Source organism: Dicentrarchus labrax, unplaced genomic scaffold (genome assembly GCF_905237075.1).
Source record: "Dicentrarchus labrax unplaced genomic scaffold, dlabrax2021, whole genome shotgun sequence".
NCBI lineage: Eukaryota > Metazoa > Chordata > Actinopteri > Moronidae > Dicentrarchus > Dicentrarchus labrax.
Genome location: NW_026136712.1, coordinates 5,070,975 through 5,183,574, shown reverse-complemented (window position 1 = coordinate 5,183,574; position 112,600 = coordinate 5,070,975). Strand labels below are relative to the sequence as shown.

At 41.0% G+C, this 112,600-nt stretch overlaps 5 protein-coding genes and 3 non-coding genes across 15 annotated transcripts; 5 read left to right on the top strand and 3 right to left on the bottom strand.

Moving 5' to 3' along the window:
• Window positions 1–5,797: 5,797 nt before the first annotated feature.
• Window positions 5,798–20,026, top strand: LOC127373406 (cerebellar degeneration-related protein 2-like). The gene is made up of 6 exons (XM_051417845.1): window positions 5,798–6,022; window positions 13,283–13,395; window positions 14,266–14,414; window positions 14,501–14,665; window positions 14,805–15,012; window positions 15,880–20,026. The coding sequence occupies exons 1-6, from the start codon at window positions 5,944–5,946 to the stop codon at window positions 16,645–16,647; spliced, it is 1,482 nt and encodes a 493-aa protein (XP_051273805.1). The 5' UTR covers window positions 5,798–5,943; the 3' UTR covers window positions 16,648–20,026.
• Window positions 20,027–20,123: 97 nt separating this feature from the next.
• Window positions 20,124–25,701, bottom strand: LOC127373405 (uncharacterized). 2 transcript variants are annotated; one of them, XM_051417843.1, is made up of 7 exons: window positions 25,513–25,701; window positions 24,945–25,145; window positions 24,629–24,750; window positions 23,824–24,087; window positions 22,727–23,705; window positions 22,143–22,356; window positions 20,124–20,845 (listed from the first exon to the last, which is right to left on the bottom strand). In XM_051417843.1, exons 1-7 carry the CDS (start codon window positions 25,573–25,575, stop codon window positions 20,451–20,453), a joined length of 2,238 nt encoding a protein of 745 aa, XP_051273803.1. In that variant the 5' UTR covers window positions 25,576–25,701; the 3' UTR covers window positions 20,124–20,450. The 2 variants fall into 2 exon arrangements, with proteins under 2 accessions (XP_051273803.1, XP_051273804.1); XM_051417844.1 differs by having other exon boundaries at window positions 24,945–25,208; window positions 25,513–25,645.
• A 1,072-nt stretch (window positions 25,702–26,773) lies between these two features.
• Window positions 26,774–26,846, top strand: trnar-ucg (transfer RNA arginine (anticodon UCG)). The gene has a single exon. It is a non-coding gene; the product is annotated as a tRNA-Arg (tRNA).
• A 344-nt stretch (window positions 26,847–27,190) lies between these two features.
• trnam-cau (transfer RNA methionine (anticodon CAU)) lies at window positions 27,191–27,262 on the top strand. Its single transcript has one exon. It is a non-coding gene; the product is annotated as a tRNA-Met (tRNA).
• Window positions 27,263–28,883: 1,621 nt separating this feature from the next.
• On the bottom strand, window positions 28,884–30,589 carry mrpl58 (mitochondrial ribosomal protein L58). Its single transcript, XM_051416716.1, has 6 exons — window positions 30,388–30,589; window positions 29,921–29,945; window positions 29,759–29,818; window positions 29,552–29,634; window positions 29,176–29,345; window positions 28,884–29,074 (listed from the first exon to the last, which is right to left on the bottom strand). The coding sequence occupies exons 1-6, from the start codon at window positions 30,547–30,549 to the stop codon at window positions 28,990–28,992; spliced, it is 585 nt and encodes a 194-aa protein (XP_051272676.1). The 5' UTR covers window positions 30,550–30,589; the 3' UTR covers window positions 28,884–28,989.
• Window positions 30,590–30,752: 163 nt separating this feature from the next.
• Window positions 30,753–30,824, bottom strand: trnaq-cug (transfer RNA glutamine (anticodon CUG)). Its single transcript has one exon. It is a non-coding gene; the product is annotated as a tRNA-Gln (tRNA).
• Window positions 30,825–32,595: 1,771 nt separating this feature from the next.
• daglb (diacylglycerol lipase, beta) lies at window positions 32,596–40,883 on the top strand. The gene is made up of 15 exons (XM_051416715.1): window positions 32,596–33,399; window positions 33,513–33,664; window positions 34,011–34,185; window positions 34,286–34,553; window positions 34,707–34,829; window positions 34,957–35,084; window positions 35,480–35,606; window positions 35,728–35,811; window positions 36,490–36,567; window positions 36,655–36,735; window positions 37,269–37,396; window positions 37,791–37,859; window positions 38,249–38,321; window positions 38,418–38,671; window positions 39,820–40,883. The coding sequence occupies exons 1-15, from the start codon at window positions 33,305–33,307 to the stop codon at window positions 40,013–40,015; spliced, it is 2,031 nt and encodes a 676-aa protein (XP_051272675.1). The 5' UTR covers window positions 32,596–33,304; the 3' UTR covers window positions 40,016–40,883.
• Window positions 40,884–41,491: 608 nt separating this feature from the next.
• Window positions 41,492–79,599, top strand: spag9b (sperm associated antigen 9b). 7 transcript variants are annotated; one of them, XM_051416708.1, is made up of 31 exons: window positions 41,492–42,326; window positions 51,881–52,001; window positions 54,561–54,631; window positions 55,369–55,466; window positions 61,172–61,319; window positions 63,240–63,323; window positions 64,201–64,660; window positions 64,756–64,849; window positions 65,629–65,753; window positions 66,128–66,142; window positions 66,262–66,319; window positions 66,958–67,110; window positions 67,206–67,263; window positions 67,826–67,956; window positions 68,705–68,758; window positions 69,960–70,139; window positions 71,100–71,229; window positions 71,350–71,439; window positions 71,707–71,868; window positions 71,976–72,147; window positions 72,286–72,495; window positions 72,702–72,858; window positions 73,311–73,439; window positions 73,524–73,604; window positions 73,711–73,778; window positions 73,877–74,025; window positions 74,741–74,912; window positions 75,045–75,158; window positions 75,289–75,468; window positions 75,840–75,968; window positions 76,064–79,599. In XM_051416708.1, exons 1-31 carry the CDS (start codon window positions 42,027–42,029, stop codon window positions 76,180–76,182), a joined length of 4,212 nt encoding a protein of 1,403 aa, XP_051272668.1. In that variant the 5' UTR covers window positions 41,492–42,026; the 3' UTR covers window positions 76,183–79,599. The 7 variants fall into 7 exon arrangements, with proteins under 7 accessions (XP_051272668.1, XP_051272667.1, XP_051272670.1 ...); XM_051416707.1 differs by having other exon boundaries at window positions 68,705–68,761; XM_051416710.1 differs by lacking the exon at window positions 63,240–63,323 and having other exon boundaries at window positions 41,493–42,326; window positions 68,705–68,762; window positions 69,958–70,139.
• The last annotated feature ends 33,001 nt before the right edge of the window (window positions 79,600–112,600 follow it).

Sequence of the window (112,600 nt, the reverse complement as noted above, 5' to 3'; positions counted from 1 at the left end):
AAAAATGTGGCAAGTACAGAAGCATTGCTTAACATCCTTAAAAGTATGATAACTGCAGCAGTGAGAGATGGGAGGTTGAATTTCAGCCTTCAGGTTTTTTCAGGTCATTTAAATTCACTGCTCATCTCCATTCTAACTACTGTAGAAGACGAGATTGATTTATTGTGGGGATGTCATTGACATTAATGGAAAAGGGTCAGAGGTTTCTGAGTAAGTAGGGAGCACAGTGTGCAACAATAGGCTGATTTGCATTGACCCCTGTGTGGTAGGATGTGGGGAGGTCTTGTGAATGGAGGCCAGTTGAGTCAGTCTCCATTCAGGCTTTGTTTTAGGCAGACTCAGTGTGTAACATGATAGCATGTTAACCCTGTGACCCATGACGCTGTCAGACACAGAGTGCACTCTTCAGCTTTATTCCTGTAACACTGATTTTTATCCTGATTTACACAGGAATCAGTACATGTTCACAAATAACAACCAGAAACCAATGTCTGCAATGGATTCTAGTCGTTATTTGTGCTCAACTTCATTTGCAGGAAATATGTGGAAAATACCACACAGGTACTCACTGATGCAGACCATGCTTTCTAAAGAAAACTGTCTTGTACTATTTAAAATAAATACAAAGAAAGAAATGTAAGAAGTGTCTTGACACAGATGGATGCAGAGAAAAAACAAATTTTCTCTTGTCAACTAGAAATTCTCTCCTAATCAGTTTACCCAATATGAATGTGGGCCAATACAATTAAAAAAAAACTGAGAACTGTTTTAACAAGTCATAACAGACATAACCCATGTCCTCATACCTCTGCATCAGCTATCACAAAATGTTACTTTTACTCTACAAAGGCTCACATGGCCCAGCTCCACATATCAGACCTCTGTCATCCTGTACATCTTGTCTGGTAGCTCTGAGGGTTACATCTGAAGTTGGTTGAGAAGTTTATTTTTTATGGTCCTATAGCTGCTGGAACACTTTACCACATTGTACTGGATGTGCTCCAAAGTTAACACTTCCCACAGACAGCGTTCCTCTACTCCTGCCTATTTAACTTTGTTTTGATGTGTTTTTGTTCTTTACTGCATAGTTCTATTTGTGTGTTAGGGCAGCATACATGTGTATTAAGGTTTGTTTTCTGTGTATACTGTATTTCCCTTTGAATGGATTATGCTTCTGTATGTGAATTAAAGCAGGCCATGCTTGCTTGCTTTGCATAATTCAAATGGATTTTGCCACACTGTCATAAGGAAATAAGAGCATGCTTTTATCTTCTCTAATGAAGCAACTGTATGGCTTTATACCTACAAGTGACTTAGAAATGACAGAAGTGCCATCCATGAAAATATTGAGAACTGAATAAAGCTTTTTCTAAGAAATTAAGTGGAAGCTGCACTGTAAAAAGTAATTTAATCATAATAAATTGACCCTAATTGGCCACATACCAGTATACCAATAATCGGCTCTCTGCCCTCCTTTTCTTGGGTTTGTTATTTCACTCTTTAGGTCTTTTTTCAATGTGCAAAATATTGAGTGGGAAGATGAAGAAAATGTTTTTGTCTTTTTTGGAATGATGCCATTGTAACCCTACTGCTGTTTCATGGGTGTGGAGGGTTTGTTGTTATTTTTTTAAGTATATTTTTTGGGGCTTTGCCTTTATTGGATAGGACAGCTGAAGATAGACAGGAAAGGGGGAAAGAAAGGGAATGAGAGGTATGGGGCCGCAGGTCAGATCTGAACCCATAGTGACCGCAGCAAGGACATTAGTACATGGTTGACAGCTCTACCGGGTGAGCTACCTGTGTAGAGGGTTTGAGGGTCTTTTCATAGAACTGTCAAAATAAAAAAAAGAGAGGAATTTATAGAAAATTAAACACCTGTGTTGTAATGTATAGTTGTGAACAAGAATGTGTATGAATAGTTTGCGTGGATGTGTGATTATGCACCTGCAAACATAATTTTTTTCTCATGCGTGTCCTGTGTGTTGTAGAGTAAGTAAAGTAAGAGGGTGAACTTTGTGTAAAGTTATGAGAATTTTGTGTGTGTGTGTGAAATGTGATCAACCCTATGAAAACATCCCTATGAATATTATATTCCATTTAGAGCTTTGATGACCTTTAACAGCACCATTATGGTAGTAATAATCCCATTTATTGTGGTCTGAAATAGCCCATATCATAGCTTCCTCCTGTGTTTGACATACTCAGCCTTCACCACAGCAGAACCCTTAGCTGCAAAAAGCTCATCCATTAGCTCACATAGCCAGGCTGATGACACATGTGTGGAGGGTAAACAACACTGTTTGCTTTCCTCACTCAAAACATCCATTTGAACTGCTAAACTGGACATTTTTCATCTGCTTTCACGAAGACGGAGCTGCTCTGAATTCTGAGCAAATGTCTGTTTTCAATCAAATCTTTTTTCACTTTTGCTCAAACTTTTTCTCTCCACTTCAGCAATGTAACCATGCTTGTGCGTTCATATGTGTGTGTGTGTGTGTGTGTGTGTGTGTGTGTGCTTGTTCAACAGAGTGATTCAACTGTGGAGGACGATGACACTTCCAAAATGTCTGTCGCTTATGGCGTATTACACATCATGCTGCATGCTGTCATGGCACAGTAATTGCCGGAACCTTTGCAGGTCGGATCTACCCCTGCTGCACCCCAAAGTGTTCCATTCCAGTCATCACAACAACAGCTGGTATTGATAAGGCAACTATTTCAGTATTGAGTTATTCAACCACAATCCTCAGGGGACACAGCCATCGACCCCTGCGACACAGCAGACTGTCATGCTGCAAAAGTACAAACAAGTGGGCATGTGGGTGAGTCGTGTCATTTCAAATATATGAATATATTCATGTGGATTCATTGTGTTCCAGCAGCACAGAAACATAAAACACACATTAAAAAGAACATAACACATTACAATTTATCATAATTTGATAATTTGATGACAATGATGATGTCTTCCACTCTCTTTTTTGGTTGGACAACAAGCTGATCTTCCTGTATTATTAGTTCTAATAATATCTATCCAAATCCTCTTTAACTAGTTGCCAAAGTAGATTTCCTTTCATAGAACTATGGCACAGGAGTCACTTTCACTGGGTGAAATGCACTAATTCAATGTATTTTCACACAGAGCATACTGTGGAAACACAAACCAAAGCCTAGTTATATTATAATTTGTGTCATTTATATTACAATTTCAATTTATTCCAAATTTGACCCAGTGAGATCAGAATATAAGAGCATTTAAATATTCCCTCCACTCCCCTATTATACTAAATCATATTTAACAATGATAGGATGGAGCTGTGACGTGTACAGGAAGTAATGCATGGAAGTGCATTTGTTCAAACCTCAAAGCTAGAGGGATCTCTGATTTTATTGTGGCATGTGCGAAACTTCAAGCACGCCCTCTAGTGGCGTAAATAACACACAACAATGTTTGTAGCACACATGGGGTTATGTACTGACTGAGCGTCTGTGGCATCCAGCATCAGAAACTGTATGAGAGCTGCCTGATCAGATTCTGTTAAATGTTGTTTGATCAGACAGGTCCTGATTAGAATTGAAATTTTGCTCATTTTAGATAATTAGACAATAAACAAACAACATTCTTGTAAATTTAACATTAACATTAACATCATTATTGTTACATGGCACAGGGTTCTGTAGAAAATAGGTTTATAACTGTATGTTTTGGTACTGGTATCAATTCAAAACTCTACTGTATTTGCACCACTATTGATAAATATATGATACCCAGCCATAAACGTACAAGACTAAAGTGCTGTACAATTGTCAAGACAAGAGGAGACAAAAACTGACTGTTTGTTGTAAGATACAAAAAAGAATGAATCCGGGTAACACATTAGTGTAATTCCACAGAGCACACATTTGGATGATTCCTTATTCTTTCTGTAAAAAAATATAAAAAATTGTAACATCATCAGCCTTAGCTGACTGCTTCAGATTCAGCTGTCTTTCAGAACATATGATCTTCAAGCAGGAACAAAGTAACATGTACACAGGAGGGTAAACGGACCTTTTAGTGATATTGTTGTTGTTGTTGTTGTTGGTGTTACAAATGCTCACTTCCTTCAGATGCACTCGTTTAGACTGCATGAATAATTCAAAATATACTGTACAATGAACTCAAGTCTTGTGATTGCATGTCCACCCATCTACCCTGACACTACCTAACAGCCCAGCATCACTGCAGCAGAATGATCATCAGGCTGCATCCTCTTTTCCATTTCCATTCACTTTTTGACAGCGGTGGAAGAAATAGTCATATATTTTACTTAACTAAAAGTATAAAGACAGGTTAACATCAAAATATACTTAAACTACCAAAGGTAAAAGTACTCACTGTGCAGAACCATGACCTGCTGTATAAGAAAATACTATACAATTTAATATAACCTTGATTACACTTATAATCTGAATCTGTAAAATAACTAGAAATTAAAGCTGTAAAATAAATGTAATAAAAAGTATAATATTTGCCTCTCAAAGGGATTAAAGTGTATAATAGTAAATTAACTTAGTTACTTTCCACCACTGCTTGTTTACCTAGACTGCAGACACCAAGTCACCAGTGCTGCAGCAAGTACAAGATCCCTCACTGGCTTCCCACTGGTGAACAGTTGGGGTCAGGAAGTGAACAGAGGTTTCTGGAGAAGCTGCTGAGTTACCTTTCTACTGAACAAACTGTGCACCCCTACCAGTGCGCTTAACTTTAATAACTGTACCTTTAGTTACACTAATACCTTCATTGTGGATAGAACAGTTAGCAGTGATGGAGATTTACTCAAGTTCTGTACTGTACACTTTATCTAACTTTATATTTCTCCACAACATCTCAGAGAGAAATATTGTTAGATTCCTGCACTTACTTTGCAGATGAAGAAAGTAAACACAAAAGACAATATTTACAGCCAGTGTTTAGTTTATCCGTTCTGGGCTACTGTAGAAACATGGCAGACTCAGCAGAACAGGACCCGCTTCGCCTGTGGAGAAAAACAGCTCATTGAAAGGCAATGAACACACGATTCCTATATTCAGGTGATTATACATTACTGAAAACATACCTGTGAATATTATATTAAATTGCCAACAGATCCTCCTAAATGTTACACACTTGACCTTGAAGTAATATTTTGAATGGAGGACTTTTACTGGTATTTTTTTTTTAAATTGTGGTATTTCTACTTTTACAAAAAATATATGAATACTTCATCTACCACTGTTTGTTATGTGGATTAACTGTACACATTTCTAAAGGATAATAGATTGATGGATCCTTTAATGGATAAAGTAATGTATCGTTTCCAAGCTGTCTGAAAGTTTAGCTGTATGATATTCTTTACCAGCCCTTACAATTAACGGGTCTTAATGAGTGATGTTATTCCGTCTTTAATTACATGCACAAATCCAATCTAGAGGGCGCACTCGACCCAAAGCTCGTCGAGTGGGAACAAAACGGTAGTCCCGCAGCTTCCGAGCAGCACGTGAAGGCACCGTGAGGTGATAACAGACCGGGAGAGAGGAAGAAGAAGTGCTGGGGAGAGAGGAAGAAGAAGTGCTGTTTTTGCAACATCGCTGCTGCCACGTCTGTAGGCTCCTCTGCAGCAGCAGCAGCAGCAGCGGCAGCAGCGGCGGGTCTCAGCGCCGGGATGGGCCGGTGCTGGGCGGTGGGGGGATGATGAGAGGGAGAGGTGGGAGTGACTGAGGGGAGGAAGCAAAGAGGAAGACACGTAGAGCCGCCACAACACAACACTCCCCTGACTGAAGGAAGCCTGCGCGCAGCCCCGGCTTGAAGGAGCGACCGCTGCCTTCTGGAGGAGCTCTATTGTTCACGCAGAGGAGGAGGAGGAGGAGGAGGAGGGGGGGCATCTTGTTTCTGCTTTTTCTCCCCCGGTGTGGGGGTCACCCATGCTAAGCTCAGGGAGAATGGAGGAATTCGTGACCGAAGAGGAAGAGCCATGGTACGACCAGCAGGACCTGGAGCAGGGTAAGACACCGTCCTCCTCCCTGCCCGGCTCCCCGCAGCATCCCCACTGTCAGCTGCTGGCGCCGGCCGGTCAGCTGGCCTCCGCTCCTAACAAAGGCTCTCTGTCACATAAAGACACGGCAGAGATGTCATTCTATGTCTTTCCTGGGTGCAGAAACACTGAAGTGGCCTTTTAAGGAGCAGGCAAAAAAATACATACAACCACCTTTACCAACAATGCATTGAAAGCATGCCAAGCAGGGCCTTGTGCTGCTTGAAATAGTCAGCATCAGACGGTAGACCCTCAGTGTTATCAGGCTGTAGTTTATGGAAAGTATATTTTGTGGAGCTATTAGGCTTTCCTGTATTAGGCTTGACAGGAAATGAATTCTCTTTTGTGAAGCAAAATGCAGAATTCTTCTCAGATGTGAGGATTTGCTGTTTTTATCCGTTTTATATCACTGCACACTGAATAACTTTAGATTTTCAGACCAAACAAACAGCTAAATTAATTGTAGTTTCTGAAGGTTTATTATATAATATTTTAAGAATATTGTTGTCTAAGAAAGCAGCTTTCTGAGTACCTTTACATAGTTGTATCGGTGCAAAGTCCATTTACTAGCTCAAAAATTCGCTATATCAGCCAACATGTTGGTAATTGTGAATTTTTCCACTCTAAAATTGGTATTAGTCTCAAAAAATATTGGTTTGGGCTCTAGTCTAAGTATTGAGGCTGTAGAGATAAAGCCTTAGTATGTCATTTTCCTGTAATAGGATTGTTCTGGTTACAACTGCACCTAACTATTTCCATTATTGATTAGTCTTTAAAATCCTTTCTCCATTAATGAATTAGCCTTCAAGTTTATAAGAAATAAGAAAACAGTGAAGAATGCCCATCACAACTTCCTAGATGCCAATGTGATGTTATCAAACTTCTTGTTTTGTCTGACCAAGACTCAGATCTTAAGACACGGAAACGGCAGCAAGTTCGCACGTGAGAAGCTGGAACCACAAAAAGCAAACAAAAAACAACAATTATGATAATTATTGATAAATCCATCGCACATATCAAGTGCAGGTAGTGATGACTGAATGAACTTTGCTAAGGAAGGGAAAATCTTGCAAAAACAAGCCAGCAGGAGGGTTCACTATTCACTCTTTGTCTAATTAACCTAATTCACAGTCAGCTATAATTAACCTCCATCGTTCCATTAAGGCCACCTGCTCTATATACTCTGTGTGAATCTGTGTGATCTACATACATCTTAGTCAATCGTGGTCCAAATATTTGAACAGATTGAAATCATTTGTGAGACTTAAAGGAAGAACTAATCAATCGAGCGTGCAACAACCCTCTCAAAGGTTTCAATATCCCATTTATGTTACGCCAGATGGGCTCGGTATCAGCCAATTTCCATACAGATGAGGACTGGCTTTTTATGTTCCTGTTCTGGGGAACTAATAACAGGCAGTCACATTCAGGAAACTACATTTTGGATGAGGTTTGTATATTATCCTGTACTGAACATCTGCAAAGACATTTATAGGCCAATTTACCACCAAGTTTTATATAACCTGGATTAAAGTCAGCAAACATATTTTTTTAATATCTGTGATCGCTCTCTTGCTGATATGCACGGCTCCTGAATGCATTTTTCCAAATTTCCATCACAGACAAAGACTCCTCACTGTTCTCTGCACCACTTACTCCATTTCCTGTCTCTCTATCTCTCAATCACTTCTCCTCGTGGCAAGTAATTATACCGGTACATTTCCGGAGATTAATTGGTGCTGATGCAGGGATTTTACTTGACTAGAAACATGCATGCACACGCAGGAAGACGTGTACCTGCAGTCAAGACGTAATGGATTTGTTAGGCAACTTCTTTCCTGTCACACATGAGTGGACCTGTGGGTAAAAATAAATCCTCAGCACTCTTTATTTTTGGGAATACTGAGGAGTAGGAGAGAGACAGCAGTAGAGAGGACAAACATTCATAAATGTCAAAATGGCTGGTGTAAAAATGAGCAGTGTCTTCTTCCTGTGTGCCGGGGGCTATGTGTTTGATGGAGCAGAGAGGATGTCGGACCTCTCAGAGCAGCACCGTGCTTCAAAGTGCTGACTGCCTGAGCTCATCTCTTGTTGTGCGACATTTAAGGATGCAACGAATCCTTCAGAGAGAGAGAGAGACACACCGCTGTCATTGTGCTACAGTACCTTGTTGTCATGCAGGAATCACCGGCCGGCTGATCACTCTCAGTGCTGTGGGAGAAAAAAAGGCTCTTTTGCGAGGTTTCACCCTAAAAAGACGTGAGGAAACACGGAGGAATGAAAACAGCACTAACATATTTTTCTCAAAAACCTTCTCATATAAGAAATCAACTAAACTAAATGACTAATCAATTAATCAAGACAATAAAGTAATTGTTAGTTGTGGCCATAAAATATTGCAACTCTCCTCCTGTTTGCTTTGGAGGCACTGATTTTAAAATACCTGATAATGTCATTAAAATTCTGTGGTAACCATTTAGTTATTAAGATTTTCCAGAAACATAATATATAATATATTAACTTAGCAGTCAAAAGTTAATTTCGAGAGGAATTCAGTTAAAAGAACTGCTCCGTTTAAATAAACTTTTAGAAAACATAACTGAACTGAACTGGTTTTTCACAATTCAGTTGTTGAGATCAAAATCCATGTGTGCTAACTGCTGGTCAGCTTAGCTTAGCATAATGACCTGGAGCGTGGGGTAACAGCTAGCTTGGGTCGGTCTAAATAAAAAAATAGACATGTTACATCTGTTTGTGTAATATGTACGGGGGGGGGGCGTTACCCTTTAAAGAAAGCCTGACTAGCTATTTCCCCTTGTTTCTAGTCTTTGACGGTGCCTGAAATGGGCCTATACAATAAAATGGTGGTGCTTGACTAAACTAAGATAAGATAAGCTAAGTGGCTGCTGGTGATAGCTTTGGATGCACTGTAAACACATGAGTGGTATCAATCTTCTTTAACTATTGGCAAGAGAGCCCATAAGCTTATTTCCCAAAGTGTTGAACTCTTCCTTCTGGTCCTCTGAGAATGAGCTCTTCATTTGTGTGGACATTTAGCAGATGTCGAACTTGGAAAGCAAGGTCCTCCTGTGGAATGTAAGAGATGTTATGATGTAGTTTCAGCTCACATTTCAACTCTTAAAGCAGAAAAACAGGAGGGGTGTACTGCAGACATGGAATTGGGATGCGCCTTGGCTTGGGCCTATTGTGTGTTAGCCAGGGCCTCTACTGGCCTGAGTCCAGGTAGAAAATACGTGGCTCTAGCAGAGACTGGAGGTTTGCTGGCTTGACTTACATCTGATGAGAGGCTTCCTCGACTGTTTAAATGCTCGTGTTACAGCTTAATAAGTGTTTATGCCACCCAAACAGCCAGTATTACAGATCAAAGGTCACAGTGTGGACCAGAAAAATCCTGCAAAATGCTGCTGCTTTGGTATATCATGCATTAGAGCAGTTAATGGACAGAAAAGCCTTCTGCTATAACACTAAATAATTCATTTCTGGCCTCTGAACATTTCTATCTAACACTTTCTGTTAAGAAGTCAGGTCTGCAACACAGGAAAAGAGGAAGAGAAGTGTTGTTTCCCACATTCCATTAAATCTCATGGGTGATACGCACCTACAAAAACATTACTGCCTGTGGAAGAGATCACCACATACAGTATATTATTGAACATGCCTGTGTGCACAAGTTTCTTAAAACCACAAACATTCAGTTGCTGGTTGCATTAAAAAAAACAGGATTTAATAATTGCCGTGGTGTTTACTGTGTGAAAAAGTGCAACAGAGCTCTTTGAACACACTCCCAGCTGGTTGCAGCTGGTTATCTGGAGCATGCAGGAAATGTATCCGTCATACATGATGTGATTACGTCGGAGTTCCGGCCTCAGTGGTTTCATCCTGTGTGGGTCGAGCCTCGGGTCCGTCTGAAGCAAACAGACAGTTATCTGTGGGCAGTATTGACCTGCTAAGTTGTTTGCTAGCGCAGTGAGTTGCATCGATCGGCTCTCTTTCCTCCCCCTCCCGTATCCTCGTGTTGCTGAAGCTTTTGGCCGTAGAGAGCTGACTCTCCCTTACTGGCAGCCAAAGAGAAAACAACATCTGAATGTGGACACTAACACAGTGTTTTGGTTGTCTGGTTTTCTTGCTGGAATTTGGTTTTTAGATGTGTCCGATTGGCCCAAGGCTGGATCGGATTTAAAGAGCTTGTCAGATGCATCCAGCCATAGTTGCTTCTGCTTATATACTTCCTTTTAGTTTATTTATGAGAGGAATGCTGGCTAGACTGACATGATACTGACCATGGCGTTACTGCGCGGTCTACTGAGTTATTTTCATAAACGTTTTTTTTTTATTGTGAAGAAATTATAGTTTTTGTTGGTGTTACTCTTTTCTTTAGCCGTTTAGCCGTTGTTGCTAGCACTGGTAATGCTAACTACACAATTCTTCCTCAGCTAACTTCAAACAAATCCCAAAACATCAAGTATTCAAAAATGAATTCATATTTTGAACACTTGGGGGTATCATTTGATATAGCAAAGGTATTAGCAAACAGTTGGAGCATCATTAGTATTCATTCTGAATCATGTTTCTGGCCACACCACAAATGTAAGATGAATATTCACTGTCTTTATTCTGTAGTTTTTTTTCTGCCACCACCAAATCCTGACAGCTGCTCTTCAGCTGCTAAATGCTACGTTCGCCTGCTAGCTGCTAACTTCGTTAGTGGCACAAAACAAGTTAAAAAATAGTGTCTTGTCATCATCGTTAATTATTTCCTTTGAGGCCTTCGTGGTTATGGCATAAAATGCCACAGAGTAGACGATTTTAATTCCATGTTTTGAGTTGTAGACTACTCCCACAGAGCCTTTGTAGTTCACTCGTGCTAGCTCGAGGAACACACACTGTTGTTTGGACTCCTCCCTCACTCCAGCATGGAGGAGGAATCCATTGAGTGCTACCTGTGCTGCTGACGGGGCCCCACAGGAATTCATTAAGCTATCAGCACAGAGGGAAGTGTGTGAATTAGTCCATATGGAGCTGTTGGCAACTGCATAGTTAGCCTGCATCTGGTCATTAGTCTAATTAAAGCAGGCGAGCACACGACTGCCCGTTAGAAGAGAAGCATGGTTTCAAACCATGCAGAGCCAGACTGATAGTGGATTTTTAAGATTAATACAAATCTTGAAATTTGAGGGATGAAAATATTTTATTACAATGTATTTATTAATACTTATCAGCAGAGATATATGCTGTTGACAATACAGTATATCTGTAAAATCTCAAAATGTGATTTATTGGCCGGGCTCAGTGTACAATTTCATTTCTTACAGGATGTTTAAACCTGCAGTTACTATTTCTTTTACCACTTGGGGTAAGCAGAGATAAGCTGTAAACTCAGCTTGTTAGCACTACTTGTCTATTTTTGCACATCTAGGAGATGTGAGCAGCATTAGCATTCATTTGGAGTGTCTCAGGCCACATGGTGGATATAAGTCCAAGTTTTAATTGGAAATATCTGCCTCTTTAGCTGCTAAATGCTCCACTATGTTACCAGCTACTTGCTACTTTCTTAGAGCATTTTTGCTGAAAACAGCTGCCTACGGTAACTGGAAACAAGCTATGAGTGCGAACCAAAGTCGCGGGTTGTAAAACCAAAACAAAGAGCTGAAAAGTGCTAAAGCGCTCCATAGAGCTGAGGGGAACTAAAGAGCTGAAGGAAGTGACCCTTTTCACATTACACTTAATAATTACTTACTAAAAATATTATTGAAAGATTACTTAAGAGATACCTGAAAAGCAGACTTGGGTATGGTTGCAGCAAAGTTAGCCACAATGCTAATGTTGACAAGACACACTCCTTCTCAGTACACTGGGCTAGTGTGTAAATCATATTTATTAATAAGAGGAGAATTATAGGTAACTAGACAAGGGCAATGAATGATTATTTTCATTACAGATAATTATATTTAATAGTTTAATCAATAAATTGTCAGAAAATAGTGACAAATGTCCATCACAGGTTCCAAGAGTCCATGGTCTACAAACTGCTTGTTTTGTCTAACCAACAGTCAATTTAAAATTATATAAAACAGAGAAAAGCACCAAATCCCAACATTTGGAAAGCTAGAAGCAGGGAATATTTGATATGTGACAATCTACTGATTATCTATTATTTGCTAGGTAGATGTAGGGTTAAACCAAAATCTAAAAATTTCAATTTTCCGACTGTGTACTTGTGTTACTATAACTGAACATCCTTAGTAAATCTTGTGAGCTACTGGTTGAGTGCACAATTTCTCCATTTAGCCCACTCCAACATGGCACAGCTGCACTGAATGTTGCAGTGATGCAGGTCAGCAGTTGGCACCCGTCCTAGTGATCACTATTCATTATTAAAGACAGAGCCAGGACTACATGGGACATGACTTCATTGGTTGTTCAGTTCAGTCCTCTGCTTTCCTTCTGAGAGGTCACAGACCACATCTTGCTGACTCAGACCACAACAATATAGGCCATCAGTAACGCTGAGTCAGAGCACAGTTAGAATAAAGAACGGTGACAATGACTCATCTCACATTGAAGGTGCAATAACAGTCTGCAAGCACAAATAAAAACAGTATGCAGTAGCAATTACTGGTGTTAAACATGATTTGCTTTTTTGACCAAATTCAACAACAACTATTATTTAACACATTAAATGTAAATTTAGTCCAATTCTCTTGAATTCCTTCCTATTTCTGTCCTAATCTCAGTGGAGAGGTGTCTCTCCAAATAATCTTGGCACCAATCTCTGACCTTCATATTCAGTCAGCAGAGAGAGGAGGACCAGCAGGGAGACATGCTGCAGGGAGGAGTACTGTCTCTCTGTCCTCCGGCTCTCCTCACTCTATAATTGAACTGGTCCTGGGCAGACTGAGACGATGTGATAGACCCTTTGATCATTCTGTTCCAGACCCTGTTATAACCTCTCCCAAAATAGAACAAAGTGCTCCATTAATCGTGACAGTGGGTAATCTAAATTGTACGGCCGCATTACGTCTTCTTCTGTAAGATTAAGTTCCCCCTCATTTTCCCCTCAACCCTTCTTGAACCACCATTTCCTTCTGACATATTCTTATTACTGCCCACCCTCTTTTGCTCTTCATTTGCTCTTTCTTCATCTATATCTCCTCCTGCCCTCGTGCACTTTTTGTTCAGCTCTTTCTCAATTTCTTTCCAATTTCTAGACCTCCACTTGGCGGCAGAGCTGGGAAAGACTCTGCTGGAGAGGAACAAGGAGCTGGAGGACTCCCTGCAGCAGATGTACATCACTAATGAAGAGCAAGTGCAAGAGATCGAGGTACGAATCAAGGAACCAAGGAAATTAATTTAGCTTTAAATGTTGTACTATGAAATGAAAGTTTGTAGACCTTACACACAACAACTAAATCCATAGTAGATCAACATACAAAATAAAATCAATAAAATAAAACAATATGTACAGATATAATTTATATACATACACGTATACACACTGTCAAAGCTGTCAAGAGCTTGTCCTGACTCAGGCAGGTTGGGAAGCGCAGAGAAAGGCTTTATTATTATCCTTAATATATTGATTTAGAGAATGTGTATCTAATCTAAGATCTTATTTCTCCCATGCTGATTGAAACCATTGATTGAATTCAAAAATTCAATGATAAGACAATGAGTGAGTTACAGTGCTTTCTACTTCTTGTGACAAATTTGTCATATTTTTAGAATTTTAAAGGTCTCAATTGTAACATTAAGGAGGATCTATTGGCAGAAATGGAATATAATGTTTTCATTAGTGTATAATCACCTGAAAATAGGAAGCATTGTGTTTTCATTCCCTTAGAATGAGGCACAGTGGTCCTTTAATGTAATTTTTTATGGAGGAACAAGACAACAATGCAAACTGTTGCTTAATCAAATGGTTAATTTACTAAGTTGTATTTGATTATAATAAAATAAATTCCTACATTGGAAAAGTTGATGTTTAAAAAGTTACTTTGACCTTTAATATATAATAAAATAAAAATATGAATAGCATTTGATAACCTCACCTCAAACCTCAATGTCCATTTAGTGGCTGTTCTGGGGATTTTGATCAAATCACATAATCTTCAGATAAAAGAAAATTTATATTGTGCGTACATTCACTGTGTAGAAGTGTACAAGCAGGCATGTCTATGTGTTTGTCCCACAGTACCTGTCCAAGCAGCTGGAGGTCCTTCGGGACATGAACGAGCAGCATGCCAAAGTGTACGAGCAGCTGGACGGGACCGCCAGAGAGCTGGAACGCACCAACCACACATTGGTGATGGACAGCAAGGCCTCGCAGCAAAAGATAGAGAGGTGAGGTGGGCCTAGAAGTTTAATTTTCTCTACTCCTTCATCCCCCTTCTTCACCCCCTAACCGTTTGCCCTTCCTGCTGGACCAGGCTAACGGGGACCATTGAGGCTTTGCAGAACCAGGTGGAGTCTCTCTCAGGGCAGGTGGAGCAGCTTCGCTCCATGGAGCAGCTCCGAGTCAGGAGGGAGAAGAGGGAGCGACGCAAGACCATCCACTCCTTCCCTTGCCTGAGGGAGCTTTGCACAGCACCCAGGTACTTGTTAGTTTTGGTGGCAAATCATTACAACAATGAAAATATACTTACATATACTTTGTCTAAAGAAACTAATTCATCTACTCACCTCATCAGCAGTCTATCAGGGGTACTATATATGTGTGTGTCATGTTGGCAGGTATGAGGATGAGTTTGTGGTGGGAAGAGCTGAGAGCTTTTCCGGGGAGGTGAAGCCTCAACCGTTTGAAGAGGAGAACCAGCATCTGAGGGAGGCGGTGTCGGCTCTACGGGCGGCTGTCCGGACCGAGAGGGGGCGCCGAGAGGGTGTGGAGAGGGAGTGCAACCTCCTGCTTGCAGAGTTCTCCCGGCTGCAGACACGAGTCCAGGTAACAGGACACATTATCACAGTATGAACAGCTTCCTAAATCCCACCCCTTCTGGAACCTCGATCAACCTTTACTTGTGCTAGGCTCGTCTATTTTGAAAAGAATTAGACGACGAAAAAGGAAAAGAAGATTTTGAAGATGGTTAAAAGATCAAATTCATGCATAAGTACTCACATCTTAAGTTATCTAATGTTAATGTTTTACTAACATTAGCTATCAGATCAGACTAGCAAGCTAACGATTAACATAGATTAGGTATCAAGCTAGCTAACCAGCTAAGACTGATGTAGATTAGCAGTTGGTTGGCTAGTGTTTTGCTAACACGAGCTAACTTAAGATGCAACTTAAAATATGTCACTTTATCTTGAACCATCTTCAAAATGGGTTGTCTTTCAACATAGACAAGCCTAGCGCATAGCATATCTAATGGTGTGTTCCATTTGAACTGGGAAGTCGGAATCTCCGAGTTCTCAGACGGAAAATTCAACTAGGAAAACTAGGAACCCACGTTCTGTCTGTGGACATGTCTGTATGAGCAAAATACAGCTAACCTGGCTAGTGCTTGGTTTTCCGACTACTGTAACACTTTTAACTCGGGTGTGATGTCATTCTCAGATCCAACTTTGGACTTCTAAGGTAAAGGAACACACCACAAGTACAAGAAAGGAGAAAGCTGATCGAGGTTCTGACGTGGCTTGTTAAAAAAGGACAAAAAGTGGTGGGACTTAGCATGGTCCCAAACCTCTGAATTGATTCACACAGGTTTCCTTTCATCATCTTGCAGGGCCAGAGCCAGAAAGCGATTACCACAAAAATACTGAGTAACTGTCAAACGACAACTGAAGTTGTGTTTATTCTTACTCGTAGGATGCTGAGAGCTGCCAGGGGAGGGTGCGGGAGCTGGAGGTGGAACTACAGGAGCTGCAGCAGCTCCGCCGCGCTCGGACTTTCCTGCTGAACAGTGAGGACGATGGCGTGACTCTTACCCAGACTGTCCTCAATAGCACCCCGGAGACTGACACCTTCCTGGAGGTGGAGGTCGGGGACACAGGAGGAGGTGTGAGGGAAGAGACCGAAGGGGGAGGAGGCGTGGGAGGGGAGGCTCTCCCTGAGTCCAGCCCTGTGAGGAAAAGCTGCAGCGACACGGCACTCAATGCCATCGTGGCCCGCGACGCGTCCGGCAGAAGAAGAGGCAGCTATGCTCTCCACGCCAACAGCGTGAGGAAGCGAGGGATGTCCATCCTCAGGGAGGTGGATGAGCAGTACCACGCCTTACTGGAGAAATATGAGGAGTTGTTAGGGAAGTGTAGGCGCCACGAGGAGAGCCTGTGTCACGCCGGCGTCCAGACTTCCAGACCCGTCTCCCGAGACCCATCCATGAAAGATTGTGCTATGGGCCCCACTCCGGCGCCTCCCCCTACCCCCACGCAGTCGCCCTCCACCCCTGAGGCCATTGAGAGCATCAGCAAGCAGGTGGAGGCGGTGGATAAGAGGCTGGGGCAGAACACTCCAGAGTACAAGGCCCTTTTTAAGGAGATCTTCTCTCGTATCCAGAAGACCAAGATGGACATCAAAGCTACCAAAGCTGCTAAGGCTAGCAAGTCTGGCAAATCTGGCAAATCTAGTAAACAGTAATGGTACACTGACTGGCTCTAGAGAGGATGATGATTATGTGCTATTTCAGTGTTAAGTTTGTGGACAAGGCTTGGGGTAAACATACTTAAAGAGGGTGCTATTTCTAAAACCGCTAAAAGTACAGCTCAGTTCAATCGAGGTCAAATCAGAGCGTGCAGTTTTCATCCAGAACTGAAACCTTCCAGCATACATAAGGATCTGATTAGCATGTGATCTATTTTACAACAGTGCAGACTTCAGTCATATATATAAAATGTGGTCCGTTAAGGGTTCACCCCCCCTCATATTCTTTTATTCAGTATTCCTACAGTACTATATACTGGCTTCACTGCCTCACTACTTTAGGGCACACACCAAAATAACACAATAACAGCAATATGCCTCTCATGAGCCTCACAAGTGCACTAAATGTTAAAGCTTCACAAAAAAACACTAGAAAATTGCATCTGCGATGAAAACATGAGTGGAAATCTAAATCTAATATTAACATGAATTGTATATGTTAAGTTTATTGTAATGGACTCTACTAACATTTGTATAATTACAGTAAGAAGGACAAACATCGATCCTCTCAGGCCACACAGTCTGTCTGTCTCAAGAATGATCTTGAGGTGCTAATAATTCTCCTTCCGTTACGTATATCGCTATACAAATTAACACTGTTCAAAATTTAAACTTAAATAAGCCTTTAGTCTGGATGACCTTGCTACTCTTGCACCGTTCTTTGTGTGACCTTACTGCTTTATTAAAGTTTGTGGTGCCTCGCCCTTTATCTAGAGATTTTCATGGAACAGCCTTTTTCCTAACAGTTCGATATAAAAAACAGTTCAATAGAAAACTTGAATGTCTGTATGGTGAATATGAGGCTACAGACAGCAGCCAGTTAGCCTAGCTTAGCATAAAGACTGGAAACTGGGAAACAGCTAGCCCGGCTGGTTCGGGTACAAGTTGTGGTTTAACTGGGGTATGTGCAAGACTATTTCTTGGCAGGATTGTTGTTTTTTACATTTCAGTTTTTGAAATGATTAACTGAACAAGATATAACATGTTAATTAGTGAACTTTAGAGGATGATTTTGTTAGCTTTGGACTGAGCCAAGCTAGCTGTCCCCCCCCCATTTTCAGTCTTTAACTAAGCATTGCTAACTGGCTGCTGGTTGTTCTTTATTATTTAGCATACAGGCATGCGTGTTGTGTTGATATTCTCATCTATCTGTCGCCAAAAAAGCAAATGGGCCTATTTCCCAAAGTGTTTGACTATGGTAACTAATGTTGAACACTTGTGTTTACATGCTCCTTTCATTCAGAGTGCTCAGATGCCTTTGTTCAAGTGAAAAAGGGATGCTAACTGTAAAACTTCAGGGAAGGAACCCAGACTGGAAACTTAATTTACTTTTATAAAACGAATACCTTCTCCCTCCACTGTGCTTAAGTCACTTCAGCTCTATTATAGGTACTGAAGTGGGTTTTCAACTGGACTACATCAGCCCATTGGGGCAAAAATAAAATGGCTCAATGAGATATAGGAAGTTTATTCATACTAGTTAGTGATACAGTAAAGGCTATAGTTTAGGTAGTTAAAGCTGTTGTGTTTTGAGTATGTTGGAGTGATGATCCCACTAAATGCTAAAGAGCTGCTGTCTTGCAAAAGACAATCTGCAGATTGTTATTTTCACTATTTTCTGGGCATTATGGACACTTACCATATAGAATATAAACATCTTGAAGGCATATACAGTACAAGAATTTTTGTTTGTTGGGGAAACATTTAGGGCTGCACGATAGGGTAAAAACTTCATATTGCGATTACTTGACAGATATTGTGATTGCGTTATTAGATTAGGTTATACTTTATTCATCCCACAACAGGGAAATTCACTTGTCACAGCAGCAAGTAAGTAATTAGAGTGAAAAAAATAAATACAGATAAAAGACAGATATAAAAGCTTTGGTGAGTAGTGGTTCTAATTTGAACATGATAAGGTGGTGCAGGTGTTGTAGAGTCTGACAGCGACAGGGCTGAAAGACCTGCGGAACCTCTCCTTCTTACACCGAGGGTGTAACGGTCTGGTTTAGTGTGGGAATGATCATGTTTGCATCACAAATTGAATTTCCATTAAAAAAACATACAAAAGCGTGAAATTGGTTGGGGTCTGTAACAAACCTTCCTTAATATTTCGATTAATGCAGCCCTAGAAACATTTTCCTTCAATGTCTGTCTACATCTAACAGACCAGGCAGTGACAAATAGCAAAAACACATGAAAGAGTCGTAACTCTTGATTGGAATTGGGATTCGAAAAAAAATGGCCATCGAATGAAGACAGCATGAACATCTGAAATGTGGATCCTTTTTAAAGAAAATGGTCTACTGGTGAAAACTGATATCACAAAAGGTGAATTTTTCTTAGCAGCTGTTTTTATACAAGTGTTAGGACTATTTTCCTCTAATTATAGCTAGACAGACACTCTGTATAGTAGAACTGTAACCAGTATAAGGCTTGAAACCAGGGCTTTGTCTAACACCTAGCAGTCTTACCAAACTATAAACTAACCTGCAAACATATTGCACCTTTTTTCACAATATACAATACCTATGCCTTTTTTCTGGGTAACCTCCTACGTGTAAACCTTTGTTATAATGAATGTTATTACAGCTAATTTTATATCTGATTCTTCAGCAAAGCTGAAGACATAGCCAAGCTTAAACCTTTCACATGCGACACAGCTGACACCTGAGGGACCAGACACTCGTGTTTGAGGCTAATATATGTAAAAAGATTGAAGGGTGGATGTTTGGCTGCAACCTGTTTGGCTGAAATCAGAGAGGAATCCTGTTGCCTCCTGACGAAGTAAAGGTTGATTTACTGTTGCAGCAATTCATTTCTATTGGACAAATGTGGTGTACGAAGTGCATTTGAGGTTGACGCATGTGTTTTAGAATGATTTAAGCGTGTGCAGGGAGGAATATGTGTTAGCATAGACAAAACAATGCCAAACCAGAGCCTGTTATCATTTTAAAGGCTCATGAGGTTCCTGTACTGTGATGTCGTACCTATTGCACTTGAAAATGTTTGACGCCTCATCTTTTGCATATTTAGGATAGCTAATATGAACTATTGTATGTATCTGTGTATTTATTTGTGTGTGAATGTTTAATTTCTTTTTTTACTTTTTGTCAGTGCCTGTATGTGAATGTCACTAACAAATTGTCAGATTAAATCTACTTAATTTGCTTTACTTATATTATCCAGTTGAAATGTGTGCATTATTAGTTAATAAGATACTGGCATTAAAAGTTTAGTCTGCTCTGGTATTAGTTCATATCAGTACTGAACTAAGACCTACTTTACCCTGTTAATAAAGCATTGATACAATGCATCCTGTGTTCCTTTTGTTGTATTTACCATATTTATAACAACAGAGTGGAGAAATGTAAGACATGCTAGGACAGTGTGCAGGTCAGCAAACATTCCTGTTAATACACCATCTTGTGTTTATTTGACTTTGTAGGACAAATAATATTCTGTACCAATGACTGACAGTATCTCAATAGTGCAAGAAAGTGAACAATGCAGGAACGATAGCAAAACTGTTCTGAAGAATACTCTGATGCACCAACAATGGGTAGTATTGTCAAGGTGTACAGGTTTGTAAGAGAACTTGTTTGTACAAAAAGCACAAACCACAAGTAGCACTGCCACTGTACAGGTTTGTGAGAGGAACTATATACAGGTACGTACAACAGTGAGGGTGGGGGAGGATGATGTCCACTGGAAGTGAGTGTCCGACCTCTGGGGGCTTGTTAGTGGCACATGCTCTCCTCCACACAGTGCGCAATTGCGTGCGGAGCACTTACAGTTCTTCCATAGGCGTGCTCCTTTCTCATCGCCTTTGGGGGTCGCCCGCTGCTCAGGACCCTTATTCCACCCAAAGACGTTTTCCTCCTTGACAAAGCTGTCGGATGCCTTCCAATTTGTGCGCAGGTTTGCAGGTAGCCCCTCGGTCTTTTGCAGCCTCTGGCCTTTGTTGGAAGAGACTTTCCAAATGAGGAAAGAGCTGACACCATGGCACTGTCTGTTTTAATGTTTTCGTACGTCTTCACAAATGAAGTGATGGAATGAGTGAAGTGAGGGTTGTCCAGTTTCTTGGTGATGTCCAGGAACATTCTGTTCAGCCTTTCCTTGATGGGCCGTTCACCTGGGGACATTCATGGAGAGTTGTATTAATAAATGTACCCTACCTGTCGAACTAAACAATGTTTTACACATCTGGCTTAAACCTGGAGACTGCTGCTCTCTAATAGAGCTCTGTCCTCCCAAATATCAGACCCTCAATCTGGGTTAGAAACTCAGGCTCTGTTCTCAATTGGTTGAGATTATCTAGAAAACTCTGTCTTCAACTGTCCCTTTAATATGTGGTGTTCCACAGGGTTCAATCCTTGGTCCTATCCTCTTCTCACCCTACATGTTATCTCTCGGAAACCTGTTTAACCAGTTCCAATGCATCTCCGCCTACTGCTATGCTGACATGCAGCTGTATTTTTCCGTCAAGCCAAACCATACAGGTAATATTGGTGACTGCCTGGCTGCTATGGATGTCACCAAATTCAGCTAAATCCAGACAAATCCAAAGTTCTCCTTATCAATGCTATCAGCCAGAGATCTACAGAGCAAAAGTAAAACATGTAGGAGGGGCAGTGTTTCCTCTATGTTGTTTTTGGAGCGGCGGCCCGCCGCTGTTAAATTTCTGCCGCCACGGTATCAGAAATGGGGCAGACGCACAATGTAGTCACGGTTGCCTTTTAAATGATCCTGCCGACATAATGCACCCCCGTTGGCTGCCGCTCACATTGCAATTTAACAACAAGTAGAACTATTCAGAGGTTATTCGGGCTGTCCAGTTTAACTCCACATACTGTTGTGTTGATGTAGTTTATTGTCAAAACGTTCGCTTTCTTCCAAGTCGACTATTAAACTAACAGCTCCACCAAAAACGTCACCGCGGTGGGTCCGTTTTAATTGGACAATGTTCAACTTGTCAGTTCTCAGGTCAACGTCCTGATATCAAACATCTGGAAACATTAAAACGGTAAATATATTTGTTTGTGTCGCAGCGAAGTGCCACTTCTGTTTCATACGTAAAACATTTGCCGGCGGGACTGGGCGTGACTGGACTGGGTGGGACGGGACGGGACTGGGTGGGACGGGGCGGGGCGGTGGGGTGTTCAGACAGGCCTGCCCCCACTGCTAAAAAAATCCTAGAGGAAACACTGAGGGGAGTGACTGTGTAAATACATAAATAATACATAAATAACACATAACTAAACATAACTCAAGTGCTGTCTTCTTTGAGGCAGCTGTTTGTTTGTATGGAAGTTTTTAAAAAAATGAAGAAAATAATCAAACGTAATGAAGCATGGTCGAGTTATGTCAATTTCTTAATTGAATTTACAGAACAATCACTATATCATGAGGAATAACGTAAAGAAACTTACCAGTGGCAATGTGATTGTAAAGCTTCTGTGTGTCCGGTAACAAGCCATGACGGAAGGCGTCATTATGTCCAAACACCCTGGCTACCACACTTTGGTGCTTACAGTGCCCACCCTTAAACCCTACTGGGCATGTGCAGCAGCCTATTGCCATGTCGACATGGTAGGACACTGCAGCATTCGATGAGCTTGTCACAGTGTAGTTGTCTTGGTCTTCCTGTAGCATTGGCATTACAGAAGAGAGGAAGAGACCATTTTAGAATGTGTGGAACTACATTTTGAAATATTCATATACATTTTAAATAGAACAGTTAAGGAACGTACAACATACACATACAACTGGGCTATTCATATATATCCAAACTTCACCCAATTCCACTGTGCCATTCTTTAATGTGTCAGTAAGGGTATCTACATCAGGAATGTCAACCTCAGTCTACTTAAGGGCCTGTATGAATGCAGGTTTCAGAGCACACCAGATTCCACTCAATGAATCAACTCATCTGTGATTCACACAGTTGACTCTTGATTTACTACTATTTACTATATTACTATTTTTATTGACAGTGTTATAATAAGTAGCGTACCTGCACAATGGAGTATCTCCCGATGTCCTCTGTTTCCAACACCTTCTTAAGAGAAGTTTGTAACCGATTGTTGGAGAAATCTGTGAGGCGGCGGATGTAGTGTGCCTCCATCCTTGTGAACACAAAGTCCACCAACTGTCTCACATTGTAGGCTTTCAGTTGGTGGAGGACCTTCTCTTTCACCACCCTCATGGCACTTTCCACATAGTTGTTGGTATGGTTCCCTCTGGTGGGCAGTTGCGCATGCAGGCAGATGGCCCACTCCTCTCGCCGCTGGAAGACCTCCTGCAGGTGCTGCACAAACTTTGGGTGCTGTGAGGCGACGTGGTCCTCCCTCAGCCTTGTGTAGCCTTCCATGAGAGCTGCTGGTGTGGAGGCATACACCAGACTTCTGAAGGACCTCAGGAGGTGGGCCCTGTGCTGCTTGATAACTTCATTTGAACTGCTCCACAGCCATCTCCACATGGCCTGAAGAACCACACGGAACACACAGAGGACCAATGTGGCTTCTGGGTATGCCTCATGCAGTGCCTGTCTGAGTGCGGACCAATCGTCAGTCATGATAACAAGAGGTCCTTCTGGGTGGCCAAAGAACCTCTCAGGTGGAAGGACAGTCTGCAGCAGCTCTATGGCAGCTGAGAGAGTTGGCTGGCTTTCGGACGTGGTGATAAATACACCCAAAGGCAAACCACCGGCCGAGGAGTGGGTGAGGAGCAGGAAAAGGCGGTGATTGTTGCGTTCACAGTTCCCAGAGGAGTCCACAAACACCATCTCGCTGCTCTCTCTCAGCCTGGCGTGGACCCTCTTCATCATTGGAGTGCAGATGGCAATGACCAACTGATTGTCAGAGGTTTTGCACATCGTGGCGCAGACATCCCCTTGCTCCTTGTTGTAATCATCAAGGGTTTGTTCAAGATCTTTGAACAGTTCCTCCCCTGCTGCTGCGCTGTGTGCTTTTTTGAACTGTTTGTAGTACAACCTGCAACAAAGAATAAGAAGGTTTCAGGATTTTTTAGGATATTATAGTATTAAATTAAATCTTTATTTTTTTTTTATATCTTACTGGTTTTAAGACAATGCTAGAATTAGTCACTAACCTGTAACAAAACTGCAAATCTGGACAGACGGAACGATCTGCAGCGGCGTACACATAGTTGTCCTGTTCCTCCTCTTGTAAATCGTACTTTAGCACGTCGAGTGCCGAGGAAGGAGAGTGGCCACTTTCAAACAGCTTTTTCAGCTTTTCAATGGTCTCTCCCGATACATCACTCCTCGTCACGGCTTCATAAGCACCGTGGTTGTGCTCATTGCGTAAGTTAATGTGAAGGAAGAGTCCCTCCTTCATGTGAGGATCTCCTGATCTGAAGTGAATAACAGCAAATTAAGCTAACAATAACAATCAAGATAATAAGAGAAATGCTACTAAGACATTTGGTAAACCATATTATAGTTTGATACATCAGTGACACAGTGAGTTAAAAATCCCATTTGCTTTTATGATAAAGATCTTAAGTTATCTGTGAGGCAGTTGTTGGGTTGTTTCTGCCTGGCATGTGAATGTGAAATGGATTAGAAGTTTGAGATTTAACATGATGGTTGAGCTCTTTGTGTAAGTTTACATGAATGATGAATCTGCTTTCATGTGAGGATCGAGCTCATTGGAGATGGTGTGGCCTTTCCGTTAATCATACCCCATTATTATATGCTTTCTTTTTGACACAACATAGCAGAATTAGCTCTTTGTTCAATGAATACAAGTTGAAGAATTATATGAGATAGAGAGCTTGTAATTGTGTTACCAACTATTTCTTAGAATGTCTGCCTGGACGCCAATACATCTGACCACAACTGTTGTTTTCACGTGGAGTCTCAGTTGTATTGTTTCCGTTTCTACGAACTGACCTCGACTTCCGCTCTCCACATTCTGGATGCCTTTTCAAGATCAGGTACAGAGTAGCAGGGCAAGAAGTGTTCATCGTCCTCCTCGAGCACCCAAAGGTGTTACGTTGGCACCGGTAGTCCACCTGTGAAATGTAATAGCTAAGAGTCAGACAGACATACTGAAGGAAGGCAAAAACAATCTCTTTATGCCTTTAAAAGTTCATTCTTTACACAAATAAATAACTGCTTTACTCCTGACATCCTCACTGGAGGTTAAAGTGAAAGTTACATGGTGTAATTACAAGAGTAGGTGGGTGGTGGAGTGGGTGATACTTACTCTATACTTGTTGTAGCGCCCACCGTTGGGGTAGGTTTTGGACACTCTCCATGTGAAGCCAGAGGAGCTCTGGAAGTCTTCAAGCCACCTCTTTGCCTCTTCCTCACTGGACAGCTTCAGCTTTATGGCTGCCCTGAAACTGATGTCCCCTGTCGTCTCATAGCTGCACACAGTGTGGCTGTACTGCTCTGGCAATAGTTTCTGTCAAAATAGGACCCCATCTTCAAAGAGGGAGCTACCAGAGCACTGGAACCACTGGAACCACTGGAACCAATGCAACACTGTCTGAGCTAGCTGTCTCATTTACTACACTTCCCAAACTTTAGCAATAGATAGACTGATAGACAGACAGACAGACAGACAGACAGATAGATAGATAGATAGATAGATAGATAGATAGATAGATAGATAGATAGACAGACAGACAGACAGACAGATAGATAGATAGATAGATAGATAGATAGATAGATAGATAGATAGATAGATAGATAGATAGATAGACAGAATTCACAAATAGCACAAGCTGGCTAGCTAACTAGCAGAGACACAATCAATCCTGATTTCTGACCTCCAGAATCATCAGCGAAGTCTGCTCCCGGTCTGTCACTTTACTACAGGTCTTGCACCACATGTCGCACACAATATAAATTAACACTTTAGCTTATATACTTAATAAATAAACAACTTTTCGCTGCGTCTTAACTATGAAAGAAAGGCACGCTGAGCCAATAATAATTCTTCTTCTTCTTCTTCTTCGTCTTTTTTTGGCGGATTTAGTTGCATACCGCCACCTGGCGCACTGGTGGATCTAATTTCTGTTTGTCAGATGAACATGATCTTTTCCTAAACACAGAGCAGGCTCTACAGTGCTTCTTCCCTCCATACATCCACGTTGATTATATTTTAATTCATTTGGTTTATAAGTGATAAACTGACCTTTCATTCATTATTTTTCCACAGTTCTGCCTATAACTCTCTGCAAAGCTTGGACCTTTACCTGGTTCACAGATAGAAACAGTTATTATTATTATAATTATTATTTTTAATAAGACATTAATTCATTTGGTCATTGAAAACATCAATTGTATTTCCGAATTCATTTTCATGTAGTGCTTCTGTTTCTTGCTGTTGTTCCTTCTCTGCCTCTTTACACCCATTACTCATAATACTGTATGTACTTGCCTTTGCCTTATCTTTCACTCTCGGATATCCTTATTATTTCCTATTACCAGACATTTTCTCTAACTGCTTATTCCTACCTAATGAATTATATACATTTTTTTCAAAAAACTCTCTTTTAGTCATTTTATTGTATTTCTCACTACTGTTTGCTTTCTCTTAAATTAATACAATTAAAAACACTTTAAAGGCTTTATTTCTTAACTTTTTCATCAAAAATCATCAATCAACAATCAAGCTTTATGATGTGGTCGTTAAAGGGTTTGAGTATTCCCGACTTCACCATCCTAGGACAAAAATCTGTTTGTCCAACTGATCGATGTGTAAAGAGGAGGTCCAACAAACTTGTTTGTTCCACCTGTGTTTCAGAGAAAAGACTTTAAAAATGAACATCGCTCCTCTGGCTGCTTCCCTTAACTCTGCAAAGGTAACGTAACGTTTACAGTCGGATGTTGTTTGCTACGTGTCGTTCTTACGACTTTTATAGAGAGTTCCAAGTTAATAATACATTATTATAATCATAGGTGGTCTATCGCTATCCTTAAAATTAGATTTTCAGTTCACTGCCTTTGCAATACATGGGTTCCTACTCCTCCTCATATACATATTGTCAGTATATGTAGTGTGCACAACATTTGTTCCGTCAATCTGACCGCGTGGCCTAATGGATAAGGCGTCTGACTTCGGATCAGAAGATTGAGGGTTCGAGTCCCTTCGTGGTCGTGTTTTGCCCTCGCTTTGAAATGCAGGTAGTACATTGTTTTTGGAAATATATGGGTTGTATCCGGTAAATGAAGTCAAACCAAGGGTTGTAGCTAGTGCATACTGGCATTAGCCTATCAAAGTCAGTACCCATTAATCAAAGATAACATGCATCGAGATAAATCTTGTTAGCTAACGTTATGCCAAAGCTAACCTGAGAAAGTGCACTAAACTTATGTAACCAACATGTAACGTTATTACGCATAATCAACAACCATTTACACACTTACACACAGAATACATACATAACACGTACTATGACTGATGACATTAAAGGTGTACCTCAGCATCAACGATTTCAGAACAGCAGAGTGGCGCAGCGGAAGCGTGCTGGGCCCATAACCCAGAGGTCGATGGATCGAAACCATCCTCTGCTATGTTTTTAACTTTGTTCATAGAATAAGCAGCGCCCCTGATTCCGTGACTTACTCAACTCTACCCTTCATTTCTGTAATGTACATTGTTACACTGCTTTATAATGTGACCTTAATAGAAACATTGTCACTGTAAATGGCCAAAAACAGGAACAAAGACGCACAAAGATATACCCACTATATATATATTAATACAATTAAGTGAAAAAAATGTGTTGTCATCTTTGAGCAACTGCCCTTTACCTATTATCATTTTAATAGTATTAACTACTATTAATTATTTTTGTATTTTTCCATTGTTGAAATTCTGTTTCTTTTTTAAAACATAAATACCATCATTCTAATACATTATATATAATACACTGTCATATCCACCTACCTCATGTACATAAAGAAACCTGCACATAAAATATTTCAGCATCCTTTGCACACTGCACCATTGCACTATTGTCTACTGTCTAATAGTAATAATAATGATAATAATAATAATAATACATTTTATTTATAGAGTGCTTTTCTAGGAACTCAAAGAAACTTCACACAAGTTAAAAAAATAGGTAATAGAAAGAAACATACTAAAAATGTTCAGTTTTATCATGTATAACTGTACATATTACTGTATATCTATTTTGTTGAGCTTGTGTATTTCTATAGTGTATTTATGCTTAGTCTGTGTTTGTACAACGAAAGCAAGATAAAACTGGAGTCAGATTCCTTGTATGTGTGCACATACCTGGCCAATATATCTGATTCTGATTCTGATTAAAGAAACCTTTATAGGTGTAAAAAAAGGTGTATACATAAATATATATATATATATATAAAAAGCAACAGTGACCAACACCATACTAGGGTTATATAAAAGTCAAGTGTTTCTGTAAATTGGAAACAAATACTAATAGTTCAAAAGAGTACGTATTGAATGGATAGACATAAAGTAGGTGATTATGTACAGCAGTGGTTCCCAACCTTTTTTCTTAAGGAACCCCTTTTTTATAGTTTAGTAAACTGACGACCCCTGCTTAATTTATGGATATTTCATATTATATTAACTGTTCTAAAATCTAAATTTTGAGCACATTATCTTCCTGTTTAGGGAACTATCATTTTTAACAATCACAGATACTTACTAGGCTTCTTTTTTGACAAATTCTGTGTTTTCTTGTCCCTGACGCTCAGCCATGTTTCTATTATTGACAGTTTACTTAAAAATTGACTTTACCTTTTTTTTCTTCACAGAAGTGAGCCAAATGCTGAGATATAGACCTACTGTGTATATTTTTTCCATTTTCTAGCACAACTTAAAATCAATAAGGCCTCGCGACCCCCTGTGAAACTTCAGTTTGGGAACCACTGATGTACAGTATATACAGCAGGCAGGATTTATATTGGGCAATGGTGATATCTGACAGATGATGTAGATACCATTGTGGGTTTTTAGAATGTTAATCATTTAAGGCTTGTATGTATCTTTTTTCCTAATATCTGAATAGGTGATAAATATGCTTGCAGTGGCAGTACGGCAGAAAGGCCTATGCAGGGCACAGCAGTCAACAATAGATGTAGCTTACTTGAAAACACCGTACACTGGTCTGCATATTTCTGGTATTCAGCAAGAAACATGTTGCAACTTAGTTTTTATTTACAGAAAAGTAAAGACAAAATAATAAACCCTGGACTAAATGATATGTAGTTATTGACAACACAATGGTGGGAGGTAAAAACAACAGTCAGTCAAAATCCCCTCGTCTGCTCTTCTTGATAGCTGAATGGATCTTCTTCTGGTTGAGTCGCTCCTTGTTCCTCTTCTCTAACCTGCACAACATATTTCACATCAAAGACACAAATGAGACACTATTTGTAATGAAGGTGGATGCAGATACACATGATGTGCTCTGCTGCTGGGTGGGTGGTACCTTTGTGCCCGGAGAGCTATGTCCTCTGCTGTAGGTTCATGTGGCTTCTCGCTGGCCTCCGCTATGATGGCAGAAATCTTCTGGATACAATCAGAAAGGTTTCTCTGCTGACTCCTGCTCAGCTCTGAGGTCACCAGCAGCTCGCCGGCCTTATTGATGCGTTTTTTGTTCTGTGCCACGAAGCAGAAAATTGGTACAGTTGGTCTTACAGTTTCAGAATGACAGGGATAAAAAAAAAAATCAGCAAATCCGGAGGTCACTCAAATACTTATTGCACTGCTTTACTGTTGACGATCCCTTGGGAGAAAATAGTAAAAGATGGAAGCTTAATATCTATAAGTTTTCATCCTGATTCCACAGCATTGGAAAAACAAACCTTTTCGAAAATCTTCCGTCGAACATCTTCTGGGATCCAGTCTGCTGTATGCACATGGAACCGGACCTCTGTTTTTGTGTTGACTGGGGATTGAGAGGGTCATTACTCAAAGGAATATATAGAACAGCTTCAAGATTAAAGGCCTTGTGCAAGCTGTGTTACTTCTCACTTTGGCGCATGTGCTCTTTTCTACCAAGGATTGCTCACCTTTATTGACGTGCTGACCACCAGGACCACCACTTCGGCTGTAAGATACTGTCAGACGCTCTAAGAGCCAGGAGGAGAGCACAAACATAGTTGAAAAACACATAAAGACTGACTTTATTATTCTGCTTTAGTAGATATATATATATATATGTGTATGTTTACCTACTGGGATGTGCACTTGAGCTTCCTGAAAAAACAAAAACAAAAAAATCTCTTGCTTCACCTAGAAGTCCATTGCACTTTTAAAGACATCATCAGACTATGATACAGGACATTCACAGTGTTTTATGAATTTCAGTGTATTGATTTGTTCTCATCTCTTCACAGCAATGACCTCTGGAGTCCAGAGAGGGGAAACAGCTTAGTACTGCTGCTTGCATCTGAAGTCAGCACATCCGCAGGTATCGTTTTCACCCTGCATTATCTGTCTCCTGTGTCCCTCTGTCCTAACCCGGGACATTTTGGCCCTCGAGTTTATGTGGCTGTGGTGTGAAATGTGGCACTGGCAATACACTGGCTGCTTATTTGGTTTACCCATAATACTCTAGTGTGATGTACTGTACCTGAATGAGGACAGAGTTGAGACCGGGTTGACATACATAGACATTTGTTGGTGTTATTTAACTAACCTGTATGGTGTCCGGTCCTCGTGTCCCGTAACCAACACTTGGCTGTAAAGTGTTATTAATGTCTCTTATTAAAACGCTCCTTGTTTTTACATACTGCGGTATCACGTTTACTCCTGCGCTGCGACAAAGTAAATAAGAATATCGTGCTATGTGTGCCGCCATGTTGGACTGACGTCGCTAACGTCCCACGTGATGTAGCTGCTGTCTCCAAGCGACGCTTGATATCTTTGAGTGGCCGCTGGCATCATAGACGTATATACATATGTAATGTGTCTATGGCTGGCATGGTCATATCGTTGCATGCCACTAATACACACGGTACTTTACATTAGCTTTGTCTTTGAAGTTCAGAACAAAATAAATTCAGGTTCCACCGAGATTTGAACTCGGATCGCTGGATTCAGAGTCCAGAGTGCTAACCATTACACCATGGAACCATATGTCCCCTTATCTGAAAGCTATGTATATGATCATGGGTATAGGTATATGAACCTGTAATGTCTTACAAGTTAGTATTGTAATTACTCTTGATAGCAAACGTTACCCCTTACCCAGTGTTAATTTCCTAACAGAGATGTTTTTCTCTGTCTCCTACCCAGGGAATAGTTAAAGATATAAATGAGCTCATAGCTAACTGTGCTGCAGTAGCTGTGCACTGTCCCTGTCAAATAATCACACAAATAGCTAACATGCAACTACTGTAACCAGTTCAAGAACTATTACGAATATTGCAATATTTCCAGTTCTCAATGAATTTAGTTAGGAAAATTATTTAAATAAGACCTATCCAATATTATATATTATATATACAGCTAAATCCTTCCTTAGTCTTACATAGTGATTTTAAAGGAAAGGGGAGTTACTGCAGTAAAAAAAAACACAAATGTACTATACCTGATATTTGTAATAAAATGAGGAGTAAAATATGGGAACTCTTATGATAAAGTTCAGGGTTAAAGTTAGATCAGAAATATCCCATGTATTTGAGATCATCAATTGAATCCCATAAGGTAGTCAGGTGCTATTGAATTTAATGATAAATCACGCTTTATGCTGATGATGGGGCCATATGGACTAGGGGAAGAAAACCAGAATAAGTCCTTGACAAAATGAAGGAAGCAATGGTAGCACAGTGGTCATATAACTGGGGATTCAACCTCTCACCAAGCAAATCCTGTTACATGTATCTTACAAGAAAGAGAGGGATGCAAAATCAGTCTTAAAGTTTTACAAGCAACCAATGGAGAAGGTCAGTATATTTAAATATCTGGGAATCTGGCTTAATGAAAGAACACATGTTGAAAAAGTGGAGACTAAATGCAAGAAATGGTTAATCTAATGCAAGCCATAGCTGGACAGGAACGTGGAGTGGATAACCAAACACTAATGTATATATACAGGGTCCCAATGAGATAATCAATACCTCAATAAAACAGAGTACAAAATAAAGCTCTCAGAATATGCCCTCCCCCATCGACTCAATGCAGGTAGAGTCAGGAGAGAGTCCTATAGAGCTTAGAAGGGATAACTTAATGATGGCATATTGGATTCATTTACAGGGAATCCAGCTAAAACGGCGCTACGAGAAGGGGAGTATAGTAAATGTATGGGTAATGGTGGAGAACTAAAATTAAAGCAGAAGAATATGGACTGAAAGCATTTAAGCTTCCCAACCCCTGTAAATGCTATTCCCAAACATTAAAGTAGATCATTTATCCGTTTAGCTCAAATGCTGGCAGTAATTACTGGACTACAGTGGTTATGCCAGACAGAGTGGTATTCTGTGTAGATTATGTTGCAGTGCTATTCAGTATAAAGTCCATAAAATAAATAAGAGGAAACTTAATATTAGAAATATATTCAAGATTCAAGTTTCAAGAGGTTTATTGTCATATGTACGGTAAGAAACACAGAGGTTTCTGTATCAGAGCCTGTTTAGATTTCACAGAGTAGTAAGCTTCTGTTTGCCCATGTTGGCATTAAAGGGAATGAAGGAGCAGATAAAATTACTATAGATATAATAATACATGTTTCATTTTTTACAAAAAAAATCTAATTTCTATCTTACATTTGCATGTTTGATAACAATTTAAAACCCATGTCTGCTCACTCCGGTACAGTAGGTGGCGGTATGCACCTTCAAGGTACATGATGGCAAACCGCCGTAAAATGAAAAGAAGAAGAAGAAGACGACGACGGGAACTGTTGTACGTCGGTCTGTGTTGCAGTCGGGTAACATCAACGGACGGACACTGCTTGTTTTTCAGCATATCAAAACAAACATCTTTACCGTTATTTTGTTTTTGACATTAACAGGTCATGTTCGTTATAAAGCGAGACGTTGACATATTAGCAATAGTAGTGTTTGTCATACTGTTGGATTAGTCAGCACTTTTTCCGGAACAGCTAACGTTAATATCTTTTAGCTACCGTTAGCTTGATAGCTAATGTTGGAAGCTAACGCCAGTCCCGCAATGGTACAGGTTCTGCTAGCTGTCGTTAGCATTGCCTAATGTCAGTGAAGGTAGGCGTAGGCGGGTCTCGAACCGCAATATATGGCATCAAACATTATCCTAGGGCTTTTTTATTGAACGTCAAACTAAGTTACGTTAGCGGGCACACTCACACACACACACACACACACACACACACACACACCTATGTGCTTGAATACTCATATGCTTAACGTTATCGTGTAGCTAACGTTAGCTTTAACACGGGCAGAAATCTTTTGGGCTAATAAGCAACGCAGGGAAGTAGCTAGCATGTGACACCGATGGGTAAAGCTCGTTGCCACCCACAGTAGCAGTGAAGTCATGCATGACTGGACGTGTCCATTGTTCAAGAGAATCCGAGCCACTGTATAGTGGGTTAATCACCATCTGTGGGGTATTTGGGCTTGTTTACCTGCAAGAAAATGCCTGGAATCGTGGTGTTTGGTCGGCGGTGGGGGATCGCCAGTGACGACTTTGTTTTCCCCGGGTCTTTTGAACTGTTCGTCCGGGTGCTCTGGTATGTAGTTTACCTTCATTAATGGTCAGGATTCACTACTTTTACCACCTGACGTCCAGCCAGTTAGGCATAATACCATTCACTGACTCTGCTCTCTGTCATTCTCTCCTCAGGTGGATTGGCACCATGATTCTGTTCATGTACCACAAGGGTCAGTTTGATTGTAACGGGAGAGGAGTTCTTCACAGCTATCTGGTTGGACTGCTGGTTGTGCTAGCTCTCATAATCCTCTCACTATGTGCTATTGTCTACGTCAGTGCCCAAGGTAAATCAGCTGTGTTTTATCAGGTCTCTTACATTAGAGTTATGTGAGCCTCATATATAAAGATAACTAGGACATGGACAGCTTTTTGTATGGGAAGTCACAGGGTAACAATGCTTTCACATAATAGTTCTATCGCAGCAGCAATAGTTTCAAAATTGAGGTTATTCTGCAATATGCAATGCAGGAAGGAATGCAACACAGTTGCTGCGCTACAGAACACAACTGTAGGAAACTGGTGTGTAGCAACGTATAACGGATTTCAGAGTATCCACCTACTTCAGGGGCAAAGGTACATTTACAGGTACATCTATTGTTAATTACACTGGTATCTGTGGTTGCTTCTCAGGTACCATTACAAACCCCGGCCCACGGCGCTCTATCCCTGCACTGGTGTACCTGCGAGCTCTCCTCTACATCCCTGAGCTGGTGTGGGCCTGTCTGGGCGCATTCTGGGTGTCTGATGACAGCAAAGGCTGCGATCCTGCCACCGTGGGCGCTGTCATCACAGCAGTGATTGCCAGGTAGTTGTTCAGGGCTGTGAGTCCACAGTGTCATCCTTTTTTTTAAATTTGGTCGAAGAAGCGTTCTGATCCAGCATCTTTTCTCTCTGTGTCACAACAGCTGGATCATCCTGCTGTTCACAGCGTTGGGCGTTGTATTTGTGTTTGACCCACTGGGTAACCCCCGTCCTCAGCCTGCTGCCATGGAGCCGCTGGGAGTACGAGACATGGAGAGCAACGAGGGCAACCAGTTCCTCTCCACGGCTCGCTCCCTGGCTGTCAAGGTGTGGGAGAGCAGGCTGCGGCTCCTGTGCTGTTGTCTCCCACAGGACGAAAGCCACAGAGCAGCATTCTCTAGCATCGCACAGCTCGTCAGCGGGTTCTTCTCTGTAAGGGACACCTTCTCTCTCTCCTTCTGTCTTTACGTCTTAACTACATTAAGTAAGGTTTATAATAGAAAACATCACGAAAGACTAAAGTGAATTTGTCAAGCGGTGTGATGTCACAAAACCCATTGTGAGATGTGGTATTGTTTGTTGCAGGACACAGACCTGGTCCCCAGTGACATAGCAGCTGGTTTGGCTCTGCTGCACCAGGAGCAGGATAAGATGGAGCAAAGCAGAGACCCAGATGTCGTAGTTGATCACAGCCCTTCCTCTCCCATCGTAAGTACAGGAGTCTGTCAATCACGTAGGTACAGTGGACCTCAGAGCAGGCAAGAATGTTGGTAAACCAGCTATTAAAACTTCCCAAGTCATGCAAGTCTGTAAAATAGTCTTTTACGATTTGAAGGGAGAAGATTTGGAGACGGAGTTGGAGAAAGCAGCTCACTGTATGAAGTTTGCTGCAGCAGCTTATGGCTGGCCGCTGTACATTTACTCCAACCTGCTTACTGGACCCTGCAAGCTCAGTGGAGACTGGTAAGAAGCACTCTTGACCTATCCGTTGCACTTATCAGACAGGTCACAAGACTGGCCAGGTTAGGTCAACAGCTGCTGACTAAAGGTAGAAATAGGCTGCCCCAAAAAGCAGTGAATTGTTTATTTATTTATTTATTTTTACATGCTAAAGGTTCTGCAGATTCAGCTTATAGAGAGAAGTATTTCAGAGACATACAAAGCTAAGAGAAAAAATGTAAACTAGATTTGTAGATATTTTCACTCAGTTAAACCCTCTTGTGAATCTACAACCTTAATGATAAAATAATAGTGAGAGCCCAAAATCAGCAATTGCCTGAACCAGAAAACCATAAGCATTGGCAAAGCTGTCTCACGTTGCCTTTGTGTTCATCAAAACGCGTGTTTGTGTGTATCAGCTGTAGGAGTCGTGCGGCCGAGTATGACATCGTTGGAGGAGACCACCTCGGCTGTCATTTTTCCTCCATCCTGCACAGCACTGGTTTGCAGTACAGAGATTTCATCTACGTCAGCTTCCACAACCAGGTAGGTCAGGAATACTCCTCTGCGTTCGTAGTGTCCCCTCAGTTTCATTCTTTAGAAGTCTGCACCTGTCCTAGTAGCCTCAAACTGTTCATCCATATTCATTGGGGTTTGTGTGTTGCAGATCTATGAGATTCCCTTCTACGTGGCTCTGGATCATAAGAGAGAGGCAGTTCTGGTGGCTGTCAGAGGAACGCTGTCACTGAGGGTGAGCGCTGCACTCTTTTTTGATTTATTCTGTGTTGTTGGACTGTTGGTGTGAGTGTTGCTTTTTAGTGTTTACTTTTAATTTGTGTGTTTATTTATTGATGTATTTATTGATTTTTTTCCCATTCAGATATTTCTTAGAGAAATGTATTACCACGAAGTCTATAATAATATACTTACAGTGAATTTGACGTGTAAAAACACAAAGCTGTGATTTATTTTTGCTTTCATGAGTCTTTCTGTACAACTGTTGGGTCTTCTCCTCCCATTTCCTCTAAATGTTCAGAATCACTTCCCTGTTTGTGACAGAAGTTTGTTGAAAGAGACTGATAAATGTAGGTCACAGTTGATCTACTTCTGAAGTCACGAACCACTCCTCAAAAGAAATTAAAATAGCGCTTGTATCCGAAAAAAGATTTAAAGGAGGAAGTGAGACTGTAAGTATGAGTGTATCAGTGCAGTGAAGGTGAAAGTGAGATTTATTGTGGGGATTTGGCTGAAACATGTTGTAATTATTCTGCGTATGTTTGTCCACAAGTGTGAAACATTTCTCCTAACATTGATGAACACAGGACTTTCTTCAATACCCAAAAACCACTCTAGATGTAGCCTTTAACCTTCCCTGTGATACGTGGTTAATCAGTTTGCCAGTTTATCTTACACAGTGTCTGTCCTGCAGGACGTCCTGACAGACCTGTCTGCTGAATGTGAGAACCTGCCGATAGAAGGAGTGTCTGGAGCCTGCTACGCTCACAAGGTGAACGTCCATTTAAACACAGGACTCTCCACCTGTCTTTTGGAGGGGTTTTCCAAGAGATTAATGCATCTGTGTTTCTGTCTGCAGGGCATGTGCCAGGCGGCCAGTTACATCTACAAGAAGCTGGTCAACGATGGCATCCTTAACCAGGCTTTCTCCATTGCACCGGTAAGAAGAGTAATAAGGCCAGAAGCTATGTTTCAGCAGCAGTAGACATCGCTGTGTTTTATTTTGCTGGCTGTAACCACAAGATTGGAAGCTGTTATCTTGGGGAGAGGGTTACAGTTAAAGGCAGGGAAATGATGCTGATTTGCATTCTTGCTCTGGTAACAATAGCTTCATTTGGCTTGAACCAACACACAGAGAATAGCCATGTCCAGTGAGATTTGGAGGTTAAAGTCAAGTTTTATAGCAATAATCTACAAGAGGAATAAACTATAAAAGATGCAAATTTTCTCTGTATTACAGGATGAGCTAGTATGTCCATTTGAAGTCAGCCAAACCTGTTTATCCATCACTTGTGTGTGGTTCTTTCCTATTAAATTTCTTTCCTGATAGACCTATCATTGAATTGTGATATTGTGAGCTTATATTTGTTGACCATTTGTTGTAAGGAAATAACACAACCTTTGCAGAGGTAGTAATAGATCATGAATAATCCTCCAAGTATGCAATGTGTTTTGATGTTTCTATGTTTACAGGAATATAAACTAGTCGTCACTGGTCACAGTCTGGGTGCTGGCACAGCCTCACTGCTGGCTATCCTCTTGCGCAACTCCTTCCCCACCCTGCAGTGCTACGCATTCTCTCCACCAGGGGGGCTCCTGAGGTAAGGAAGGCTGTACAGAAACACTGCAAACAACTGACAATGGACTTCAAATGCAAAATGCTGCTGCACCAACCAGTCTTTGTGTACAGTTTAAAACAAACGCATTTATCTTAAGGAATACATTCAAAGTTTAATTTCTTGTTCATGGACGTATAGTATAATCAAGATGTATAAAAATGACTTAACAACAACACAATCATGTGTCAGTTATTACATTTGAAGTTATGGCATGTATTACTTTGAGACATAATACATTAGAAAACATCGTTGAAAATGTATTATTACATGTATGATCACTGGTTTGACTTAAAATATGAAGGTACCACCCAAATTAATATTTGGACACAACTTCCATTGTAACAGAGTTTTCTGTTCTGTGTTTTGTTATGTACAGTAAAGCTTTAGCTGATTACTCCAAGGACTTTGTGGTCTCAGTTGTGTTGGGAAAGGATCTGGTTCCCAGGTAAGATCTTGTTACTACTGTATATTCTTACCAGCCATTAGAAATATTGTTTAATCAAAGTTACACATCTTTATGAATACATATTGTATGTAGATACTGGTTAGATCCTTGCAGTTTGGCTCATTGTGGGTCACTATATGATATCATGTGTGTGCCCTGCAGACTCCTGTCTTCAAAAGGCCAATATGAGCTGTGGTGCACAGGCTATTATAGACCACTGTGTGATGGAGACTCTATATTTGGCTCTACCCTGTTATTACCAGCACAGAGAACGAGAAAATGAGTGCAACTCACACGCTCCCTTTTCCTCTGTTCTTTGTAAGTTGTGCTCTTCCTTTGCAGTGTTCCCTTTTTCTTTCAATCAACCTGCTATCATTCTTTGTATACAGATTGAGCATTCCCAATATGGAGGATCTGAAGAGAAGGATACTGAAGATAGTTTCCAACTGCAATAAGCCCAAGGTAAAAACCATTCCAAGCACTGACATTAGTGTAGCTTTACACCTTGACGCTATCCGTCAGTATCTGAAGGTAATTTCAGATATTTTTCTGTTCCAGTACCGCATCCTGCTGCAGGGATGTTGGTACGAGCTCTTCGGAGGAGACCCAGATGACTTCCCCACTGAGATGGACGACAGGAGGGAGGAGGAGCTCAGCCAGCCGCTGCTGGGGGAGGAGTCACTGATGATTCGCCACTCTTCATCCTATCAGAGCCTGGCGTCGGATGACTCGCCCGCCCACACGGCTGCACACTTACCTCTGTTCCTGCCCGGACGCATTCTGCATATTACAGAAGATGGGCCGTCACGGAGGTCTGAACACAGTTCATTTCTCAAATAGCAAAGTTACTGAAAATATGAGCTGCTGAATGGGAGAATGGTTTTATGTCTGCCCCCTAGTGGTAGTTAGTAGGATGTGGAGAAAACATCTAAAGCCCCAACCATACAGGATTTTTGAGGCCAATACTAATTTTTGAGAGTTTAAAAAAATCCAATAATGATAAATCGGCTGATATAATTTTTATTTTTTTTAATCCCATAACATAAATAATAAATAAAGATAAAGAATGAACTCGACATTACACTCTGGTGAAGAAACTATACAAGGCTGGCACCACATCAAAACATATCATTTGGAATTTCTTTACTTCCAGTTTATTTGCAGTACAGATATATCTGCATTGAGCTAATGTTGATTAATATATAGGGAGCAGGGAATATTGCACTGAATGAAGATCTGTTTTCAGGACTTTAATGTCAACTGCTTTCATCACTTCAGCTGACACCTCAGCTCCGCACACAACTGCCACTTCAAACCCTTTCAGGTCTTAATCCTGGAGTAAAATATCCCCCAAAACTTCAGCTCTTCAAAGTCCTGCAACCTCCACTTAGAAAATGTCCTCCACTGGCTTTCACTGCGTACACTTACACTAGTGGACGCTTCACATTCTTTCAGTTTATGCACTTCAACTGTCACTGTCATTTCAGCTCCTTCAGGTGCTTCCACCTAAACGGACTCTTCAACATTATTCAGTGCTTACAACTGAACCATCTTCAGCACTTCTATTTTAACTGCAACTTCAACTGCTTTCAGTGATATAGTATAGTATATTTGGACTTCAGCTACAACACTTTCAGTGTTTCAGCAGGTACAGATGGTTTTAGATGCTGGCAGTCACATGAGAAGTGGTGATTCAATTTTTTTAGGATCTAGTTTGTGGTTCAGTTGAACTGAATACAGAGAGCTGTTTGTATTATTTAGCCAACCCTCATTGATATATCAATGGACAAAATAATAGGAACAGTTGAATCAACACCTCTATAAAGGCTTCAACAAAAACCAATATGATAGTTAAATATATAGCACCTAACCTTCCTCAATCCCTCACTATATTTATATTGTATTGTGTATCAGTGCCATGTGGAAAGGGCATCAGACTTCTCTCTGTCTTTTTCCTCAGATCCTGTTTTTCCCAGGTGCGGTACCGTGCAGACTGGTCCAATGAAATGGCGTTCAGGAGTGTGTTGATCAGTCCCAGGATGCTCGCAGATCACATGCCCGACGCTGTGCTCCGAGCCCTCAGCAGTCTGACCAGCGAAAGGCCCTTCTCCCTCTGCCCATCATCTTCAAACAACAGCCAGCACAATACTATCTGAAATGCATCATAGAGACTCCTTACTCCTGTGCTCCCAGAGTCTCCGCTGGGAAACTGGATTGTATTGGTAATCAAGACATGAAACCATAGAGATGCCCCTGCTGTGATCTCCATGAATGAATGTGATTCGTTAACATGTTGGAGCACAACTATTTTGTTAAATTGCACTTTTAATTTAGATAATTAGTTTTATTTAAACCCTCAGTTACTCAATGAGCAACTTTATGAACCATGATATTTGAATGTGCGTTGTGTACAATATTTGACAGTGCTGCAGGTTTACTGTAATGTCAGTGTTCTACATTTTATGTTGGTGTGAGTGCTGTACGGCTGGTACAAGCTGCCATCGGGTCACTGCAAGTGCCCGATGTTGTCTTCCTTATCTGTAGGGAGGACTGAAGAGCAGTCTGATCCAGAACGAGAGGATACAGGGGGTAAATTTTACCTCGGAATGTGGACTGAGGCGCTACGTCTTCATTGTATAGTAACTGTGGTTTGTCTGTATTGTGTTTAATGTCTTAAGACATCAGGGTGAACAGTGCCTATGCATCACAGAAAAGTCAACAGAATTGCTTTGCAGAAAAAGACAGTGTGTTTACAGTAAGGTTTGTTCTGCATTTTCTACAGTGCAGTTTAAATAGTGCATGGTGTTCGACAAAAAACGATAAGTAATGTAAGCGGTAGAAAGATTGTACTTTGTACTACGACTATATTTTGTGGGAACCTATTTACTTGCCATGGATATTACTTTTTTTTAAGGTACCGTATCATATTACATTTTGATTTAACTGATGCCTGCATAACTATTCAATATCCTCAATAGAATGCACTGGACTCCTTGATGCAAATAAAAGCTTTTGTGAAGCACACTCTTCATCCTTAGATTTTTTTTAATAAGAAAAAGTCAAGCAAAGGCAACCTGTTGAACTGAATGCGAGTGAACTACATTTTGAGGGAAGTTGGGAAGAAGCCTAATATGTTTTAATCTCTTGACTAAAGCCATATGAGTCACTGGGAGGGGTGTACGTAATTATGAAATGTTTCCAATGAATAGATCACTGAGGATTAGCTACAGTTTTTATTCACTATCCTACATCAGCCGTGTTTAGCATGTGACGTAAGCGCGACGTCCCGTCACCAACACATGACATCTTCAAGTGATCCTCGTAAGATCCCATTTCTAACCTCGGACAATTCCAGTGCGCGCAGTGTGCACTTTATCAAAGTTGTCCCAGCAACATATTTCTGCTCTTTGCTGTGAACTTATGGAAGAAATCAAATGGCAGGGCTACTAAATGTGACATAAAAGTGGAAGATAAAATGATTGTAAGCACACTCTCACGTCTGTATGAAGATATAACTACAAATAAACTGCATTTATTTTAATCAGTCGTTGATACGGTTTGTTCTCCGCCCTCTAAACGTCACATAACAGCAACTATATATGAGCACAGGACAGATGAAATTATTCTTCTCGCTTTAAACAACAAGAACTAATGAGCTGAACGTTTTTTTTATCAACATTGTAGCGCTTTTCGTGTCTTTTTTTATGTGTGCATTTTGCCTTTATATTTGTCCAGAATATTATAGCTAATATTCTGGTTATCCAGTAACTACTGAGATACAGTCTGACGTTCTTTCTGCAGTGTTTACTACTTTGCTATGTCGTTGAACTGAGGCCGTCTCCCTCTTTCGGACAGCACTTGAACGCAGCAGCAGGAGCTCATCTGTTGGACAGGGAAACTAATCAGGAGCCAAGTAAAGACTTTTCAGTACTGCTAGCTACTAGGCTAGCAAGCTTTTAAAGTCAGCCGTCCAGACGACAAAGGGATACAGACTCTGTCTATGAAGTACAGTGTCTCTTCTGTACAACACACAACATTTGAGCTATGTTTTAGGAACGCCGTTTTGTTGCGCTGAAAGTAGCAAAGGCGGACAGCCTCTGGCCAGCTGAAGCTTGCGGCTAGCTCATTAACGTTAGCTGGGAAAGAAGTGCAAGTGGAGGCAAGAAAATGGAGCTGGACGACGTAGTCCTGTATCAGGACGAATCTGGCAGCTCGACCATGATGTCCGAGCGGGTCTCAGGTCTGGCCAGTTCAATATACCGCGAGTTTGAGCGGCTAATCGAGAGATACGACGAGGACGTGGTGAAGGAGCTGATGCCGCTGGTCGTCGCCGTACTGGAGAACTTGGACTCGGTGTTCGCTGTCAACCAGGAGCACGAAGTGGAGCTGGAGCTGCTGAAGGAGGACAACGAGCAACTCGTTACCCAGTATGAGCGAGAGAAAGCACTGAGGAAACACGCGGAAGAGGTGGGTTTCACCACATTACTGCCAAACTAATTTATGACCCGGATTACAGATTAGAGGGTCGTGTTATGTGCTTTGGTACGAAAAGATTAAATGCTGAACCCAATTCGAAAATCTGGCAATTCCCTGTTGCGACGCTTATTAACTGCACACCATATCTCATTAATCGTGAATTAGTACTTTTTTATGAAGTATATAAACCATTATGTAATTCGGCACACTTATAGACCCCTGTAGAGTATATTTTTAAAGAGGAAATACACTTTCTAAACTGGGTGTTGATACTTGCAGCGGCCCACTATGGGGCATTTTGGGGAAGGAAAACTAATGGAATAACAGGTGAACCTTCACTGTAAATACTTTTTTCTTGTTAAAAGAATCACAGCTAAATGGGTTGGGGATTCATGTCAAATGTTAAAAAGCCCGCCCCGTACTCAGTCCATGTCTGACAATTGGCCGGAGCGCGAGTATCATCTCTGAAGCACACACTGTACTTTGGCTGCAAGTTCACGTCCCGGTGGATGCCAGCGACTCCCGGGACCTCCAGCTGCTGCTGCTGCTGCTGCTGCGACATCAAGGTTACTGTGCACCGCTGTAGTTCAGCTGGTGATCCCTCGAACCCTCATTTGAAGTCCAACCTCATATATATATATATATATATATATATATATATATATATATATGCAAACCAGTCAGTGATTTGTTTATCAGCTGACTGCTTCCAACAAATACAACTCTGAATCTCAGTGATCACATTCAGCTTCATGAATGATGAGCCTCACACTCACTTCATCACTCCATTGCAGTCTGTATTTGCATAGTGATACATTGTTATGGTGCTACACCAGCACTCTGCCTCTCAGTAGAAACTTTAATTGTGTGTTTACATCGTTATGAGATCAGTTCTAGTCCTAGTTTTATTCTGCTGCACTGTATGTAATTTTGAGTGATGCTGTATAAAAATGCCTATTATTCCACACTGCTCATCTAGTATTAAATCTTGGAAGCCTGTGTTAAATCCATGGTAGCAACAGGCACACTGGTGAGATGAAAGCTGTAGGATCCACGGTGCTATGTGCTGTTCTTTAGCTGCCTATTAGCACAAACCATAACTCTCAGCTTTGCTCCTGTACACACACATGTGCGTGCACTATTCCCTCCCACTGTCACTGCCTATTGTTAGGTATGAGTGAGTATGTAATGATATGCCATCTCAACCAAAAGTCCCAGGGTAACTCCTGTCAGAGTAATCACAATGAGTTGCCCATAGTAACAATGTTATGATGCTCAGATGATACAGGTAACCTACACTTGTGTCTGTAGGATTTGTTAAATCTGAAGCTATAAGTAAAGTAAATTGCTAACTTAAATAAACATGACAAAGAGCTGGCATAAATGTTGCAAACCTAAATCTGAGTGTGAACAACAAAACTATCTGAAATGGCCTTTTTGCCTCTTTTACCAGGCATACCGAAGTAGAATTGGCTACAGTGTTTCACATCAAGACATCGAATGACTGCTGCTGCAGTCTGTTGAACATCTCAGCTTAGTCACAACTCCAGAAATCATTTGGTTACAGCGGTTGTCACGGTAACATCTGAAATAAGTCACCAAGAAAACTGCTGTTTAAATGTTACTAATAGTGTATTATGTCATCCTCATGCAACAGGACTTTAAATGCATGGTTTGCTCTTTTCAGCCTGTGATCAGTACTGTGGGCAGGACCTGAAGCTCAACAACTACAAGACTTTATAAGAAAACACACATAAAATCTAAAGCAATTGTTTTCAGAAACTAAAAACTAAAACTTAACTGCACATTAAAAGCTAACTAATACTAACAGAAATAAAAGTTAAACAAAATAAATCTACATAACAATATACAATTTATAATTGTCCTGTTATCTTTTTAATCCCAATGGTTTGTGCCACAATATTGATATTTTAATACATATATTGGCCAAAAGGATTTTTCAATGAATGTCATTTAGTACATGGCTCAACGTTAAGGATTGTCCGGGTGAATTAAAATGCTACATCAGGCTAGTAAATCTAGTAACTCACCTACCTGATCTGGCAAGTGGTAAAACAGAACTAACCACATAGTTTCTTCTGGAGCGGTTGATGGAAGTAGCTAAAAGGCGTGCCATTTCGCTTTCTTCTCATCTCTGCTGGGTGTTGCACATGTGCAGTAACGATTGGGAAAATGGCGGCGGGTATGAGCTGAAGCGAGCATTTCAATGATGCTGGAAACAGGGGTCTTGTTGGGTACCGTTGAAGGATTTGGGCGAGACTCCAACTCTGTATTGCACATTTTCCCCAAACACCTAAAACATGGTTATTTAAAAAAACAACTTTAGCCTTTGTTGTTATTTGTTAACCACTAATGAATAAAACAATCTGTGTAAGGGCAAATAAAAATAGACTGTGGGTAAGTGGAATTCTGACCCACTTGACCAACCGAGCAAGTGAAACACAACATTAATGCTGAACCCTGCATTTAGGTGTGTTTTGGTACTTTTAAAGCTCAAACCCACAGCATGTCCCCTTTTTAATCCTCGCTGGTCCTCATGTTTGGGCATTATATACACACAAGCAGCCCCTCACTGAAGCATCTTTAACAACCGTGAACCACTGCAGGGCTTAGCACTTAATCTGGTTTATTATTTTCCCAGCCTTTATGCATTTAGTGGTGTCCAACATGGTTTATACTGGAAAAAGGATTGAAATATTATAAACCAAAACTTACTGAAACATGAAGATAACACAAAAAATGAAAAGTTAAGTAATTCATTAAAAGTTATGAATTTAATATGTGAGTTGGGGTTGGGAGATCACAGTACGATGTGTACATGTGCAGTTTTTGCCACTCTTGTATTTATCCCAGTTGTTGACATTTGACTTGACAGATAAATGTTGAATGACAAACGCAACAGGTCACAAAGGAGTGTGTTAATAATTTATGTCATGTCGTAACATGTTGCTAAAGCTTTTAGATAGACCTGTGCACACAGGATTTTCCATTGGTATGCTATGGGGTTTACATTTGTTTTGTTCCCTCTGGCTGCAGTGTGTAAAATACCTCATCCCCTGTATAACTCTTCGCGCAGCCAGTCAGCTTCCATGTTGGTGTGATCAGTAATATGCTCAGATGATGTCATGGGTCTCGTCCTTTGACTCTACTTCCTCTCTATAGGAGAGGTCAGCCTCTGTATGTGTCAGTTTGGGAACTTGAATGAACAATCACAATTCAGGATGTGGCATTTATGACCACAGGAAGTCATGACTGCACCAGGATGGGGTTAATGAATAGGGGTGGTCACCAAAAATGGCCGTAATACCCAGATTTGCTTGTGGCTTAAATATAGGCTAGGATAAAAATGGCTTATATGACTATTTATTTATCAGTGTTTTGGTACTAATACTGAAACAGCACTGTTTTTGATTGACCCACATTTACTGATTTAGATGAGGAAATATCTGGTCAAAGAATAAAACAAGCTTAAAAATCTGACCAAGCATGTGATTCTAAGGATTAAGGGAATATAGATAGATAAATAATGTATTGTCCTCCAGACAATTGGAAGTTTGTTTTAACAGCCTGTACACACATAAGAACAATACATCAGTCAAACATAGCTACAGGGAACACAATACTGTCACAAGCTCAAGTCCATTCATGTTATTGCTACAGTTTGTTGAGGGCAGTGATGGCAGAGGGCATGTGAAGTGTTTGCTTTTTATTTTAATAATGGTTTAAATTGGTAATCTATAAAGGTCATGTTAAAACTAAACTTTATTGAAGTAAATGGAAAAAAGTATGCATATTTTAACTGAAGTCAAACCGTGTTACAGTTGGAACACTGCTAAACGCTGGACTTCTGAGAGGCTGTTTGCTGATCGAATTGTATCTACAGCAGTATAATTTTTCCTTGCATGTGCTGTTGAAGTTTGACTTTCTATAGGTAGCACTCATTAACAGTGTATATGGTAGCGCTTTATTCGTCACAGTGGCTACTGTTGCATATGCATACTGCCTGGTCTGTCTGTTTATCTGCAAGAAGTCACTTTTACCCCAGCCAGAAGCTTAACATTGTGCACCAGGCGATTTATGTCAGGAAAGAACTAGCAGATGTTGGGAGTTTACTAAAGATAACTCATGGAAAATGTAAAACTCAGTTTTGATTTTAAGGTGACAGGTGATGGTGATTTTTCTTTTTTTTTTCTGTAGACACCTGTACAGTCTATTGTTTTATAGCAAAACGTCTGTGTGAGCATTAGTTGTGGGAATTAATAAGCACCTCATGATTCGATTCTGATCCCTATGGTTATGATGGTATTATATAACAATTATTGATGCTTCTCAATGTATCAAAAGTTTTGATTTCTATTTATGATTTATTTTTTCTCAGTTTAACTACTTGCTACGTGTATTTGTATTGATCCATAATTAAAATAAAAAGATTAATTTCCTTCTATTATTTATTTTTATTAGAAGTAGTGACAAATTGAAGATATGTGTCAACTAGAAGGTTACAACATATTTCTCATCATAGCAAAGAACCAAAAATCCCTGGGGATGCCAGTCAGATTGTATCCGTCTTCTGTTGCTCAAGCTTGGTCATCTTCACCAAAACTCAGCAGCTAACTGTTAGCCTAGCTTAGAACGTGTTCTACCATCCAGTTGTAGGGAATGTGCATGCCTCTCGCACTTGCCCATGTGGAGGTTTTGGAGAATTTGGTTATTTACTTTCTTGCATCAAGACGTAATCGTTCAAGCAAGAATGATCTAAGAATCAGATTTTTCTCCCACCCCTAGTGTGCACCCACAAGTAGAGAGACACACAAACATACACACAACCTTGCACTGCCTTTCCACATCTCCCTCATTTATTATGACCGCTGTTGACACCAGTTGCATTTCATATGCTTCAGCTGTCACACAATGTAAAAATTTGATAACACACTTAGACTGTTTAAATGCAAAGTGTCCCCAACACCAAAGCAACTGCCTGCTCAACAGAGGCAAATGAGTAGCCTGGCACAGACTCAGTTACTAAGCTGCTCATTTGGGCAACAAGTCACTCAAGAATCAAAGAAGCAGATTAGTCTTACCAAACAAACCCATTGTACGAGCCAAGTCCTGCTTTTCGCTGCTCCAAGCCCAGAGGAATACCTCCTCTTAGTAGTTTGTCTCAGCAAAGGAGAGGAAAAGGCAAGGCAGGAAATTCTTGGGGAAAAACAGCACTTCCCTCAGTTCTTTGGTCCAGTCCGGGTTGTCTGCTGACCTGCAAAGACCCCAGTCTGTGTGGCATGTAATACCAGCTGATTGATCATCATGGATCATTAATATGAAATCTATTGAGAGCTAGAGCAAGGTGACTGACATGAACAAAGTGGTGGCTCAAGGATCAGAAAGAGAGAAGAGCCGTGCTAGCAGCGGCGCTTCAGGGGTGGCACAGTCGGTTGGTTGGTTAGTGCACTACTTCGGTCCAGAATGAAATATCTCAGGAACTTTTGGATGAGGTGCCATGAGATTTTGGACAGACAGTCATGGTTTCCAGTGGATGAATCCTCCAGACTTTTGGTGGTCCCCTGGCTTTTCTTGTAGCGCCACCATGAGGTTGACATTTGTGGTGTCTTTGTGAAATATGTAAACAAGTATCAGAGGGATTGCCATGAAATTTGGTACAGGTATCCATGGTTCCCACAGGATGAACCCTCATGACTTTGATAATCCCCTCTTGTTCCACCAGTAGGTAAAAAATCATTTATCTGGTAAAATGTCTCAACATCTGCTGGATGGATTGGAATTGACAGACATTTGTGGTTCCCAGATGATGAATCCTAATGATTTTGGTGATCCTTATGCCAGAATGAGGTTGACATTTGTGGTTTTAAGTGAAATGTATTGAGTGCATTTCGAAAAAATTTGACATTGATGTTCCCCCTCAGGGTGAACTGTAACAACTTTTCATGTACCCCCATCATTAGGTCAATATATTATTTATCCAGAACTTTGTTTTATAGATGCACAATATTTTTGGGGGGAATGGGAATAATACATAATAATATAAATGTCCCATTATTGACCAATAATTTATCGGCCCCAATAAGTATCGTGCACCTTTCTGTGGTTTTATGGTCTTATGCCTGTAAAACATTCCAATTGGCCTCAGCTGTCCTTGGTGTTTAGTGCTAGTTAGTTAATGTTAGCAATCTAACATGCTATACTAAGATGGAAACACGGTAAACGTCATACCTGCTAACCATCAGCATTATAGCACTGAGAGCTGTCAGTATGTTTATCAGCAGCAGCGAGTGTCGTGATAAAATGTACAGCCTCTGGCTAATCACTCAGTGCAAGTCACTTGATTTCAGTATGCTCAGCTTGTTTTCTTGCCAAAAATGGTTGCATGGTTTGAAACACCCATATTGTTAACCATGTCATTATAATGAAGTAAGCCTACTACACACTCTGATGTAGTTCTTCATTCAGTTTATTGTATCTGATGACCAAGGCCCAGTTTTGCCAAACGTCCCAGTAGCAACCCGCAGCCAAAAACACTAAAAGGAGTTAATTTCACTCTCTGTCAATGGAGTGCCAATACAGTGGAGCTCCTGTCTGTGTTGGTGTTCCCGCACTTGTGTCGGAGCCACATGTGTTTGTGTGTAAGTGTGTGTTGGGACTCAGGGACAAAGGGAGCATTATCCATACAGCGTAGGGGGAAGAGTGCATGTTAAAAACGCTGGGACACTCATTCTCTGGAGCGCTGTCATACGCACAAGCCTCCTTCCTGGGTCATATGATGAGCAGCAGGGTGAGAGAGGAAGATGTTGGGAGTTGTCCTCATGAATGTGTTGATAGAGTAGGACAGGCTGTCGGTATGTGTCATCCATTCAGTTTGCTAAGTCTCTAATGGTGATATTTCAAATAAATCCAAGGAGAATCCTGCATTTTTCTCATATTTTTTCTTTCAGCAGTTAAAATGATCTGAAACGGAGGCCTGTAACTATGTAGCTTGTCTTCGTGTTGTAGTTATTTACAGCTGCAGATTAGGGGGCACCCCCTACTATGTACCCTGCCGTCTGTAGTCTAGCCCAGTGCTATGTTAATGCTCTTAGCAGATTTACATGGAAAATGCTGAATTACTACCAATACCTCAGTTCTTAAGATGCTCCCTGGGCTTTCCAGACCCCACTGGGCCCTCTGTAAGTCTACCCAAGCCCAGATAACACCTACCCCCACCCTTATTTTTAAGTGCACATCACAGCCATTCATGCAAACTAACTCAAATTTCACAACAAGGTGCAATCTGTTCAATTATTTGTATTCTTTAGACGCCACTAATAAAGAGGACATTCAAAGATGATTAATGACAAACCAAGTGTTCTACACTGAAATAGTTTGGAGAGCCCTGAGGCAGAGAAAAACATCTGAGCCCATCAATGAATGAATTGTGTTTTAACAAAGAATAAAAACAGGCTTCTTTTTTTGAAGGGAGAGTTCACAAAAGCATCCTGAAGAAACCTTTGTTAGACACCTCCAGTCTCAATGTGACGTGCGTATAAAAAAAGAGGCTGCTTGTAACAGGGCGCTCAGGTGATCCTCATCTCCTTACAGATGACACCCACCCTTTGCCCAGGGCCGACCACAGTGCCTCTTATCCACAGTGAGAACCCACATCACAAGACTGCCATGTTTACAGGCATGGCAAAGTCTGTGCCTGTTATCGGACACCTGACTCAGCTGATCAGCTGAGGTATCAATAGATGGGCTCCCAACAACAAGGGCAGCCAACCAAGAGAGCAACAAAAACATGTATAATTCTTATTATTAGATTTCAGGGCTCTTAGCCATTCACATTTTCTTGTCAAAACAATTTGTCAGTCTTCTGCTGCTCGAAAAGTCAGCTGATAGATACATCGGTGCACATATCTGGGAAATGGGACGTGTCTTCCTATAAGTAAAAAAGAGATTTCCATTCTTTTTTGTCTCAGTAAGTTCTGCTACAAGCCTGTAGTATGCAAATAATTGGAATGCAATGAAAATATGGAGGACATGACTGCTCTCCAAAAGGGAAGCCAAAACATATCGATGGCCCCTTGGTAGCTGGCTGCAGTATTGGTCATGAACCCCGGCCCCTGCACGTTAGCAGATGGGACATGGCCTGAACTAAAGAAGTACACGTCAGATGTCATTCTGTCATTTTATGTAGTTTTTGTCATGCTGATGTCATGCTGATGTCATGCTTCACGTGTTTATTTTACTGATAAGTTTGGTTTTTAGTCATTTGATGCTATGAAAAAAGAAGGGTTTCTCATCATGATTGACAGCTGAGCCCTATTCGGAGTAACGTTGTCCATCTTTATATATGTCAGTGGTGCAGACGTTGATGTTCCCATCAGGATGAATTGTATTAACTTTGGTGACCCCCTGACTGTTTTGAGTGCCGTCATCAGGTCAAAATTTCAAGTTGTGTGATACGTTGGTTTATGACCAAGTACCTGAACAACTTTTGAGTTTTAGTGCTAATTAAAAAATGTATACCTCAGCAGGTTAACATTGTCATTGTGAGCATGTTAGCATGCTTACATTAATTCATTCATTTTCTCTTTCGCCTCAGTGTGCTCTGTGCTTCAACAGTGTCTTCAGGTTAAGGTACCCACGTTGACTTTTCTTTTTTTCGTTTCTCTTCACTATATCTTGCTATTTGTCCCCTCAGAGACCTGCTTCCCTTCAGAGCTCATTAAAGTTTCATCTAATCTACTCTGTATTCACAAACAAAGTGTAAATTGCCATCAGGGAGCAGTGGTTAACCCAGCATTAAAATGGATTAGTTTTGGGCAGAACGGTGGGTTAGTGGCTGGGGACAGTTTGGGAAGCTGGGTCAAAGCCCCAAATGTCCATTCGGTCTCTGACCCCTGATTTATTCGTATCATCATTATGATTTATTGTTGATGATGGTCAGAGTGCACCCACTGTCCTGTGTGATAGTTTCTCCTGTTTCTCCTGCTATGAAAACAGTTCTTACTCTAAGATCCCCTGAGAGAAGGGATGAGGGTAGTGACTACGGCTGGTGTGAAGATTGAAAAAAACAACCTTGGCACTGATATCAACAGAAAGGCTGTCGCTGTATCCGTTGGTAGTTATTTTTTTTTTTGTGCTGAGGAAGCTGGCGCTGTGCAGCTGTTGTGCAGAGCGGTTAGATGACTTTCACAATGGACAGAAGGCAGATACTGTATGCTCTATTTCCTACTGTTATAAACACACACAAATGCAGGATTTAGTCCACAACATCTCCATTTCAGCCCTACCTTGTTCCCATGCATACTAAAAAGGGTCTGATGTCATAGATGGTGATGATTGTGAGGTCAGACTGGCTAAGAGGAACTGGCTGCCACATGCATGTGTGACATTTGTCTCCTGTTGCCATAAACAAAACATGTAATCAATCCCTCACTGGGAATTTCACAAGTTTACAGTCGTCGTGTTCTTTCAGCACTCTGATAATTCATGCTCTGTTCTTTCTCTCTATGTTCTCTGTTTATCTGCAGAGGTACATCGCCTTTGAAGACACCCAGGATGGCGAGAAGAAGGATCTCCAGTGTCGACTGGTGAAGTTGGAGTCACACACACGTCAGCTAGAGCTAAAAACTAGAAACTATGCAGATCAGAGTAAGTCCACTGCACTGTACTGCATCTGTCACAGACACAGGTTTCACTGTACCAGCTCTATTATTGGAAAGTCCGATACACACACACACACACGCACACACACACACACACACACACACACACACACACACACACACACACAAGGCAGAGACCCTGTGAGCAGCATCGACAGTTTGCAGGTCTTGTGACTGTTTGTTAGCCTGATGTGCCAGAGGGCAGATGGACTCCCATGTCCCCACTGAGTAAAGGCCATTAGTAACATACTATGCGTGTTTGCCTGCCATGTCTGCTAAATGAGCTGTAATATAGAATAGACCAAACATGGTCCAAGCCCAAAAGGGTTAAGCCGAGAGTACACAAGCATTTTAGGAAGCTGAGGCCTTGACCTGCTTGTGTTTTTTTTAATCTGGAAAACAAAATGTTTATTTAGTAGCATTCTGTGTTTCTAGATAAAAAGAATGTCTAAAATAGTCATATAAAAAGAAACAAATCATTATATCTTTTTCTCAAGCAGGCAGTGATTGTAAATGTAAAGGGCAGTGGGGTCTTCCTGAAGAAGATTGTGCTAGTCTTTCCAGGGCATCAGAAGAAACCCTCATGATGTGTGCATGACTGCACTGTTGTTGACAGCATGTGTGACTGTTTGTTTGTTCCGCCGCAGGACCGCAACATAGGCCTCGTTCATTCTAAGGAAAAATTTGAGAGCTCTCAGCAAATTTATTTTTATTTCTTTCGATGTGACACTTCCCCTTTTCTCTGTTTGTGAGTTTCATTTGTCTGTAATTATGTTTGTGGACCGGATTGGCAGCAGTATGTTCTGGATCATGAATCTGTGTTTGATCACGTCAGTGGAACACACACACAGTCTAACTGTATAAACCAGAGGACACTTTGATGAATGTAAACAACACTGTCAAATTCATTTTATGTTCATTAATGTTCATTAATGTACAATTTCATTACTTTCTTTTTTATTTTAATGTCATTTTGACTCTATTGGATGGCTTACAATGTAGAATTCAAGGGGATGGGCAGGGGTGAAAAGTGACTCGAATTTGAGACTAGAACTGAAATGATCAACAAAATAATTAGCAACTATTTTGGTCTTGGTATTTGATCAATTATTTCAGATCTTTATCAAGCAAAAATAGTAAAATGATGCAACAATTTCTCAGGTTTTAGCTTAAGCTGAAATGGGAACATGGGAGGATTTGCTGCCTTTTTTTTTTTTGTATATCACAGTAAACTGAATATATTTGGGTCACCTTTGGCTCTTGGCTCTCAAATTATTCCTTAAATAGTATCTTAAGTATGTTTTACTTTGATATTGATGAGAAGATCAGTTCTTTTAGTAGGACAGATTCAAGCTTTTCATGTGGGGCTTTCCTTCAAGTTCAGTTCCTCTTATTCTGCACACCTCTGTATCTAACCTAGGTTATTTCTTCTCCTCTCTTTAACCACTAGTTCCTCTATCAGGCCCCTCATAACCACACTGAATCACAGTTAACATCACTGCACGCAGCTGCTGTCTGAACTGTGGCTGATCACGTAGGTGTTGAATATCTCTAAATTGTGTACTTGAGCCTGGTTGAACACCTGAGAAAGCTGCTATTTCTGATTTACAACCGGTGTTGCAAAGCATGGAGCGCGAAAGGTCCTGTGAATGAGTCGCTTAGCGCACGGACACGTTACGGATTTACAGGGGACGTTTTAGTGTCACTATCAACCTTCTGAGAGAGGGCATTTTGCTTGGCTGGCATCTGAAAACAAACACTATGGCTGTCGGGCTGTTTTGACTACAAACTAATGGCACCTTAGAGCCACCATAAAAAATGGATTACTGTTGTTGCTGACTGGAGGATGACTGAGGCTGATGGTTGATCTGTAGATAGGTGTGTGGATTCTTCATAACATTTTTTTCCTCCTTTTGGTTAAATGGTAAACATGAAAAGTGTAGTCTTTGACTTGTACATGGTTTTTACTACTATCTTAAGTTTTAAAGGAGACACTGTCAGTCTTTGCCTTGAGCTTACTTTGACTTTTATTATTACAAACCACGTACATTAAAATACAGCAGCGTTATATTAGACCACTGTAATCAGAGACCCAAGGAGCTGCGGTGTCTTTTTACATAGATGTAGGTGTTTACATCATTATTGTTGTGTATCATGAAGAGTTTGATTTCATAGCGGGGATCAGAGAGGTGAAATACTCTCACTGTATGCAGACTTTCTGCTCGGTGTCTTGTCTCAGGAGGGCTTTGTTGATGCATGGTGGCCCTCTTCTGGCTCTGAGAAGTTACTGCAGCAACTACTCTACCACCACATTCACTGCCACAGAATTACAAGATCCGAAATGTGAGGTAGAAATAGTTGATTTCCCACTGGGTGAGACATGCATCAGTCGAGCAGTCTGATCCACATTCAAAGAATGTATGAAATGACATTAGTTATTTTATATAGGACAAGTGGAATTTTCAGGCAAAGCTCCTTGTTGTCAGTCAATCTTGATACAGTGTTTGTTGGCTGTTTCTGATCATTGTTTTTCTTTTTCATCCAGTTAGCAGATTTGAGGAGAGAGAAGCAGAGCTCAAGAAGGAGTATAATGCCCTTCATCAGAGGCACACAGAGGTAAGCTGGTCTGGGATAAAAATATGTTTGCTTAAGTTCATCAATCATTAATTGATATTTATTAATGGATTTATTAATTACAGTTAATTGATAACAAGTCATTTGTTGCCTCCCTATTTAACGTACAGTATTTACAGAAAAATGAATATCAATGAAAGAGAAGAGGAATTTCATTAACGGGTTAACAAAACACAGTAAAAGGTTGAGGAAAGTGAGAATGTAACATCTGACCTGTGAGTGATAGAAAAACAAAGTACTGAAGAGTGTAATAGAGTTGGAGATGATATTAAAACATGAAGTATACATACATGAAATGTGCTTCTGCGGAGCCTTTGGTCTGTTATTCATTATGCATCACTAACAGGTGCTTCAGCAGCCAACTGCTGATCTGACTAACGTTGAATAGAGAAGATGAAAGTCTTATAAGAGCTGTCACCAACACACTGTTGGTACAGCTTCATCATTATTGTGAGTCTGACTGTCACAGCTGTGCCTGGACTCAGTACACTTCATATGTTGACCATGATAATAACTGTGTAAGATGGTAGGAGTTCTGGTGACAGTAACAATCAAATACCCTTTAGTTTTGTAGCAACATGGTCATATCTTTTAATATTCCTTTTAATAGTACAGGCTGGAGTACATAAAATGCAAGGGTATATTTTAATACAGCACATAAAACATGTAATACAAAACGATACAATGCCTTGACTCTCTGCGTGTTATGTACCTTCCAGATGATCCACAGCTATATGGAGCACCTGGAGCGAACCAAACACCAGCACCCAGTGACGGCACCAGAGCCCTCAGATGCAGGCACATCAGCCAGAACACGGTGAGACAACCCAACCACACAAGTGTTCTTTCTCTCTTCATACTGTGTTTATTTAGATTATTTAGAATGAACAATCAACATAGTCACCATGTTCACCCAAACCTACATATTTTGTCAGTCCTATAGACACATAGACTTAAAATGGTAAAGTGGCGGCCACATAGCAGCAGCTCTGGTCTTAAACCTTTGTTCTCTTTGAATATCTTATCCGTTCAGATTTTTACCTGCACTTGGCATTTATTTTTTTCTGCACATGAAGATGTGTACAAATGTATCCTCCCGAGGAACCATCCTCCCACTCCACCTACCTCTGTCCATACGGAGCTACCCAAAATAAGGTAGATAATAACAATAATAAAATAACATACATATACACTGTTTAGTAAACCAAGTAAATACCTTAAATAAAAAAACATAATGTAATCAGTATCAGGATATTTTCTTTGGACAAAAATCAGCCGGTGGACAGTTTGAAGGTGGGGTTTTTATTCCATGAGTGATATTCTGCTCTCGTTTTAAGATACTGACACTTACTGCAGGGAAATACTTGAAATAAATGGTCAATTTCTAGTACAAATATCTCTCCCTGCCATTAGACTCACCCTGTTATTAGTAGAATTTATTGCTAAATAAATAAATTGGATTTCAGGACTTGACAAGATGGATTGGTTGTCCACTGTATGAATGATTCAGTCAGCAACGCTCTATTGGAGCAGGTTTAACCACTGCAAGCTCTACTCCCACACACATATATCTTCCCTACAGGAAGGAGACAGAAATAGGTCAGAGTACCTGTCTCAGCAGAGAAACTGAGCAAAGAACGAGTGCAGGAAAAGGAGAGGAACTTGAAAGCAGCTTCAGCTAAATGCAAAAAAGAGAACTGTGCACAATGCGGAGGTATCAGGTGTTTGTAGGGAAAAATGAATGTTACGAGAGAATGACACGAAGAGACAATGTATGGAAGGGAGACTGTCCTTTATGAACAGCTGGAAGGAATTAAAGTGGAGTTTCAGGGGACAGCTAGAGGATGGATGTTGTGTAAATCAGGGCTGTAGTTTGACTGTTGTCAGATTAATCTACTTGGATGGGATGATGAGCTTTGTGGCTGATTGCTCACTTGCAGAGCAGATTATGCCTGCTGCAGAGAGACAGGAGGCTAGGTTAGTAATTGTTTTATATTCAGCCCTACGTGTCTGCAAGCATTAGTGTTCATCCTGTTTAATTTGTTTCTTCCACGATATGTCAGTATTTTGATTGATTCGTGTTGTGGTCTACCGTCATCAGCAGAGAAGCACTCACCACACTTCCTATTGGGGCAGGTTTGTTTCTGTTAAGGTGCAGTGTTTGGTTAAAGGCTTCATGGTCTTATCTGACTATAAAACCTTCTTCCACTTGCCCCATGGTAAACACTCACGTAGATGTAATGTTTTTTTTTTTTCTTCATTTGTGGCTTTTTCTCTGCCACTGTGGTCAAACACCAGAGCAACAATTGTTACATTGACAAGGTCTCTGATCTCAGTTGTTAGACCCTGTAGCTCTTTCATTGCCATCTTGGTGGCCTCCCTCACTAGTTCACCACTTTGGTCCACACTGAAATATCTGCTAACTATTGAATGGATTGGCATGCAACTTCGCAGAGACAGTCATGGTACCACTGGTCACCGTGGTGATTCCCTGACTTTTCCTCTAGCGCCATCATAAGGTCAACATCTTAATACTTTAGTTTTTGAACCAAATACTTGGAACACTAATAACATTTTCCCATCAGGCCCTGCTAAACGTGGTAAACATTATACCTGTTAAAATCAGCATCAGCATGTTAGCATTGTCATTGTAGGCATGTTAGCATTAGTGTCATAGATAGAGAAACATAGATACCGTGTTCACAATTTGACAGTGTCTGCATGGTCGCCATATTGAGGAGGTCAAGATCCGCTAGTTATCAATACTGAGAGCTGCAGACTTAACTACAGAATCAACTGTAACCTTCTTAATTCTAAACCGATTTTCTTTTATTTGGCTTGTTATAAATGTGAGAAACTGAACGTGATAGTGATTACTTGGAGAAATTAATTCAGTTACTCAGGGAAAATGCTGCAGGCAAATATTCAGAACAGGCACAGATAACAAACAAACAAACACTGCTAGTCAGACCAGCACTTTGTCCGAAATACAGAATGAAAACAACAAATACATGTATGGTAGTACATGTGAGCTGGTTCATAAAATATCAACATGTGATACAAATGAATGTCTAACAGGACAAGAAAAATGAATTCTCTTTTGTTCCTGTAGATAAATTTCACATTTCATAAAAACAACCAGGTTGCTTTATAACAGTGTAATATGTATAGAAACCTGGAGTTTTAGAGATACTGACAAAGGCTAAAAATGTAAATAATTTACACTTGATGTTAATATTGATGCCTATTCATAGATTGGAGCCTGCATGTCCCAGTGGAAGTCTTGGCTATTCCTGCAAGTAACCAGTATTACTTTCAGTTGCTCATGTTTATGAATTAAGCCAGATTTTGTGGTGAAGTCTGCATCTCTCAGTATTAATAACTAGCAGATCTTGACCTCCACAATATGGCAACCGTGTAGACGTATATTGGTGGCATACCAATAAGGTATCTATGTTACTGTATCTATGGTTAGTGTGTATCTGCAGACTTGTTGCCAAAAACAGCTGTTGGTATTTACCAATTACATCCACTGTGATTTACAGTTGTAAAACTATAAAACAAGTCCAAGAGGTGTGACTAGTGTTTAATAGAATGTCACTGTACTTTAATGTACCATGGACTGTATCTTTGCATGCAGGAAGCCTCCTGTATTTCCTAGCAATCCACTATCCCTCCAGTTAATGCAAGCACACTGCCATCCCTCCCTCACGCATGCACACACACACACACACACACACACACACACACTTTTTGATCAGTCTCCCCATTTTGCAGCCAGTAAGCTGCAGCCTGAGAAGAGGCATATGGAACGAGCTGCCTCAGCATCCAAAAGGGAGAGGGAGATGGGGAGAAACAGAGAGGGGAGGGTTGGTGGGTGCTATCAGAGTGAGAGAGGGAGAGCGTCAGAGTGTTCTAGACTGCACAGCGGCAGCCGCGTTGCATCTCGGCAGATCATAGGAAGAGAGAAGGAGGAAGGAGAACAGAATCACCCGCCAGAGGAAGACACTGGGGGAGAGGAGCTGCTGCCAACAGCCTCTCCCTGCTCTCTGTGGATGATCTGCCGCTCTGCTGTCTGCTGCTCTGCTTTAATCGATCACTGCTGCTAAAGCCACCAGGATTACTGTTGTTGTGGCTGCTGCTGGTAGAGTGTTCTGCCTCTGACCTGCTCCCACTCTCTGTCTGCCTCACAGTTGGGCTGCAGTATACAGAGCTGCTCTACTGCTGACTCCCAGCTGCAAGGATACAGCATCTTTGACCTCAAATGTACATGTATTTATTGTCCAATCAGAGGTCTGCCAAGGTGAATTTGGTGCTACAGTGAGCCCTGTCATCGTCTGTACCCCCCTAAACCTCCTGGTCCCTGTTGAGGTACTGGGCCATGATCTGGGGGGGCCATGAGCCCCGGGTGTATGCTGCTGTTTGTTTTTGGCTTTGTAGGGGGAGCGGTGGTCATCAACTCTGCCGTACTGGTCTCTCTGTCAGTGCTGCTGCTGGTTCACTACTCTGTCTCTACCGGCGGCTTACCTGCCCTGCCTTCCTTACCCTCCTTACCCAGACCTAACAGGTATAACATGTATGTGTGTGTACGTTATCGTAATGTATTTTCCCTGCTGTTATCTGTGTTTGTAGCCGCTGCCAGTTTGTAGCCATGCAGTCGCAGCGGTTGCTGCCATGTGGGTGTGTTACAGACAGACTATGAGACTGCAAACTAAAAGTAGGTCAAGAGAGAGATGGGAAAAATGGCAGAGTCATACCTGGAAGACTACACCACCTTTAGACATTTCAATTTCACCAGAGTTTATAGCAGTTTATGATTATTCTCATTATTTAGTTTTTTAAAATGTTTTTAAGATAAAACTGCAGTGGAGAACTGATAGTGAGCATGTGATTTTTCCTCACCCCTCAGTGTGGATAACAAAAGGCAGCATTGGTCACCATCAGTGGCCTGCATGTGACCTCTTCCTCTCAATATGGTGGCTGTGTCCATTGTTTTTGGGCTGCTGCTTTTCATCGCTGCCTGCCGGCTGCTCTTTTCACCGTGGCAGCTATTGTTCTACTCGCACTGACTGTACAATATTTCTTTTTCACACTAGTCCCTGCACTGGAGTGAGAAATGTAGCCACTGGTGTGTGCCTGTCCTGATATAGTGGAGTGTGCAGTTGCATATTATTGGTCTTTCAGTGCTCAGAGTTGTTGTCAAATGTAAGTTTGAATAGGAACACCTCCATGCAAGAGCGGGCCGCTTAGTGCCCTACCTCTGTGTGAAGTATCCCCCATGACCTCCTAAAAATACTCACATGGCAGAATACATCTCCATCATAGAGACGGATACAAATGGATGTGTGTTATTGCCTGAGCTAATAGGTGGGAGGTAATGGAGTTTATGAGGCAACCAGCTTTATTTCTCTTCCCACCACTTCAGTGCTAAACCGTCTCAGGGGGGTCTTCGCTACAGCAGCTGTCTCTTAAAAGTCTTGACTCAGACTTCTAACTGATTACATTATGCTTCCACTGCTCTGAAAAAATGAAAAATGCTGGCTGAGAAAACCCGACCATTTAATTTAGCAAAAGCAAATGAAATGTATATATTCTGTCATGTAAGTGACTTAGGCTTGGTGAAGTACTTTATTCATCACTTCACACTATAGCCTGTTCTACCAAATGGCGCGTTCTCTGTAGGAACCTAATGACAGCATAGAGAGAGAGCGTCAAAGCATTTAAACTGATGAGAACATGTCCAACGTGGTTTATGTAGTATACAATATATCCTGTACTGTGCTCCTTTTATTACCCAGTATGAATCACATGTTCTTGCACCATGTTGTTGTTGTTGGGACTGATTATGGTCTCTTACTACCAAAGGAATATTTGCACACCAGCAGTGTAGCTCTAGGGGGAACGATGTCTGTTTGTCAGAGGTTGGACAGTCTAGCACTATTAAAATATCTCAATAATTATTGGATGGATTGCTATAGAATTCTGTACAAATACGCATTTTACCCACAGGATGAATCTTAATGACGTTGTTGATCCACGTTAGCGCCACCAGCAGTTCAAAGTCTTCACTTATCCAGTGAAATATCTCTATCTCTACGAAATGGATTGGCACAAAATGATGTGCTCTAGTGCCATCAAGTAAAATGTCACACTATTGGAACGATTGCCATGACATTAAGTACACACATTTATATTTTCCTCAGGATACATTGTAATAACTTTTCAGTTAGAGCCATCAAATACACTTTAGTTTATGACTAAATAGCTGCAAAAGTAATGACATAGCCATTAGCCTCAGCTCTACTTTGTGTTCAGTGCTGTTGTTCATGTTAGCACGCTAAAACTCGAAAATAAGACAGTGAACATGGTATTAAAAAAAAACACTGATGTGCCTGAGTTACAAGCTCCCAGAGCTGCTAGGATGGCTGTAGACTCTAATTATGTAAGAGCGAATCTCTCAGACACTTGTTTATTCCTTTTCTTCAATTGCTCTTTTTCCCTTTCCCTTCCCTTTGTATCCAGGAAGGAGCGTCCCATCTCCATGGGCATATTCCAACTTCCTGGGACTGACGGCATGACCCCTGACCTCCAGAGGGAACCCGTGGACACCCCTTCTGAGCCATGGAGATTCAACAACCTTAGCCACCCACGTTCCAACACCAGCCTCAAGGTATTACACACCGTTAACACAGACTCACATAAATGGTTCCTGCTCTGAATGACTATAAAAGAAATACTTCCTTAATCACTACTAGTTGTAAAGTGTAAAGTTACTGTCTGAAGTTGGCTTGTAGAGCTTCCCACGGACCAGAGTGGTGGTGACATCATCCCCAGTTCACTTAAAAGAGGTTGTGGAAACAAAATGCAAACACTCAATGCCAGCAAACACCAAAGAAAGAGTACATTTCTATTCGGAGAGAAAGGATTGTTCAGTGTGTCCAGAATTTTTAGCAGCCTGTGTGTGTGGCTGTGTGGCTGTGTGTGGGTGGGTGTGTGTGTGTGTGTGTGGGTGTGGGGGTGTGTGTGTGTGTGTGTGTGTGTGTGTGTGTGTGTGCATGCGTGAGGGAGGGAGGGAGGGAGGGTGTGTGTGTAACGGGGTGGCGTGGAGCCCAGCAAGCAGAGGAAATGGTACCATTCTGGGGCCTGCCTTTAACCTCAAGGGAGGGTGGAAAGGACAGAGTGTCTTCACATTGTTGCTGTTGGAAACCATGCTGCAAGCAAGGCTACATCATGAATATTAATGACCGCCTAATAAGTATTCATTTGCCGTTATTACACTAGTACGAGGTCAGATGGAAATGGTAAGACTTGAGCAGTAGTTTGAGTTTTGGTAACCTTCATTTTGACCCTGTGTGAGGACTTGTGTTTCATAGCTGGCAGCCAAGGTGGTTGATAATTCTTAAACTCCTTTTACACACCTCACAGTCCTGGAGTACAACAAAGGTGTTGCAGTACATCTTTCTCACTCAGCTTTTCACACACTGAGTCTTACCAGGCAACCCCGGTACAGATACACAGCAGTGCCTTTGTGTTTTGTCCTCTGACTTGACATTTTCCAAAGATTTACAGTTTATTCCTCAACCTGTGTGTGTGTGTGTGTGTGTGTGTGTGTGTGTGTGTGTGTGTGTGTGTGTGTGTGTGTGTGTGTGTGTGTGTGTGTGTGTGTGTGTGTGTGTGTGTGTGTGTGTGTGTGTGTGTGTGGTGTGTGTGTGTGTGTGTGTGGTGTGTGTGTGTGTGTGTGTGTGTGTGTGTGTGTGTGTGTGTGTGTGTGTGTGTGTGTGTGTGTGTGTGTGTGTGTGTGTGCGTGCGTGCGTGCGTGCGTGCGTGTGCGTGTGCGCATGCGCGTGTGTTTGCGTGTGACTGTTTTTTGGAGGGTTAGGGAAGAGCCATTATCATCAGTGTAGCAGCGGAGAGGAGCTTTCACCCTATTGGCTGCCCAGTGCTACTATAGCAACAATAAAGTGACACCAGCATGAAGATGAGAGGTGAAAGAAAATACTCCCATCAGTGCAGAGAGAGACACATAGGTGGGGAAACATTTTAGAGAAAACAATATGCAGAAAGTTGAAGTCTCTAATATTCAGTGTCTGTGAAAGCTTTAAAGTCTCCTCTGTGTTAATAAAGTGTTGCAACCCCCCTCCTCATCTGTTTTCAAGGTGACCCAGAGATGCTTTGTTGTTGTCCTCCTCATTGATTCTTTTCCATTAGGCACTATACTATTTATAGGACTGAAGCCACTGGTATTAACGGATCAAAACAATACAGGGTTAGAAATTCTGCACGCCACAAAGGGCTGCTAAGAGCCGATGAAACCTGAGTGTTTGATTGGTGCTCTAAATCCAGTTCATTTTCACTCATCTGCACACAAAGCCAAGCAGGTCACCTTGTGTATCAGAGGAAACCACGACTACGGCTTTGTTTTTGTTTTCTTGGACAGAGTCAGATCAGTTGGGTGGAAAATATTTTTTCCTGCTCTTTTTTTTTGCAACATCCTTGTATATCTTATTGCATATTACATACCCCCTTGGTTTGGTTCAATTTTAATGAATGTGTGGAAATATTAATGAGCAAGGTCTTTAATGTCCCTCAGTCTGAGGAACAGTTCTCCCCAATCAGAGAGGAAGGTGAAAGTTCGCAGGAGAATTTGCCCAATCAGGAGGCTGATCAGGAACAGGTAGACCTGTCTCATGGAGAAACTAACCACAGCATCTGCCAAAGTCATCTAGTTCAGTAGCTGTGCAGACTTTTTTCTGTAGTGTGATTAAATGATTAAATATACTGATGCTAACATACTGCCAATAACAGCATGATGCTGGTCCCTTTGTATATCTTTAGCTGGCCCCAAAGTTGTTTTTTTAGCAGCAGAACTAATCGTTTGACCTTTTTCACAGCAGACATTTTGGCTAGTGATAGCAGGAAAAGCACATGTGTAACTGATAACATTGAAAAGACTACGTTCCATTTAGGTGAGCTAGTGGCTTACTGGGACTGCTGATGCAAGTGAGCCTAAATTAGTTTCACCTGGGCTTTTACTGCTATAACAAGTCATAACATCTGCTTCTTATAGTTTTCAGGATTTACATGCATATGTTCAGGCTGTTTATGAGTTGTGACGTTGTAGATTGCCAGAATGGATATGATTTGTGAAAGATGGAGTGTCCCGGTTGCATGTTGTGGTTTGATTCACGTTTGTGTCTGTTTTTAGCTGCATGGTCTTAATGTCTAATATTTCTGGCTTCATTTTATTTAAACAGAATAAAAGTACTAGATGTATGTGCTAATGTAGTTTGAAGAATCATAACTCAAGGTAAACTTACAAGCTTTTTTTCCTGAGCTTACAATTGAATTTGCTCTGATTTCATCATGTGACCTATGGTATGGAACTTGGGTAAGTGGACCTTGAATTAAGATTCTTTTTATCAAACTACAACTTTGACACCCATTTCTTCTTTTTTAGTTTACTTGAAATGTGAGGAAAGGAGTGATGGTATCTTGATTTTTTTTGATGGTCTTGGTCACATCTCTCTCCTCTTCTCTTTCTCCATCTTAAGGATGAATTGTCGGGTGCAAACCGAGGTGGCTCCAAGTCCAGTACTCCAGCCAACCAGGGAAGTGTCTCCAAAAGTGGAGCATCCAAATCCAACACCCCCATGTCCTCTCAGGGTGGTACCTCTATATCAAACACCCCCACATCTACACACAGTGCTAACTCTCTCCCATCTCCTCATGATGGAGTGTCCGTCGGAACGAGTCCCGGGTCAGCAGTCGGAGGTGGGTCCGCCTCTGCCACACCCGTGTCTACTGCTGGTTCCGATGTCACCATGGAGTCTGTGGACACGCCGCTGCAGGAACAGGAATTTTCTGACGGGCTCAACAAGAACCTGAACAGGACCAGTGGGAAACCAGAGAACAGTAAGAACATTGCAGCGGTGCAAGAAGGACAGCAAGGACAGCTGGGTCAGCTTGGACATGATGGGCAGGACGCTGCCTCTTCACCTCTCAAAGGGGATGGTCAGTACCACAGTTAAAACACATTTTCTATCATGCTAACACAGGTAGTGGCACTTGCTCATTCATCTGTTGTATGTCTCTGCTGGTTGTACTAGATGGAGCCGACAACCTGGAGAAGTCTGAGGTGCAGGCCATCATAGAGTCCACTCCTGAGCTGGACATGGACCTCGGTGGCTGCAGAGGCACAAGGTAGAGGACTAATGATTAGATATTTTATCATCATTATCCTAAAATTAACAAAAGTTGAAAGACAGTTAGTAGAGGACATGGCTGGCAATATATGTCTGTTCTTCTCAACAAATGCAATGAAAAGACCAAAACCAACATGTTCAGGCATCAAATGATGTCTCCGAGACCCCCTCCACCATACATTTCTCATCTTGGAATTGGAGTCAGGGTCCAGGGCAGGTATGACGATAAATCTCTGAACAAACAGCCGTCAGACACTTTGTGTGCCAAAATCTTCTTCAAATCACTTCTGTGTGAACAAACAATTTCAAAACTTTGGATTCCTTCCAGGAGAAAATGTACAAAACTATGTGCTGTAACATTATGTCTGCCCTTCTCGCTATGACAAATGTTTTTTTTTGCTCCACCTTCAAGTGTGGCTGTAGGAACAGCTGTAAACACTTTTGCCAACTTTGGAAAGTAGACTAAGGGCCTGTTTATTCTAGAAAAGGACTATTTCCTATAATGTCTGACAACTTCCCTACCCTGTCTGTGACTCTTAACTCCAAGGCTGTTAGTATGAACTGTAGTAAATCTTTAAAAACAGGTCACGCATATTGTGGAAAATTGTATATGATTGAAAGCTAAATTCTATATCAAAGTGTTACAAATTAATGTAAAGAAGTAAAAGCTGTGTGTTATATTTATTTGGCAAAATGATCATACCGCCATCGTGATAATTAGCATTTTCTCCCTGTCTTGTTTCACATTTCCTCCCCCTACCTCATCTGTGCATCCAGCACACCAACCAAAGGTGGCATAGAGAATCTGGCGTTTGACCGTAACACTGAATCTCTGTTCGAGGAGCTGTCGTCTGCAGGAAACGACCTGATAGGAGATGTGGATGAAGGAGCCGACCTGCTGGGTAGGAAGCTTCTCGACTTTATATTGTAATATTGCCATAGTCTCTACTTTTTTTCTACTATTTTCTTCCCCTGCCGTATTCTCTGAACTGTTTTTTTTCTTTGGCTGCTGGGCTTTATCATCCTTACAGATGATTTTTCTGGTGTGTATCAATAAATTCCCTCCAGATCTCTTTATCAACTCCTGTGTCCCTGATTGTGTGTTTAGGTTTCAGTTCCCTCTGTGACTTTCTTATGGATGTAGAGAATAGTTTAGGGTGGTGCTGCTGTGTTGTTAAAGGCAGTAATACTATAGACTAGAGATGTTCAGATCAGACCATTGGACTTTCAGAGTCTCATAAACCTCTTCTTCCATCATCTCTTGCATGACTCTCAGACTACAACTTTCTAGGTAAGACTGCGATAACATTATGCTAGTGTGTAGGATAGGTTACTATAGTTTATTCTTCACTTTCATGTTGGAGAAAATGAGACGATGAAACGTTAATATTGTATTCACATTATTTTCAGGTATGGGTCGGGAAGTCGAACATCTTATTCACGAGAACACCCAGCTGCTGGAGACCAAGTTAGTACTTATTATTACTACTAAATAAAGAGTTTATTTCTTTTTTTTCTTCTCATCTCTGCCCATGTCTGCCCCATGTGTATGTGTAAGGATCCAGAAATAATGACCGACATTAAATGAAAAGCTGCAGTAAGCAATTCTGCTAAAAGATACTTGATCAAGTCTCAAATGTCGGTATTTGACAACCTTAGAATGAGAAGTTGAACCCAGGTCCAGGTCAAATACCAATGCCTTGGGTTGAAAACGTCTGTATTTGGTGACCTGGGACTGGGACTCAACAATCAACTATCTACTCACCTGTGATTGGCCAAAGTCTCCCATCACAGGTTGGATTGCATAAGTCTAGTTTTCCCTCAGCTCAGACCACTTGAATTACAATATGCTGAAAGGTTATTATGGATTTTTTGCTCAAAATAAACTGTCTACCACAGCTTTCACACGGAAGTTACTATATCATTGTTGCAGAAATTAATACCAGCATTATCTTTCTTACTGTGACGCTATTTATCTTTATTCTAAACTTGGACATTAAATCATTAATGCTGCAATATTTAGAAACGGCACAGTCCTGCCACCTTGTGTTTAACATAGGTATTACATCATAATCTATGTTTAAATGGAGGTGTATTTGTTTTCAGAAACGCTCTGAATGTGGTGAAAAACGACCTGATAGCTCGCATGGATGAACTGTCTTGCGAGAAGGAGGGCCTGCAGGGTGAGCTGGATGCTGTCACTCAGGCCAAGACCAAACTGGAGGAGAAGAACAAAGAATTAGAAGAAGAACTCAAGAAGTGAGTTGTTTTGGACTTCTCACCAGTCTGCGTATAGCATTCTAGTGTATACTGTATAAAGATGGTCACTAAGAACTTTATGTATTTGCTTGCAGGGTTAAAGCAGAGCTCGATGAGGCCAAACAGAAGGTCAAGAATGAAAACGAGGATGATGTGAGTACTTAATATTTGTTTTGTCTGAGTCTGTGATACACCTGCATGGATTAGAAGAATGCTACCTCTTTCAAGTATCTCTAAATATGACCTTTTCAGTGCCATTAGTTTTTATGGATGTAAGAAAATATCATATGTTGTGATATTGTATCAATTCTCAAAATCACTGTATTGATTTTAACTGCTAGATGGCAGTGTTGTAAACATAAACTGTGGGCTATGGTGTTGGATGTTACAGGGACTGTGATGGATACAAGTGCAGATCCCACTGTTCTAGTTGCATTAAAAAGTAAACTTTTATTGCCTTGCTTACAGTACCGCAATACATTGCACTATATCGTAACCCCTATATCGTGATGGGTATTACACATAATAGCATTTGTGCATAAAAATACTCTTAATACATTTCATAACAATAAAGCCTTTATTGTTGACTCTAAAAAGCTTCATAGACATCATGTTGAACTTAAATAAAATAAGTCAATATGAGCGTGTGTCACCTATAATCTGCATATGTATTGAATTGTGGTTCAGTGTTCTCATGCTGGTGTTGTGCCTGCAGAGCGATGTGCCCACTGCACAGAGGAAGCGCTTCACCAGGGTGGAGATGGCCAGAGTCCTGATGGAGAGGAACCAGTATAAGGAGAGGCTGATGGAGCTGCAGGAGGCAGTCAGATGGACAGAGATGATCCGGTAAGACAGGAGGCACAGAGGCAAGTAGTGGCCAATATGAAGTAGGGCTGACCAAATGGAGACTGTGTATTTTCTCACCATTTGAGTTTGAGTCAAAGTGCAGGCGACATCATAGTCCACATCATACATATTCACAAATCAATAGACTCACATAAAACAAGTTTGTTGTTGAGGTCACATTTACTAAATGATGTAGTGGAATTCTGTACTTCACCAAATGATATTCTCATACAATCATGGCACAAGTGGTGTTATATAACAGCTGCATACTGTAGTAAGGTCACTTTTTGATATCTTGATGACATCTGATTGAGTTGATGTTCATGTAGAAAGTCTTTTATGAACAGCAGAAAGACACAGCCCACAACTCCTTATTTTTTTAAAACCTTTCTTCTTCCACAAAACCAGGTTTAAGTAGTACAGACACCAGCATTCAGAGAGCGTATTAACCAGACAACAGCAAAAAGGCTTTTTTGTTGTGTTGGCAGCTCACAGAGTAACATTAATTATCTACAACTGAGTAAATCTGCCTTTTTCTTTCTTTCTGCCTAATTTGTTGAAATTATTATGAAGTGCTGCTACAATTGAACACAATTTTCCAGGTTCCTTGCCTTGATCCTTAAAACACGCATACACAAAAAGCAAAATACAAAGAAAAAAACTGTCTGAATATGGTTTGATGTAGGAACTGACTGAATTAAACTGCATGCTTTTGATGAGGTTTAACAAAGTGAATTCTCTCTCTCAGGGCCTCAAAGGAGAACCCAGCTCTACCAGAGAAGAAGAAATCCAGCCTCTGGCAGTTGTAAGCTCCTCTTTTCTTTTCAGTTCAGCTCTTAGAGACCAACAGTGTGATGACTGTTTATTTATACGTTTCATTTTGCTTTTCTTTTGTATTCCATGTTGTATGGTTGTTTTCTCCAGGATGTAGGTAAATCGTTGACATGCCAAATGGTGTTTATCTTGACTTTGGTGATGTTTTCATCTTGACTACAAACTCTGAACAGAGGAGAGCCAGCCAGGGAGCAGTGGCTCTGATCTCAGATCTGAGCTGCTTTACTGTCAGAAATGTCTTTAATTCTTTATTAAGAAAGTTGTAAACATGACAGAAGCTTTAGAGGGAACTGAGGCTGGGACAAATCATTCGCTAACAGAGGAATTAAATCTGAAAGACTAACTTTCTGTTATCTGATCCTGGCTCTCCTTTGTTGAGTGTCATAAGGAATGAGTTTGGTTTGGTTTGAAGGATATGTGCAGCAGGTTTTTGGCAACAGGGTTTGGGACATTTGTTCATATAAGAGAAGCAAAATCTGATACATCCACCATCTCTCCTGCCCTGTTTCTGTGTGTCCCTCTATATTCTGCCTGGTGTTGTGATGTCTGTGTGCAGGAGGTGTGTTGGGAGGGTTGCTATGGGGATGGGAGGGAAGACAGGAATATGGGTGGAGTGTGTTGGTCAAAACAAGGCAACTATGCTCATAAAGATAGACTTACCAGAGCCTATGTATAACCTTTTTAACTTACAGACTTCTGCTATGAAAGTATGGATTAGAAACATGCTAAACATGTGATGCTCTGTATAGACTGTCAGGTGTAATGTGATAAATATTTCAGTGCTCCCACTGTAGGGTTAAGGGGAAATGAAAAGTGTTACTGTCCAGGCCTGTTTTGCTCTGTGTTGTTGACTAACGTCCTAGACGGTGCACAATATTAACCCTGCTCTCTGGCATTGAGGGAGGACAGCTGCTCTGATGCTTTGCTGTGTGGGAGACAGGTCAATGGGATGTTTTACAAGTTAACGGGACTATGCACATCAATGTCTGATTGCTACCTGTATGAAAGCTGGCATGGTGTGTTGGCATGGGAAAGGTACCTTTTTACCCTTAAATGTTGAACCCTGCCCTTTTCCGCTGGAGCTACTGCTTGTGTCCACCCCTCTATACGTTTGTCTGTGTGCTTTCTCTTTCTCTTTCCTCCCCACTTCCCCGCCCTTACACCTCCAGTTTCAGCCGTTTGTTTAGCTCGTCGGGCGGGGCAGCCAAGAAGCCGGCGACGGAGGCCCCGGTGAACGTCAAGTACAACGCACCCACCTCTCAGATTCAGCCGTCCGTCAAAAAGAGGAGCAGCACCCTGCAGCAACTGCCCAGTGACAAGAGCAAAGCCTTTGATTTCCTCAATGAGGAGTAAGTCAGTGAAAACATGACATGATACTATTGGTCCATTTTGGTGACTCAAAAGCAACGAGCAGTAATAAAAGGCCACTCATGAACTGTGAGAGCATCAACCCTCTTAAAAAAGGATGCTAGGATTTTAAATTCAACTTGACATTTTACATTTTTGAATTTTACTCAAGCATAAAGACCGTTTAAACATTTTAATGGCTTCCAAAGTTTTAAATCAGACTGCTGTACTAACCTAGCGTCTTTTAAACCTGAACTGTCAGGTGCAGTTCAGTTGAACTCTGGTGTGATTTGCAAGCAAACTTACCAACCACAGGATTTTGTGAGAATAGATATGTGATTTTAACATGAATTCAAAAGCTGAACTGTTGTTAAGTCTTGATCATAAACTGGGAGGACAGTGATCTCCTGATCTGTAGTCTATAAGCAATGTACAGCACAGTCCACCATTTTGCAAATCATCTGGTAACTGTGGTAACATGTGCATCAGCATGTGAGTGCAGATTTCCCCTGATACATCAGGGTTAAAGCCATATTCATAATATTATGATAGGAAAGGCCTCTTTCATATCCCATTTCTATCAGTTTATCCCTGTTTATCCCTGTTTATGAAGACATATAAGACCTATGAGGTTCAGTCCTGACTAATAATACTCAATAGTTATTTCTTTGAGGTCTCTCATTGTCACTGGACAACATAAATATTCACTAAAGTACAGAAGGACTTGCTGTCAGTCAGTGAAATTTGATTTCCCCCACGTGGGTCCAAGTAAGACCGATGATGATGGAGTTGTGAAGTGTGAACACAAACTGGACAAATACTAAAAGACATTAATGTATTATGTTTTCCAGACCAAATGATATGAACTACAATGTTTTAGAAAACCCTTTCAACAATTTTTTAAATGTTTATTTTAACTGTCCAAGACGTCTTTATCAGTGAGCTGTTGTTTCGTCCCGCAGAGTGGCAGCCGATAGCGTGGTGTCCAGGCGAGAGCAGAAGAGGGCTCAGTACGAGCAGGTCAAAGCCCACGTCCAGAAGGAGGACGGCAGAGTGCAGGCTTACGGCTGGAGTCTGCCTAAGAAATACAAAGTAAGGAGATAAGTTGCTCTCTGTTTCCCTTTAGATGATGTTAGAACTATGATGGGATGTGATGTGAGCTACAACAGAAAGGAGCTGTAATGCGATGATGCTGTTTTTCTTTTTTTTCAGGCCAATGGTGGTCAGTCAGAAAGTAAGGTGAAGAATCTACCTGTTCCTGTCTTCCTCAGACCACTGGATGAGAAAGATGCTTCTATGAAGGTATTTCCTCCAGCTTGTTGGTGCAACTACATACAAGATGTCTTGTTAGCTTTCATCCTCAACATTACATACACATCTTTTTATTTGATGTAACTCATATAGGAAGGTATATAATGTTGGTATATGTTGACTGAAGCTGCTGATGGCCCAATATTAGCCAGAAAACTGCACTGAATGTAATTATGGTTCAGTTTCTTAGCTGTTGTAGTTTGACAGGGATGCGTTGATATATCTCAATGTATTTACCTGCTGCAACTGTGTTTTCAGCTGTGGTGCGCTGCTGGTGTGAACCTCTCTGGAGGTAAAACCAGAGACGGAGGTTCCATCGTAGGAGCCAGCGTGTTTTACAGCGACGTGCCTGGACCAGAGAGCCCTAAAAAGAAAATAGGATCTCAGAGCAGCCTGGAGAAACTGGATCAAGAACTCAAGGTACACAAACACAAAGATTCTACTCTTTTAAAATCATCCCATCCCATGAGGATGGTACCTGTAGCTGCAGAAACACACATTCACATACACACACAATCTTGTTACAGGATCAGCAGAAGGAGTTGCGGCATCAGGAAGAGTTATCGTCGCTGGTTTGGATCTGTACCAGCACCCAGTCCACCACTAAAGTTGTCGTCATTGACGCCAACCAGCCTGGAAACATCCTGGAGAGTTTCTTCGTGTGCAACTCCCACGTCCTCTGCATCGCCAGTGTACCAGGTCAGTGCCTGCCACACACAGGAAGAGAGGATTTTATGACATCAGAGAACTAGTTTTGCATCCAGTGCCACACAGGGGAATTGCACCAATTATGAGGAACAGCATGTTTTCTTATTCAAAATGTATGTTTTAATGTAGGTGCAAGAGAGACCGACTACCCAGCTGGTGAGGAAGTAGCTCCAAACTCTGAGACAGGACCAGCAGGAGATGGCAGCTCACAACCAACCAATAGCAGCTCTGCGGGTGGCGACGGCGTGCTGGGAGGCATTACTGTTGTCGGCTGTGAAGCTGAGGGAATAGCAGCAGTTCCTCAGACAGCAGTCAGTCCAGAAAAAGATGAAGAAACTGGTCAGATGTTTACCTTTTGATCCCTTTTCTGTCTGACGTTAGCATGCATTCTTTGAGATTTGGGCCGCATTTATCAAGTGAGGAAAGGATGAAATCTGTTATCATTGTGTGTATGCCACATACAGTAACAAAGCTAAAATGACACCATGAATATTACCTACACATATGAGTTGGCTCAGTTTGCTAAAAGATGATTGTCTCTACAGAATCCAGACCAGCAGAGGAAGCCACAGAGGCAACGGAGGCCAGCGCGGGGCCAGCTGACCAAAGAGAGAGTCTGAGGGGAGCCTACACCGAACACGTCTTCACCGATCCGCTGGGAGCTCAGCAGACTGCAGAGGCTCTGGCCAACTACTCTCAGAGGTAACATCAGGAGGCCCATTACCCACCACAATGTTGTTACAATCCAGTCTGTCCAATAAAACTGCCAATTTTATCAGTGCAACCATAAACACTGAGCAACAACATCAAATCGCTGTAAAACCATTTACTGTTTGGTCATGAAACCTATGTACATGTTTGTGTGATGGTAAATTATTATTGCAACACATTAAAGCTTGTACATCGCTAGTTGGCTGGGTGTGTGTTGTTCCCTCAGCCACCACTTATTCTCTTTAAAAAGGCTGTAACATTGTATCAGTGGAAAAGAAACCCATACATCCAGTGCTACCACTGTCACTGCTGATCAAACTGACTTCCTGTTTGTTCTCCTTGTGTACTGACTGTTGTATGACATCAGATGGGGAAGTATTCACTCAGTTTGGTGGTTAGAAGAACTGTACAAACGCTGCATCTCTGTTGTGTCTGATGACCAGGGAGAGTGATCTGTTGAAAGATGGAGTGAGTTCAAACCCCACTGCGGAGGAGCAGGACCTGATGAGAGAGGAGGCTCAGAAAATGAGCAGTGTTCTGCCCACAATGTGGCTGGGGGCGCAGAATGGATGGTGAGTTTGAAATGTTTGTTTGAGCACACATTTATGTAAATGGCCAGAACTGAAGAAATCTGATGGTTGACTTTGTGATTCTAGTGTGTACGTCCACTCCTCTGTGGCTCAGTGGAAGAAGTGTCTCCATTCTATAAAGCTGAAGGACTCAGTGCTCGGCATAGTGTAAGAACATTGAAATCAACAACAGATTTTCCATTTCACTCCTGTGTTTCTGCTTTTTTGAATGTGTAACAGGTGCTTTTTGAAGACATTTGTCTCTCTCCCACAGGCACGTGAAAGGCCGTGTACTGGTCGGCCTCTCTGATGGAACTTTAGCCATCTTCCACAGAGGAGTAGGTGAGGGGACACAAGCTTTGCAACAATAAATAAGTCATTTGTACTTGATGTGGGATTTCTCTGTAAATATAACCATTGACTACCTGTGTTTGTGTCAGATGGACAGTGGGACCTGACCAACTACCATCTGTTAGACTTGGGGAGACCCCACCACTCCATCCGCTGCATGACTATAGTACATGACAAGGTGTGGTGTGGCTACAGGAACAAGATCTATGTGGTGCAGCCCAAAGCCATGAAGATAGAGGTAACTTATCCCTCACTCATTTGTTTTAATGCTAGTGTGTTCAATTTAGAGTTCTGTGCAGGTATTAAACCCAGACCCTGTGCCTTTCAGACCAGACCAGACTAAACCCGCCTGGTACTGGCCAAACTCTTGACCTGAACCCGGCCCCAGACCAAGGCGGTATTTAGAGAGGTAGTGGGTCCTCTTCTACAGAGTCCACCATGTTGAACCGCCATGTTTTTACAGAACGGACAAACCAAACACTTGTTCTACATAGGTCCTTACAGGTTTTTAAGCTACCTGTAGGCCACCGTAGTTTCTCCTACATGCTTGAAAGGGGAGGATGAAATGCCACTGAATCCTACACACTGGTGCCTTAGCTGACTGCTAGCCCACCATGCTAATGCAACGCACAGGTTACGCTCTGTCTCTCTTCCTGCTCCCCATTGGGTATTGCATATCTACTTGGAACACATGACATGGATCAAAGCAGACAATGGCAGAGATAGAGAGAGAATTGTCTTTTAAAATCATCCAACGCAAGCCCAAAGCTTTATGCAATAAAAACGTCCCAGACCTGACCTGACACACAGCCGTTGTCGGGTCCGGTTGCTGAAAGGTTGAGTAGAAAAGGATTTAGTTACATTATAGTAATTTTGCCCTTGAGCCATGAAATCAATTTCCTGCATTCCTCTTACGCTCTTCCATGTCTGCGTATTCCCTTCTCCTTTTGCAGAAGTCATTTGACGCCCATCCTCGTAAGGATAGCCAGGTACGTCAGCTGGCCTGGGACGGCGATGGAATCTGGGTGTCCATCAGACTGGACTCCACTCTCAGGCTGTTCCACGCTCACACCTTCCAGCACCTTCAGGACGTCGACATCGAGCCCTACGTCAGCAAGATGCTGGGTCAGTTCACTCTTTCTGACAATTAGATTTCTGCAAGTATCCATCCATTCATGAAACTCAAAGACACCTGATGGACATTTGTTCATCAACTCAGATTTTGTCTTGAATGTGTTCTTTATATTTATTTCTCAGGTACGGGGAAACTAGGCTTCTCTTTTGTGAGGATCACAGCTCTCATGGTGTCGTGTAATCGTCTTTGGATCGGAACTGGAAATGGAGTCATCATCTCCATCCCTCTGACAGAGAGTGAGTTTGTCTTTGTCTGTATTCAGGGGGATACTCTTCTCGATGGGGTTGTCTGTGATTTAGTGTCTGAAGTGTTTTGATTTGTCTCATCCGTTTCTGTCTCTCTCTCCCACTTCCACCATTCCATCAGCCGCCAACAAGGTTACCAAGGCAGCAGGTAACCAACCAGGAAGCGTGGTGCGCGTCTACGGTGACGACAGTGGTGACAAAGTGACAGCGGGAACGTTCGTTCCGTACTGCTCCATGGCTCACGCTCAGCTCTGTTTCCATGGTCACAGAGATGCTGTCAAATTCTTCACAGCTGTTCCAGGTAAACAAACCACACTGCACGCTGTTTGACCTTTGCACTTCTACATTCCAGCGTCACTCCTTGGATGTTTTTTTTTATTTTCCATTAAAATAAAACAAAAAAAGCAGCAGCTGCTGCTGCCATAAACTAATGATGAAAATTATTTTGGTGTAATAGCAAATGAGATTACACTATCAGTAGGGCTTCTGTATGTGTATAAATGTTTAAAAAAACTGTTTCCTTCTCATATTACTAAATGCAGATTGAAAACCAGTGAGCCAGAGAGCTGAGGTCTCATTTAAATACAGTATACTAATAAGAAAGTCTGCACCATAAAAACACAATCTGGACTTGTTTGTTGTTATTTACAGTTTGTGGCTCTGTGCTTTCAGGTCACGCAGTTCCATCTGCGTCCTGCGGAGAGGCAGCAGGTGACAAAGCAACAGATGCCGCAACTCAGGAAGGAACTAAGTCTGTGTTGGTGATGAGCGGAGGAGAAGGCTACATCGACTTCAGGATGGGTGAGTTTGCAACACGTAACGGATAAAAAGGTCATGGTAGCCGCTACAGCGGATCTAGAGACAGATGTGATGTGATGTGATGTGTATGTCTTCAGGTGATGAGGACGGCGAGGTGGAGGAGGGCGAGGAGCACCCCATGAAACTGCAGCCCTTCCTGGCTAAGGCAGAACGCAGCCACCTCATCGTGTGGCAGGTCCTGGCCAGCGAGGACTAAACTCTGACCTCGGGACCCCCGAGGCCTGATTTGCCTTGTCTCTAAATCTCGCTGCCGTGGAGGAGTTCAGGTGGACGACTCCCCCTCTGCAGGCACGAGTTTAATCAGCACTTTTCTTTTCTTCCTCAAACCTGAACAATGAGCGTGAAACAAGCAAAAACTGCTCTGAGAGCTTACTCAGCGGTAAACTGGACTGGAGCAGTGCGAACAGATTCACGCTAACTGCATGTTATTGTCTTACTATTAGTCCTTTTCTCTTGTTTGTTCTTTTTATTTTTTTATTTTATGGATTTGAATTTCAATCTATTATAATGCCTCTTTCTCTTTTTAATATGATTTGAGGTAAGCCTGTTATTGGATACAGAACTTTTTGTTTGTTATATTTGCAACAGATACAATGAATTTTTTCCGAGATTTGCAGGTTTGATTACTGTGTGCGCACGCTGGACTCAACTTGACATTAAATCAGTGGGTCAAGACGGAAAATAATCACCTGTGAGCTCCCCTGTTGCCCTTCAATAATGTAAGACTGGGGCAGTCATATGTGGGAACCAATCACATGGGATTGCTGTTGAATCCCAACTCATATTTCATGTTGTTTCCCATCATTTGAGAACTCGGCTATTGATTGTATGCAAGACAAATTTAATTGATCGCCAGTGGTCTCTAGATCAGGATTCATTTAAGTCAAATGCAATTCATCTAATTTACCATTTGTTTGAGCAGATGGCCCTGTATTTATCTTAATATTCAAGATAAATAATAATGGTAGTCCGAGTTTATGTCTCTCATTACCATTAAGTTTTTGTTGCATTATTCTCTGAAAAATAAGTACCTGGAAATGTTTTTGAAAGGTAATTTAATAACACTGCTGTTCTGAATGTATTCCCAGAATCCTCAGCCTCTTCTAACCATCTGAGTGAAGAAGTATTACGTGTGCTGCATTGTAAAAAACAATTTTTAACCCGTTCTCAGAACAGAGCTATGTGTTGTTAAATTACCTGCTAACAGCATGGCTCTCAGGTCTGTCGCTCTGTCCATCACTTCGATCCAGACTCAAATGTCTCAACAACTACTGGTACAGACATTCACGTCCCCCTCAGGATGGGTTCAGACTTAGTGGTCCTCTGACTTTTTCTCTAGTGCCACCATCAGGTCTAAACTTCACTTTGTCCAGTACTATTGTTTATGACCAAGTATCTGCAAGTCTAATGACATTCCCAGCAGCCTCTGCTGTACTTTGTGTCTTATGCTAATTAGCTCATTTTAACATGCTAACACATGCTGAACATGGTGAACGTACCTGCTAAACAGTAACATGCTAGCATTTTCATTGCGACCATGTTAGCATGCTAACATTAGCATTTAGCTAAGGACAGCCTCACGGAGCTGCTAGCATGGATATAGTCTAGAGATGTTCCAACATTGATATCAGCATTGGAAGTTCCTCCAGTACTGCCTTAAATGCAGCACTGTCTGTGCACTGATCTGACACCACGCAGTTTATTAGCCCCAAAACGGGACCCTGCTGCTTCCAAGCAGTTGTCCAGGATGGTGAAGTCATGACCTACCCAACTCTGACTCTTACAGAGGGTTAAACCTGAGACAGGTCATACAGCAGTGATAGCAATCATACAGGCTTAGAAGTATTCACTTGTTTAAAAAATAACAATATACAGTGTGTGTATATAAATATATATTTTAACGCACATGTATCAGATCAGTACGTATCAGAACATCACTAATATGGTCTTCAAAGATCAGCAGGTCCTTATTTTTCAGAAAATGGGATGCTTAGCTCTGAGACTTGAATGTAATGATAATACATCGGAGGCACAAACTGGAGCCTAACTAACTCACTGACAGAGTTCCATTCACCAAACCTGCAATTATGAAATGAATAGCAGCAGCTGCTGCGACATCCAGCACTGCGTACTGTAAATCCTCCCTTCCTTTGAGTTAGCTTCGGTTGCAATGCTGAAAGATGGATAGACCACAGACTTGTATTTAATCCCATATTACATGAGAGTCGTCTGCTCTCAGTCTGCCCACCAGCTCCAGCTTGTAGACACTTTATAAACATGCCTTAGGTATCAAAGGTTGAAAGGACTAACTTCCAGGCTTTTCAAGTGTGACAAAGTATTTATTTTTCCTTGAAAGAATGTTACGTTTGCTACCAAAGGATAAAGAATTAAAGATGGATAGTTTGCCACATGCTGAAACAATACTAGAGTCTCGTCTAACTCAGCACCTCTGATCAGCATGTTTGAGTCTGCCTCCATGTAGATAACATGCAAGTTTTTGTAACAGAAATCCTGGTGTATAGATAAAATATATTTTTAGACTTTCATATTAGGAAATCGAAATATTTTCAGGGTGTGAGAGAAGAGAATGTGCTGGACCTGTTACTATGATAGGATAAAACAAGCAGCCACACTGAGGATTACCTACCCCCACCCCATCTAATCCTTGTCTTGACATTTAGAGGTCAAAATTTCTAACGGTGACATTTTTGGTTTTGCGGCACTGCTCTGCCCCCTTTGTACAAGATGATGTTGTTTATTTGAACTCCTCAGTGATAGCCCCTCCCGACGGCAAACAGATTATCTCAGAAAATGTTTTAAGGTTTATTTTTATTAACTTTTTTTTTAAAATGTCTTTTAGACTGTACTCTGTGTACAGTGCACAAGATGTTTCTTTGGGTGTAATATGTGTTTCTGGCCTCTGTGTACCAGTACACTGCACTGGTATGTTCTTTGTGTTGTCCTCTTTGTAATGAACAGTATCAGAAGAGGCCTGTCCTCATCATGAGAGTGCGTGTGTGTGTGTGTGTGTGTGTGTGTCTCTTCTCTCCAGGAGAGGAGAGAGCGGTTTAGCCATTGCAGTATTTATTTACAATGATTGAGCCTTTGCAATTCAGAATGTATCTTTGTACATTGAATATGAATATATATATATATATATGATTATATATGTATGAAACATGAAAATGGCTTGGGTTTATTGTTTTGACAACAGTTGTTGCTGTTGAAATGAATTTGTTTTGTAGGGGTTAACCTCACTCAGCTATGCACTATGTCTCCGAGGGGAGAGGAATGGGGGGGGGGTTGCTTCAGACCTGTTTCTTTTTTTTGTGTAGTAGAAACCCTGCAGCCTGTCCACACAATCAGTTTTCAGCTCTAATGCAGGAAAAAAAAGTCAAACTGAAGTCAATAAGCAACTTCATCCCACCACAGCATGATAGTCTCGCCCTCCCCCACAGGTCTGCATCAGCCCTCTCATCTGCATATGCGTGTCATTAACTTGGCAGAGAATTTCTCTCTTTCCAGTTGGCAGTACACACGCCATCTTGTACTTTTACAGCATCTTTAGCCTTACTTATTTTTAACAGTCAATTAAAGCAACTTTTGTGGGCAAGTTTTGTCTGCTTGTAATGTTTTCACTGCAAAGATTTTGGGATGCACTTTAGAGCTGAAGTTTGTTTTGCCATCTTTGACTTCGACCTTGCAGCACCACAGGAAACTTAAACAATCTCTGACCCACCAAACGCATGTTTCAAAAATAATCTATTCTAATAATATTATAACATTCATAGGTATGTTTTCATTAATGTATAATCACCTGAATATAGGAATGGTTGTGTTGTGTGTGTACCTTATAATGAGCCATTTTTCCACACCAGGGGTTCCCTTCTATGGAGTCCGCCATGGTGAACCATCATGTTTCTACAGTAGCCCAGAATGGACAAACTAAAGACTGGCTGTGGATAGGGCTTTTCATGCTTTTCGAGCCTGCTCTAGTTTCTCCTTCACACTCCACAGCCCGTTCTCATTCCCAGGTAAAAACAAATAAAGACACAAGCGCTGTTCAGTTAATTTCAATCTGCAACTTCTCTGCTAGATACCACTAAATCTCACACACTGGTCCTCTAAATCCTGCATGTTGTTATCGAACCTGGGGCACCACGCTGAAGACTCAGCCTCCTTACATGGATCTACCGGGTTAACTACCAAGGCGTCATCACCATTTTTTGTCAGTTTCTTTAATTTTATTTAACGGACTCCCAGTAATGTTTTCTATACAATAAGAGGCTCACACAGCCTATCTGCAGATATTTAAACAATATTGTTTTACTATATGGAAGCTCATTTGTAACAAAAAAAAACTAAGTAGCAAATTCCAACTGAAAGAGAACCTTCTAGAAAATGCTAATTTTGTTATTTAATAAAGGACTTGCCTGCAGTCTTATTTGACACTATATCGACGTACATTTATTTTCAACACATACCATACAAAGAAAAGATATTTCGCTTTGTTTATGGTGCTGGTTTTGTTTTTTTTGTTGTTGTTTTTGCTTTTATGAAGCAGTTTAGTCCTGGTTCAGTTTGTCTGGCCCTTCTTTTCTGATATTTCCCTCAGCTCTATATACTACGACAGTATTGATTCTGATTTTGCTTTTGCGGTGCAGATGTCATCTCTTGTTTGGGTAAATATCTATCTGCAGATACCGTCAGTATCAGACCCACATCAAAAACGCATAGTGCGTAGCAGCTTCTACACACACTCCTTCCAGGTGGTCACATCACCATGGAGAACCTGCACACTTTTCTTTACCAACACTAGGTGGCATGCTTGAACAGCACTGTAATACTGTAATACGCCCAATGACTTTATTGGAAGGACAGACTCACCCCTCCCCTGCCTGTGATTGGTCCACCACTGTTCTATTCAAGGCCTTGGTTTCAGCCCTTTGAATGAGGCTGGATTGGTGTTTAGCAGGCTGAGAGACAGATAGAGAGGCTTTAATCTCTTCCCGAGCTCTTAGGAGAACACTTGGCTGTCATGGATCACAGTCATGATAGTGGAGTAGGAGGTTAAGTAATAGATATACAGAACAGTATAGTATGCCTGGTGCCTGGAGATGTCAGAGTTACATGTCCTTTAACTGCTGTTAGAGATCAATGAAGACAAGCACCAAAACAAACAACTACAAACTGCTGAGCGTGAGAGATTGTTCTTCAACCTGAAAATATTAATAAAAATAACATAACAGACAAAATAATCTAAAGAAATAGTTTAACATATTGGGAAGTCAAGCTTCATTTAGTGTTATTTTGCAACACAGGTCAGTAGTAGCCCCTTCATGTTACACATACATAGAACATATATATTTAAATTTGAACATAATAAAATAAAATGTATACAGTTACTAATGTACATATACCTATACTCGTATGCACACAGAGTACAGTATGTCCAATGTCAGTGTAAAGTTCCAAGTAATCTATTTATGGTGGGGTGCAGAGGATGAATTAAAGGGTCTCACAGCCTGAGGGAAGAAGCTGTTCTGTAGTCAGGTGATAAAGCAGCACTTGGTTTTCCAAAGTAAAGAGAATGCAACTACCAGCACCATTTTAAATAATTAACATGTTCTATCCAAGTGTAAACCCACCGTGATGTCACCCATTGGTTTGTGAACTTTTTGTGGAGCCAGAAGTTACCCTATTTGGATAAGAGGGTAGAGTTATTATATAGTATTACTATCCTGATTGGATCTGACTGAGGACCCGAGGGTGCGGTGGAAGCAACTTGTCAATCACAAGGAAGCCATGCCGTAAACCATACTCTGCTTTATATATCTTGTCTATTTTTCTCTAAATTGGGCCATAATTTACAAAATGGTTAGTAGGGTCATTTCAAGCTTCCATAGGCTGGCAATTGAACTTTTTTTTGCAGTGCCGTGCTGGCCATTAGAAAGAAGGTTTAAGGCACTAATGCACTGGCTTCTCTTTTCAGAGCCGGAAGCTCTGTCCACTATTTATACAGCCCATGGTTATATCTCATTGGTTTAATCCATATACAAACAGAAATGTAAACCATTTGTGGTTTTATTGAAGTCACTGAGTTTTTTTTACATGAACTGTAAAACCACAACCTGTTTCTGCATTTCTGTTTGTTCAGAGTAAACAAACAAGATATATATTAATTAGTGAGTTTAAGAGGTCCTCAGAGTAACATGACGCAAACGTATGGGTAAACAGCAAGTATATCTCCAGGTTTACACAGCAACATTTAAAGTTAAAGCATTAGCTAGCCTTAGCTAGCATTAGCTAACATTAGCCACCATGCTCACCATGGTCATACCATAGACATATAAGTAGACGCTGCATTGGCCAGCAGATTGTACATTAACGTTGCCGCCATATTGGACTGGGCGAGACTGTCCTGTAAACAAATACAAGTCAACTGGCAAACTGTGATTTTCTGGATAAAAATCAGTATAACATTTACATTTCTCAACCAATTCCATTGAGTCATTTCTATATTCAAAGATTTATGATATATGTGTAATTAAATTAATTCTATAATTCTATATTTATGATATACTCCATGTCTATGTATTATATGTCTATGGGTCATACCAGACCACATAGTTAAGCTACTCAACATTTAATTTGCAAAAGGAAGAAGTTATTTCACTTCTTAAAAGTTACACTTTAGTCTTACTTTTCTTTTTTTGCAGTAAGCAGGTTCTTATAACTGCTATTGCCAAACCCTGCAGAATAAAAACTTCCATACCTTTGGGACTCAGCTGCCCACGTTATAACATTCAGGGCTGTAGCTCTTCTTAGATCACCAAGGTCATTCTCTCAGAATTTTCTTTTCATATAACTAATACTTTGCATCCTTTTTAACACTGCATATCATTGTGTGTACTCTGAATAAAGGTCAGAAACACAGATACCGGCCTTGCTAATGTCAGAAAAATCTATTCTGCCTGTTTGCGGTGCCATTTTACAGTCTACTCTGTAGTTATGTAAGATAGCCAGATGGTGGCTCCAGGGTTTTGGGGGTTATCCAGGTCCCCCCACAAACGTAACCTCTTGGTCATGTTGCCATGGACATGGATGCTCCCCAGAATGCTCCATGTTAACTGAGTGTCCCCCATTGTTGCTGTCGTCGGCGTTATCATCTTCTTCATGTCCATCATCATCAGTCACAACTATTAGTGTAGTTGTTGCTACTGTTGTTGCTGTGCACCTTTGTGTCTCTGTCTGTCTGTCTGTCTGTCTGTCTGTCTGTCTGTCTGTCTGTCTGTCTGTCTGTCTGTCTGTCTTCTTTTTTTTCTGTCTGTCTAGACCTGCTCTATTTGAAAAGTGTCCTGAGATAACTTCTGTTATGTATTGGCCTTATACAAATTGAATTGAATTGAATTGAATTGAACTGACCTACTAATGCTATGGCAAATGTCTGTTTACAGTAACACCAAATTGCTCTGAGGTAAAATGCTGCAAAGAACATGCTGTAAAATGAGACTGTGTGTGTGTGTGTGTGTGTGTGTGTGTGTGTGTGTGTGTGTGTGTGTGTGTGTGTGTGTGTGTGTGTGTGTGTGTGTGTGTGTGTGTGTGTGTGTGTGGTCTTGAATATTTCACAGAAGGTCACAGGGGTGTAATGAGGTGAATGCTGACTTTGCCACATTTTCACCACAAGAAGGCAAACACACGGGGTGGAAATCGCTGCTCGCAGAAATTCACCCTCCTCCTCAAGACAGATTTGCTGTGGTGCATCTATTCAGCATGAATCATGGGTAACTCACAAATGCGCGCACACACACACACACACACACACACACACACACACACACACACACACACACACACACACACACACCTTCGAGTGTGTGTTTACGCGGCAGCCCGTCGCCTGTGTTGCGTGTCACAGCCAGGCCTCGTCTGCTCTGTCATCTCAGCTGGCTTGACACAGTCTTCCCTGGTGCAGGATAAACACACAGCTGGAGTCCCCTCCGATTCACACACATCACCTATTTCTGGCCTCTCATCATCTCTCATCACTCTTTTCACACTCTGCTCTACCCTCCCGCTTCCTCTTTGTCATCCCATGTCTTCCCCTCTGTTTTTTTGTCCTCATATGATGCGAAGGGTTCCTCACATCATTTTTTTTGACAATCATCTCTGTCACCAAAGGGTTTTTCTCTCTCTTTGTGTGTGTGTGTGACTCTTAGATCACTTAGAGCTGAGCTGGCAGTGTATGTGGAGCCATCAGCAATCATAAAACTCCAGCTTCAGCACACATCTTTGTTTTGCTTTCATTAACTTCCATTATTTAACAAATGGAACTCTTTTAAAACTGTGTCTGAGTGCACACTGCCTGCTCTCCATTTCCAGTCACCCTGACACTATGATCTGCTTCATCAGGGGTATACACACACACACACACACACACACACACACACACACACACACACACACACACACACACACACACTGAACGTTGCAGAGACACTGATTATAACACACTCATTTCTCTTTAATCAGCCGTGAGCCCGAGGCAAAGACAAAGGAGATAATCTAGAGCTTTGTTTTCCAGTTTTCATATTTATTATTTACTTTACCTGCTTTCCAGTGATTTTGTTTGGTGTAGGCTTTAAACTTTTGGGAGATTTTTCAGATCGAAAGTGTTCGTATTTGCCAGATTAGACCATTCTAGATTAAACAATGCTAAACTAATTAAACGAATGCTAAAATTATAATGACAAATTGTTTGGACAAGTATTGTTTCATTAGCTTTTTAATACAACAAAAGGGAAAATGCATGTTGTTCTCTTTACTATATATGAACAAGTGTTTGCTTAAAAATATTTTCAAAGATGTAACCTTACCTGCAAATGTTTTAACAGAATAGTTTGATATTTTGGGAAAAATGCTTTGCCAAAATGCTGCTATAAAAGCAGAAGAAATGGCGATCTACAGTGGAGGGGCAATAGGAAAGGAGCAATAAATTCTGCAATTGTCCTTTAATTTATAAACTGAATATTGGCAAATTTATATTGTATTCTATTTCCCAATGTCCGTACAGCTGCTGAGCATGTACAAATCTATAGTTGTAAAGGTTAATAAGGTGTCAATAAATGGATTTCAATCTGGATGCCCTGCAGCTCTTTTCCACAAGTGCTGGAACTGTTGGAGGAGTCTCCCTGGTGAATTAAAGAGCCAAATAAAGAGACAAAGGAAGACAACAATGATACATAGCAGCAATGGGGATTTTTACACAAACTGGGAGCTAAAAGTTACTCTCCTAGATGGAATCTCATGGAATCAAGGTTATTTATTTTCATTTTACAACACAGGATTGTACAATGAAAAGAAAGATTGTAAGCCCCTTCATGGTACACACACATACATATATAAACATATCTTTACTTAGAATTAAAAAAACCATATATGTAGTTATTTATGTATATACCGATACACATATAATGTAACAATATAACTGATCTAGAAAGTATTCAAATGTTTTATTAATCATTTAGTCATTAGTTACATCTTACAAACATGTAGTGTTGTATGTATTTCATTTTAGAATACATTTACTGTAAAGTTACATTTATATTATTTGATATATTATTTATGTTGTATTTTCATGTTGCCACACAGCCACACCAGCTAATGAATAATGAGACGGTTAGCTTAGCATAGCATTTTGTAGAGTGCATAAGTTGTTTTTGATTTTGAGAAATTTTGTGAGCTTTAGAGGTGATAACTGTACTTTTTGTTTCTAATCTTTATGCTAAGCTAAGCTAAGCTAACTGCCTCCTGACTCTATCTTCATATTTAACAGACGAATGAGAGCGGCATCAATCTTCTAATCTAACCCTCGTCACAGAATGACTGTTGTATTCTGTCCCTGCAGTCTGGTCTCTATTTAAGATTAAAATGGTTTTATTTCACATGTTTTTATTTAACTGTATCTGTACACTCTACTGCTGGATAGTGAAGTACCATGTTTCTAGCAGTGGGTCTTAAGACAGGAGGAGTGAGGTGAATTTTAGGTGTTTAGTGAGCAGGAATGTAACACAGATCAGAGTATGTTTGCTTTCAATGTCAATAAGAAGAGCTTCAATAGCTTCATGCCATGTCAAGGACATGTGGTAGGAAACAGAATAAAGTGGTGCCTTGATGGACTCTAGTTTAGAGCACCAAAACAGATGCACCATTTCTAGCATCTCATAAAACTGATTTAAATATGAAACCGTTTGGCAAATGTGATCATACATGGGTTATGTGTGATAATAAAAAATGAGCTATGTAAGTACAAAATAGGGGTATCCTTTCATAATGAAGGATCATTAGCTGCAAAGGATGAAAATAAAAAATAAAAATGGTGACGGCAAATTGTGTGTACAGATCTGATAATACACGATACATAAAAGATAAACATTGGAGAGGTAAAATTAAGAACCATTAGTAAAGAATTCAGAAACATAAAGTTAGAAGAGATGAAAGAGATAGTTAAATCAGAGTTAATGTGACTTGGCAAACCCCTCAGTGCCTCATAATTACAGACTTATTGCTTATAGACATTTCTGAACCTCTCACCTATAATTAACAGAACACACAGTGTGATAAGAAGAAAGTTCAGGAGACATCAGTCGAGGACAGCCTGCTATGGACATATTTATAGCTGAGCCATATTTGTAATTATTAACCTTACTGCATTGTGAGGGACCTTTGACCTTTTCTTGTATCCTTCTTCTGATTGGTTCTTAATGCTAATATTGTTGCAGATTTTTTTAATGATCCTTTTTCTTAATCTCATAGAAATAACAGTGACTACGTACAGTATGCCATCATTTATTTATATTTTTACTCAGTTTCAATCAACCAAGAGATAAATCAATCTGAATTAGTTTGCATTGTCCTCCGAGACATGAAAGAAAAAACAGTTCTAGCAGTGTGTTATCAAATTGATTATTTACAGCAAAATTAGTTATTGAGTTTTTTGTTTTGTGTGCCTGAGTAGATTTATGTCATGTGATGTATAACAGTGGAACATAGTTGATTGCACTCTTAATTGCAAAACACTAAGTTTATTACCTTGTATTTGATTTTGTTATTTTTGTCATATACTGATATATCTACTTTGGGGAAATCTCTTATTAATAAGACAAAGCTGATGATAACCTACAGTACTTGATTTTCTTCTTTATTATACTCTGGAATTCTATTAAGAAAATTATATTAAAGCTGCAATTGGTAACTTATAAAAGATAACTTTTGTCATATTTACTGAAGCTTTCATCCTGACAGTAGTACATGAGACAGATAATTTGTGAAAAAGTCAGGTTCCTCTGGCTCCTCCTAATGCTCCTAATGGAATTGGCAAGAATCCTGAAACTTGAATGAAAACAACCAATCAGAGCCAAGAAAGCTGATTGCTGAGTCTCATTCCCATGTCATGGGACGCTTTGGGTCCCTGGGAATCAGAACAATCATCTGTCTTCAAGCCACCAAATTATTTGATGACCTGGGAATGAGACTCAACAATCAACTATCTTTCTTGGCTCTGATTGGTTGTTTTCGTTCAGGTCCAGTGGATTCTTGCCAATCCCATTAGGAGCATTAGGAGGAGCCAGAGGGACCTGATTTTTTCACAGATTATCTGTCTCATGTACTACTGTCAGGATATAGTGAACGTTTTAGCAAATATGTCAAAAAGTTATTTTTATTAAAGTTACCTACTGCAGGAAAATGTGTATGCTGTCAATGAGCAATGAAATGAATGTATCAATCCTCACTTCAGATGTTGAAGTGAGATAACTAACACTCCAAAGTTTACTAGTCCCCTGAGTGCCCTTGTTCAGTGGCCAGAATTTGGGGAATGGACTGTTAAATGGCCTCCTAAGCTCCCCTGCTGCCTTCACAGAGGGGGCGATGCTGGTCAGCGAGTGCAGACTGTCCTCCCTCTGTCTTTTGGATCCCCTGTCTGGTGCCATGAACACTGTCAGGATGAATGAGCCTTAGCATTTGCTCCATTCTCTGCCCTCAACGCTGCTCGTCTGTCAGCCCGTCTGCCTGTCCCTCTTACTCTCCGTCATCCTCAGCCCCCTTCTTTCTTCCTCCAAAAAGTGAAGAGGCATACTTAACGTTGTGAGATGAAAAGATTTTCGAATTGGTTCCGTATTAACATCATGTAAAGTGCCCCGATGAGATGAGATGAGATGAGCTGAGATGAGCAGACAGGAAAAAAAGGTGAGAAATGGAAATAGATGTATTTTGAGAAGCAGGGCCAGAGGGTGAGATGACTCACCCCAACCTCCTAAATGCACTGGGCTCAATGGGGTCTCAAACAGCCTGCAGACGCACACACACACACACATACATTCACCCTCTCCCACATACCGTCCTTACTCCACACTCTCAACTTTCATCCATGCATGGGTGCACACACTGGAACGCACAGGAGCTGCACCCAACCTGTCAGCTGTACAAAGAGCTATTGTGGTGCTCCCCCTGCGTCGCCATTCCCACTGTGACCAAATGTAATCTAATGATGCACCACATGACCATGAAGCACAAAATATTACATCTGGCCATGTCCCTTTGATTAGCAAAATGAGCCTCTCCCACTCATGTAGCTTTCATTTTCAGCCACATTAAACCGTAAATATCATTCAACTGAGTCTAATCCTCCGGGAGAAATTTTGGTTGTAAGTTATGTAATGCACACAGAGGGCGAGCACAATCATCCCTCTGTTTTAACATATAAATCTACCACAGAAAGTAGCATCACATCACATTCAGTGCTGTATGTGCTCACGGGGAAGCTGTCGAGGTACGGCGATAGATGTACTGAACACTGCCAGTCCTCAGGCTGACCGGAGTTCAGCACAGTCACTAATGCATCCACTCATTTGAACCCTGCATGCTGTCACCATGTTGAGCTGTTCTCTGACCCGTCCTACGGCATTGTACGCTGTCACAGATACACACAGCGTAGGAAGCGGAATGGTCAGAAAAGAACTGGCCACAATGGATGCCCTTCATAACGGCCAGCTTTGAAGCAGTTGTGATTCAGGGTGAAAAAAAGTCTAATGTGCACTCTACTTCCTGCTTTGTTTGGTATTCAATACCTTCAAGGCCTGGCTGAGACCAGTGTGTGGGTTTTTATGGTCTTTGCCTTCACACTGAGGTGTGGCTGTGGCCTGCAGGGAGCACTGCTGTGTTGGAAGTTGGGATAGAAGAGAGGAAAACAAGCTCTCTCTTTACCTCACCCCTGCAAACCCTGGAGACACACTCCTCTCTGCCAAATACTCGCTCTCTCTCTCTCTCTCTCTCTCTCTCTCTCTCTCTCTCTCTCTCTCTCTCTCTTTGTGTGTGTGTGTGTGTGTGTGTGTGTGTGTGTGTGTGTGTGTGTGTGTTTTTGTACCTGGCCTTCCTGCCTGGCCCTTTGCCTTCTATTCTCCTGCCCACCGCTTCGACTTCCTGTGTCCTTGTTGTGTCTCCTTTAGTGGGTCAGAGAATATTGTGGTAGATATTTGATCAATCAGTGAGAGGATCTATCGATTATTGTAAAACCTCGGGATTTGACCAATTTCTAAACCCCTCCCCCAAAATCCAATCATAGTTGCACAAACCATAGCTATAAGGCACAGCAGGCCTATCAAGTCTGTATTTGGGGCACTCTGGTAGCTCCCCTGGTAGAGCGCATACCACGCATCGAGTCCTTACCGCAGTGGCCAGGGTTCAATTCCAGCCCGAGGTCCTTTGTCTGTCATCCCCCTCTCTCTTCCCTGCCTTTCCTGTTTCTTTCCAGCTGTCACTGTCTAAACACTATCTAAAAAGCAAAAATAAATAAATAAATAGTTTGTATTTCTCCACATATTGAAGTCATGTGTATGGGTTTATCTTAACCTTGCGAGGCAGCTAGACCCCCGTGACCACAAAATCATGCAAGAATCCAACTTGCCCGGCTTCAGTCTATGCCTATGTGGTGACTTCCCAGAGGATTCTGTGTAACAAACCATCTGGCACTGCGCTGTAGAGAAAGTAAAGAGATAGGAGGGTGTGTCTTTCTTTCTTATAGCTTTTTCAAAAACACAAAAAAGTGAATAAATGGGTTAAACTGTTTTTATCTGCTCTAACATAAGTTGTAAACGTTAGCACAATCAGGTAATAGCTTTTTTATTTTATTTTATTTTATTTTACCTTTATTTTACCAGGAATATTCCAAATCAAAATCCTGTTTACAGGGCAGTCATGGCAAAGGCAGCAGCATAAAGTTTCAGATAAAAGAAAAATAAAACAATAAAACATGACAAACAACACAAACATTTCACATAAAACAAAACAAGCAACAGCTTTACAACAAGTAGTAAATTGCGTCAAGTTAGCTATATTCATTACCAGGACATGTGCATCCTGTGGTCAAATAATCCCTAATCTTGTTTTTGTAATCTTCCGTGCTTATAAAATGATCTTGTTTAAGGTGACTGTAATGCAGCTCATAATAAGATAAAGGTGCAAACATACATTAGTTTGTATGGTTACTGTTTAGCTGTAGCTCTTACTTACGCTTTATTGAAATTGGGGAAGTTTGCTCTTCAGCCATCTCAGGTAGTGTTACGATTGTTAAACATGGCTGGTTAGTCCAGAAAAAGCTTTTCTCTTGTAACGTTAAAAGTGAAAACATACTGTTTGAAAATACGAACAAAAAGTGTGTAAGATGAGCAGCTGAGCTGAATAATATTTGAACATTTTCTCCTGTTTACATTTTCAGCTGCAGTCTCAAGGTCAGAAACAATGCATTTTGTTCAGAAAACAATGTGCAACCTTTTAGATTTCTTCTGCTACATGAGACATTTGAAAGGTTGTCTGAGGTAATGAGTTTCTATCCTCCATGACTGTTTGCTGTAAGACACACACGATGGTAATACAGTAGATACACCAATGCAGAACTGTGTTTAAAATATGATGTGTTTCTGTTTGGCCGGAGGGAGAAATAAGGAAACAAAGGTTAATTATTGTGAGCAACCTTTGATTTTACAGAGAAAGTCATTCACACTGTAAATAAAATGGAGTCTTGTGGATTCTAGATGATCCATGTGGAGTTCAGCCAATAGATTGTTATTTCAGATTGTTCAGTTGTATGTTTGTCTGTTGAGTCACAGTGATGCCTTACTTAACTGATTGGGCAATGTCCAGTTCCAGAGCTCCTGACTGTAAGCTTCTCATAAATGCATTCTGTATCTCATGTGTATTATACTGCCAAGTGGGGAGTGATTTGAAGTTTCCCCACACATTTGTATGACGTATTGTTCTACATATAATACAGTTTCATGATTACAGCAACTTGTCCATTCTTATTAGTCTTTATGGAATCAGTAGGCTATCCCAGCATGCAGTGTTCATTCCCTTTTATTAACATGAATAGTAAAGTAAATAAACACATTACTTTTTATTTTACACACATATTAGTCCGTTCTTTAGTCACTGAGAAGAAAATAGCTACTACTCATTAAATTATATGCTAGATCCTAAAACAGTAATAAAATCAGGTCTAAGAACATCTGCTAACTGAGATACAGCTTTATGTACACATCTAACGACTGATATACAGGTTCACATATACTTAATAGTGCTACAATTCTGGTCTCAAATAGTCTGGATACTGACAAAAAGATAATCTATTGTTGTACTTAAAGCTGCAATAATCAATATTTTTTAATCAACACTGCATCAAATGCCAATGTCTAATGTGAAAAGCGCTGATCTTAGTAGAGAACTCACACAGAATTATCACCCGACTTTGCAGTTTCTCTCGGTTTTTAGCCTATTTTTGCTCATTGCTTGTGTCCAATCACAGTAATTAAGGACCCATCAGAATCTTATGAGCATCTAGCAGCTATGGCATTACCATGACAGATGGTTCTGTGTAACAAACCATCTGGCACAGTCAGGTTAGGAGACTAAAACAGAGCTACAAGGAGAGTGAAAATCGGAATTCTATTTGTCAAGTAGCTAGAAACACGCCGGCTACTGAATGCTAATGTTGCTCTGTGCCTGCTGGGTGTGTAAATAAATAAAACACATTAACTGTAACAACTTTGTACGCCATAATATATCATATATGTAGCTGTGGAGTTCTCCTGCCCCCTTTTTCCTGTGTGCATTACACCTAATTCTGTTATTTCCATAATGACGTATAGGCTCTCATGAAGTCTTGTGACAGAAATTGCGTCAATTAAGAGGTTAATGAGGCTCTAAGAATGTAACTGCAATGACCTGCTGTATTTACTGGATCAGTAACTTTGAGGTGATTACTGAAAATGGAACAGATATGCTTTACTGTTATGTTCTACTTTTTAAGAATTAACCTCCAACACTGGTGTTGAGGCAGTAAAGTGTTGTATGTTTTGGCTCTTTGAATCCATCACTAATAGAGCGTCTACAGCCCAGAGCAAATGCTTTGCACAGCTATGACCCACATAAACACACTAAACTCAAATCAGCATTTTGAGCTATGTGACCATGCAATCACTTGCCCATAGTTGGAAAAGTGTGTTATTGACCCACAAGTGGGTCCAAAACTCATAATTTATATTAACTGCTCTGCTGGTTGGGAGCAGCTCTGCTGACCAGCTCTGCTGACGGTGATAGATGGCGGTCTGAGCCAGAGTTCGAGGTTTGAATCCTATTCAAGGCCTCGAGGTCCTGACTCTTGAGGTAAAGTAATGGGAGCTGCTGGCCTCAGGTTCACCATGACCCAGTTCTGTCTGCATGTTGCCTGGACAGTGCTGGAGGAGAGGAGTAGGGCTGGAGAGGAGATGGGTGACATAAGAGACCGGGTGAGGAGAAAGGAAGTTTGTGTAGACTATAGAGTTTAGTACAGTTTCCTCCTGTTCCTTACTGTCTAGCTTCAATAAACATGTAAAGCGATGTAAAGACTTTTACTAACTATAAAACATAAGTAATATACTACAAATGACCTATTAAAGAAATTATTTTAAAACCTCAAACTGGCAACTGCTGCTGTCTTGCTTTCAATAAGTATAACAGTTTAATTTCCTGAAAATGATCAGGGAACTATTGTCAGAATGCACTTTTTGTAAATAAAATTGAGGACACTTTTTCCACCTGGAGATTTCTAAGTATCTAGACAGTACACATTTAAACCAGCTTAGTGTAAGAGGACAAAAAGAGGACAGTTATGGATGATGCCAGTCACAGGATGGGGATAATCATAAATGTAATTCTTATATTCAAACGGCAGTAAGTAATATTGTGGAGTGCTGATCGCATCAAATTCATACCTTTTTTAACAGAGAACAGTGTGTGTGTTTTTTTTATTAACAATGAAAAATTATCTTTCTTTGAGAAAAAAAAGAGAATTCCACAGGGATCTGTCTTTGGCCCACTTCTCTTCAGTTTATGTATAAATAACCTACCAGAATACTGTCATGGAGCAGGGTTTCACATTTATGCAGATGATATTGTTATATTTGTATCCGGTAGAACTATTCTGTCAGTCTCTACCCTGCTGTCTCTGCACTTACAGTATAGCCCATAGCTCAGATCTTACACTGACCATTACAAAAGGTGTTTCAGTTTGGTTTTGGCCTTAATAAAAAGTTAGTAAGTTAAATTTAAAGGTTAATGGACACAGATTTCAGATATAAAATCTCTTGGTCTGATGTTAGATGTTAAAATGGTTATATTTAGACAATGCTGCAAATTATTAATCATTCCATGTTTTTTTCACATTCAAGTTATTGTGTAACTTCTTGGTCACAATCAGCTTATATTTAGACTATTATAGATATATAGATATATTCTCATGCAATCAATGGACTGAAGGCTGATAAGATTTGCTAATATTCAACTCATCCATAATACCTAAACAACTCGACTATGGCTATGCACTTGTCCGTATAAAAACATTGAACATTACTTCAATATAAAGACTCATACTGCAGCTTTGTGTGGTTGTAAGAATCTATCATAAGTGAACTGTTTCAAACTTTGCACCTAGCACAGTGCGACCCATACATGTGCACCCATTAGGCAGTGGGTCCGTGTTATATGGAGTCTCTCTCTCTTTCCCCTATTAACTGTCACACTGTCTGCAGCCACTGGTCTGGATCCTTGCTTCATTTGCATGATAAGAGAGAAGTGCATGATGGTCCAGAGATTGTTGCTGTGACGACGCAGAGGAGACATATGGCTCTTTCAGAGAATCCTCAGGGTGTCAGGATAGGTGGAAGCTCTCGCTGAGTGCGCGTGTCTGTGCAAGGTTGGGAAAAATGGGAGTGCGAGAGATGTTTTGGTCTTTTATGTAGCCTGGCTTGCTGACGCACATTAGAAATATTTGTGTCAACAACCCCTTTCGCCCCCCCCCCACACCATCCTCAACCGATCTGTATTGGCAAACAGCTGCCCAGAAATTTATGATTTAAGGATGCTTCACTCTCACACAGAAATCTCACACAATAGAAGAGGAAGGCTGTAGAAAATGAAATGTGCACAAAAAAACATTCAGGGTGATTTGTGTGGGAGGGAAAGTTGCCCACACTTCATTTGTGAAAGAGTTTTTGAAGTGACTGAGGCACTGTTTTCTGCATTTGGACACAAACAATGACTTTACCATACATCTAAAATAGCACTGTCATTGCACGCCTCATGCTATTCTGCCTTAACAAAACCCTTATCATAAAAATGCCTGTCTTTTTCTTTTACAGTCATACAAACACAGACATGCTGCTGTTGTTTTTCAAAGTCCACTGAGGGCAAAAACAATGCGGGGCCTGTGTTTGTGAGCAAGAACACGTGCCGCCCTCAGACTTAGAGAGCAGCTGGCAGCACCATCAAACATTCATGAGAGAGATGGAAAGACTGCGAAGGACAGTGTAGACCCAGGGATACAGAAAGAGAGGCAGAGACGGAGAGTGCGAGCTCACAAAGGTTAATGGGACTTATCTGCATTAACTCTGAGCTGCTGTTGTTTTTACGGGACATTGTTTGTGTGTGTGAGGTGGGTCGAGGTGAGCTGCAATCGAGTTTCTGTCACCAGTGATGCTCCTGTTCTGGCCTGTCTGCAGCAGCCACTCGGTTCAGTTATAACTGAGAGATACTAGCCAGCTTACAGTACTGCACAGCAGCTGGCAGCATGTTTTTCATACGTTCATCAGTCCATTCAGAGCTGCACAAGTGTCTGTTGATGGTGAAATCATATCCCAAAATACCAGTTAGAGCACCTGTAATTCTGCTCATTGTGTTTGATGAGTCTGAAAGCGTTACCATGCACATGTAAATGAGTGGCAGTTTCTACTGACTGTAGACTTAAGTGTCGGAAAAAACGCATATTACAATGCACTAGACCCTACCTGCAGCTCCCATCATGTACACTGAGGATTGATTCCAATTCGAGGGCGGACAGGCGAACACGCAGAGCAGGAGAAATCGCAGCAGACTGACAGATGACCCGACTTGACATCAGCCGAAATAGCAAACAGTGAATTCCTCAGAATGTGTGATTGACACTGGAAAGGAAAATAAAAGCCGCTCTCTCCCTGCGATCGTCTCTTCGATTGCCAGGGTCTTATAAATTATTTTGATAGTTTGATCAAGGTTACGCATAACAAGCAGAGATGAACCTGTGCTGGCAAAGAAAGCAGCAGTGGTTTTCTTTTTGAGAAAACTGAGCAGCAATAAGAAAAAAGATGGCTTTGAGGCTTTTGGTGTTTTGTTGGTGGTTGTTACAGAGTTGCAATCATGTGAATTGTATGACAAAAACACACCCCATGCTGTGAGAATAAAAGTGAAGGGCCCTTTTCTTTGCAACCACAAAACTATAAGAGATGGTTTCTTTGGCTGTGTGTTTGACTTCTTTTGGCTCAGGATCACAGGGTAAAGGCACCAAGGTACCAACATTGTTGGGGAAAAATATGCTATAAGTAAAATAAAAACATGCGATACAGCTGGTTCAAGGAGAGTTAATAATGTATTTTATGACATTAGTATATTAACATTAGTGAGGACAAAAACAATAAAGTTAATCCAAACGTATTGTTTTCTAATTTTAGTTTGATTGAATAGCTTGTTGCTAAAACAGTAATTTATTCTTTATTATCAGGAGAAACTTCGGTGGTTGCGAAATGTTCAAAAACCAGATAACCCAATCTAGAGCCAGTGTTTGGTTTGTCCCTTCTGAGGTAACGAAAACACAATGATTCTTATATTCAGGTGATTATACACTAATAAAAACATGCCTATGAATATTATATTCTATTTCTTGCAATAGATCCTCCTAAATGTTACACACTGGATCTACCCTTTTAACTTTAACAGTTTAACATTAGCAAGGCATGAAATATGGTCCAAGTTAATGCTTGCTGCTAGCAAATAACAGCACTATTTACTGGTGTTGAGCGAGTACTCGGCTGAAACTAGTATCTGGTACAGACTTTTTATGAGTAGCCAACGAGTATCAGCAAGTAGAGCGAGTAAAATGTGTCAATATCCGTGCTCGGAAATATAGCAAAGTTCTCTGACTAGTTAAATTCTGATCTATTTTGTAAACAGTTTTTCACTAAATAATCAACTTTTGATCGACCCATAATAATTTCCAAGTACAGATATGAATACATGTCACTTGCAGTTTAGCCTTTGATTTCTTTCTTTCACACCAAACAAGCTATAGGAAATATAGCTAGCTTTTAGGATTGGTCCTGGGCTTATTTGACAAACAAATTACAATAATTATAGAATAAAGGAATAGGTTTGCAATTTTTTAAATCTGTCTTACACAATATTCAGGTACCCATATGTACATTAAAACAGGTTTTACTTGCAATGGTACTTGCTATTAAATGATCCACTCCTAATGTGCATTTAGTGTAACACTACTTAAACTCTCTTTTGTTAAACAAAGTTCTTGTTCAAGGAAGTAACACACCTTCCTTCCTGGGGGCCCTACAACTCTTCCCATTGGCTAGAAGACCTGCAGTCTGCAGGAGCGAAGTCTGCAGTTTGACCCTCTTTGAATACACAGTAATTGACCCAGTGTGGATTTACTGAGAAGACGCAGGAAAACATCCCCCTCAATTTTAAGGGAAAGATTAATTATTCTTAATTGACTTTGCCTCAAGCGCTGTGTTTATGCTCACTTTGCATTTTTATCAGCATCTTCAGTTTTACCTTCACATATTTTCTGACACCTGTTCTCTTTTAGTGTTTGGATCAAGTTCACATATTGTAAATATTATAAATATTCTGGATAGCGTGTATTTTGACTGAGATAAAAAAAACCTTCAGAGCGGGGTTACAGCAGCCTTGCGGTATTTCCCACTGCTCTTTACAGTCTTTCTCACCTGTAGACTCTCATCACATAAAAGTGCTTCTTTTGTCTCAATCTTGCCAATGACACAAGGAAGAAAAGGTCACTAGTTGACCATAAACCCACGCTGCTTTGGCTCTTATGTGCTGGCCAGACTTTGATCAAGAGTGCCTTAAAATAAGACCTGTGCCCTTGGATCCACAGGCCCAGAGAGGGAGGATTGAGGTCGGCTTGAGTATGTGGGTGTGTGTGTTTGTGTGTGTGCTTGTCCACAGCACAGAGAAGAACATCTTAGAAAGTTAGGGCGATTAGCCGCGTTAGTGTCTGTGCTAATACTGGCCCATATCTGCCATTGATCCTCATCCGCCCATATGCTCCCAGAGAGGGAAGCGCCAAAGCAGTTACGTACACCAGCCAGGTTAAAGCTGTGTGTAATTACGGTAATGCACTGCTATTTACAGTGTGGATGCTACTTTATCTAGCCAGCCATATATGGCACAGTACAGTAATAGGCCTAACAGTATTATCCTTGTTTTGCCGAGCGTACAGCAGCATATGTACTTTCTCCACCAGGTATCCGTCGTGCTGCTGGCTCTGTGACAAGGGCGTCTCTAATGGAGGTGTTCGGAGGTGATGATGATGACAAATGTTCTTACAAATCAGCTGTGACTGGGAACAGAGCGTAGCATGGCCTGTGTTATTACAAAAATAAAGTGTGTGTGTGTTTGTGTGTATGAGCCATGCTTTTCATATTCGTCCAGATGGTCAAGAAAGGCCTAGTTGAGCCCTGTCTGTTCTGGCTGGCTGTGAAGCTGAGAGGTTCTCTCTCTCCCTCCATCTGCTCGTGCTCAGTGGAGTCTCCAGCACGCCGCAGTGGCGGGGCAGTTATTAGCCGGCTGGGTCTCAGGGACGACAGTAATTAAGAGATGAGATGGACTAGCGCTGTCCTCCAGGAGTCGGCAGACTGCTGCAGCATCCCGACTCTCCCCCCCCACCCTCTGGCATCGGGGACCCGCTTGCCTCCAACAGCCATTCTGTTTATATAGCAGGTCAGAGAAAACAGAGCAAAACAGACTGACTGCACAGGCCTCCATTGCACTACAGTGTCCTTATTTTCCTTCAAAGTCAGCCACAGTTCATGTACAGTTCATATCCAGAGAAACATCTCTTTTACACTAAACTGTAAACCATTACACTCACATTTTATGCCAGCCAACTATAAAATAGTGAAACTTTAAACTTCACTGTTTCATTATATCTCGCATACACAATCATTACATTAAAGGTCCAGTGTGTAATACACATGCCGGTCCACAGTGGCAGTGACACGTTTTCAAAATGTGCTCATTCTGCAGTTTAGGTAGCAATAATAAATATACAACATCTGGTTACATTTTCAAAATAAAGCTTGCTTTGGTTGCAGTTGGGTAGGTTTAGGCAACAAAACTACTTGGTGAGATCCAGGAAAACCTGTGTGTGTGCCACCCATCCACCCACCTCCTCCAAATGTGGACTTTTTGCTCTGCTGGTACTACACCTTAATACACGCTTGTACATTTCACGTGAAGGCAAAGCAAACATGACAATGACATGGTGTCCTCAAGTGCACTGGTTCTTAAACTATGGAACCACTGCTGGGATGCAAACTGCCTCTAGTGTTACACAGAGGAATCTCTGAAATATTTTTTAAAAAATGAAATGAATGAATTTAACCTGTAATACCATCAAAATGATACATAGCGTGCACATACATCCTTGATTAGTTAGAAACTAAATGTGATAAGACAAGATAGTACGCAGTAAGTTAGAATGAATGGCTCAAAAACCCTGCAAACATGGCTCCAAACAGGAACTATTGGGATATTCTTGAACCGGTTCCGTTCAGGATTCAGCAACAGTCAACAACAAATCATTTTCTTATTCGGCATAAACCTGTGTGACCTGTCTGTAGCTGGATAGGGTTAGCCTACACTGCTGTATTTTGTTGTAGGTCAAAATAGTGGCAGAGGAGAGCCTAATATTTTTTGAGGTGGTAGGCGGTGTAAACGGTTTGAGAAACACTACTCTAGTTGATCAGTGGGTCTATTACACACTTTGGCATGAGACTGGGCTGCATACTATGGAAGCCCATTTCTGCCAGGAAAAAAAAAAAAGTCAGATAAAACTTAATAAAAATATCCTCAAAGTAAGTCGAAATTATGAGATAAAAAGTCATAATTATGAGATAAGAAGTGCGCATGCGCGTCAATGGCAGTTGCCAATATATTCACAGATTCACACTTCCCACATCAATAACTCATAATCGGGACATTTTTAAAACACAGCTGATGCTTCTTTCCAATCGTAGTAAAGCACACAACGAGCTACAACCTAATTTTCCTCAAAACAAGCCGTCCTATGCACTGCTCTAATAACATTGATCTCTATGTACACCCGGCTATGAGACGAGTGCGCAGGGACCGTCAACAATTTTCAATAACGAAAAGAGATATCACAAAATCCTACATCCTACAAAACCTCAAATATCTGAAGTTGCACAACTTGTTATTGGCTCTTTCATTATACTTTATACCAACGTAACTTGGAATCCTACCCGCAAAGACGATCAACATTGTATATCTTTTCACTTATTTTGTCAGAAAAAGGAGAATCACAAATAATTTCAGAAATAATATTTTTGGTTTGAGACTGTATTGTACCATTAAACTGGCATTACTCTTTATTTTAAGAAAAATAAGGGAAGACATGTTCCATTGTTTGGAACAGTTGTAGTATCACCAGTAGGGGGTGAATGATGTGTACAGTGATTTTGGTGAGGCTACAGTTCATAATAGCTGAGTTATTGATTATATCTCCCAATAGAAATTCCCCAAAAATATACAAAAGTGTTTTATTGTGAAAATAACAGTTGTAGTATCACCAGGAGGGTGTAAATGATGTGGACAGTGATTTTGTTGAGGCTACAATATATGAGAGTACAATTATTGAATATCTTTTGTGATATCTCTTTTCGTTATTGAAAATTGTTGACGGTCCCTGCGCACTCGTCTCATAGCCAGGTGTACATAGAGATCAATGTTATTCGAGCAGCGCATAGGACGGCTTGTTTTGATGAAAATGAGGTTGTAGCTCGTTGTGTGCTTTACTACGGTTGGAAAGAAGCATCCGCTGTGTTTTAAAAATGTCCAGATTATGAGTTATTGATGTGGGAAGTGCGAATCTGTGAATATATTGCCAACTGACATTGACGCGCATGTGCACTTCTTATCTCATAATTATGACTTTTTATCTCATAATTTCGACTTACTTTGAGGATATTTTTATTATCAAGGCTAAGCTTTATCTGTCTTTTTTTTCCTGGCAGAAATGGGCTTCAATAGCATACTCTTATGTAGGGCAACTTGGAATAAGATTTAATTACAGTGACCACTGAATGAGATTGAATTCCAAGGAACCAGCGTATGGAGGGTAAAGGTCACGGCTTTAATACCTTCGAATATTCCCATGGGAACAATCATAAAAGAACACAGTGCTACAAAAGAAAGATGAAGGAGATTTAAGTTTGAGAGTACAAGTCGAGTGAGTGGAGAAGAGTCATTTTTCTGTGAGGAGAGGGCGACGTGAGGTTTTTCTTGAGCAGGTTCTCCGCCGATGACAGAATGACTGTAGCACCCAAAGGTGAATGCAGTAAATCACAGAGATGGCAGTGTGGAAAGTGCAGCGTAGATTTTACTTTATCATCTGACACAGTTTGAGCCTAAATTCCACCTGCTGCTACAGTGTTCTTCCCCTGCTGAATGCGTCTTCATTCATGGAGCTGCGTGTGCGCTGGTTAGCCGAACGCACGGGCTGGCTCGACATCTCTCGTAGTTCGGCGCGGACACACAGACAATCCCGTCAAAACGTGTTTCACCTTGGTCAAAGACGCGGAGTGAAGAAAGAGGAGCTGCTGCTGAATACACAAGCAGATATCAAGCATTGTAAAGAGCTGCAGGACAAAAGCTGCAATCAATCTCCTATCAGCTCAGACAGGGGCTATTCTCTGCCAAGTTTATTAACACAGCGAGATCATTGCACCCATGATTACAGAAGAAAAGATAAGATTTGAAAGCATGACCTTCTGCATGTATGCATCACCCCTTTTTTTTTATTTGACCCGTGCTTGGGTCAGCTGGCAGGCAGATCAGATACTTGTTTATGATGAACAGCTGCTCTGTGTGTGTGTGCGTGGGAGGCTGTCTATTAGCGTGGGCTTCTCTCGTATCTTTGACCTTTCAGCGCCCGCCCCACCTGACTTCCCTTCTCATTTCCTTTCCTAATTTGAGCCGCTTCGTATGCAGGAAACCCTGTCCACATTCCAGCAGCCATGATGGTTGGCTTTTGGTGTGACGACAACTAATCTGTATTTGTGTGTGAATGTGCGTTTGTGTGCGCACAAGCTTGCTAATGGACTTGTGTAAGAGGCTCAGAGCGTCACTAGGCTGCCGTGCTAAGTGGCATGTTACCCCCCCCTCCCCCACAAACACACACACACACACACACACACACACACACACACACATTGCAGAGAGAGAAAAATACGATCAGGAACCAAAACTGGTGGCTGCATCACGCTGTAATGCGATCAGTTATTTCAACTAAAAACAATTTACAAACGGATTACATCGAAAATTTTATGTAACACAAACTCAATTTTGTAAGTTAAAAAATACGTGACAGAAACATTCCTGATTAAGTACTTTTTACTAGGTATTTTGTAATACCTATAGTACAAATAGAAATTGCAAAATTAAACCAGTGTCAGTTAAAATTACTAAAGCTACTTAATCAAGAATGCTACAATTTTCAGTGTAATCAGTTTTTTTCAGCATTCAGCTTTTTTTGAGTTAACTCATCTGTTTTAAAAAGGTTCAAGATTTTAACAGAGAAAGAAAAGAAAGCAAAAAACATTTCCATTTTTATTAATCAAATTAATATTGTTATTAATTAAATTAAAATGGACAAAAGGCTGGTGGTATTTTCCACAAAAAGATTGTGGGAGAGATGATGGACCCTACTGACCAGCTCTCTGTTTGCTGTCGGCTCCAATAATGCCATTCAACCTGTTAGTGGAGGGTAATACTGATTTAACATCTTAACTTGGCAACAATTTGTAACTTCTGTACATGCCACAGTCCTGAGAAGAAGACATCTAATCATCCCAAATTAGTGAAATCACCTGTGTGTGTGTGTGTAGCCTTCCACACGACAACATAATATTACATACAATTTTTTACCATTTTTAAAGGTCCAGTGTGTAACATTTAGGATAATTTATTGGCAGAAATTGAATACAATATTCATAGGTATGTTTTTATTTGTGTGTAATCACTGGAAAATAAGAATTGGAAGAATAAAGAATAAGAAATGTAGCCCAGAACAGACAAACCAAACACTGGCTCTAGATAGGACTTTTTGTGAGTTACCGTTGTTTCTCCTACATGCAAGGGTATTGTAATCAGCAACTACACCACTAGATGCCACTAAATCCTACACACCAATGAAAAATATATAAAAATAAAATATATATTAAGTGTTGTTTTAGGATTGGTCTAATTATTTATTTATTACTTTTCAGACTAGCTTGTTAGCTCTAGCTGAAAAATAGATAAATATCTCAGTAAGAATATTGAGTAGAGGCCATAGTCATGCTACAGGCTCTGTGAGGCTGTATTAAGTCACAGCCGTGCTTTGAGCTAACTGCTAGCATCAGCATGCTAACATGCTCATAATGACAAAGTTAGCATGATGCTGATGTTCAGAAGGTACAATGTTTATCATCTTAGTTGTTAGTGTGTTTTCATGGTAGCATTTACTAATTAGGCCTGACACAAGGTACAGCTGAAGTTGACATTTTGACTTGATCATGGCGATACGGAAAAAGTCAGTGGGTCATCAAGGTTATTGCAATGAATCCTGAGGAGAAGATCAATGTCTGTACCAAGTTTTACAGCAATCCATTCAATAATTGTTCAGATTTATCAGTCAGTTTGGACCAAAGAGTTGGACCGAGCGACAGTCCAACAAACAGACCAACATCCCTAGAGCCTTACTTCTAGTGTGGCTGAAATTTAATCAATTCATTTAGACCAAGTTTCATAATCGAATGCAATTTGTGCTTGACAAGATTATACTGTCAGTCTTGTATAAGAAAAAATTGATTTCATCATTCCTAATGAGACATTATTACTTTCTTTAATTGATATTTTTGCAGTGCACTGATCAATAGAAAGCCAGTCCACCTATTTGTTTGTTCTTCCAACCTGTCAATCAACCTGCCAGTCCCAGTGTTCTGTTCAATATGTTTCTGAAGTGTTCTTTTGCAGGAGGCAGCCATATGATTATATCTGCCCAAGACTTATAGCGTCCATTCTGCTGTGATTCTTGCAACATTCACACACTAGAGGTCCTGAGTCTATTTGAGGTTTATGTGTAGGTTGGAATGGTGATCGGTCATAATATATTAACCTCTTTCAGTGCTTCAGGTCCTGCGTACTCTGCACATGTAGGAGTGTGAGAGAGAGGGAGACAGAAAGCGAGAGATAGTGGTAGTGGGATGGTGTGTATGTCCATGTATCGCTTACATAACTTCTGACTTAATATTTCCATGCGGCCACAATCATCATCTCTCTCTGTCTGTCTCTGTGTATCCACCCGGGCTTTAAATACAGATTCCAGCGGGATTACCTTAACACCCAGATCACCCCCACACCACACACAAACACTCATCCTCCTCAGCCTCCCAGCACACATTATCCCCACACTTTAATCCCAAATCCCCCCGGGGTCAATCAAAAAGTTCCAGGTCACAAAGTTATGATGCCGGGGCGAGTGTGGTCTTCCCACTGGCTGAGGATTACACTGGCTGACAGGGAGGGGACTTGTCTCTGGTGGGGACAGTTGCTAAGGGGTCAGATATGGTTGACTGAATTACCCTTCCACACACGAACACGCACATGTTGCCTCATTCTGCTCTCCATTTCACTGATCCTCTCTCCTTCTGTCTTTATCCTTCTTTATTTAAAGGATGATTCCGATTTATTACAACTTGGGTCTTATTTTTGTAGTTTTGGACACAATCATTTTGGTCACCATATTTTTGTATGAAGCCAAATAAAACTACTTGGTAAAGGGAAAGTCGTGGTTAAAGGAAACCTATGTTCATCGTTTTTGGGAGATGGAATGCAAACAGTGGATCCAACCAAACACGCCAACGAGATCTTGTGGAACTATAACATATAACACATTGCTGCTACCTTGGCTTCCTGGAGGCGACTTAACACTGGTAACACAACACTAGCTTCAACTTAAAGAGAGGAAATGATCAGTCGCACATCCAGCAGACAATGAGCAACATTAGCATTCATTTCTGGCTACCAATATCTGGTATAATATTCACTCTTCTTTTATTCCCGCTCCACTCTAATATTTGGCTCTTTCCAGCTTTCGGCTAAATTCTCCACTATGTTTACTAGCTAGTCGCTAACTTTGTCTGCCTGTTGTTTGGTGCAGGGGAAGCAGGGGACAGTGAGTTTATAGTTCATTTTGGGTTCATCACTACCATCATACTTCACTTTAAATGGAAGAATATTAATTAGTGTTGGTTTAAGGTTTGATTATGTTTAGGTAACTAAAACTGCTCGGTCAATGATTTAAAAGATTGTGGTCACAGTTAATAGGAACCAAGGATGACTGGTGGTGGCAGACGGGATGTGAACAAAGGTCTTCAGGGTCAAAGTCAAACGCTTGCACCCTCAAACATCCACCGCAACCTACATCATGGATGTTGGTCTGTAACTGTTTGTGTAATATGTTTTAACAAATCACTTTTTTTCTTTTAAATAAACTTTTTCGACAGTTTTTTATTGATTCTGGTGTTCCCTGTGGAAAAAAGAGGTAGTGTTTCCACCACCTTGTGTCATAGATGTCAAGGGGAATCCAACTGAATCCAACCCAATGGCAGATATTAAGAATAACTATATAGAAATATTTCTTTTCACTGATGGTCTAGTTTGTTTATGTAGGTCATATAGAGGTATCAGTATTAAAGTGAGACTGTTTCATAACCAGTTAAAAACTGTATGATTGCCAGAACGTAAATAAAATCCAGGTTCTACAAAACTAGAATCACCCATAAACTTTCTCTTTCTGTCTCCACACAATTTGGACTCATTGTCCTATTACTGTAGTACAGTAGGAAATCCTGCCTTTGATGATACACCCCCCCCCCACCTCATGAAAAGTAGTCCCTCCACAACCACTGGCCGTGCTAAGTTGCTGATGGTAAGATTCAGAGCATAATTCTGCTTACTGACTCATATGTCTCATTCAGATGATTTATGTTCTCATTTACCATGTTCCCTCGCCCCCCCAACCCTTTTTTTCTTCGCTCTGTAGCACTCCCTTGCATTTTTTCGTACCCGCCTCCCCTCCTCGTTCCATTGAATGCTGCGGGGCTGAGGCAGTAAATGCTCTCTGCATTGTTGGGAATGAGAGCAGAACACAGTCAAATCTTGTCCTTGCACAGCTACAGAGAAACGTCACAAGAGCACAAACACCTGTGACGCATGCTCTCCTCACTGAGGCCTGCCCTCTTCTAGTCTGACAGGAATAGCTTTCACTTTTTTCCCATCATCCTGCCTGATTCCTTCATCTCACAAAAAAAAGAGAGAAGAGGAGCTTGGGAAGGGCCCTGAAGAGCTTGTGGATGGAAGAGACAGAAGGAAGAGGACATGTTGAAAGCACAACGGGGGCTCTAATTAACCTGTTTTGATGCCCATTCATGTGCTAATGTAGTCTTTTATGGACATAATGCCACACTGATGAGGTGTACAGTGTTTACACAAATAGGGGGTGCTTGAGTGTGTGAGAGGGAGGGGGAATTGTGACTGGCTGGATACTTAGGCCCTTGTTTGTGTGTGAGTCCATGTACTGTAAATTGATTGGTTAAAAGTTCCCACGCTTGAGAGTCATAAGAACTGCTCCCTAAAGTGCTCGTTCCAGTCGCGGAGGCTCCACTGGCATTTGAGCTCACAGGCAAACAAGAAATGGTCACATACAGACGCACAGGGAGAGAGAGCCCACTGAACGGTCAGCGTTTAGGGTTTCTAACGTCACGTGATTTATGAGCTTGGTAAAAATCAGTGTCTGAGATGTAACCCCCAGGGTCAGAGGTCAGGAAATCATCTGTGGCTCTAAAACTGTGACCCACTTTTTGACTGTGACCCACTTTTACAAATCTTCTTCAAAGACGCTGCGTCAGTGAGGTGAAAGACCTCTTGAATAGTCCTCCCGAATATGGGTAAACTGGAACAGCATCCATCTTTCACATATTTCCCTTTTTAATGGGGCCGTCTATGTGCTGATGTTACAAAGAGCTTGTGATTTTCTTGGCCATGGCAATATTGGTCGGCCAGTCTGCCACGTTAGTCCAGACGGAAATATGTGAACACCTACATGATAGATGCTCATCGTTCTCTCAATTAATCCAATAGACCTTTTTCACAGCAGCCATTTTGACATGAAATAGTAGAACAAAACACAGGTGTCTGGTGGTCTGTTCCCTTTAGTGTAGCAGAGCCTTTCCAGTGAGCCAACATGCACAATAGCAGCAGCTTGACTCTGTTTGACCTGAATGGAACAGAGCCTTAATAAGTATCATTGGTTTACCCGACTATTTCATGTCAAAATGGCCGCTGTGAAAATGATCTATGCTTCAGTTTCTATACCTGCAAACTAATGACACTCCTATCAGCCTCAGCCCTACTTATGGATGTATTTTGGGCTAATTAGCAAATGTGCATGCTGACACACGAAACTAAGATTGTTGACGTAGCTGCTTGCATAGATGTAGCATTTAGATTAGAGTTAAGCGAAAATGAATATGGAGCTGCATACGTGAAAAAAGTTGCCTTTCGTGGCGATAAATGTCCTCAAGTGATGTCACTTGAGTCAGTGTTGTTTGGGCCTGAAGACAAGTTAGATAGAAGTGAACTTTCCAGACCTCTGTAGCCTACTCCTCTGCACTTGAGGCTAGCAGTGGCTAGCAGCTTGAGCCTAAAATAGATGCTACTATAGCATAACACCAGAATCTCAATCGTAGTGAGCAATGTAGGCCCCATGTTTTGACATGAAAGAAGAATGCATAAATAGACAGTATCTCTGGGACTGCTGCATTGATTTAAAAACTGTCCATCATGAGTCTGACAATGTTAAAGAAGTGCCACGCTAAATCAGTGTGAAGTACTCTTTTAAGACTCATTTATGCCCCACTCACAAGTACCTTTTTAGTGTGAGGCATAAAGGCAAAAATGAAGCATGGAAGTGTCCCATTTGGGCTCAGACATATTATGGTTAAATACAAATTTTAGAAAATAAAGTGCCCTTGAAAATTGGCAGAAGTGACTGACTCTCATGCACAGAGCCCTGACAGTATTCAGTGCAGTATCTCGAAGAGCTGATTTCCATCAGTGGCAAACTGTTTCATTTTACCACATTGGAGTTTTTCATTTTGGCTGCAACTGTTGGGTGTTGTTGGGGGTGTAACTGTAGTAAGACTTGCCATGGAAAAACCCGTTTGAGCATTAAATCCTGTTGTTTACTTTTAGATGTCATCTCATCAACTGTATTGATGTTGTTCTTTGAGCAGGTCATTTTTGTAGACACGCAGCTTTTGCTGCTGGTCAGCTCTGCTGTCTGTCTTGTTAGTGGAAAGCTTGCAGCTGACATATATGCAACAATTGCTGAGCCGTTATATTTTTTGTTATACAGTTATGGTTATACTTTTGAATGACCCTTTACTTTCCCAAATCCAGATAAAATCAGAGACTTGGAATTGTTGCCTGATGTTAATGGTATTGGATAAAAACTTTGGTATAAACTGAGTTGTTTGTCAGACTGATGTTATTAAAGTAAAAACTACTCATGTGTTTGACAACCAGTAATGTGAAAAGCAGTTATGATACAAACAACACACAACACCTCATTAAGACTTTATTCATGGGTCAATATGTTCTTTGGAGATCAAAAACATTTACATATATTGTGGTAAAAAACCCTTAGAAAAATTGGTTTTCTTACTTTTGACAGGTGGAAAGACAACGGACGTTTCTAAAGCACAAAATAAGAAGCCTTTGTTGTATGCACGTCTGTTGCTGGCATGGAGTTTAAATTAGGCGACATCTCTTTGAAGTCACCCAGTACATTTGTATCAGGAGGAAAATTTCTTCAAATGCATTCTGCTCATCCAATTACAGCATGGCCTTCGCAGACAGGGTGGGTGAAAGGGAATATTGCGATTTCATCATTTACTTATCCTTACAGGGCCTTGTCACACTTGTGATTCACCTTGTTGCTGCACTCTTTTTCCTCAGACCACTTCCACAGAAGGCTGTCAGCCTGAATCATGCTGTTTGTGAGCCTCTGGGACGAGACTGAGCTTCACTCACAGCCTCCAGGGAGCCCAGTGTTGTTTTGCTTATCAAACCATGAGCCAGCAGATATTTATTTCTGGTATTTGGATGTGGCACTGGGAGACTGACCTAATTTAATTAGTGACACTGTAGGTAAAACCACAGAGGATTTGAAAGTACTTCTGATAGCTGGGCTTGAAATACACCTGCTGCATGCTATCTCTTCCAACATTGTGTACTGTTCCTCCAATATCTGACAACAAACCCTCAACATATTTGGCTGGACAGCTTGTTCAGCTGATACATTATATGATCAGAAAGCAACACTGTGGAAAACATATGATGCAAGCTTTAGGGTCAAAATATTGTAAACAAACTTCACCTCAACTCGTATCTTTAGTGTCGGATTCCTGCTTCTTCGCTCTCATTCTCTCCTCTGCCTGCTTGACTACATTTTCAGCACTGGTGGGTAAAAGTTAAACTTGAAAACTTGAAAATTATTGATGGAAACCGAGTCACCAGAGGCTACCTTCAATATCTTTGATGTGTTCAGGCATACACCCAACAGTCAGTCCAAACTCCTCCGCCACAGTTGCTCCAGATTCACACTCCTCTTGACTTCTCTTACACTTGGTTGATCACAGAAAAGGTACCTGTGTGAATGTTGGTTTTGGAAAGTTAAAATCATCTTCTCTCATTCCAACTGTGTGTGTGAAAGTGTGAGGGGGGGAGGTTTCAGAGAGTGTTTGACAATCTAAGCACTCAGTTAGAAACATACTGATGCCTTGGAGCTTTCAATGGCAAATGAGAAGACAAAATACTCAACTAGCTAGTAGGACTAAAGTAACATCAGCAATAAATGTAAAGACTAAAACTTATTTCTAAGAGACTTCAAACCTAAAATAGCTGTAAAGAACCAATATAGCGGCTAATTTTATAAAGTGAAGGGGGCTAATGAGCCACATGCCTGGCTGCTCATGCTGAGTAATTGTAGGAGCTTTTTAAAAGGGACAGCGGTAAATTGCATTAAAATCAACTTGTTGAAATTACCATGACTGGGGGCAGTATTATTTGAAAAGCATGTTTTCAAAGTCATTTCCTGTCCATGACCCCTGCTACACGTTTGATCTATTTCAGTTCCAGCAGACCTTATTCGGCTGATAAAAGCTTGATTTTGTTGTGACAAAGTGTTCTGGTGGAAGAATAGATTTGTGGATTGGAGGTATGAAAACCATTGAACTAATGTGCCCTTGGATATCTATTTTACTGTATCTTCAAAATAAAAAATAAAACCTTTATTTGATAAATTTTTGATTGCAGTATTTTGTGGGGGGTTTTACATCTGGTGAGTTTTGCATGTTGAGTAGGAGAACTGGAGTGTGAAGCTGAGGTATGGGGCTTAAACACAGCAGAAGAGACAACATTAAAACTGGGACATGAGTGCGATTTGGGGAAGGAATCCTTTTTTAAGGAACATGCTGTGGGGACACGATTAAAAGAAGTGTCACTGTGACTTAATAGAGGAAGTGACAGAGGCAGGGGGATGATTTCAGAATTGTAGGCATCATTGCAGTTATATGCGAAAATGTGTGAGCGGAAGAAAAACAAGAACACGATATAGTGTTTTCTGATCTGATTCTGTGCTTCACCATGAAGATGGCCCCAGGCCTGTCTGGACCTTCACACAGAATCATTCCAGTATATTACATCTTGGCTCTTGGGTGGAGAATCATTGTCGCCCTTGGAAACAGTAGTAATTCTCAACTCAAGATTACTTAAAGGTCCAGTGTGTAACATTTAGGAGCCTCTATTGGCAGAAACGTAATATAATTTTAATAGGTTTGTTTTCATTATAATCATCTGAATATCGCAATTGTGTTTTCATTAGCTTAGAATGAGCTGTTTTTATCTACAGACTGTTGATAGGGTTAGGGTTATTTTTTGTGAGTTTTGCGGCCGCCGTAGTTTCTCCATACACTTCTCATTCCCAGGTCGTCAAATACAGACGGACACCAGCAGTGTTCAGTTAGTTGCAATCTGAAACTTTGCCGCTAGATGCCACTAAATCCTGTACACTAAAACTTTAAAAGCTTTACTCAAGTGCATTTCACAATTCATGCTTCTGTGGGCACAATGCACTTAAAGCTCCAGAAAAAGCTTGCAACTGGATCTTGACTTAAGTTTGTTTGTCAAATGTGGGTATAATTTTCATAGTTTTGTCATTTCTATCAGTTATTATAACATTATATCATGTGTGAAATGGCAGATAGTGTCTTTAATTCTATGATGTGACGTAATTAAAGAATATGTATGTAATATGGGTAGGGTATAGGGAGACATGAATACATTTGATCTCAACCATGCTGTTTTGTAAATTTAAAACAACGCAATGTAAGATTTGGTATTTGTTGCGATTTAGTTGTGCGCACAATCTGTTTTCCTGTACAATCATGGATCGTATTGACGCTTCGGGTGCACTCTATTTCAGTTTTGAAGTGGTTTAGATGTTCCCAGAGCAATTACATTATTGAGTACAATGTTATTATACCAACAGAATTATAGCTCAAGTTGTAATAAACCCAAATGATCCTTTAAAGGGCTGTAAGAGTCCATCCATCACCGTAAGAGTGACAATGCTAATAAAAAATGCTAATCACACTACAAGATTGCATAACCACTCTGCCCATGTCATACTTTTCCCCCACTATCTCATTCTCCCTCAAAATATTTTTCATTCATGTTAGAGGTTTTGCTGCAGTCAGATTGAAAAGGAAGAATCTTCACAAGTCAAGCTTCCTCTGCCCACCTAATATGTGAGCGACAGAAGGGGTATAAGCCTCAGAGCCTTCAGATGGTTTATTTTAGCTGTGGTGCGATCGTGTGCCAGGAGACCGGGACTGAGAAAACACAGCAACTCTAAAACGCAAATGGATGCTCAAACAATCCAGACATAGAACACTGCCGCCTGCTATTACGGTTTGCACACAGGCAACATATGGTCATAGTGTGCTATGACACACAGTCATGAAACCAGAGCTAATTGCTGCATTTGAGTCCTGTCCTCCCAACAGAGCCAGTGTGCTAAATAACCTCAGGTCTTTAGCAGGGCTGTGCTATCTGGCTGTGTCTCTACAACAGCTGGCTGCCTCATTCACATCTCTTAGTGCGACCGTTGCCACGATCTCCATTAGATTTGTGGAAATGCAGATTATAGATATTCTCCCTGGGTTTGTCCTCACCGGGCCAACCGGCGCTCTAATCCACTTCCTGTCAGAGTATGTAGCCTGAGCCAGATGAGCCAGATGTGGTGGGTGCGCATACACATCCGCCTGTTAATGTTTATCACTCAAATCTTCAAGTTTTGGCATGCAACATCAAATTACGCAACTTTAAACTTTTGATAACAGCCATCACGCTGCCCATGCTAAGCATCCAATCAAACGTTCCCTGTAGGTACAATTCAAGGATGTCAACAAATACCTCAGCACTCACTAGGATTTAATCCTCTGGGGAATGGAAATCAGCTGTCAGAGCCCAGGCCTCTCAGGTCTGTCTCTGCTAGTATTGATCACGGTCTGCTCTGTTAGGCTGCCTACGGCACGCATGATAATGCAGAATCTCACCGCTGTCCGCTCATAACCTCTATAACTCCTGGAGACTGGAGAGATTAAGTTCCAACTCTCAAATGATTAATCAATTTCAATTACCCCCCCATGTGATCAATCATATTCTCATTAATGTCAGAAGCGTTGCCCACAGCTGTACGGGGGCCGATTACAACTCAGGCTTCCGACTTGAACAGCTTTATTGCTTAAGTCCTTGTAAAATATATTTTA

Excerpts from the sequence above, each read along its gene's own strand:
- LOC127373405 (XM_051417843.1), bottom strand. The coding sequence starts at position 25,575 with ATGTGGTGCAAGACCTGTAGTAAAGTGACAGACCGGGAGCAGACTTCG. Across the intron at positions 25,146-25,512 it reads CTTCGCTGATGATTCTGGAG|AAACTATTGCCAGAGCAGTA; the intron begins GTCAGAAATCAG and ends CTATTTTGACAG. Across the intron at positions 24,088-24,628 it reads TGTGGAGAGCGGAAGTCGAG|ATCAGGAGATCCTCACATGA; the intron begins GTCAGTTCGTAG and ends TATTCACTTCAG.
- LOC127373406 (XM_051417845.1), top strand. The coding sequence starts at position 5,944 with ATGCTAAGCTCAGGGAGAATGGAGGAATTCGTGACCGAAGAGGAAGAG. Across the intron at positions 14,415-14,500 it reads TCGCAGCAAAAGATAGAGAG|GCTAACGGGGACCATTGAGG; the intron begins GTGAGGTGGGCC and ends CTGCTGGACCAG. Across the intron at positions 14,666-14,804 it reads GAGCTTTGCACAGCACCCAG|GTATGAGGATGAGTTTGTGG; the intron begins GTACTTGTTAGT and ends TCATGTTGGCAG.
- daglb (XM_051416715.1), top strand. The coding sequence starts at position 33,305 with ATGCCTGGAATCGTGGTGTTTGGTCGGCGGTGGGGGATCGCCAGTGAC. Across the intron at positions 35,812-36,489 it reads GAGGAACGCTGTCACTGAGG|GACGTCCTGACAGACCTGTC; the intron begins GTGAGCGCTGCA and ends TCTGTCCTGCAG. Across the intron at positions 38,322-38,417 it reads CCAACTGCAATAAGCCCAAG|TACCGCATCCTGCTGCAGGG; the intron begins GTAAAAACCATT and ends TTTCTGTTCCAG.
- spag9b (XM_051416707.1), top strand. The coding sequence starts at position 42,027 with ATGGAGCTGGACGACGTAGTCCTGTATCAGGACGAATCTGGCAGCTCG. Across the intron at positions 64,661-64,755 it reads TTCACCTCTCAAAGGGGATG|ATGGAGCCGACAACCTGGAG; the intron begins GTCAGTACCACA and ends TGGTTGTACTAG. Across the intron at positions 73,779-73,876 it reads CATCTTCCACAGAGGAGTAG|ATGGACAGTGGGACCTGACC; the intron begins GTGAGGGGACAC and ends TGTTTGTGTCAG.
- mrpl58 (XM_051416716.1), bottom strand. The coding sequence starts at position 30,549 with ATGGCGGCACACATAGCACGATATTCTTATTTACTTTGTCGCAGCGCA. Across the intron at positions 29,819-29,920 it reads TCAAGTGCACATCCCAGTAG|AGCGTCTGACAGTATCTTAC; the intron begins GTAAACATACAC and ends CCTGGCTCTTAG. Across the intron at positions 29,075-29,175 it reads ATAGCTCTCCGGGCACAAAG|GTTAGAGAAGAGGAACAAGG; the intron begins GTACCACCCACC and ends TATGTTGTGCAG.